Genomic DNA, 144,179 nt, shown 5'->3' with positions numbered 1-144,179 from the left:
TTGGTGGCTTTCCGCTCATAGGCCTCCTCGCACCCGTCTTCCCACGGGACCGTCAGTTCAATCAAGATTATCTTCCTTGCCTCCTCAGACCACAAGACCATGTCCGGCCTCAGCGGTGTTTGCACAACCTGGGGGAAGACTAGTTTCCTTCCCAGGTCCACCCTCATCTCCCAGGATTGTGCTGCTTGCAAGAGGCTCTTTTTTGTCTTCTTGGGGGCTGGTGGTTTCTCCCCTTCTCTGATGAACTGAATGGATATCGCCTGCCTTCTACTGGTCTGGCGCTTTTTCTGCCTCTCCCGCTCCAAGATGTCAGCCAGTGCACTGAGAACCTTGTCATGGCGCCACCTGTATCTTCCTTGGCTAAGAGCTGTTTTGCATCCTGCCAGTATGTGCGCCATTGTTCCCCTCCCTCCGCATAGCCTACACAAAGGGTCCTCCCTCATTCCCCATCTGTGGAGGTTTGTTGGTGATGGAAGGGTGTCGTACACTGAACGGAGCAGGAAGGAGATGCGAAAGGGCTCCAGTCTCCAGATCTCAGGCCACGTGATCTTCCGCTTTGGCAGGTCCCACTTTGTCCAGGCACCTTGTGCTCCAAGTTCGACGGCCCTAGACCTGCGCCTTTCTTCCTCCAGGTGTCGGACCTCGGCTTGAATCATGTCCCTCCTCTGCCTTGGCTCTGCTTTTCCACACTGCTGGAAGTGGGTGGATCCGAGTCCTTGCCTCCCTACGCATGGGTTCCCGATGATGTCCTTCAGCTTCAATGCGCTTTCAGCTTGCGCCACTGATGTGTCAGCCGCCCATTTGCATCCTGATCTCGTAGTGACGCCTGCTCTTCTGACTTTTTCATCAGTGGAGTCTTGGTACATCATCACAACCCGGAACTTTGCCACCTTGAACTCTTCCACCACTGATGATAGGGGTAGTTGTACCTGGCCAGACCTGGTATATAGCCCTACTGACGTGAAGCTTGGTGGGATTCCGAGCCACTTGCGAAGGTGTTTGTTCACTCGCCTCTCGACTCCTTCCACTGCTGTCATAGATACTTCATAGATTGTCAGTAGCCACATGAGTCGTGGTAGCAGACCGTGCTGGAAGAGCCAGGCCTTGAACTTTCCTGGCAGTCCTGACCCCTCGATCTTACTCAGCCATGCATCTGCCTGTTTCTCTGTCCTGGAAACATTGCATCTGTCGGTCAGGGATGCGTCGTACCATTTCCCTAGGCACTTAATTGGGTTTTCCTCAATTGATGGTATCGTCTCCCCCTGTACTCGCAACTGGAACTTGCTGGTCACTTTCCCACTTCTGATCACCATACTTCTTGATTTCCTTGATTTGAACTTCATCCGAGCCCATGTTGCCACGTCATCAAGCGCCTTCAGGATCCATCTTGCTTGCACATGGGTTGAAGTTGTTATGGTAAGGTCATCCATAAAGCCTCTTATTGGAGGTTGGCGGGTGCCAGACTCCATTGATGGCCCTCTGGATTCCTTTCCTGCAGCTGTTATGAGCAGGTTCATTCCCATGACAAACAGGATGGGGGAGATGGTGCAGCCTGTCACAATTCCCTTTTAATTGAGTAAGTAAAAGAATTGCTGCATTAAAGGCTTTATTAGCAATATGAAATTGCTGTCAGTGATCAACAAACCGAAACAAAGACAAACATACATGGCCTTTGGTTTAAAGTGTACAAAAATAAAACAAAATGACAGGAAAAAAAGGCCCAGAAAAAAAAAAAGTCCTGTTCTAATCTATACGATCTTCAGCATTTGGCTGTGTTCCCGTCTACATCACATCATATGTTTTCTCTCGCTATACACCTTGGATAGAAACGCTTGGCATGCCTTATCCACCCCTGACAGTCTTCAACTGAGATGTCTCTGCAACTAGCATCCATGGCATCCAGGAGGGACATTTGGTCATGTGGCCGATGATCATATACTTCCCACCTCCAAGCAAAAAAAAATTCCTCAATGGGGTTGAGGAAAGGAGAGTACGGAGGAAGAAAAAGGGAAATCATTCTTGGATGTGCTGCAAACCAGTTTGTGATTTCATGTGAATGGTGGAATGCTACATTGTCCCATGTAAATCACAAATGTCCTCCTGCTTCTGGCACCAGTTGTTGGTGGAGGTCATCTAAAAACAAAAGGCGCTCTGTGTTGTTGGGACCAATCTAGCTTTTCTGCAGGACCAAACCAGCACTTGAGATTGCAGCACACATTGTGATATTTGCTCCTCTCTGACCCGGCACATCAACGGTGGCCCTTTTCCCAATTACATTTCTTCCTCGTCTACGTGTTTTTGCCAGGTTAAACCCTGCCTTAAATTAATTTGTGCAGTGTCTGATTAGCCTCCAACTCCATAAATCTCTGAAAGAAAAATCAAACACAACTAGAAAAATGCATTTCCAGAGGAACTGCAAAGTGTGCTTGCTCGGGTGCAGTGCACTAACGTTAGCAGGTAGTGGATAGATGCGAGAAAAAATGTGAGAATGCGAGATGCGAGAAAAAAGATGTCAAACTGTCTTTTATTTTCGAATTTAATTCCTCAATCAGCGCTGGACCGGCATTTTCTGTCTTCCGCTGAGCCCTGGCCGTAGACAGATCATATGTTTCACGCTGTCAATGCAGTGGTCTGCGTTGCGCTGATCTTATTCACACTATTGAGTGTAGGTGCAGCATTCTAACATTGAGTCATAATGAGCTGTTTGTGAAGAAATTATCCGCTTCCAAATGATGTCATTTTAATCACGAAATTGAAACATTAAAAAACAATTTGCTCTTTATGGTGTGCGAGTGATAGAGCGCGGCAGCAACGAACCAACTGATCAGCTCGCAGCGTAAACATTGAATGCTCGGCCGAACAGCTGATCATAGCTGTACAGGGCGACTTATTATTTTTCATCTCCATAAATATATCTAGTAGTAAAGCTAATGCAAGGGCTAGAAATCAATTAATCTTTTGCTGATACTTCCTTGTCATCATGGAGAGCGCAGTTCATGGTTGCATAGCAACGACAGACGCCACGGGACAGCAAGCGCTTGTGGAAAGGAGAGAGTGGCGCGCCCGCGCTTTTCACTTGTTTTTACACATCTAAGGTGCGTTCCATTCGACAGGGTCCATACTCAGTGTTCACTGCTCCCCTACTCCCTGAGCACGGTATATCAGTTGAAGTGGACTTCACTGACAATAACCTCTCATTTGAAACGCCCTGCAAACGTCATCAAAGAAAGTCAACTACGGGGTCGCGCAGATTATGATATAACATAAATATATATAGGACTACATTCATATTTTAATTTTTATTATTATATTATATATTTACAATTATATTGCACTATTTTACAACTACCTAAAATAAAATCACTTTACTTCACTAGCTAGCTAAGCTGGCTGCATTCACTGAGGTAAATTATAATCATCAAAAATAGTATATGTAATATTCACAACAATAACCGTTAAAAATACTGTCATTTGTATAACAATGGCGAAATGTGTGAATACTTATACACACACATGTAAACTCCTCCATCGTTAGTTATGACCGTTCTGACTGGTGATGACGTGGTGCGCGACAGTTGGGTGATCATCGCTCTCCACTTCCTGTGAAGTGATGTATCGATGTTCCCTTATTCCCTATGCCGTGCTCAGTGCCCTTCGAACTGAACATGTTCGCTCCCTTCGGATTGGAATCTCACTTAAGATGGCGGAAAACCCTGTGAAGTCCACTTCGCAGTCCACAACGCACCTCTAGAGCGACGTTGTTGATTGTTTGAGCATGTGACTGCGCATTTCTCCTTGTTTTTTATTGTTATGCGCAGCATATTTCCCGTGCGCACAAACACAGCCACAGACAATGAATTGTTTGTTTGGTTAGCGAAGAAGAGCATGATGTATTTTGTATAAAGTTTTTTTTTTTTTTTATTAACTGTTTTGAGAACTGGAAATGCACAATTCATGCATACAAATCTGTATATATTAATAAATGAAGATGATTAAATTAGACTGATGCAAAAAACGAAATTCAGGCCCTGCATTTATTAAGACAAACCTAATAAAAACGAATGCAGTCTATACACTGACTTGGCAGCTCTGTGAAATGTAATACAACAGTACCACCTACTGTCTAAATGCATTAACATTAAAAGTGTGAGGTGAAACTTTTGCATAGACATAGGTAAATGGGTTTGTCAATTAGCCTGAAAAAAAAAAAAAAATGTTTTAAATCAGATCTTGTGCATCCTCACATTGGAGTCCAGAGTTCATGTAAAAAGTTTGGTTTCGATACGTAACAGAGTTCCTGAGATATGGACGACTTCCTGTTTGGCGACTACGCCGCTGATTTCGTTTGGCTGTGACGGGCAAATGCTTCCGAAAATCAAAAATCCTTCTAGTAACTTTTGTGAGGCTTGGTCCAAGGATCATGTACGTCCAGTTTCGTGAAGTTCGGACCAAATTTGTGACCTGTGAAAGTTTAGTTTCGCTTTCTGTTCAATCCACTATGGCGGACAAACGACATGGACTCGTGATGTCATCTTCGCGAGCAACTTACACCGGTACTGACCGTACGTTTTAAAGTTGGAAACAGGATGGGGGAGATGGTGCAGCCTGTCACAATTCCCTTTTAATTGTAATTAAAAGCAATTCTTTTAATTGAGTAAGTAAAAGAATTGCTGCATTAAAGGCTTTATTAGCAATATGAAATTGCTGTCAGTGATCAACAAACCGAAACAAAGACAAACATACATGGCCTTTGGTTTAAAGTGTACAAAAATAAAACAAAATGACAGGAAAAAAAGGCCCAGAAAAAAAAAAGTCCTGTTCTAATCTATACAATCTTCAGCATTTGGCTGTGTTCCCGTCTACATCACATCATATGTTTTCTCTCGCTATACACCTTGGATAGAAACGCTTGGCATGCCTTATCCACCCCTGACAGTCTTCAACTGAGATGTCTCTGCAACTAGCATCCATGGCATCCAGGAGGGACATTTGGTCATGTGGCCGATGATCATATACTTCCCACCTCCAAGCAAAAAAAAATTCCTCAATGGGGTTGAGGAAAGGAGAGTACGGAGGAAGAAAAAGGGAAATCATTCTTGGATGTGCTGCAAACCAGTTTGTGATTTCATGTGAATGGTGGAATGCTACATTGTCCCATGTAAATCACAAATGTCCTCCTTCTTCTGGCACCAGTTGTTGGTGGAGGTCATCTAAAAACAAAAGGCGCTCTGTGTTGTTGGGACCAATCTAGCTTTTCTGCAGGACCAAACCAGCACTTGAGATTGCAGCACACATTGTGATATTTGCTCCTCTCTGACCCGGCACATCAACGGTGGCCCTTTTCCCAATTACATTTCTTCCTCGTCTACGTGTTTTTGGCAGGTTAAACCCTGCCTTAAATTAATTTGTGCAGTGTCTGATTAGCCTCCAACTCCATAAATCTCTGAAAGAAAAATCAAACACAACTAGAAAAATGCATTTCCGGAGGAACTGCAAAGTGTGCTTGCTCGGGTGCAGTGCACTAACGTTGGCAGGTAGTGGATAGATGCGAGATGCGAGAAAAAATGTGAGAATGCGAGATGCGAGAAAAAAGATGTCAAACTGTCTTTTATTTTCTAATTTAATTCCTCAATCAGCGCTGGACCGGCATTTTCTGTCTTCCGCTGAGCCCTGGCCGTAGACAGATCATATGTTTCACGCTGTCAATGCAGTGGTCTGCGTTGCGCTGATCTTATTCACACTATCGAGTGTAGGTGCAGCATTCTAACATTGAGTCATAATGAGCTGTTTGTGAAGAAATTATCTGCTTCCAAATGATGTCATTTTAATCACGAAATTGAAACATTAAAAAACAATTTGCTTTATGGTGTGCGAGTGATAGAGCGCGGCAGCAACGAACCAACTGATCCGCTCGCAGCGTAAACATTGAATGCTCGGCCGAACAGCTGATCATAGCTGTACATGGCGCCTTATTATTTTTCATCTCCATAAATATATCTAGTAGTAAAGCTAATGCAAGGGCTAGAAATCAATTAATCTTTTGCTGATACTTCCTTGTCATCATGGAGAGCGCAGTTCATGGTTGCATAGCAACGACAGACGCCACGGGACAGCAAGCGCTTGTGGAAAGGAGAGAGTGGCGCGCCCGCGCTTTCCACTTGTTTTTACGCATCTAAGGTGTGTTCCATTCGACAGGGTCCATACTCAGTGTTCACTGCTCCCCTACTCCCTGAGCACGGTATATCAGTTGAAGTGGACTTCACTGACAATAACCGCTCATTTGAAACGCCCTGCAAACGTCATCAAAGAAAGTCAACTACGGGGTCGCGCAGATTATGATATAACATAAATATATATAGGACTACATTCATATTTTAATTTTTATTATTATATTATATATTTACAATTATATTGCACTATTTTACAACTACCTAAAATAAAATCACTTTACTTCACTAACTAGCTAAGCTGGCTGCATTCACTGAGGTAAATTATAATCATCAAAAATAGTATATGTAATATTCACAACAATAACCGTTAAAAATACTGTCATTTGTATAACAATGGCGAAATGTATGAATACTTATACACACACATGTAAACTCCTCCATCGTTAGTTATGACCGTTCTGACTGGTGATGACGTGGTGCGCGACAGTTGGGTGATCATCGCTCTCCACTTCCTGTGAAGTGATGTATCGATGTTCCCTTATTCCCTATGCCGTGCTCAGTGCCCTTCGAACTGAACATGTTCGCTCCCTTCGGATTGGAATCTCACTTAAGATGGTGGAAAACCCTGTGAAGTCCACTTCGCAGTCCACAACGCACCTCTATCTACCAACTCCCCAGCAGTCTTCCAGGCACTCGTCAACGACGTGCTGTGAGATATGGTCGATCAGTTCATATATGTCTACCTGGATGACATTGATTTTTTCTTCTTCTCTCCAGGAACACGTGCAGCACGTTCGACGAGTGCTTCAGAGGCTGCTAGAGAATGGGCTTTTTGTCAAGGCGGAGAAATGTGCTTTTCATGCACAGTCTGTTCCTTTCTTAGGGTACATTGTGTTGTCTGAGGGAATGCGTATGGATCCTGAGAAGGTTAAGGCTGTGGTGGATTGGCCAAGTCCAGATTCCCATAAGGCCCTACAGAGGTTTCTGGGGTTCGCCAATTTCTACCGGCGGTTCATTCGCAATTTCAGCCAACTAGCCTCGCCTCTGACCGCCTTGACCTCCCCCTACGTTCAGGTGGTCAGACGCAGCTGAGGCTGCGTTTGCCAAACTGAAAGGCCGCTTTGTTTCAGCCCCCATCTTAGTTACCCCTGATCCATCACGTCAGTTCGTGGTGGAGGTCGATGCGTCAGAGGTGGGGGTAGGTGCAGTGCTATCCCAACGTTCTCCTGCAGACGACAGAATGCATCCGTGCGCGTTTTTGTCTCACCGTTTGTCTCCTGCCGAACGTAATTATGATATTGGTAACAGAGAGTTGTTGGCAGTCAAGTTAGCATTGGAAGAATGGCGTCACTGGTTAGAAGGGTCGGGGGTACCTTTTATCGTTTGGACCGACCATAAGAATCTGGAATACATTAGAACTGCTAAAAGATTGAACTCCAGGCAGGCTCGGTGGGCACTTTTTTTCGGACGTTTTGACTTTACTCTCTCGTACCGCCCGGGTTCCAAAAACATCAAGCCCGATTCTTTATCGCGCATTTTTGACCGCTCCGATCGCCCGTCTACTCCCGAGTGCATTTTTCCGGAGACCCTCATTATCTCCACACTCACATGGGAGGTCGAATCGAAGGTCAAGACGGCCTCACAAGGGGTAACGCCTCCGGTCGGTTGTCCACCGAACCGTTTATTTGTGCCAGAGGGATTACGGTCCGACGTTATTCAGTGGGGGCATTGTTCCAATGTGGCTTGTCATCCAGGAGTCAGTCGCACTACATCTTTAGTCAAGCAACGATTTTGGTGGCCACGTATGGCTCTCGCGAGCCACAGTTTTGTTTTGGCTTGCTCAGTTTGTGCCACTGGTAAGACTTCCAATCGACCCCCAGATGGGCTCCTTCAACCGCTGCCGATCCCTTAGAGACCCTGGTCCCATATCGCACTAGATTTTGTCACCGCCCTCCCACCCTCTCAGGGTAACACGGTAGTTTTGACCGTGGTGGACCGGTTCTCGAAGGCGGTCCACTTCATTCCCTTGCCCAAATTACCCTCAGCCAAGGAGACAGCGTTAACAGTCGTTAACCACGTCTTTCGGTTACATGGCCTCCCGACGGACGTGGTTTCTGACAGAGGACCCCAATTCATGTCCAAATTTTGGCAAGAGTTTTGTAGATTACTGGGTGCGACTGTTAGTCTGTCCTCAGGGTTTCATCCCCAGAGCAATGGCCAAACTGAGAGAGCCAACCAGGATTTGGAAAGAACGTTGCGATGTCTGGTCTCCAAGAATCCTTCCTCATAGAGCCAACAACTGTCAATGGTGGAGTACGCCCACAATTCGTTACCAGTATCATCTACGGGCCTATCTCCGTTTGAGTGTAGTCTAGGTTACCAGCCACCAATTTTTTCTAGTCTGGAATCCAAAGTCGCGGTCCCCTCCGCTCACGCTCACGTCCAGAGGTGTCATCACACTTGGACTAGAGCCCCCGAGACTCTACTCCAAGCGGGAGCGCGCACCAAGGCCAAAGCCAATCGCCACCGGTCTAGGCCTCCCGTATACGTCGTTGGTCAAAAAGTGTGGCTTTCTACCAAGAACATTCCTCTCCGTTCCGTCTCTAATAAACTTGCTCCCAAATTTATCGGCCCGTTCACTGTCACCAAGATCATTAGCCCGGTGGCAGTCCGCCTCAAACTCCCTCCAGTGTACAGGAGGATTCATTCCGCCTTCCATGTTTCCAAAATAAAACCCGTGTTTCATTCTTGTATTAATCCGCCTGTCTCGGTTCCCCCCCCGCCGCGACTCGTAGAAGGGGAACCTACATATTCGGTTAATCGTATTCTGGACTCAAGGCGGAGGGGACGCGGATTCCAGTACTTGGTGGACTGGGAAGGTTACGGTCCGGAGGAGAGAAGTTGGGTTCCTGCTAGAGACATCCTGGATCACTCCCTTATTGATGATTACAATCGACAGGTAAGGGAGTCTGGGGACGCCAGGAGGTGTTCCTAGGAGAGGGGGTACTGTCACGGTTCATGAATTCACTGTTTTCTTCGTGTCTCGTGTATTTGTTGTTCTGTGTGTGTGGGTGTGTGTGAGTGGGCGTGACCGCTTGTTCCAGCTGATCAGCGCGCCAGCTGATCTCATTCCCCGCACCAGCTGCTGTCAATTCTCTCACCTATAAAGACTCATCGCATTCTCCTCTCTTTGTCAGATCGTTGTTTGGTGTCCTCAGTGTGTGTTCATCGTGTGCCGTCTACAGTCCTGTTCCTGGTTTGAGTTTCCTGTTTGGTGTCTTCGTGGGGTTCGTCTCGTCTCGTCTGGATGTTCACCTGCACTGGATTCACCGTCACCACTCTTCACCAGCACGCTGACCATCTTGTCGCTGCGCCACCAGCCCACCCGAGTTCCTGAACTATTTTGTGTCTTTTGACCCCTCAATAAAGAGTTACTTGCATTATTGCTTCCGCTTCGTGTATTATGACAGAACCATGTACAACTGTTTCATTCGAATTCTGTGTTTGGTCAGAGTCGCAATGATAGCCAGGCTGATTGCTTTCCACTTTTTGGAATACCAGGTTGTCCTCTATAATTCTGGTCTGAATTTCTCTCAGTTTTATTATTGCATTGTCAGCAATGACCCATCCTACAATGGCATGTTCTTGGTCTTCACTGAGAAGCTTTCTTCTTCCCCCAGAGCGAGGAAGTCATTGTGTCCTTTAGAGGAACAAAAATACAACATATTTGTATTTGTAACTGCTGGTGGCCAGCAGTTACTGTAATACAGTAAATAGCAACTACACTGATAGCCCTCATGAAATGCATGAAAAATCCAGATAATGGACGCAACGGTTGACCGTCTGAGATTAGGCTGGACTTTTTCACCAGCCTCTCTCAATGATAGACCATGGTGTATCACATGGTCTATGACTGTGGCTCTTATTTCATCCATGACAACAGCTCTTACTCTCCTTTAAACAGCACCACGCATTCTTACTCCTCTCCCCTGCCTCTCCTTCTCCCTTGTCCTGGTTCAAGTCCTCTCCCTGGTCCATCTAGTCCTCTCCCTGGTCCATCTAGTCCTCTCACTGGTCCATCTAGTCCTCTCACTGGACCATCTAGTCCTCTTACTGGTCCATCTAGTCCTCTCACTGGTCCATCTAGTCCTCTCACTGGTCCATTTAGTCCTCTCCCTGGTCCATCTAGTCCTCTCCCTGGGCCATCTAGTCCTCTCCCTGGTCCATCTAGTCCTCTCACTGATCCATCTAGTCCTCTCACTGGTCCATCTAGTCCTCTCACTGGTCCATCTAGTCCTCTCACTGGTCCATTTAGTCCTGTCCCTGGTCCATCTAGTCCTCTCCCTGGCCCATCTAGTCCTCTCACTGGTCCATTTAGTCCTCTCCCTGGTCCGTCTAGTCCTCTCCCTGGCCCATCTAGTCCTCTCCCTGGTCCATCTAGTCCTCTCACTGGTCCATCTAGTCCTCTCCCTGGTCCATCTAGTCCTCTCCCTGGCCCATCTAGTCCTCTCCCTGGCCCATCTAGTCCTCTAGTCCTCTCCCTGGCCCATCTAGTCCTCTCACTGGTCCATCTAGTCCTCTCACTGGTCCATCTAGTCCTCTCACTGGTCCATCTAGTCCTCTTCCTGGTCCATTTAGTCCTCTCACTGGTCCATCTAGTCCTCTCACTGGTCCATCTAGTCCTCTCACTGGTCCATCTAGTCCTCTTCCTGGTCCATTTAGTCCTCTCACTGGTCCATCTAGTCCTCTCACTGGTCAATCTAGTCCTCTCCCTGGTCCATCTAGTCCTCTCCCTGGTCCATCTAGTCCTCTCACTGGTCCATCTAGTCCTCTCCCTGGTCCATCTAGTCCTCTCCCTCGTGCAGACATTTTCTTTCTTTTTTTGCTCCTCTGTGTTGTTATGTGTTGCTTTGAACAAAACCAATCCAAAGACTGCTTTTTTATTCTGTATGTCCATGTAATGGAAAGTCTTCAACACCTGGCTATGTCTCTGATTGAGATTGGAATCAGCTATTTCTTACTCTAATTATCAGTAATTTAAAAATGCTTATCTGCTGTTTGAATATATTTTTTAAATATTTGTTTCAATACTTTTGAGCTGATATTGTTGCAGAAGTAGAGGTGTTCGGATCTTTTTAATTCTTCAGCCATCCGAATGGGCTAGTGACAGGCAGCACACATGGCACGACTCGTGTTTGTCAGGTCGCTCATTACTTGTTGGCATAGCTTTGCTCTTTGCTTCTTGCAAGTAACGCACTCGTTAATAATCTTCTTGACTATCCTTCGGCCTTCTATGACCCAAGCTTTTCTTCTCGTACGTAGCAGTGAAGCAGCAACACCTTCATGATTGGCCTCGTGAGCTTCTCTAGCCAGCAAAGTCCCCAACCATGACTGGAAAGGGATCAACGGTACCGCTCTACCGTCTTCACTCCAAGATTGTACTCTACCGCCACAAAGCAAGAGTCCTGTATTTTCAGCTTTGGTTACAACTAGGCGGTTCAAGGCTGTAGTCTTAAAGTTCAAGCCGTCCTGGGCAGCAAGGGCTAAGTCTTGAAAAGCAACTGTTCTCTCTTCTACAGACAGCTTAGAACTCTTAGCCTCCCACTTTGCTGAATTCAAGGCTCGGTACTTCACACTTAGCCAAGATTCTGCAGCTCGTCGAACCCAAGCGACAGTTCCACATAGTTTTGACAAGCTACTGAACCGTTTGGGCTCAACCAGGCGCACAAGAGCCACGCCCCAAAGTTTCTTTCTCTGCCTTTCTACTGCTTGAGTTGGACCTTGGTCTTTTGGCAGTGGTTGGAGTATATTAACTCCCACGTTAGCACCATCATCAGCACTGCAGGGTCTTGAAATCTTTTGCGATTGAGCTCTGGTGGTTACAGCTGAGAATGCTTTTCTTTGTAACCTTTTTACCTTATCAGCAACTTTGGTCACTATTTCGCTGGCCATCTTCACAGGCCATTCAGCTTCAGGTCTTTTTAGGAATTCGGGGCCTTGTTGCCATTCTGACTCTTCATCGAGCTCTTCAGGAGTTGCTCCCCTAGTGACGATATCAGAAATGTTGAGGTTGCCGTCAACCCACCTCCAGTCATCCACTGGCCCAGCCATCTGTATTTCACCAATTCGGTTGGAGAAGAATGTTTGGTAGCCATAACTATCCTTTTGGATCGCCACTAAGATAGTTAGGCTATCCACAAAGTGGACCCAGCATTCGACCTCAAGGCGGCAGTGCTTCTCAAAGTACCTTTTCAACCGGGTTGCGAAGACAGCACCACATAACTCTGCCTTGATCACGTCCCCTTTTTGGTTGAGAGGAGTAAGTTTGGCTTTCGATTCAACAAACCTCACAACAACTCCTCCTTGCGTTTCCCAGCGGAGATAAAGCACGGCGCCGTAGGAAGCCTCACTCCCATCCGAAAACGTGACACCCATAGGGCAGCCCATGGCTCCAAAAGGTGTGAGACTTCTTTCGAACTTTATCTTGCCAAGTCTCACGTACTCTTCAAAGAGTCTAATAGCAGCCTCCCGGATTTTTGGTGACAGTGGGTCATCCCAAGTATCTTTAGTTGGATTGCCTATACTTGCTTCTTGGTAAGATTCCCTTACGAGCATTACTCCTTTCTGCTTTGCTGGAGTGCCAAGACCGATAGGGTCGTAGAACCCAGCGACCTGACTTAGAAGTACTCGATGAGTTAAGGGGTTTGGAGTTCCACTTCTTACTTCATCTTCCTTCAAATCAATTCCCGTCCTCATCTTGCCTCGCTTCTTTGAGAAATTGATGGACGTCAACTCCCGAAGTTTGTCGGTCTCTGGTTCATAGCCGACACCCAGCGCTTTACTTTCTTCGTCTCGCATCTGATTAGGCAACACCAGACTCTTAGGCGCGGACAAAGTTGTCTCACTGTTACTGGAGTTAGCTGCAGTTTCTAACCTCCCACTTTGGCCTGTCAAAACCCACGGTTTTAGGGAGAAGCTTCCAGCCTCCAAGATCTTTTCAACTCCGTTGGTGATCTTTTCCAGTGTTTTGATGTCATTGTGGGATGTTAATATGTCATCGACATAGCTGTCTTCTACCAGAACACGGCGTTCTTCAACCATGGCTGCAAACTGTGGAAGATTAGCAGTCTCCCTCATAGCGACCTGGGCAATGCAGCCAGCAGGTTTATCCCCGATGTTGACTCTGACGACAGCGAAGGTTTGAATCTCATCCTCTGGGTTGTCTCTCCAGAGGAATCGATGGAGATGAACTTCTTTGTCTTTAAGCCAGACAGAATTATAAATTTTCTTCACGTCGCCTAAGGCGGCGTACAATCCAGTCCTGAATCTTAGAAGGACTCCTCTGATCTGATTTAGGACGTCTGGGCCCTTGTACAAAAGGTCATTCAAACTCACCCCGCGGAACTCTTGGCTGCTGTTCCATACAATTCTTACAGGGGTAGAGGATGAGTGTGGATTGGGTGCGACTAAATGGCTGATGTACCACTTCGGTCCCTTCCAGCTATCAAGTTCTTCTTGAGTGAGTTTGGTGGCAGCTCCCCTTGAGATCATCTCGTGGATTTGCTCCCTGTATGCAGCCTTCCACTCCGGCTCCCTCTCGAGGCGTTTCTCACTGTTGAGGAAAGTCGCCTCCACTGCACGTCGGTTGTCTGGCAGTGTCGCAGGGTCTCCTTTCCACGGATAAGCTGCGTCCCAGTGAGGAGACCTGCTGTGCTTGTCTGCTTGCACATAGGTGAGGCATTCTTTGATCTTTTCTATTTCTCTTTCCTCTCCTAGTGTCATTTCTTTTCCACCAGGGGGACATCTACCGCATTTGCAGCCACCACATTGAGGGTCACAGGCAGCGCCGACGCTGTCCCACTTGAACCAATCGAAAATTTCTTTGTTGGTGACCGCAGTACTCCTGAGGATTGTTTCTCCATCAACCACTTTAGCTTTGGCAAGTTCAGTTGGGTCAACAAGGACTTCTTTATAGGCCTTTGAAGCTGATCTCATTGAACGTGCAAAATGAGTTTCGGACCTGTGCACCGCTAAGTCTACTTTCTCGAAGAGGTCAGGATGAGCTCCACCGACCGTTATTCCCAGAGGACGAGGTCTCCTTCCAGTTTGATTGGCTGTGGGACCAGGCGACCTTCCCTATGACTTATTAGTAAGTCGATCTTCTCTGGACGGACCAAGTCGTGAGCGGCGATGTTAGGAAAGAATTTCAGTAGTTGCTGTGGCGTGACTGCTTGGTTCACTTTTGCAATGTTTTCCAGGCCGTAACATAGGAGCTTGTGCTCCGCCACTGTACCCTTCTGTGTTTTTACTCTTAGTCTCAGAGTATACCTTTTGGTAGCAACTATCTTCTCCATTCCTCCAACTCCTTGCACAATCAGCTTGATGTTTTTGCCTTTCAGCTTAAGACGCTCAGCGGCTTCATTTGAGATATAATTGGTATCTGAAGCAAGATCGATTAGCGTACCGATTAGCTGGCCCGAGTTAGTCGTCACGGAGAGTAGCATCATTACTACGGGGTACTCTATTGGCTCACTGTCTGAGCTAGTGCACACTGTTGTTGAAATCTTATTTGAGACAGCTTCTTTGACCTCTGCTTTCAGCTCTGGGGAGAGTTTGGCAAGAACCTCCTCTTGTTTGTCTGTCAATCCAAGTCTCTTCTTCTCTACTTTCACTTTGCATTGCTCTTCATTCTTTTTATCGTTCTTTTTTCATCTGTGGCAACGGGCAGAGTAAGTAGTTGTGGTCTGAGGACCCTCCTTTCTGACAGTCTTCTTTGGAGCATAGAAACCTTTCAGTGCAGCTGCCGTCCTCATTATGGATGCGCAAACATTTGGGGCATACTCCTGACTTCTTTAACTGAGCTTTCTTGCTTGACAGGTTGAGCTTCTTGAAGGCTTTGCAAGCAAACAATCTACCTGCATGCCCTTCGTCCCCACAGGTTATGCATGAACTAGGATGAGAGCCCTTTTGGATAGATGTAGCCTTGGTAAATGCCTTCTTTTCTCTACTCTTTTCCTGTGACCACTCAGTATAGTCTTTTGAGCTAGGCTGCAGTTGATCCAACTCTTCTAGAATGTCCTCCTGTTTTTTCAGGTACTCCATTAGACAATCAAAGTGATTTCTGGGTGAAAAGCCGCTTGCAGGGTCGTTCTTATGAGTCAGCCACTTTTCTTTCAGGGAGTCTGGTAACTTACTCTCAATTGACTGTGCTACTAACCGATTTTTCACAGCATCTTCTTCCCCCAGGACTTGGAGGTCACGAAGAGCTCTTTCCACAGCTTGAATTAGTTCGATCGTCTTTCTAGGGCTGTTTCCCCTTACAGGCGGTAGGCCATGTACTTCTTTCGAGATAAGTAGCACTATTTTCGGCTTGTTTCCATATTTGTTGTCCAGGAGCCTGAACACATCAGTGGCAGATCCACAGCTGGACAAGACGAGGTCTCTTTTGACTTTGTCGTCTAGACTTCCTATAAGATGGAACTTTCTTATATTTTCCAAACCATGAGGGTTCCCCAGCTGCTGAAGGTCCTCCCATTCAGCTTTCCAACGGTAGTAATCTCTCATGTTACCAGAGAATGTAGGCAGGCGTGCACGTTCCAGCATAATTTGGGGCTTGAAATGGAATGGCCCTGGGTACATGTTGGGAGCATCTTGGACTTGCAATGGCGTGCTTGTAACATTTTGAAGTCCACCATAACTGAGATAGGTGGGAGCGATGGGCGGGTTATACCGAACTTCGCTTATAGGGGTGTGACTGTCTACGGGACAGGACAGTTTACGGTTAGGAGAAGAACTAATAGACGCGGCTTGCTCACTGGTCTGGCTTTCCTCGTCTTCGTCTTTCTTCCCAGTAACTTTCAGTTTCACCAGTTCTTTCTGCTCCTCTTCGTCATCAGACCAAGCGCTGCGTCGCCATGCCCACTTATCCCACAGTCTCTCTTTTCGCTTTCTCATCATCCTGCTACGGTCTCTAGATTCCGTTAGCTCGGCATGAGGGATCATTTCTGTCCACTCAGTTACTAGACTGTTGACTTCACAGACCTCTCGTTCTAAGTTTCTATTCATCAGTTCACACTCCTTCCTAGACAGCTGCAGATGGTCGGTTGCTTCGGCCTGATCCAGGGCTGAGTTAGCCTCTTTTACAAGGGTGGAGATTTGCTCCTCAGCAAATCTGGTCCAGAAGCTGTTTTGGATGAGGTGTTTAACTGCATCAAACTTGCGGTCGCATTCCAACGTTTTCTCGTCAACCTGATCTGCCTTTTTTGTGGCCTCTTCATCTTCTAATTCTCGTAGGGCCATAGCATACTCAAATCCTGCATCTTCCACTCTGGTATGATCTCCTTTGAACTCCCTCCACTCAGCCTTTAGATCCCTTTCTTCTAGCGCATTGGCCCTGGAGGTGAGATGGTTGGCTCTTTTAGTGAACGCAGTCTGGGCCGCTGAACGCTTCTGCCGTAACCTCTCTATTTTCTCCTTTTCTGCCATCTTGTTAATTTGCTATCTTCTTAGGTTTGCAGACTAGCAAGTGAATAGGCAGTATAGATGGGCTTTTAACTTAACTAGATAAGGTAACCAGTCACTGATTTATTTTCTGGTCTTCAGGCTTTGTTTTGGCTTCAGAACAGAGCCACAATGTTGAATGGCAGGCCTAATGGTTTATGACTGTTCGGATCTTTTTAATTCTTCAGCCATCCGAATGGGCTAGTGACAGGCAGCACACATGGCACGACTCGTGTTTGTCATTAGTCTTGTATTTTTGTTTTATTTATACAACAGACCACAGGTCATAAACCTGAAATAAGAAATAAACCAGTGTTACAAATATATCCATTGAATATAATGCAAAATAAACAAACGAAGTAGTTACAATAAAATAACTAGATCTATTTCTGCTGTAAATAAGAATTCACTATTATAAAATCTCCTATACAGTTTTACACAGCTGCGTCAGAACACAGCAGAAACTACATTTCCCATCATGCATAGCAGCGCACCTGCAGAGTATAGCTATCACACGAATCAGCTGGCAAAGTGCATTAATCATTATAACACTTCAATTCAATGTTTTACTAAATGCACCTCCGTCGCCTACCACACAACCGTCTGCTACATTAGTTTACTTGGTAATTTGTTAATTATCTAGTGTTCGAACATATCGCAAACCGAGAGAACTGAACAGTACATAAGCTAACTTAACTACAAATTAAGTCTCTCAGCACGGACTAAGCGCAGCCAATGTCAACAATTACACAAGTACGAAACTTTAAACATTCCTAAATTAAAGTACAGCAGACCGTAGCTCATTTTAAACATTTCAAAAGGTTCTAAATTCGCTACATACCAACGGGCTGTGTGCTCCTGACGATGGGTTGTGAATAAACAATGGACGCGTCGCTACTCCCTTTACGTTTTTATGAAGCTTACGGCGAAACTGCGCATACTCATACCCAAATAACCATCACGCAACAAATAATCATTATGAAATGAATATAATTTGCTTAAATAAATCCCTTTTATATATATATATATATATATATATATATATATATATATATTTAAATCCTACTATTCCCAATATTTTAAGCAGACTTTTTTATAACCATGAATTTTACCAATATATTTTTTCTAGTGACCCAAAGAACCGAACAAGAGGCTTTATACTGTATCTATGGTTTGGAAGAATAGGTCTTCATTTCTGGCAAGCTGCGTTTAAGAATTTGTAAAAAAAGACTATAAAGATCTATGATTTTGGTATTGGGTATGCTTATATGTAAAGAAAATGTAGGTATTCTAGAAACGTGTTAATTGACTGCATTTTTTGTGAAAACAACATGAATTGTGTTAATGGTATGGTCACAACAGACAGATGTTGTGCTAATTGTGTTTAGAGTTTTGAAAACGTGACTACAGATTGGACAAAAGGATGTTAGCAATTGAAAAAAAAACTGTAACATGTTCAACTAATTTGACCTTATTGTAAAGTGTCACCAGTCACTTTTTACTCAGCATTAAAAATGACCAAGAACAATCAGAATCAACTTTGTATCAAAATCAAAAAATGGTCTCATCATAGTTTCAGTTCACTCTCAGCTCAACATACACAGCTGGAAACAGGTTATCAGTGTACTGTTATAGCTATAGCTTGTGTCCTGATGGAGGGGTCATGTTAGATTGTGTCCTGGTGGAGGGGTCATGTTAGATTGTGTCCTGATGGAGTGCTGATGTAGGAGACTATATTGAGAATGACGTACCGCTCTAGCCAGAGGCACAGACATAAAAGTGTCAAAACAAAGATGACAGTGGGGAGAGCAATTCATTGTCAACCAGTGGATCATCCAGTCATAAGCAGGACATTTCACTGGATAAAAAGGTTTTTCCTCTTAAAGTCCCACTGAAGTGCCTTGTATTGCGCAGCTTTCTATGATGCGTTGATTTTCCACTGAAACAGGAAGTTAAGGCGGGACTTATTGAATGGCTCTTCCCCCTTTTCAACTAGCCAATAGCATTTAGTTTGCCTCACAGACTGCAAGTCCCACTTGACAGCACCATGGAAGCGGATCCGAGCGCTGATGATACACTGGATTCAATAGTAGAGGTGAATAAATTCCAGCCATTTCATTCTTAACCAATGTACAGTTGGAATAAAACAGAATAAAACTCGAGCGTTTGAGCAACCGAACACACGTCTCCAACCCATATTGCTCTGTTACGTGTCAACAGTCGCTTTGGCCAGGTGGTGTTTATAGCATAGGGGCGGAGCTTTAGATTCTAGAGAGCATTTGATTGGACAGAAGATGTGATGAGAAGCTGAAGTCCGCGGTGATGTCATAAAAATCTGTGATCCATTTTAGTGGAAGTGAGAGACTGTACGTTTTTGAATGCTTATCTCATAAATGTGAATTTTGTGAATTCCTAAGTTCAAACTCAGATCCTCTTAAATGTGCTTTATATGATCCGTTAAACATCTCCAAGCTTGTTTATTTCTCACAATTCTGACTTTATAACACTTAATTCTGAGAAATAAAGTCAGAATTGTGAGATGTAAACTCGCAATTGTGAGATAAAAAGTCACAATTATCTTTTTAAATGTTTTATTCTGTGGCAGAAACAAGCTTCCATACATTTCCTTATATCTACTGTAGGACTTTTAACTTTGTAGTTGTAGTAACTTTTTTACTCACCGTATTCCAAAATATAGCCTATATTCTTTTTAGTAGACAGAATATATGTTGTGTATTGAGTTACGGCTTAACCTGTAGAGGGCGCTGTATTGCATATTCACTGTGGATGCTGAAAAAAGAACGAAGAAGAGAGAATAAAGTAAACAAGTGAAGTTGATGCTAGCGTGTGCTCCCGTCTGTTTTGCTGTCATTATTATAAGATTAAATACAACAAATTGGCGACGAGGATGGCGACTGCCGGTGTGCCTCTTCCTGCATTGTTCCTGCCATGCAGTGGACAACCCACTATCCCGTTCGATATGTGGATGAAAATGTTCGGGAATTACCTGCTCGCTATTCATGCGGAGGGGGATGACTGGCCGACACGAGGAAGCGTGCAATTCTCCTACACTGCCTGGGCACCGAAGGCCAACGTGTATTTTATACACTCACGAACGTAGGTACAACCTATGATTCAGCAGTAGATGAACTGCGTGCACATTTCAGTCCAGCAATAAATGTCATGGTGGAACGACACAAGTTTAGACAAAGAGTACAGAGACCGCATGAGACTGTAGCTGAGTATGTTGGCGCGCTACGTGAGTTAGCTACAACATGCGGGTTTGCTGGTAATACAGATGAAATGATACGGGACCAACTTATTGAGCACGCTAGCTCTGTAAGAATACGTGAAAGACTTTTAGTACAAACGGAGGCAGATCTCACTCTGGATAAAGCAGTAAAGTTGGCGTGTCAAGTGGAAGCAGCTATCGGACATGCTCAGACTCTAGCTTCGGAGTCGCATGCTCCAGTGCACGTGGTGAAGGCGAGACCGAAACGTACATTCAGAACCAGAGCAAAGAGCAATTACTCCGCAGAGCCTTCAGCAACACTGAAACAGGATCAAAGCTGTTTTAGATGTGGATAAGCAGCTCACATGGCAAATGCTCAGGACTGCCCTGCAAGGAAAGTGACATGTCGAAACTGCAATAAGGTCGGACACTTTGCTCGTGTATGTAAGTTCAAACAAAACACGGCCAAAGTAGGAGAAGTCGTTATTCTGGAAATGAATACGGTGCGAACGATAGAAAATGGACAACGATATGTAAAAATTACATGCACAGTAGCCATAAATGCAAAGTCAACTTCCCGTACTGTGGAGTTAGTGGTGGATACGGGATCGGCGGTGTCAATCATTCCTGAGCATCTCTACAGAGCGCATTTCAGTGGTGTGCCGCTTGCTGAGCCAGAAAAAAGGTTAGTGACTTACACCAAAGCTGATGTTCCAGTGCTGGGTTGCCTGCCAGCTACAGTGCAGTATGCCACCATTACAGTACCAGCTACACTGTACGTCGTGAAGACAGGCACAGCTCTGCTGGGAATGGACTTATTCAGGGCACTGAGACTTTCTATTAATAACAACATCGTGCTCTCACCTGCGGGCCCAGTGACCGAGATCAGAGAGATCAAAGCCGGATCAGTGACTGGGGAGAAGCTAGGTCTTGCTAAAGGTTTCCTTCACCGTGTAAAAGTCAGGGAAGACGTCCAGCCTGTCCAACAAAAGCTGCGGAGACTTCCTCTCTCTGTTAAACAAGCTGTCTCTGCTGAATTGGAGAGATTGTTAGAAATGGAGGTGATAGAGAGGATTGATGCATCTCCATGGGTTTCACCCATCGTGGTCACACGACGAAAAAATGGTGCAGTGAGAATGTGCGTGGACTTACGTGAACCAAACAAGGCGGTAGTGATGGACAGTCACCCACTTCCCCATATGGATGATCTCTTCTCTGAAATGCGTGGAGCTACTGTGTTCTCCACCATTGATTTAGCAAATGCTTATCATCAGGTGTTACTGGCAGAGGAAAGCAGAGATTTGACGGCATTTATAACGCACGAAGGGCTGTTCAGGTTTCGTCGGGTTCCATATGGACTGTGTTCAGCTCCAAGTGCGTTCTCTAAGATGATGTCTCTGGTGCTGAAAGATCTCAAGGGGGTCCAGAACTATCTGGATGATGTAATAGTCTATGGCACAGGAAAGGAGGAGCATGATCGTAACCTGCAGATGGTGCTTGCTGCGCTAAAGGAAGCTGGCCTCCAGCTCAATAATGAAAAATGCCACTTCAACCAGACCAGCTTACGGTTCCTTGGACACACCATCTCAGCCCAGGGTTTGCTGCCAGACAAAGATCACCTCAAGGCTATTACAGCTGCTCCAGCGCCTAGCGACGCCACTACACTGCGCTCATTTCTGGGGCTCACAGCATGGTATGCAAAAATTTGTGCAAAACTATGCATCTCTGGTGGAGCCCATGCGAGACTGCCTGCGTGATGACACATTTCAGTGGACAGCAGCAGCACAGTCAAGCTTTGACACGGTCAAGACTCGCATTGTAACCAGTTCAGCGCTAGCCGTCTTTGACCCCAGCTTGTCTACAATAGTGTCTACAGACGCTTCGGATTACGGGTTGGGGGCTATACTGACACAAATGCACCCTGATAACACAGAGCGTACAGTTGCTTTTGCCTCATGTTCACTTACCCCTGCCGAACGTAAATATTCCATTGTAGAAAAGGAGGCGTTAGCCTGTGTGTGGGCTGCGGAAAAGTGGAGGACGTTCTTATGGGGGACAAGATTTACACTGCGTACAGATCATCAGGCTCTGACCACACTGCTACACACAAAAGGACTTGGGCGCGCAGGAATGCGTATTGCCCGGTGGTCAGCCAGACTTCTTTGCTTCACGTGTGACGTGGTGTATCGTGCAGGAGCACAAAACTATGCTGCTGACTGTCTCTCCCGTTTACCTCTACCATCAGAAGAGAACGCAGAGCCAGTGACTGAGCCTGAACTTGTAGCCCTGCTGGACACAGAACTGAAAGCTCTCTCAGTGAAGGATTTCGTGGTGGCATGTGAGGCATGCCCAGAGCTTACTGCCATCAGGGCACAGATGAAAAAGGGGTGGCCTAAAACAGCAAAGTCTCTACCTGCAGTGCTCAAACCCTACTTTAATACCAGAGATGAACTCTCAGTTCAAGATGTGACAATATACAGGGGCCCTCACCGACGGCTAGTGCCGGTGGCCCTGAGAAAACAGCTGGTGGACCTGGCACATGAAACTCACCAGGGTATTGTGCGCACCAAGCAGAGGCTGCGCGACTTATACTGGTGGCCCGGCATGGACATGTGGGTGCAGGACAGTATTAGTGCATGTGTGACCTGTCAGATGAATGATAAAAGCGCTAAGACGCACGCTGCTCCACTTCAGCCAGTCTCACTGCCAGACGGTCCATGGCAGAAAGTAGGAATTGACATCGTCGGACCGTTTTGAGTCAGCGAACTGGGACTGCCGCTATGCAGTGACTCTGATTGATTATTATACAAAGTGGCCAGAAGTAGCTTTCACACACTCAATTACAACAACGGCTGTCACCACCTTCCTGTCGACTGTGTTTGCCCGCTTCGGTAATCCCACAGAACTCATTAGTGATAATGGGACACAGTTTACCTTGAGCGAGTTCGCAGAATTTCTGACAGTGAGGGACATTACACACAGCAAAGTGTCTTTGTATTATCCGCAAGCTAACGGAGCTATTGAACGCTGGAAACGCGTTCTCAAAGAGACACTTCTTACTGCCGAGCAGGAGAGGAAATCATGGAAACCATTCGTACAGGATTTCTTGCTCACATACCATGCAACTCCACACAGTACAACAGGAGTGTCACCATATGAACTCATGTTCAACAGGAGAATGCGCACAAAGGTGAACATCGGTCCAGCAAGCAAATCTACTCTGCTGACAGAGAAACAACTGCGCAACCGTGTCTTCGCTAAACAAAATGCATCAAAGGCTTACACAGATGTGAGGAGAGGTGCACAAGTACCAAAGATCAAAGAGGGAAGCCTAGTAAGAGTACGGAAACCCTTCCATGTCAAGAAAGGACTGTCAAAGTTCTATAGACCTGCCAGGGTGGTACGGAAAGCTGGTGCAAATGCGTATGTGCTGGAAGATGGACGCACCTGGAACGCTACTCATCTCTCACTGGTTCCTGACAGGGTAAAAGATACAATTGACAGTTCTGTTCCGGTTCCTGTGCGGGGACCCGCACAAATGCTGGATGTTTCAGTACCTGAGTCAGGACCTGCACAACCCTCCGGTGATGTGCGGAGGTCTGCCAGGGTCAGAAAAAAGCCGGCATGGCTTAGTGATTACGTACAGTAATCCTTCTCATGGCCTTTGGGGGGGAAACTAAGAGGGAATGACAATGAGAAGAAAAAAAAAGAGATTGAAAATGTGACTGAAAGAAATCTATAATTGAAATGCTGTTTTGCTGGTGAAATTTGTTTACTTAATTTCGCTTAAGGTTAACGCTTCTGTTAGAAGGGTGATCAACATAAGGTTGCATGTTATAACTGTTATAGTGTTAGTATTTCTGGAAGGAAAAGGATGCTAATGTTAAGTATGTGTAAGGAAACTTTTAAGTTTGCATTATATCAGTTAAGTTTGCATTATATTACAGCCGGGGTCTAAGTGATTTAAGAGATGGCATTTCTTTTTTATTTTACCTGGTAAGCTTCCTAAACAAGAGGGGAAATATGTTGTGTATTGAGTTACGGCTTAACCTGTAGAGGGCGCTGTATTGCATGTTCACTGTGGATGCTGAAAAAAGAACGAAGAAGAGAGTGAAGTTGATGCTAGCGTGTGGCTCCCGTCTGTTTTGCTGTCATTATTATAAGATTAAATACAACAATATATGTGTTATATTATTGGCCATCTCATATAAGTGTCTTTTTGTTTAGTTGAGTTTTAGGTTCTTTGTGTTCTTGTTTCTCCATCCTGTTTGTTCTCACCTGTGTCTTGTATTGGTGTATTGTTCCTATGGCAGTAGAGTTGGTGTGCTTGTTTCTTGTTTCATTGGATGTGTATTTTAGTATTGCTCTATTAATTAACCGTATTTGGGTAAATGGTCTCGTATTCTGAGACTCCCTCTGTTACGATACGGCTTTCAACCAGGGTCGGTGTTTCCTTCACAATACAACAGGGGAGACTGTTGGCCATTTTAGAATTAAAAATGCATGAGAGATCTTCTCACAAGGCTATACTAGACATGCATTATCAGCTCAATAAATCATTTATCAATATGATGCATTGTAGTGCTGTTCAACTATACATTAATCTATCCATTTATCCTGCTGAAGTTGAGATGTGTTGCTGTTGACTATCTCAAATAGGACATGGGGAGAATGATACCAAAAGAATGGACACTCATCTACAGATCACCATCCAGACAGCATTACACTCTTCTCCACCTGGCACATATAACAAACCTACTGGTGTGTAATCATTGTTGACTGATAAGTAGGCAACCGATGATTTCCGAGCACTACATCCGTCTGGATTGCTCAGAGCATTCGGCTGCATGTTTAAATTAACTTATGAAACCTTAATGAAATGATTGGCTTATCACAGTGGAGCTCTGGTTTTTGTATTTCTGTGTCGTAAGACATTTTAACATGTTTGCAGTTCTCAACCCTAACAAGCCGATGCATATTCCAGAGATACATTACACTCGTCGGTATCTCGGGTGGCTGAAGTTACACATGTTAGAGGAAGCAGAGAAGTTGTTAATATTGCATTAGTGTCAGGGAAGTACAACAGGTATAGGTTGCATTAACTTTCTCTGGTTACAGAGAGGTTATTACAACAAATACTTTTTGTGGCTGCAGTGCGCTCTTGTTTAACCATCCGCATCAAGCTCAAATTCTCAACAATCACTTTACTGTTCTTTGCAAAGGCACACATTGCATGTCCATTGCAGTAAGTTACCAAATGCTGCCAAAAAATATCACTTGCATGGTATAAAACAATGTTTTTGGCTAATAACATTTTCTGCCATTCCTATTAATGGTAATGCATAGCATCTTTTACTGTAAACCTTACAAATTTTGTGAATTTTTAGTTGACTAATTGATAATAATGTTATAATGTTATAGTAGTGACTCCAAAGGTGGACATATTTTGAATTCACAAAGGCCTCAATTGTGTACATGCACACACCCATATGTTTCTAAACACGCACACACACTTGGGGACTTTCCATAGACATTCAAACTGATACATTACAGAGATTTTACATTAGAGATTCTATATAGTGCACCTAAGTTACATGCCATCAGCTTTCTGTCTTCAGGAGCCGTGTGTGTTCCTCGTGTCTTTGCATTATGACACCAGATGACACAAACATGAGCTCTGCGTTATCTACCTGGAGCAGAACTCACGCTTTCAGTTCTCGGGGGAATTGAAGGCACTCACTGTTGTGAATTTGCCCCTTTTCTTTAATTTTACCTTTTTTTGGTCCATATATATATATATATATATATATATTTGTACTATATATCCCACAATTCCAAGCAAACTACACTACTAAATCTAGTGCACTACATTACCCATACACCCCCTGGTCAAGGTCTATAAGTAGACCTCACTTCCTTCCTTTGTTTCTTTTGCATTGGTGAGGTGTGGGTGTTTGAATGGACACCCAACCATGTCCTTTGAGTCCTTTCCTTAGGATGCGTTAATGACTTTTGCGACACTATGTTGCTGTCTGGGTCTGAGAAGGTAGATATGGCTGGAGTGAGATTACTGGCATGACAGTGAGATTACTGAACCTACTTCCTTGGGGGAATTGCTTGATGTAACGGATCGCGCCACGGCTAGGTTGAATTTGACTTGGGCTCGTGAGAAGCATAAAGTCGTTTGCGTACGATTGGATGAGCGCTCCCAGACTGCAACATAGTGTCGGTCCAGATCCGGCCAACATCTGGTACATGTGGATCCCACACGGCAAAGATGTGGGCCGGATCTGGGCCAACACTATGTTGCTGTCTGGCAGGCCATGATCGCCCCTCCCTCGTAAGCCTTCCTTTTCCTTCCGGACATTCACACTGATGTGGAGAGGTCCTGGAAGAAACCATACTCGGCGCACATTTTTCCCTTCCAACATTCAAATGATTGAAATGTTGAGGGTTTATGTGAGCAGAGGTATATGAGGATGCCCCCTGTGGAAGAGAGGCTGCCTAGCTAACTATCCTTATTGAGGGCTCAAGTCTTACTGTCGAAGCCGTGTCGGACCACTTCACGGCTCGTAGTTAAGGCATATGCAGCGGCAGGTCAGGCTGCTTAGGGACTTAGATCAGGGGCAGGGATTGTCACCTGAGGCAGTTGCTGAACTTCGCCGGACCACAGACTTGCAGACGACTGCTGCTATCAGTCGTTCAATGGTGGCGATGGTGATAATGGAGAGGCACCTGTGGCAAAATCTGTCGGGAATCAAAGAGAAAACTTTGGCACATCTACCGAGGCAATGTCCCATTTATCTGGTAATCCACATGTAGATGTGGGCTGGATCTGGGCCAACACTATGTTGCTGTCTCCTCCCTTTATAGATCTGTTTGGGAGGGGCATTGCTCCATGCATTTTGGTTGGTGGCATTTCTGAAGGTTGTAGCCTGCCCTTCTCACTACTCAGACAGCAACATAGTGTCGGCCCAGATCCGGTCCACATCTGGTACACGTGGATTCCACACAGTCCATATGTGGGCCGGATCTGGGCTGACTTATAAATGGGACATTGCCGACACTATGTTGCTGTCTGGGTAACAACTGAAGTCAGAGAAGTTTGTATGCTCCCTTCGGTTGTACTAGACTTGTACTGCTTGTGTGCTGATCATGTGACTGTAGTAGGTGTATATTTGCCAGAGTTACTTCCTGTATTTACAACTGAAGATGGTGTTTGGATGAACACAGAAACGTCTTGTCAACTTGTTTTTATCAAGTCCAGTGACTTCAAATAAGAATTTGTTTGGTTTTAATAAAGAGTTTGTTCAGCTACCATCACAATTTGATGTGGTGATCAGAGATTAAATAAATAACTCCACTGGTAACTAGCAACTTAAAGGGATACTTCAGGATTTAGCATTAAGCTTTGTATCAGTAGAAAACCTGTAGTATTTTTGAATTACCATGCTTTCCTCCCTCATATCCCCCTGAGAGGAGAGATTTATGTATTTTTTGTCTGGAAAAAATCCTCCGATGACGCAAAAATCATCATTTTGCGTCATCGGAGGATTTTTTGGCCAGAGGCTAAAGACTACAGCCAGTAGTAGGGGCTGTCCCGCATGTTTTCAACCCACCCATAGGGGGATCTCACTCACAGAATGTACACATAGTGTCAGCCATCTTTCTTTGGAAGCTAAGCTTACAGGGGTTACCATCCTCTTTTTCCCAGACATGTCCGGCCGTTGAGATCGTCCAAAATGTCCGGGATTCGGCTTTTGCTTTCTGCAGTCGCCATTCATTGTTTACATGCACACCTTTTGTTTCAATCTAACGTTAAGTGAATTCATTCCGATTGGTGAATCTGAATGTAGTGTTTACATGAACGCTAAACAAGTGATCGGTTGATGTGCGTTTTAACATTGCTAAGAAAATTCCCGCTCCTCCGTGAGAGATACGAGACCGGTGCGTCTGCATCAGTAATCACGCCACCGGCCTCGCGTCGTTCTCCCGCGGCCCTAGCCTCGTCCTGCTTGCCACAGTATTGAGTACAGGCGCGCTCAACTCCCAAATCATTTATGGGTGCGAGTAGTAAAAAAATGCTTGCCACAGTAAACATGATGAATGGCGACTGTAGAACGCAAAAGCCGAATCCCGGACATTTTGGGCGATCTTGAAATCCTCGTCACGGAGACTCACTAGCCTAGCCTTGTTGTTTAACTACTGCGCTCTCTTACCGGTAGGCGTGGCTTGGGAGTGGCCTCCTAGGGCAGCGAAGCAAGTGCATTCTGGGAGTTGTTGTCTTTCATCCACATGAGCCAAAAATACATGTTCTGGCTTTTCTCAGTCTAGAAGGCTCCAAATTCTAAAATAATTTCACATTTCTTCTACATAAATGACCCATTTTAAATACACATTCATCTTTCCAGAGGTGAAGTATCCCTTTAATGTTTCAAACAGAGATGGTGATATGGAGGCAAAATACTGCAGCTTTAAAGGGTAACTCTCGCCAAAATGCAACCTAGGGTCTTTTTGTTAATCTACCCGAGGCAAACTTTCGTTTAAAAGCACAATTAGAATGGAAACGCCACTTTTATGTTTGACCGTATATTCGTTTTCGGTCAAATTGCCTTTTGAATGGGAGTGCTTGGGGCACTTCTGTGATGGTCAATAATAGTCGATCTCCGAATGCAGCGTAACAGGGAGGAGAGTAAATATGGAAAGCTCCTAAAGCTTAGTTCCATATAAATTCATGGATTTGTTGTTTTGTCGTTAGTGAAAATCAATATTGACCTTGTATTTGAAAAAGGATCCTCATATAAGAAGCAACACTAAAATTCAGAGTCAGTTCATTCACATTCGGAGATCAACTATTTTTGACTGTCAAAATGCCAGCAGACACAGCTTCAGTGAGTTGTTCAAAACCTTTCTTTTTAGTAAACTCTGTGTCCACAAACACTGTCCTCAATGCTGGAGTTCATGTGTAGAGCTCCTGGTGATACTTCCAGCAGTTTCATGTTGTGTCGAGCTTTCTTAGTGTTTTAAAAATAGCGATTTTTGATGCTATCATGGTCGTGCCCCAAGCACTCCCATTCAAAAGGCAATTTGACCGAAAACAAAAATAAGGTCAAATTTAAAAGTGGCGTTTCCATTCTAATTATGCTTTTAAACGAAAGTTCGCCTCGGGTAGATTCATAAAAAGACCCTAGGTTGCCTTTTGGCGAGAGTTGCCCTTTAATATAGACATATCATATTCTGCAAATTAATATTCTGTCTGTGTCTGAGATCAGCGTGTTCTCAGTGTGTCCAAAGGTGAAAAAAGAGAGATTATCATATTTCTGAGGAGATATTAGACTTTAATGAAATGAAGCCAAACCTGGTATACAGAATGCCCCAAAAACATATTTACAAGCCAGAGACAGCCAATTAAAGGGAGTTAGAAAGATCATTCGGTACAAACCAGTTAGTGAAAGTCCTGCTGGTACGCTACAGCTGTTCGTTTGAAAGAGTAGAAAACAACTAGGCTCCGGGAAGAGATGATTAAATACAGGGACAGTCGAGGAAGGCGGAAACACATCTGCAGCCGTCACCACAATATACATCGCAAGAATAAACTGCAAAGTGACTCTACTGCTCAAGCTGCAGAAGGAGAAATGTATTCACATCAGGAGGATATAGAGACACATGTACATATCAACAGACATATATATTACACTGCAGTCAGAAAGAGGAACTGCTGAGCTTCATAGACATGGAATATTATTGGTCAATAGGCCTCGTTCATCAACCACAAGCAGAGTGAGTTTCTGTGCAAATCATTCGTGAAAGCAGTCAGTATGTGACGATTTAGTTTCATTTGCAAACATTTGTTGAATGATGTGAGTATTTACTACAGGATGGTTTTATTTGCGTAAATTCTCGCAAGGTGCAATATTTTCTTTCTACAATTTACACAACTATTTCACTTTCATAAACTGTTGTGACTGTTTACTTATGATTGGTTTTACTTGCGTAAATTTGCATGTTTTTTTTTTTAGGTTTTAAGTTGTAAAACTGTCACATGGTACAATAATTTACACAATAACAGTTTAAAGTCGCCATGAAATGAAAAATCACCCAATCTGTTTTCTAAATACATGTTAAATATTTTACTGTGAGCAATTCATTCTGGACTGTACAGGGTTAAATTAAAACTTGTTTTTTATTTTATTTATTTATTAAAATGTCACAGCTGGATCTTTGGATCTCTGGTGATGTATGCAGTACTTCTCCAAACATTTAGTCCACTTAAACCCTGTTTCTTTTTTACAGTCGATTGCAAGCTCATTCATGCGAGTGCAACACACACATCCAAAAATCCTAAATCCAAGTCCTTGCCCTACATTTTTTCTTTTCTATAATTCACAGTATGGAAGACAAAATCGGTCACTACTTCCATTTCATCACAACTGATGAAACCATTTCATAAACTGTTGCATGTTACTATTTAATTCATAAATGGCTACTTGTGTAAACTTGCATGGTGCAGCAATTTACATTGAAAATTGTTTTGTTCAGTAAACCTTTACACATGAATGTTTTTAAGAATGATTTACATAAAAAATAAATGTTGCTTGTGATGGAGGAATGAGGCCCGATACAATACAAAAGATATCTATTAAAAACCAGGCTGCCCAGTATTGGTTCTTCCACTGAACAGCAGGTTGGTTGCAGTAGTCTACTCAACTTTCTAGGGGTAAACAAAAACTGCTAGTTAATCGTGGATGGTTTGTAGTGGACGATCTGGCTTTCTCTCTCAATCTGTCTCTTTCTCCGGCAGTGAGGAAGACACCTCTCCAAAGGGATCCTGACCACAGAGATGCGACAGTCGCCTCACTAACAGGCCCTGAGTCAGCACACATTACTCCTGCAAAGGCGTCCATTTCGCTTTTCATTTCCCAAAGTGTGTGTGGGAGGAGAGACAGATAGACAGAGTGAGAAAGAAAGGGGTTTGTGGGTTGTGGTTGGTAGCAGTCGCAGTAGATCATGGCGGGTGTCCCTGCATGGCAGAGATAATCCATGATCCTCTAGTTGGGTTGATGATGGTGTTTTCGTCACGCTTGTATTGGTCTGTAAGTGTGATGTCAAGCATTCTGTCCTGGTTCTCCACAGAGGTGTAATCTAATCCAGTGCAGATAATCCCAATAAAATCCATCATCATTAACTCTGAATTTCCCACTTCTACACGAGCAAAAACAAAACAGCCAGTAATACACCTTGAGTCGTAACAACCGGACGACTGCAGTTGCATGCGACAGCTCCAGGTTGCTTCAAATCCTGTGTGCGCAAGGACAAAAACTCGGATCAGTTCAACATACACCCACGGTGGAGCCATTCAAATCCTACAGGATAATGAACAATATTATTCGGTGAAAAAATAAATGCAACGTTTATATCAATTCTGTATAAAATGTTTTATATATATATATATATATATATATATATATAAATCAAGTAGTGTGATACAAGATGTCAAAAGAATGCATTGTTTGCTTTGGGTTCATGTACACAAAAGTAGCAGCAACTCATCTATTGCTACAATTATTACTCATATGTTATGTTTAATTGTGCTTTTTCAAATGAATCCAAATAGGATCCAACAGGATAATGGGAATATCATTTAACCCTCTGGTGCTGTTCGGTTATTTCTTTTTTACTTCATCGGAATGGTCCGAAATTTGATAAATGTTTTGGCACTTGCTGTGTGAACACACACACACACAAAATCATGAACATGATTTGAACGAGTTAAATGGACCTGAAAAAAGTACTCATGCTCGTATTGTTCGCGGTCAAAAGTGACTGCATTGGAAATGAATGGGAGACGAATTCTATCTAGTGGAAGCCTTCGGTACTGCGCCCAAACAACATCTGACTGAAAGCTCATTTTTTGAGATATCAACCTCAAATTTGGAACACAACTTGTAAAACGAGTTTCGGAAAATATATATTTCATATCAAAATTACAAGTTGTATTTTTGTGCATTTTTCATAATAAGGTTTTTTCAAGTTCACTTTTTAAAACTTTTTTCACTTAAGCAGTAATCTGCCAAGTGTAGTCTTTAAAAAGAGAACTAACTTCAGTCTGAGCTCCAAAGCATTAAAGATTTATGACCGTTTAAGTTGGAAATTTCATTTTCAGGTCCATGCTCAAAAAGTGAATACATGGATTATAACTACTGCATAAATATAATTCAGTACGATAAAATCATCTTAAAATACAAAATATTAAATAAAAAACATTATAGGACTAAAATATAGTACAATCATTCCATTGGGGAACAAAAAGAGGTCATTTTTGACCGACACACGAACAGGACCACAGAGTTAAAGGAAGTATGGATACTGAAATACCAATGTGCAAGTAATTATGGTTTTTACTGCTGGAAAGATGGCAAATAAGTAAACTGAAGTAGTTCCCTTTCAATACTCACTAAATAAATGTCATGATTCATGTAATGTTCTTAATGTACTCAGCAGTATCATCTAGTACAAACCCCTAATACAATAGTTTAGTCTCAGTCAAGGTCTAAAACTTGGCTTTCTGAATGAATTATATTTTCCTCAAAAAACCTGAACACAAGGAAGACAAAAAGATTCTACACTCACCTCTGCAGGAGATGTCACAGACATCAAGGCCAAAGAATAAAGGCAAGAGAGAAGAATAAAAAGAGAAATAGAAACTGAAAGACAAAGAAAGAAAGAAAGAAAGAAAGAAAGAAAGAAAGAAAGAAAGAAAGAAAGAAAGAAAGAAAGAAAGAAAGAAAGAAAGAAAGAAAGAAAGAAAGAAAGAAAGAAAGAAAGAAAGAAAGAAAGAAGTATTAATTAAGGTTACAGCCAGGATAGGAAAATGAGCAACATTAACATTAGAACAAACAACAGGAGACATGATCATTCTGACAGATCATCTTCTATAAATCATGAGTCCGACAGCTCTCCTGTCTTACCTTCTCCTCTAGATCTTTAATCTGTCTCCTCTGAATGTCAGTCTTGTCTTCCAGATCTCTGATCCTCTGCATTGAGAGAAACACTCATTTCAGTGTGATTATCTTCAGTATGTCATCGCTCAGTAATCTAAAGCACAATTATCACAGAGCTCAATAATGGAGAATACAGCGGGTCCAAAAGTCTACCAGAGCACTAGTTGAATGCACCACTGAAAAGAAGAAAAGTATGTGGGTTTTATTCATAGAGGTTTTATTATATGCTTTGGTTTATATTTGGTATTTCCTGATAATTTGCTGCCCTCTTCTGTATATAACAGCTATTGCATCAGGTCAGAGGTCACTATCTGACATACATCACACAAAACCAACACAAGTATGAGAGGTTTTTATACACATTTACAGTCTTTTATAGTGTTTGCATTACAGTTACCAGATTATAACTGCATTTTCACTCAGATTCATGACTGACTGTGAAATACTTGCAGTGATATTTCCATTTGTTTATTGTTTGATGGCATAATGCCTTTTAATGTTTCCAAAACCAGTTTATAAATCGACTGAATAGTCAAACTGGAGAAATTGGTTGGAAAATTAGTCATCATCACGTTTGGCATTTTTAAATCAAAATGAACCAAAAACCTCTGAGAGAGACCGTTTTCATGATGATCGCTGGCTAAGGTTTTGTTGTAGTAAAGTTGTAACCTTGTTCCTTGAAAAGTCAATGGAATCATTTTAAAGGTGACTTTTTGGGACTTTAGCTTATTCACTGTATCTCCCAGAGTTAGATAAGTCCACACATACCCTTCTCATCTCCGTGCGTGCCGTAACTCTGTCTGACCCACCCACCATGTATGGACTTATCTAACTCTGGGGGATACAGTGAATAAGCTAAAGTCCCAAAAAGTTGCTGTGTTCCTTTAAACGATACTGAAATTTCATTGTTTATATCCGTAATGAAGCAACAACACACATCTGACGAGGTGAAATGTTTCCAACTCTTATTGACTGTCATGTTCAGCATATACTGTCTCCTGTAGCAGATTTCGGTTCCTGTAGGTGTTTGTTCAGTGTTCAGTTCAGTGTTGTCTGTACTCTTCTTCTTGCATTTGGTTATTTCTTCAACAATGTCTCATTTATTAATTAGTGGGTCATGCTACAAAACAGCTGCCATTTGTGTCCCACACATACACGAGAACATCACTTTAAAAATGAATAGCTGATGATGAATACAATGATGATTGAGGGATGTGCAAATAAACATTCCTCAAAAGCCTGATGTATCATATTTGATACATACATTTAGCCATGCCAGCAACATGCCCTCAACCACATCACAGAGCAACTGGGTCTCCTAGATTTTCCTCCAGTCCTTACACATTTTAAGAAAAGAAAAAAAAACTTTATATGATTACTTAATATGACAAACTTAAAAGTATTATTTTTTCATCATGAGGATTCTGTGGCCTGTCTCTTTGAAAGTATGGCACATGCATTTAAATGTATTAAATGGTTTGAAAAGAAAGTGTGTTGTGTTGTGTACCTGATGGGCCTGATGGAGCAGCTCCATGCGCTCCTGCAGAACCTGACAGTCGTACTCTCGACTCTTGCGCAGCATCTGTCTGCGCAGTCTCTCCACGGCCGAGCGCAACTCGTCCTTCTGCAGCTCGTCCAGAGGCTCTCCGTATTTGATCACTTTATCCTGCTGCAATGCGTTGTACAGAGTAGCCTCCAACTCCTGGATTTGCTGTTGCACACACACACACACACACGTACAGTTACAGATTGTGACGGTAAGGTGGTAGTTGTGTGGACTGTCAATGGAGATATACAGTATATATATATAAAATCAAATTCTATCAAATTATTAATTTAAATGTTAGTACATTGTATTAAAGACACAATATAAAGTGGGATAATATCGTTTTTTTGTGTGTTTTTTTCGTATTCGGATTAAAATTAAAATAATGGTTGGAGATGGTTGGTTTGGTTCATGGTTTAGAGCACCAATGCAAAAATATAGTGCCAAAATACGCTCTGGAACAAAGAAAACGTTGTAGAATGAACTGGTCCATGCGAATTTTGACAAGAGAAACCTTTCGTGGCACTATAATGAAAATCTATTTGACTACCACATTAAAGGTCATATAAAAACACTAAAAATGGTACATCATAAGCAGATGAAGATTTTACCGCTATGTCTTTCTAACAGACTCGAAAACACAAAATATCAAAATGAACACAATATATACCACTTTCTAAAACAGAACATCATAGTAATTGTTTCGCTGTAATTCATAAAATGGATCATTATTTCACCATGTAAGCCTGGTCCAGCGCCTGCTTCCGGTAGTCCAGTTCCTCCTCCAGATATCCCTTTTGTTTGCAGAACATCTCCTGCAAGTCAACCGTCAGGGGTTTATAAGCATCATGTTGTAGGTGCCATTAAAACATTAGTCTGAGTGTGCCAAACTTAATTACTTAATTCAACAACTTAATTAAACTGATAGACCCGTTACATATAATGCAACCCCTGCGTATTATCCTAAAAGTTAAGCTCACCAAAAAACTACTGTTAGCGAAAGAATAACAATGATAGATTTACCTTTTACCTTTTAAACAAGTTGAGTCTTTTAACTCCCAGACCCAAGTAACACACATCTGAGTGGACTGTGCGGATCACTAATGCAAACATACATCTGCAGCAACCTATTTTGCTTAGTTCGTAAATGTAAAACCTTTTAAACATTTTTTTTTTTTTTTTTTGTATATATTTTTAAAAACAGAGGAATTCATTAAAATTACAATTTTAGAATTTTAAAATTTACTAAATTACAAAATATTCGTTCATCAGATGAATGTTATGTACTGTACACTTCTACCTGACTGAATTTACATTACTCAATATCTTAAACTTTTAATCTGAAGGCTTGTGTCTAAATGTTTTTGTATTTAGAAACTGTGTGTCCAGCAGGGCGGGGCCGAGAGCCGCGAGAACGGAGCGAAGCCAGTGGCGCGACTGTTAATGAGCTACTTTTTCTAAAACGTTATTATATATTTATTTATAAATTGATGTTTTAAAGTGGATAGTAAAGTGGCATACATGGGTAAACAAATTACATTGGTTGTCATTAAATAACAAAATGGTCCCTTTTTTTTATTCTAAAATGTGTCCAAACTTTTAACCGGTACCGTGTGTAAGACAAGTAATGTGTAAAGATAAGACATGTTGTTCGTACCATCTCGAGCTCCAGGTCCATCATCTTCTGATGCAGAGCTGCTTCTGTTCCTTCAATCTGCTGAATCCACTAAACCACAACACACAAAAATACACACATTCTGTCATCTCTTCATTGCAAATCATTACACTGGTCTACAATTTTCAGAAATAAGATTGTGCTATTTATTATGTATTTTAATGTGCTGAATTATAATAAAACAATTAAAACAACTGATTGGCTTTACATTTGTAAAACATTTACACTCTGCATTAGTTCAGCAGAGTGATGTAAGCTTCGTTATGATTGCATCATCCACGACTTCTAGGAATGACACAATGCAAGTCATACCAGCTTCAGATTGCATCATTCATTGTTTTGCCTCAAAAAAAGTACTGTCCAAACCCAGACATAGATGTATTCATAGGTCTAGTCATAGATGTATTTTAGTCATTTCTGATTTCAGTTGAGATCCCTCCCCTTTATTACTCACTTATCCTCCACCATCCTCAAGTCAAGGGTCGTATACTGACCCAATGGCATATCTTGAAAACTAGAGCCAATCAACAATTTTAAGCATCATTTTCATTTCATTAGTAAAGTTTAACATCGTCTTAGTTAAGGGAATAACATAGTTTAATATGAAAAAACGGTGGAGTGTTCCTTTAAGACAGTTATTTATAATCTTTTGCTGTAGTGTGTCAGTAGGAAATATCAGTTTACATTTCCAAACATTCTTTTTGCCATTAATTGTAATAATCCAGTGAGATTTGTGTATGCACAAGGAGTCTGACAACAGCCGGTATGATCTGATCTCACCATCATCGAGTCCGTCTGTGATTACATGAAGAAACAGAAGAAACTGAGACAGACTAAATCCAGAAGAACTGCGGGAACGTCTCCGAGACGCTTGAAGAAACCTTCCTGCAAAGCTACCTGAAAAACTATGCGCAAGTGTACCTGGACAAAAGCCGTTTTAAACGCAATGGGTCGTTACACCATATATTGATTTGAACTAGTTAATAGAAGTTAAATCATAAATAAATTCAATTTGTGATTTTATTTTTGAAAGCATTCTCACTTTACAGCATTTTAACACAAGTGCCAGTGCTTTTCACAGTACTGTAGCTTTGCAGGAAGGTTTCTTCAAGCGTCTCGGAGACGTTCCCGCAGTTCTTCTGGATTTAGTCTGTCTCAGTTTCTTCTGTTTCTTCATGTAATCACAGACGGACTCGATGATGGTGAGATCAGGGGGGGGGCACAGTACTGTATATGTACTGTATATGTAAAGAAAAGTATATGTAATGACAGTCAGCATTCAGTGACTGTTTTTGGTTCTCTCTAGTGTACTTCACCTGAAACAGGAACCCACGTACCTTCTCAGCGAGAGACAGCACAGTACTCGCTTGAATAATGGCCACCTGCTCCTCATTCCTCAAGTTCTGCGTAAAGCCAGAAACACATACTGAGCATTTACACTACAACTGGTAATATTCTAGCCTATCGCAGAAAGAAAAATGTTGCGTGGATAAGGATTGTGGTGTGTGACGTACCCCGTTATCCCCGAGTATATCCAACAGCTTGATGAGGTCTGGTATACACACGTCCTGTTGAGAGGAGATGACAGCAGAACTGGCTCATGAGTTCTTACTGTTATTAAAAGCAAAAGTGGCAGTGAATGAATTCATACTTACCTTCACTCCCTCCTTTATACAGTAGATCTGTAGTGCACTCACTCCCTCAGAGAAAGGATGGATTTGAAGGTTAAATGGAGGCGATCTCCTCTCACGCTCCTGACAGATTACATCAAACACACGTTACACACTTCCACCAACAGCATGATCATGTGCACTCCAGTCTAACGTCTCCACTATACCGTCCACATAGATGATAGATCGTTTCATTACAGAAGGCTGTTGCATTTCTGTACTTCCACCACTAGGTGGATGCATCCATTTGAGAATGTAAAACGAGATGAGAGACAAAGAGTGTTTTTGTTTGTCTAGAAGGAGCATTTTGGCACAGCAACTATCCATGGAAGTATGTGCACATTTGTGTTTTACTTACAGATAAATAAAGAGCTGTGCAAATTTCATGCTGTATGATATATTGCACTTGCTCCAGGAAGCACATCTGTACGATAACACAGCAGCCCTGTATATTTCATTGGACCCCCTTGGTCAAAATCGCAGTGCGAGGATGGAAAAGCCAGATGTGAACACCATTATGCTGCTCTAATAGCCATCTGAAGGAAACTCTAACACTGCTAAATGGCAGTGATTTTACAGAAGCCTCCAATAACCAGGAATAATGATTAGAACAAAACTACAGACTGACTGAATTGCATCATGATTTTCTTATGACCTCCTTGATAAAAATTCCTTGAGAACAAATGAAGCAAAACAATTAAATTCTGAGTTACTCACAAACTTGCAGTTACAAGTATGTATTTTATGTCGCAATTTAAAGGGGACCTATTATGCAAAATTCACTTCTATATTGTGTTTGAACATATTTATGTGTCCGCGTGGTAAAAAATCCATTCACTCAGTTTGTTACTTTCCTCATAAATCTGAAACAGTGCCTCAAAATGAGCCGTTCAGGAATGTGATTCAATATGAGTCACATTGGAACAAGCCCCGCCCACGATTGCAGAGAGACTCCGCCCTATTAGCTTAGCTCCGCCCCTCAGTGAGCGGTACAGTCCGCCATGTTTATCTCCTCGCCAAAGTATTCGACAGCAGCATTCAAGTAAGAAATATATTCCTATTAAAGCTACTAAAGTTATTCAGTCAAAAGCAGTGAGTGATAATCTGTTTTTCTTTTGTTGTTTGAGTCAAATTAACATCAAATATGTGTATATTACGCTGCTTTTACTTTAATACACAGATCTAATATACACATGTGATTTCTTCCCCTGTTGCGTACGTTCACAGACATAACTAACTGTGTTTATGTGAGCTCAGTGTTTTTGACATAACCTTGTGTGTATTTGACAGTTTGCTTCAGATGTGTGCGCTCAGAAAACCATATATCAGAAGTTTAGATTGATATGGCTTTAAAACGCATGTAGATAATAAGCTTTCATGATGATGAAGAACTGCAATGTCATGTGAGTGTGACCTTGTATCTGAGGCACAAGCTGTACAGGCTCCGCCCTCTTCTGGAAAGGGGGCGGAGCAGCAGCTCATTTGCATTTAAAGATACAAGCACGAAAACAGCATGTTTTTCCTTCCACTCAAAAATGGGACATGTTATAATAAATGATCTGTGGGGTATTTTGAGCTGAAACTTCACAGACACACTCTGGGGACACCTGAGGCTTATATTACATCTTGTTAAAGGGTGAATAATAGGTCCCCTTTAAGTAAGGCCACATGAAAGAGATAGAGCTCAAACCTCCAGCTCAAGTATGCGAAACTCCAGTAGTTCATTCTGATCTCTCGAGTCCTGTAGTTCCTGCTGCAGCTTTCCGTTTTCATTCTCCAACTTTTCAACCTGTCAAAGAAACATTACAAAATGTGACTAATGGACCCTATGAAAGACTTTCATTGATTGTGCTTTTTACAAATGGATTTTTTGAGTCCTACGAACCTCTCAGGATCTATATAATGTATATATAACTGTTGAATAGAAAGTTCAAAAGAACAGAAGAATTTGCCTGAAATAGAAATCTTTTGTATTATCTTTTTGTATAAATGTCTTTTCTGTCACCTTTGAACAATGTAATGCATTTTTGCTGATTAAAAGTAATGTTTTAAAAATGAAAAGAAAAAAAACCCGACTTAATCCAAACTTTTGAATAGCAGTGACTCACAGTTTCCACAAAAGTATTAAGCAGCAACTGTTTGCAATACTGATAATAATAAGAAATGTTTCTTGAGCACCAAATCAGCAATATTAGAATGATTTCTGATTACTGGAGTAATGATGCTGAAAATTCAGCTTTGATCACAGGAATAAATCACATTTTGTATTGTACCCTGATGCTATTACACTGTGACAAATAAATGCAGCCTTGGTGAGCATAAAAAGACTTCTTTCAAAATCATTAAAGTCCCCCTGTGGTGAAAATCCAGCTTTTTAATGTTGTTTATATGTCTATGTGGTGTTTTTAATATGCTTTAAGACAAACCATGTGTAAATTCATAAGTCGACACCATTGCTGAGTATTTTCTCCTTAAAACTGCAGTGAACCAAAGACAGTCTCAAAAACACGCTTTGAAATCTCTGGTGTTTCTGACGTCACAAACGACCTTCTAACCAATCAGATCAACGTGTGATCGTCAACCAGTGGATCTCTGAGTGAGTGAGTGAGTGGAGGCAGGGCTCATTTGCATATTTATAGAACCGCGTATACTAAATGAGGCAAGGGTGTCGAGTTACATTAAAGATATTTTAAGGCATGAAGAAACTTTTTTCAAGGAAAAAACATTTAAATATGTCATTTTGGTGATCAAAGATGAGTTTTAAGGGATAAAATTATTGAATACAGGGGGACTTTAAAAGAATCTTAAATATTCCAAACTTTTAAACATCTTAAATATTCCCAAACTTTTGCATTTGATACAAATATTATAACATGTCATTACAGTACACTTACATTTACCTGAATGTAACTACATGTATAATAACACTTGCAAATTGCCCCTGAACCTACCGTACAATTTTAAAGACACCTAATATAAAGTGAGACCCAGACTTTTGCTGGAACATGATGACATTTGGTGACTTGTTTGTAATTGGTACTGCCACACTTTCGCACCAGAGGAACCTTTTCATAGTTCCTACAACTATTGGCGGAAGCTCCCGTGCGTTCACACCGCAGGAACTGGGAACAATTTTAGTTCTAGGAACTCCTTTTGGAGGAACGAATTTAGCTCCTACATCAGCATCGGTCTAAACCAGCACTATAGGAACTATCCGTGACGTTAGTGTTCGCTGATTGGTCGAATGTACGAGAAACACCAGCATACGCCATTTTTAAAAAGGCAGTGTAAACACACAGTATAGCTTATATATTTACTCCAGAAACTAACTCTACGAACATGGAAAACAGTGATAGATGGACCTCTTAACATAATTTTGTATTTCTGCTCAGCAACACTGAACATACACCACACTGCAAAAGCTAATTTCATTACTTTCTACTTTCTATGTGTAATAGTTCTATCTAATAACGTATGAGACAGGACTGTTAAACAGATCGTAAACTAATGAACATGGAGAATGGGAGCACTGTGAGCTCAGGCTCTGGCGTTCTCAGCGCCGTCAAAATAAAAGTCACAACAACGAGCGTGTCTTACGCGAACGCAACCCGGAAAACGTTCCTAGGGGAACCATTAGTTCTGTCAGGACCACTATCGTCAAATAAGATTGACAATTAGCATACAGTTAGGATTGGCAGTATGGTTCTGTTCTGGGCAAGAACTCCCTGCGCATCCATACATGACTGTACATTATCCCTTATGTATACATTACATATATACATTCCAGTTATTGTTACCCTTTTCCTGCAGAGGCTCATGAAACCACTACATAGAATTGAGGGAATGATCTCTGATGAATTTGAGTGTGCACACCGACGCCAAAAAACGCCACGCGTAAAAGCATCATTTTTTTAAAAACGCCTCAGGTTCGTTTTTTTGGTTTGACGCGCCGCGTCAAAAACTATCCGACCAATGAGATTGGCGCTTTTGCTCACGTGTCTGGAGCTTCTGAAGTTACAGTAAAACACAACTTGGGGGCGCTCAAACACAAAACGGTCTTGCCGAGCACACATACGTAACGGCGAGGAAGATATATGCCAAGTAGCGTCTACACTGCCGGGAAGAAATAAGACGAGGAAGATGCAAGGCAAGATGAATGTAGAGCTGCTGGTCTCGTTGGTGTCGGAACATAAAGAAACTACATGACAAACGCGACAGCGACTACAAAAATCTTGATAAAAGAGAACTGTTATGGAGTGGTATTGCAGAGCAAATGGGCCTTGATGGTGAGTTTCATTTCACTTAATTGTCTTTCATGTACATAGGCTTGTAACTTAGCGCCATCTAATGTCAGGGAATGAATTTGCATGGTCACTCGGCTCATCGTCAGCGAAAATCGCTTGGGTGTGAACACAAAAAACACGTTGAAAAACGCTGGCGAATAACGCGCGCCGATATTCGTCCCGGTGTGTACGGGCCTTTAGTCTATCATTAGTTTGTTCATCCTCTGAGTGTGTCAGTGTTGAGAAGTCAGCATGTACACACACCTTCTCCAGCAGCTCTTGATTACGCCTGAGGAACCGTTGCTTCTCCTCCACCCATCTGGAGTCCTGTGAGTAAGAGAGGGAATTATATGGGAATTAGTCATACCTGTGCTTTATAACCAGATACCCAGAACAAATCAGTTTGTAAGTATGGAGAATCACTCAGCAAGATAAATACCACACTAGATATTGATTTCTTAATTGCAAGTCACTGTGTATGAATTCTGCATCGCTAATACCAATAGTAGTGAAAGACTTTTACCTGTCCTTTTACAGCAAGCTCTTTCTCCAGGTCTTCGATTTTAGCCTTATACCTGTGAGAGTCTGCCTGGAGCTGCTCGTGAGCCTACAGAGATGAAGTAACTATTAAATACAAGAGTAATTTACCAGAATATGCACTATATGCCTGTGGGTTCAATGTAGTTCAGCAATGTGTTCTTTTGAGCACATAACCTTTCAGAAGCTCATCCACTGCTGTATTTTTACTGTATGTTTATTCAAATTTCAAGCACAAAAAAAATGTTGAATAGTATTAATTGTTTTTAGGGTTTTCCCATTAGGTTTTCAAACAATCTGAACCCTATTACATTTTAAACACAATGCAAAACAGGTACTTTAAGGGGACAATTATATATTATGAGCAATAACCCACGAGTGTGATTTGGCTGTAGGTAATCACATCTGTGCTGATATACAGCCATATCGCATGGCTACGAGTTATTATTATTATCTGCATCTAGCTGATATTCTTCAATCTTATATTCATAATCACAAAAGCATTTTAAATGTCTACTGAGGAAAGCGATATCTTTGTCCTTTTAAAAGCCCCGGGGATTTCCCATGACAGCGCTAGTCAATGCATTTGTAAGTTGCGTCTAATTGTTTTCAGTCCATTTAAATATAAAGGTCTTTGCTACTGACTCACTCATAAAGACAGTCTTTGCTGCCATCTAATGGTGTAAAATATATAATTTCCTGCATGTTTCTGCATGGTGGTTGCACATGACTTTGATTTGACTGGTAAAATGTTTTTTAAACATTTATATTTTAACAAAACCGCTTCACTGCTTATTTGTTCTAAGAAATAACGACTTAAGGTTTTCTTTTCAAAAATTATTATACATTTTTTTCTGTTTTAATGTATGTTTGAATTGCATTTTCATCTGGCCAAAACAAAACAAAACAAAGAAAAACAGTGTCATGTCTTCTACTCAAGTTCTGTAAGCTGTTTAATGTTAATTACAGCACAGACAATAGTTCAGGAATACCTTAGCCTCCATTTCAGCATCCAGCACCCCTCCTTTCTGCTCCTGCAACAGGGCGTATGCTCTCTGAAGAGCCTGATATTCCCGCGTCAACTGCTTAAACCGCAGTTCTGACTCTTCAGCCGCCAGACCCTAATAAAGAGAGCATGAGAAATAATGCACAATAATGAGCATGCGAAATAACCCAGACTGCAACATAGTGTCGGCCCAGATCCGTGTGGATTCATCGTGTACCAGATGTTGGCCGGATCTGGGCCGACACTATGTTGCTGTTTGGGAATGCACAATAATAATACAAAACACACCATAGAGAAGAAGTCGAGATAAACGCAGGAACCCTTAGTGAGAAAGAGTGAGTTAAAGGTGCAGTGTGTGATTTAAGCGGCATCTAGTGGTGAGGTTGTGAACTGCACCCAACAGAAGTTACGGTGGCTGACAGGAAGTGATGTCGTCGTCGTCTGAGACAGCAGAGCGTAGCCAGTTAATCAATGAGGATTCTTTACAAAGATAATTAGGTTTACTTAACTATTCAGTAAAACGATGTTATTGCGAATATTATTGTAACTTGTTCATCATTGTGTCAGTGTTTTATTCGCTGACTTTAGCTATAGCTTCTTTGCACGAAGAACAACATAGTGACGAAACGCGTTTGTCCGCTCAAGGCCACTGTAGAAACATGTCGATGTAAGGCGACCCGCGGTGTGTGTAGAGAGAAATGCTCATTCTAAGCTAATAAAAACATAACGGTTCATTATGTAAGGTCTTTATACACCACTGAAAACATAGTTATGTATATGATATTGCATTTCTGTCAACAGATCCTCCTAAATATTACACAATGCACCTTTAATGTTCCTAAATGCTCACCTCATCTAAATCTTCATCTGGTGTAGCCGGGGTTCGATCCATGCGCAGAGAAGCCACTGAGGAAGTTTCCGAATCCATTGACTCTTCATCATACCCGTAGAATGTATCTACAACAATGTGCCTCTGCATGGGAAACGACAAGATAAACCCTGGGTAAATAAGCACTTTATCATGGAATCAAGGGTAGTCCCAATCCTACTGTCACTGGGTGCGGTAAAAGTTAATAGACAGACTGCAATGTTTTGAAAGCGGACAGGAGAAAATATTGCAACACTGAGAAAGTTCCACACTTCACCTTTATAGGTCTGCTTCGTTTATGCCTCTTCTTTCTCAAGAGTTTTTCTCTATCCTGAAACATGGAGCAAAAGAAAGATGTGATACGTGTGTGTTCAGTGCTCACTTGTGTGACTTCAGTCTCACGTTCACAGGAAGTACTCACTCGTGTCAGCTCGTCGATCATACTCTGTTGCTCTAGGACCTGCAGCTTGAGGAACTCAATCTCTTGATCATCATTGGCCTGATCCAGATCATTCAGAGACTTGAGTTTCTTCAGCGGAGGATGGGATGTAATCTTTTCCTTCTGAATATGACAAAACAACAATAATACAACAGGATAAATGCATTCTGCACTCAAAATTGACAAAATTGTCTGGTGCAACTACAGTTGAGCTATTTTCACTTGCAGAAAGCAAGTTTTATTTATAGTTTACAAGAGATTTTGTAGTGATCATCCAATGATTATCAAATTATGGAGAATTATGGAGCATTATATCAGGCAAAAGCTAATTCTTTGTGAATTTCTTAGTATAGTCTTTCATGTCCATCTGAGAGATTGAGAATTCACATTTAAAAAATATTTAGGTTAATATATTTTTACCAAATAAATGTATACAGTCAAAAGTATGAAATAATTAAGTCTCTTCTGCTCACCAAGGCTGCATTTATTTAAACGTACAGTATGGAATTTTTCGCCACTAGGGGTCGCTAACCTCTTTACAATAACAAAGGCGTAGTTTGATGACGCAACATTTGCTAAGAATTATGGATCTTGTCGTCAACGTCAAGCCGACCGATCTAATAATGTTTATGGATGACTGAATACAGATGCTTTTATCATGACTGTGATATGAAGCAGTTCGGGATTGCTAAGAGACAGCTATCAGCTCCACACGCGACGCGAGTCCCGCGGATATAAAAGTTAAAAGGAATATGGACATTTCATTCTACCGAACTAACTTACACGCAAGTGCAGAATTACAACTCACAGGTCAGTTTATTAGACAAATTAAACTTGTGAGGTAACGCAGCGCTGTTTCACTTGGTCTAACATTACACTAGCACACTAAACTGCATTTGAATGTGTTGAAATGTATGTGTTAGTTTGTCTGTATGAGACTAGCAGTAAGCTAGATCAACATTAGAATAACATACAGATCATATTCTGACATTTTATCATTGTTGAACTATATAACATTGATTAGTTTTATGTAAATGTGCTCACCTGTTTAATAAAGTACATGTAGAAGCGGTCGAAGTCTCGGACGTGGAGCTCTCGTTTATATACTGTCTATGGGAGCTCTCGGCATCTCGAAAACACCGCGCTGATATTGATTCTCGTTTTAGTTCTCTTTTTTATCCAAAGTCTGCTTGCCATGGTCCGTAATGTTTGAACGAAACAACAACAGCGTGCAGATAGACATTGCGAACTACAAAGTTGTCCGCGTCAGTCGCTTTGGTTACTATCAGACGGCTCTGGTTCATAGCTCTGGTTGCTATGGCAGCACGAGCGGAAACCAGGGACAATGCGGATATGACGCCATTGGCGCCGACAAAACGAAAATAAAGAAACGGGACATTTCTCGAATTAAATTACAAATTTCTCCTGGTTTGAAAGTTGTTGGAAACAGTCGGGATAATGTAAGTACACAACTAAAAAAAAATATATAACTTAGATATAGTGATTTTTGCTATTTTTAAAGCAAAAAAGTTACATATTGTGCCTTTAATGAATAATACAATAAAAATAGTAACACTGTCACATATTCCAAAATACATTAAAATAAGCTAATGATCTGGTGCTCAGCAATCACTTCTTATTATTATCAATGTTGATAAGTTTTTATTATTTAATAATAATAAAATAATAATAAATAGTTTTATTTATTTAATATTTAATTTGCTTAATATGTTTGTGAAACTTTGATACACTACCATTCAAAAGTTTGGGGTAAAAATTAAGAAAAAGATTAAGGATCCAAAAGGATGCAATAAAATGATCTTAAGTTACAGTAAAGACATTTATAATGATACAAAAGATTTCTATTTCTATGTTCTTTTGAACTTTCTATTTCAACAAGGTTTCCACAAAAATATGATAAGCAGTAAAAATGGTTTTCAACAATGATAATAATAAGAACCATTATAATCAATTGAGCACCAATAATAACCGATAATAATTGAGCATCAAATCATCATATTAGAATGATTTCTGAAGGATCATGTGACACTGAAGACTGGAGTAATGATGCTGAAAAATCACATCACAGGAATTAATTGCATTTTACAATATATTACAATAAAATAACTGTAATTTTAAATTGTAATAATATTTCACAATATTACTGTTTTTAATAAATTGCCTAAATGCAACCTTGAGCATTAGAAGAAGAGGAACCCACCATCTCCGTGTTCTCCTTGGTTATGGATTTAAGTTTATCCTCCATCCTCTGGAGGGACTGGCTGAGATCATCATTTTTCTTACTTAATAATTTGTTCCTCTCCAGTAACGGCTTACACTGTTTCTCTGTTTCCCGAACACGCTTCAACTGAGAGAACAAAATCAGGGTGAATTATTCATAAACAAAAGATGTTTTTATAATCCTGTACAACCCAACAATAACTCCACAGTTATTTAAAATGAATAATAATAATAATAATATAATAATAATGACCTTCACTGCGACATACAGGAAGTATTCAGGAAAACTCTATGCAAAGAACATCAATGACAGATGTAGCGAAACATACCAGCTCATTTCTTTCATCCACTAAGATTGAGTTGCGGTCCTCCAGCTTACGAATGGTGGATTTAAGTTCACTCATGCGTTTCTGGTTTCTTCTCATGTCCTAAAAACACATTTTCAAGCTTGACACACATACCCTTTATTGTGCAATAAAGGAAAATGTATGCAGCAACGTAAAATGTTTACAATATTAAGAAATATTCTGGGAACAAAGCTGGCACAGTAGTGCTCAAAAGCATTAGTGTGTGTGTGTGTGTGTGTGTGTGTGTGTGTGTGTGTGTGTGTGTGTGTGTGTGTCTGCTACTGAGAAAGAGCACTCGCTTTTAAGACAGTCATTCAACTGGCTAATAACAGAAACACTTCATTAATCTTAACTTAAAATGATACATTACAAGAATTGACATAACCATAGATTGTATGTTTAAGACTGCAATGACTTATACTACAAGAACGTATGCATCTGCATATTCGAACGTACATTTGTGTATGCACATGTGCACTTGTAAACTCGACAAATGAACAGATCTGGTTTCTTTACCGGACTCCCACAATGCTCTGCTCCGTCGCCCGCACGGCCGGGGATCTCTCTCTTTGGGCTTCCCAGGTTGCATTCTGCCTCTTTCACCAGAAACAGCTGCTCATCGAGCGCATCCTTCTGTAGCTGCAACTTCTGCACGAAACCTGTCGCCGTTTCCAGCTCTTTCTCCAGCGAGAAGATTGTTCTGTCTTTGGCTTTGATCTCATCCACCTGGACAGTTTAACACAGGTCACGCTGGGTTAAGGGTCAGGGTTTGGCCTGTCAGATTCGGTAGTTAACACCTAACGCTACAACATCACCTATAATACCGGAACCACCCGGAAGCACGTGATATGAAATCATAGGCCTTGTTTACAGCTGGTATTAAGATGTGTTTTGGTGGATCGGATCACAGTTGGACGAGGGAGACACATTCCCGTTTACACCTGTTTTTTTAATCCGTCTCTTTTGTCCACTTTCATCCACTTCTGTCCTGATTTCTTCGAGGGAAGGTTTTTTTTTCACAAATCTTTCCATCTAATAGACAAAATTAGCTCGGGCACTTTACATATGAACATAACCATCAGCTTTCGTTTCTGCTCTGACAGACACAAAACCAGCCGAACGCTGTGAGTGTGTGTTAGAAATCAGGAATGGTGAGAGAACATTGTGCTTGGTACATTTTTCATCTTCAAACCAAACTTGTGTCTCCAGCCGATAAAGTTTAAACCCCGTCTTGGCTAGATCTCTTCTCATAATGTTCCCTCATTATTCAGTAGACGGAGAGAAGACGGTCTTTTAGTGGCTGTTTGAACACATTCAATGACATGAGCGTTTACACTACGAAAGCAATCCGGTCTAATGTGTTTTCAACTCCCTCTGGAGGTGGTGAAAGTGGACGAGCTCAAAACGTTTTAGACCCGTTTACACCTGTGTTTAGAGTCGTCCACTTGTGATCCGATCGACTAAAACACATCTTAACACCAGGTGTGAACAGGGCCTCATGGGACCACAGAAGTTATTAGACATTTCTACCTTAAGAATAAGAACGACAGCTTACCAGTCGACGAATATCTCGCTCTGAGTCCCACTTGATCTTGGAGATTTGTTCCTGGTGCGCTTGATGTTCAGTGCGCAGGTCCCCTGCCTTCATCTTGTCGGCTATAATCATAGTGCTCAGCGCTTCATCCGTCTGCCGTTTGGTAGACTTTAGCTCTGCTATTTCTTGCAGGAGCTTCACACGCTCCTGGTCGAAGAACCGCCGGGCTTCTTCTCTGGCCTCTAGCGTCAGTGCGGTACGTACTTTCTCTCCACTGCCATCGCGCAGAGCACTAAGTGCAGTCCGTAAGCGCTGGATCTCGCCTTCTTTAATCTTAGCAGTGCGAGATATTTCCTGCTCATGCTGCCGAGTTAGCGACTCCCTCAGCGTGGCGAGCTCCTTCAGCTTCTCTTCGTGCCAGCGGGCCCGTTGCTCTGTCAGCGCCACAGTGTGCCGATGCTGCTCCTGCTCGCGAATGCGCTTGCCTTCCTGCACCTTTTCTCGCTCCAGTTTGGTCACCTGCAGAAATGAGTTCATGAATAGCTATGCCACTTTTGGTAATATTGCATTTAGCCGATATATGTTCTGGCAGGACAAATATGGTAAAGTTTGTAGTAACAAGTCAAGTCAAGTCATCTTCATTTATATAGCGCTTTTAACAATGTAGATTGTTTCAAAGCAGCTTTACAGAGATAAACGTATAATTTAAGGTAACAGAGATTGTCTTGCAACACTTTACAATAAGGTTCATTAGTTAACATTAGTTGACTACCTTAGTTAACATGAACTAAGAATGAACAATACTTCTTCAGCATTTATTAATCTTTGTTAATATTAATTTCAACATTTACTAATACATTATTAAAATCAAAGGCTGCATTTGTTAACATTAGTTACTAGTCACTATAAACTAACATGAACAAACAATGAACAGCTGTATTTTTATTAACTGACATTAACAAAGATGAATAAATTCTGTAACAAATGTATTCCTCATTGTTAGTTCATTATAGTTAATACATTAACTAATGAACCTTATTGTAAAGTATTACCAAGTTTGTTACTCCAGAAATGCCTAATTTATTAAAAGTTCTGGATGGCGTCACAGCTGATCCACACAAAGTGCTTCCATCAGTTGTTATGGCATATAGTTTGTGAATTGACTTGTACTTATCATTTACTGTTAATCAGTGGTGTAAAGTATTTGAGTAAATGTAATTAGTTACTGTACTTGCATATCTTTTTGGCTACTTTGTAGTTTTACTGAGTATCAAAGATATTAGCAACTTTTACTCACTACTTGACTACATTTTTGAACAAGTGTATGTACCCTTTACTCCAGTACATTTGTGAAGAGTAATGCAATTACTCATTACATTTTGCATGACACCTAACTTTTTCTGCAGCAGTTTACTGCTGCTATAAAGAAGCGATATCGCCATCTACAGGGCACTGAAGGTACTATATCATGTGTGTGTGTCGCCCTTACTCACCCAAACCTTTCAACAAGGCTGCTTTACACGAATGCGAGTGCATTAGTTTCGTATATGAGATGAGGCCGAAACCAGCACATCCAGTGCAAGTAAGCTTTGACTATTTCATTTTACTTAACATTTTATGATTTATCCGTTATACTGAAGAGACTTTTTTGAAGGATATTGGTTCACTTTTTGTACCCTTTTTGATGTCGCTTTCACACTGGCAGTTTAGTTCGGAACGGGGCACGATTCGCATGAAAAAACGTTATTGTGAACGCTGTCATGACTACTGGATGCAACCCGCGACTACTGGAGGAGGTGGTCTGAGTTCGGTTGCACTCGAACCGTGCCGCGGTTCGCGTGAATGTGAAAGCACATGGACTCGGGTGCATGCTTGTACAGGAAGAAAAGTAACCTGCGCATGCGTTTTAGCTGATTAGTATGTATTTAGTTAAATAAAACGCATGTAAGGGACAAGGGGGTAATCTTTCAGAAAAAACTGACTTCCCGGCTTCCCGGGGGCCGCCATTGATTAGCAGACCATCACCTGCTGTTAGCATTTCATTGACTCCCATTCATTTTGGCGTCACTTTGACAGTGAATAACTTCACATCTGAGGCATTTAAAGACTCCATTTGCCCATTATTTATTTCTAAAGAAACATGAAAATGTATAAAAGGCTCCATTTCCTTGTATCTTACGTTATGGCCCCGTAGAAGCAGTTTTTGTAAAAATAGGCTAACGATTGCATCATAACCACGCGACTCTCTGTCGCACAGGAATTACCGTATGGACAGAAGGAGAAGCTCACGGGCAATCGGGGGGACGTGGAGGCAAAATGACAAAATAATTCATCAGAATACCTACTAAAAGTTTCTCCTGCTCCAGCTCATGGACACCTCCTACTCACACTCTCCGTCTCTGCAAGTTTCGGAAGGGAATGATTCAGATTTCTCTTGACTCAGCTACTAGAAGACAGACGGGTTGCTCACGTCACATCTACGTTGTCAAGCTCAGTTTGAGTCTGCGCAGTACGCTCGACCATCAGGAAGAGAGAGCTTCTAATTGACTTCACTTCTCTCCGCTGAATCCAATGGGGTCGCTGTATCCATTTCTTTTACTGTCTATGGTAAGGGATGATAGTGTTGATGATTTACCTTGGATGCGAGTGAGAGTGAGCCTGCAGTGTATTCGCGCATAGCGTGTGGAAACAGGGCAACAAATTAATGGAAATCCACTGTCTCCTCAAAAGAGTTTGTTTGCAAGCAGCAGAAAACCACCTTATGAGTCACACACACACAGTAAACCTGTGTTGTTCACTCAGCTGAGCATAACTGCACCAAATTAATAAAAAAACACAATATATTGACGTTCTGTTTTTCTATCATGCGGCGTGCACGTTTGCGATGACGTAAGATGCACGCAAACGCACCAATGTTCGATAGAATCAAGTAGAATCAAACGAGCCCAGTGTGAAAGCAGCCTAAAAGGCTGTTGTGTCAACCTTGATTTATTGCAATATTGACGTGTTCAGTTGTATTTTGATTTTAGAAAATAAACGTGATTGCTCTCCTCACAAATCAACTGTTTCTTGTTTTTCACTGGCATGTCTCTTGGTGTTGAGGACTAGCTCCTCTTTGAGCCTACGTCCAGTATGAGTAAAATACTTAAGTACTGTTAAAATCAGATATTCTAAGACTTTTACTCAAGTCATATTGAAATTGGTCAATTTCGCTGTAAGGTATCTGTACTTTACTCAAGTATGGTTTTCAAGTACTCTTTACACCTCTGCTGTTACTGAAAGGGATCCAAGACATGCACTGGTTAAAAATGCCATTTTTACATTTTGTCAAATGTATGTAGAGTATGAAGGGTTCATTGTGAATGCTACACTTTCAGATTCACTAGTGCTCTATGTAAATTTGCCTACCTTGCATTTTTCTTGATGCAGTTCAATTTGAATATCGGTTAATTTCGACCTGAGATCCTCGTTGGCCGCCTGCAAGGCTGAGATGAGTGCTTCAGGCTTCTCGCCCTTGGCGCGGCCTTTCTTTGCCATTGGGTCAGATGTAGGGGTTCCTCAAACACTCTTATTATTATCATCCATCACGTCAAGTTACACTGTCATTTCCAGTTCCGTCTTTTCCTCATTATCCTTGGAGTCAGAAAACCTGTGGGTGTAAATGGGACCACAAATTTCTATTAGGATTTACAGTAATGGTAATAACAGAGGCCAAACTAAAGCATGCACACTGTAGACTAGAGATGCATGATTAAACTACAGATTTCAGATCTGTGTTTGCGCTGCCGCTGACCCAGAGAGAACAGTCATCATCTTCACAGTCTTTTAAACCACACATTATTTCTTTCGTACAGTCATTCATATTATCACAGAAGTTCTGCGATAAAAGTTTATAGTTCGGATATAAACACTGATGTCTACGGCAGCGATCAAAATAGAGCAAATCAGCTTTTGAAAGTAACTTGCCGCTTCAAATAACGATTGTATCGATTACATCGTTACACCAGTAGGTGGCGACAAGTGACTGTTAAAAAAATTGATTTGTCATTGAATCATTGATTTTGGGTGAGAGCTGATTCATCCTGTAATGAAACAAGTGAAGTTTGAGTCATTGAACCATTCATTCAAACCAATTTTTTTTTTATATAATTAATTCTGATTAATTAAACATTTTTAAATAGATTGCAGCAATTAATACTTTGTCAGCACCTCTAAATTGCATTATTTTTTTTAGTTGTCTGTTCAGAATCTGGGAGAATCAATTTATCCAGAATAGTGCAGCTCTATTGTAGACTATTTAAATTGAAATTAAATTATCTGTAATAATAATAATAATAATAATAATAATAATAATAAATGTGTCCCTTGGGCTTCTGGCACTTCTATGTTCCTGTGGTTCAACCTGTTTTTTGTTAAAACTGATTTCAACTTCAAATTTCTATTTTTTTGGTTATAAGAGGAAAACTCTGAATTCTTGGAAACTTGGACCATGTCTTATTTATTTTTTCATATAAAATTTTTGCTACTTCTTTTTAAATACTTTAAGTATGGATTTCATTTGACCAGACCAGGGGTGTCCAGTCCTGCTCCTGGAGGGCCACCATCCAGCAAAATTGAGCTCTATCCCTAATTAAACACACCCAAACCAGCGAATCAAGATGTTCAGGATCACTACACACTTCCAGGCAGGTGTGATGCAGGAAAATGAGCCTATAGGAGGGGATTCACACTTTCAATCTTAAACAAAACGAAAATCCATTAAAAAAGATATTATTACATATTACGATCTAAACAAAGAGTGAAATAAACATAAACCATCTTGATTTTTATTGAACTTTACATTTAAATATGGTTACACTTTATTTTCAGGTGTCATTGTTTCAGTGTAATTATATGTTTAAGTACTGAGTAATAATTAACAACTACATGTACTTACTGTAGTGTTAGGGTAGGATTAGGATTTGGTTGAGGGTTAGTAGGGTTAGGACACTGTAAAATAAAGTGTTACCTTAAAAAACTTTGTAATAAAATAGCCAACTCCATGGTTTTGCTAATTCATTTTGAGATGTGGTAGAAAGATACAAAAATAAACAGAATTTCCTGGTGATAAATTTAAGTAAACACTTCAAAAGCCAGCACACTCTAACAATGAAGAAGAAACATCAATAGCAAGATAAAAGCACTGCTTTAATGGAAAAGTGGAAAAGCTTCAAACAGCTCTATATCCCACAATTCAGCTTGATTATGACCTCATAGCAGATTGTGCTTAACTGTAGTGTATGATATATTAATTATTTTGAGAATTAATTGCATAATAGTGTATAATATATGAATTATGTTTAGATTTAATCGCATAATACTCGTAACTACCTTATGTTCACAGTCAAAGTGTATACTATTGATTTTTTTTTTTTTTTTCAGCTCATATCCCTATAGGATTTTTTATATTTTCTCCAACAATTTAAATGCATATGGAATGGAGCATAAAACAAATTCATAAGTAAAAAAGGGGCTTCAATAATAAATCAGCTCAGTTGTGGATTTCAAAGTGATCAAGGGCTTAGTGCGTCTCATTTAAACCTTATGCACTCGTGCAACATAAGCAGTGTTAATAAGCATAAGTAAGCAATAATAATAATAAGCATTTTTAAGCATACAAATTTGGAGTGGAACGCAGCCCTAGATAATAATGTGTAGTGCAGGAGCCATCTTAATATAAAAAAGTCCTATTTGTCCTATTTAATTTTTGAGGAGACAACTGTAAACCGCAGAAGATACTGACAGCATAGCCAAGAGTTGCCTTGACAACACGTGCAGTGAACCAGTCTCCCACACACACACATGCTGTGTCACACAAGCTGACTAAATCTAGGCAAACAGCAGGGGATGTTGCTAGTGTCACACACTTCACAGCCAAGACAGTCTCTACTTCTACAGCGAGACTAACTCAAGAAGACCTTCGTTACATAAACAGACTACGTAGAGGAGTTATGATGATTAAGAGATTGTGAATGATTATGATGATGATGAGGCATGACGTGATTAAGAGATTGTGAATGAAGATTGTGACACTGTTTCTGGAGCTAATCTAACAACACACCAGCCACCTGAAACAAATAAAGATAAGATGTGCTGGTGGTGCAAGACAGCATGAAGCATTTGACAAAGCATTGAAAACAAGAGGATCTAAACACCTAAACGGTAAAAAAAAAAATTATAATAATGAAAGGGTGGTTTAAAATGACTTTGATCTGTATGGTGGTGTTAGGTGTCTGCTTTCTGGCCTAAGTAAAAAAAAAACACCATCACATCTTTATGATATTCTGGTCTCTGAATCTGAATATGACAGTAACCAACGTTTACATGCACCCAAATAATCCTTTATTATGACTAATCATAATGGCTCAATCAGACTGAAAAGCCTTCATGTAAACACCTCAATCAATCAGATTGAGCTTGATCCAAATTCAATTTTGATTGGATTGAAAGTGGTGTTGTACACCTGAAGAGACTAAATATGACATTTGCTAAAAAAAAAAACAACTTTTGTGATAAATGTCAGCTTCAATTCAATAAACCAAGGCAAAAACATTAATTATAATCGTGGTGGATCTGGTTCTGTTCAAAATACATGTAATCCAAATTGGATTTCAATGTTTAGGGTTCATATAAACAGAACTTTCCGATTCTGAACAAAAAAATTGACAAAAAATAGTGCATGTAAAAATGCTGACGGTAAAACAAATCACAAAAGAAGATTATTTAAATGTATACTACGGGGCTGTTGAATGCTTGAATCTGATTGGTTGACAAACGTTCTGAGGTGTGCAATTATTTTCAGGGAAACGCACGGCTAAAGTAGTCCCAGGCAGGTCTTGACCGCATTACAGTTCCATATATCACTTCGCCACATGATTTGAGTTATTTCAAAGGTCCTTGCAGACTACAACAGCAAAATAACCAAAACCCACAACAACACTGATCAAGAAAATAAATATAGTTAACAATAGGATAAAAACAACAAATTATTTCCATGGTTTTTGCGACAATATTATTTTTTATTATGTACGGAAAGCACATACTCTCTCGCTCTCTCTCTCTCTCTCTCTCTCTCTCTCTCTCCCACTCAAACACACACACACTCGCACAGAAAAGTGTTGTCAGCGCTGCTCTGATGATGTTATCAGTTATCAGCTACATGACACTTCTCACTAGCGAGGTAATAACGACGCTGTTCTTGAAGCTGATCAACTTACGCTGATGCCGAACACTGTTGAGAGACACAAAGATTCAGGTAATTCACATACGTTTAATCTCTGTCTCTGTCTCTCTCTAAAAACTGCATTAATAAATGCATTTAACTTCGCATCAAGGCTGCATTACAACCTCAGGTGTGCATTTTTTTGTAATAATTCAAAGTCCTGTCATCAATTATTCCTTACATAATAATTTAAAACTTTAATTTATATTAAATTTATAAAAGATTTTAAAAAAGATTTGAAGTGCACATTAAGCAATTAGGGTAGTGGTAGAGTTCCCATGTGTTGATTTGTTTTTATACTTTAAATTGTTTAGTAGCCACTACTTAGATGGTGTTCTCCATCAGAGGTCAGTTACAATATAAATAAGTATTTTTGCAACCATGAATTACTATACACTATATGTCTGGTGGACTAATGATCGCTGAGATAGCAAGTTCTGGCATGAAACTCTGGATGGCGCAGGCTGATTGGTCCATAACTCAATTTGGTAGTGATCACAGCATTATCTCCATATTGGTTGCTATTGCATTAGCGGCCATTGAGCTGCGGCTCAACATTCAAATACCGGCAGTGTTTCTGTTCGCAGGTTTCAGAAACCCTCCCCCTTCCCCAGCTCCACCTGTATAGATCTGCTGTATAGAGTTTAAAGGACAATTCCGGTGAAAAATGAACCTAGGGGTAATTAACACATGGTTACCGAGTCGATTGTTCCCTGGGATGCGTTTTCATGAAAATCGAATGTAAAGAGTTTTATCTCTAAAAACAGATTAGCTTATAACGCTAGTATATGGGGCACAGAGTAAGTAAAAGTAAATCGCTAGTTAATACCACTAACAAGGCTCAAAATAGCCTCACACTAACACGGTAGCATAATGAGGGTCCATACATGCAAACCGAAGCATTGAGAACTTTGTAAGTGTACAGACAGTTTAATAAGAAGATACTTTATAAAGACAGTACATTACGCGTTTACATCCAGGATCCATCTTGGAAAACAGTCTCGACTAATCGAGTCACGAACGCCGCGCTACGTTAGATTTCACAAACGTAATTCCTATCGACCAGCTCACTTAGCACGGCGTTCGTGACTCGATTAGTCGAGACTGTTTTCCAAGATGATGCCTGCCTGTAAACGCGTAATGTACTGTCTTTATAAAGTATCTTCTTATTAAACTGTCTGTACACTTACAAAGTTCTCAATGCTTCGGTTGGCATGTAGGGACCCTCATTATGTTACCGTGTTAGTGTGAGGCTATTTTGAGCCTTGTTAGTGGTATTAACTAGCGATTTACTTTTACTTACTCTGTGCCCCATATACTAGTGTTATGAGCTAATCTGTTTTTAGAGATAAAACTCTTTACATTCGATTTTCATGAAAACGCATCCCAGGGAACGATCGACTCGGTAACCATGTGTTAATTACCCCTAGGTTCATTTTTCACCGGAATTGTCCTTTAATTCATGTATGTTCAGGGCTCCAGACTAACAGATTTTACTAGGAGGACTATAGCCCCTAACTGAAAATTTTTAGGAGCACAGGCTGAGAATGTAGGGGCACACCTTAAATTAACCTGCAACGCATTTATTCACATCCCCCCTAACCACCCTGCGCGTTGTGCACACGCTACATTATGGCCAAGCATGCGCCCTTAAAATAGCATCTGAATAACGCACTGACTTTAGACTAGGTTTCTCCTGGTCTGTGGCGGAAATGTTTTCTGAAACTGCAAAATAGCACCAGGGAACGTTTGCGCCGGAACACGCCTCCTCTTTTCGCTGAACCGCCCCCGGGAGCGCAAGTTCATTCCCTAATTTACCGACGTGCGTCTGTGGAGGGAAAAGTCTGCTGTGCGTCGGGTGCAAAATAGGAATGATACATGCGTCGGTGAACAAAGTCAATTGCGCTGGGTGCAAGATAGGGCCCTATGAATGATAATAATTAAAGTTAGTATTACTTATTAACAGACCAGAAATATCACAATCTGACTTTGACAGAAGTTAGTTAAATATAAAAAGACTCAAATATACTACATAGCAGGTAATTCACATATACGGTATTTGTAAATAAAATAATTTTATTTTTCTAGAGTCCAAAATGAATTGGCTGCAGTGCACCCAAAAATAGAAATGTTGCCACAATGGCTTTAGAAGACAATGCCATCGTACAGCTCTATTGATCCTAACGCATCTATAATGGATCTGTAGCCATTTTCCATCGCACCGAAGTACTTACTGAAACCATCAAGCACAGAGAGATGGGCACAGATTGTGTTAGAGATGTTCACTGTCTTGTGATCATGTGAAAATATATATTTCACAGGTCATCCATGCAGGGTGTTTATATTCCACGACTGAGCTCAAAGCAAGGGAATAATGTGAATATTTTAAATGAAGGGTGAGTCTGACAGCATCTGTCATGTTTTAGCACACTCATCACTTTAATACACAATGTATCAGCACTTTTCAACTGAAGGGACAACTGACAACTAAACACAACTGGACTAATATCTAGAGATGTAATGTAAAACTGCCACACAAAGAGATCTGTAATATATCAAGCAATACCAAAAAGTAAATCTTGACTTATATTTTCCATAAAAAGTGCCTATTAAAGTTGTGTCCTCACTTTGTGTCAACTCAGGATTTTTTTATAATTCTGAATAAATCAGGCAATATCGTGGTCAACTTGAACTCTGAGGACCCCTTTCCTGTTTCCTGCTTATTGTGCATCTCACACATAGTCCCACATCGGGAACATTTATACATTGGGCACATAATAATGATAACCATTACGCTCAACCTAACATATGATTCTTGTATTCTGTGAGCTACTGGAGACCCAGAATAAGACGTACTGTACCGCTAAAACCAGTGGAAGGATTGTGGTATTAAATTAAATATTAGCTTAAAAAATAGTTGTCTATCAGTTGTTGTAACCTCAGTTGGACCTTTGTCAACTCCGTCATTTTTTTGTCAACTCCAGTTTTTAACATGTTTAAAATCATTCATGTTTCCATTTATTGTGTATTATTAAAACATCAACTGAACTACATGATATTATGTCTGATTTACCTAAGAACATTGGTTATGTATGTTTAATATTATAAAGGAGGGCAGAGAATTAAGGAGTTTAGGAACTGGATTGTTCAGAATAATCCTAACCCAGGAAAAAACATTTAGAGAATGTATTTTTCCACTTAGCTCCTTTATTGAACACTATTATTACATATTTGAAGACTTTACACTGTTGTTGGATGGATCAAATTAAATTAGCATGCTTTTTAATGCATCTGAGTTGACAAATTATGAAGTGAATAAATGTACATTTTTAGAAAAATTACATTGTTCATCAACTGAGACCTTTTGTCTACAAATATATCAGGTTATTTATTATTAATGTATTATTAAATAATAAAAACTAACTTCTAAAACATGTTTTGTCCCTTATTTAAAAAATCAGTGATATCACTGGGGAAACATTTACTGTATATTTTCTAACTACAAACTTGTTGGCAGAGGATGCTGATCTTCTGGATCTTCTTGGTTATGTAATTTGTACCAGCTGATAGTTTGGTTAATCTTTCTGCCCACCAGAATCTAAGATTTAACAGCTTTAGATGTTTTGATTATACTGTGCATGTCTGACAGCAAAATCCATTAGATTCGTGATGCTCTGTCCGTCCAGACAAGCTCAGTTCATCCAAACATACTGTCATATCCCAATACTGTAAAACTACGAATACATTTCTTTCATATCCTGTTTCATAACATGTAGTTAACATGGAGTAATAATATCAGTCTCAGGATTGCCTCTCTGGACATCAGGTTCAAATAAGTTAGGTTTATTCGTACACCAAATTCTACTTTTAGCAGATTATGCTAACTTTAATCGTGCATAGTGTTTATTATTATAACTAATCACGGTACGCATGCATGAAAGACAATCATTTACTATTTAGAAAAACAGAATGCATCTTGACGCCACACTGACTGTACCAAACCATAAACCACTATCACTAATACCATATTAACCCAGAAACGACTGGATCACAAAAGCGCACACTGTAGCCACTGGATGCTAAATTTAAAAATATATATTTGTGTGGGGCAATAATCTGATTTCTCCTCTCCCGTCTGTCTGCAGACCTTCCAGATTAGCTGTGCATCCGGTCGGATTTAGCCGTCTGTCTATCACAGGGTTCTGCATCCATAAAGCCCTCTGAATGTGTCTGGTTTTAGTGTTTATGCATGCTAAGTATAAGTGGGAAACATCTTTTTTTAAAGGAGCTTTGCATTCTATAAGTGCAACATTTACTGTAAATCTGCTAACACATCTAACACATCACATGCACAAATTACCACGGATGCATGAGATTACATGAACGGCTGTATATATTTTGTGAATAATCACATTAGCACACTCTTATATTCATGTTACTTATACAGAAAAGGCAAAAGTACAGTTATATTATGGCCTATTATTTAAAGCAGTATTGTTTCAAAGCAGCTTTACAGTGATAACAGGAAAATGATTCAGTGATGCAAACAGAGTTCATTTCGGCTGTACAGCAGCTCTGCAAGATAACAGTGTCATTGTTCAGCTGTTGAGTTTTGAAAAGATCATCAAATATTAAATTAATTTCATCTATAAAGCAGCTCTGCAGAAAACAGTTGTCATTGTCCAGCTCAGTTCAGTTCTCATATAATTGTGTAAGTGCAATCAGATCAATAATATTGTTGAATACTGTGTCCCCAAGACCCCAACTAAGCAACCAGAGGCGACCAATGAACCCCAAACTCCATTAAGTGACAGAATGGAGAAAAAGTCAGTCAAGTCACCTTCATTTATAGCGCTTTTACAATACAGATTGTTTCAAAGCAACTTTACAGTGATAACTGGAAAATAATGCAACAAAGTTTGTTTCAGCTGTACAGCAGATCTAGATGAAAGTCATGATCTACAAAGTCCCTTAAATCTCTTGGTGATCTCTTAAAGTCCCCCTGTGGTGAAAACACAGCTTTTAATGTTGTTTATATGTCTATGTGGTGTTTTTAACGTGCTTTAAGACAAACCATGTGTAAATTCATAAGTCGACACCATTGCTGAGTATTTTCTCCTTAAAACTGCAGTGAACCAAAGACAGTCTCAAAAACACGCTTTGAAATCGCTGGTGTTTCTGACGTCACAAACTACCTTGTAACCAATCAGATCAACGTGTGATCGTCAACCAGTGGATCTCTGAGCTGAGTGAGTGAGTGGAGGCGGGGCTCATTTGCATATTCATAGAACCACGTATACTAAATGAGGCAAGGGTGTCGAGTTACATTCAAGCTGTTTTAAGGCATGAAGAATTTTTTTTCAAGGAAAAAACATTTAAATATGTCATTTTGGTGATCAAAGATGAGTTTGAAGGGATAAAATTATTGACTACTTCAAGTAAGTTTTTAATTGATTCATTTCTTTTGTAAAAATCATTAGTTATTAATTTAGGGGCTGCTTACACGACAAACTTTATTGTGTTCTGGCTGTACATTTATATGACAACAGCGTTCTGGAGGCATGAGAACGCAAACTTTGAAGTAGGTTTCAAAGTGCACGTTTTTTAAAACGAGTTTTGAAAACGATACCCTTATCATCTCCGTGTAAACCACAAAAACGTGAAACTGTGAAAATGGTGACGGCATGCACATCCGTATCACAGGCCGTTTTCACACCTGAAAGTCCGCACCAAGGTCCAAACCAAAGGTCATGTTTTGATACATTTTATACATTCGGTTAGTTTTGGTTTGGTTTCACATTGCAATTATGCGAGCGCACTAAAGAACTTTACATGACGTACTTGCGTCCTGTCGGCATCATCTGTGTGGGCTGCATCTTGACATTGATTGGTTTGTAAACGGACGTGCGTCTGACGTCAGCGTGTTGTCAAGTCGGCGGGAAACTTTGACAAGAATGAATGAACAGACGCATATCATTGCCACTATACTGTTATTATTACGGCATTACTCCCTGCAGCAGCAACTATACTCGACGCTAGTTCACATTCGCCAAATGAACGTCCTCGTTGTTCGAACGTTTTATCGTTGCCGGCAGGAAAGGAGGAGAAGAGCGAGCGATCCTGCGAGCCCTGGCACCTCCATTTGGGGACAGACCAAGGTGAGTGGCAATCTGTGTCCATACTGGCCGTCTGTTTCAAAAGATGAGTTGTCACAGGTGATTTATAATTGTGTCCTTATTTCCTCTGTCTTCTTCTCTCAGATGTTTAGGCAACGCGGGAACCACCGGAAACTACCTGTAAATGGTCTGAAAGTCCGAACCATACAGAAAATGCTTTCACACTAGAAACGAACCAAACCTTTGTTCAGTTTAATCCGGACTGAGACTACCTCTTTTCGTCAGACCAAATTTCGTTTGTTTGTTCCGGGGGAGGGTTCACACCTGTAGTATTGATTCGGATCAAACTGAAAAGTCCGAAAATCCAGACCAAACAAGGTAGGTGTGAAAGGGCCCTTAGTCTATAGGCATGCGCGTTTGAACACGTATGTGCAGAGGAACTTCTCGGGAGAAACCAGGATTAGTCAGAGGGTCAGTTCTCCTCTGGCCAACGAACAAACGTGGTGTGATTATGATTCACAAGTCAGAAATCAGATTGTGGATTGCAGCACTCAAATATTCATCCAGTTCTTTTTGCTTGAAGATCGGATTCATCATGCCGGTATGGAGCCGAAGATGGTCTGTGTAAAGGACCTTGTGGTCTTTTCCGAGGATCAGTCGTGTCGTGTTGACGAGGCCTTCACAGGGGATTGTCTAGTGGACACGGTCTCTGTTGAGATTGAGGGCTCTGTTGTGGTCGTGTGTACGCGCAGATTAGGGATGGGACGATGTACTGACGGTTAGTATAATCGTTTAAAATGTAATTATCTTTAAAACCGTGTTTGATTATCGCGATTTTATTAACTCTATGTAAATCCTGTCCAGCCAGCAACAGTGTGACGCAGGCGCAGCGCGCAATGTTGGGTTTTTTTTATTCGAGAAGGAAGGGCGGAAGGCAGTGACCGTGCTCGGGAGATTTTTCAGCCTTTTCAGAGGACCAAATCTGAGGTGTGGTCATATTTTGGCTTTTATTTTTCATTTTGTACAGTGTACAGAACAATCATCCAGACAAGATGATCACAACAATATTATCAAACTCTGTAAACAATAAATCAACTCTGATTTCATTTTCAATAGAATCAAAAACGGAGACGCAAGACGGCAAGTTGTATTTGAATGAAACGAGAGCGCGTCCGTTGTCACACATGGATGTGCGCCGTTATAATGCGTTGCTATTGACGACGGTCATTATAAGGAAGGAAATGCCACAGAATAGAATCTTGCTTAAAAAAGTGCATAGAGCTGCTTGTTTTATTTGTTGTTTGTTGATTTTCAAATATAAAACTGTTTTTAGTGTGAGCATCAGTTCTTTTTGAACACTTTCATCTCGCTTTAACAAAACCGTGATAATATTGATAATCACGATAATTTTGGTAACTAATCGTGATAAGAAATGTTCATACGTCCCATCCCTAGTGCAGATCTTAGAAAATATTTGTAAATAGTGGTGCTTGCCAGTGCAAAATTTGCTGCCACCATGTTAGAGTGACAGGGTGTTTGCCAATGTCCAAGTTTAACACTTAGAGAAGGACCTAGCAGGAGAATGTGGGGGACACGACCCCTCCACAGTTTTTGCTGACACTGCACCCTGATTCCAAACCAAATCATACCAAAAACATTTCTTCGGGTTCGAAATTCCCCCATGTTTGAAATGTGACCAGGTGGTTGCTCAACTTCTATATGCAAGCTTGTCATGTAGCGTCGTCTATACGACAACCATGTCACTCATTCATTCTAAAACCTCTCAGTAACCAGTATAAAGACACAAGCACTGTGAGTCATATAGTATCTACATGGTATTCTGCCATTGATTAACAATTTGCGTGGGGATGCAATGATATGAACATTTTGATAACGCTAACTTAAAAAATTAACATATATCAGCCGATACCGATATGGTGGCCGATATATATCATGCATCCCTCAATTTGCGATTTCTTTTTTCACTTTATGTATTTTATTCTATATTACATAAGCAGCCTCAAATGTGCACATTAAACTCTTATTTCATAAACACATTGTTGCTGACAATTATGCTACAATATTTGTTTTTAATTCTGTTAAGCACTATATTTTCTTAAAATCTACAGCTTCCTTATTGTTTTTGGGAAGGTATGTCTTCTCTTTTATATTTTGTTGGCAAATGTGTAGGTCACTTAAATGAAATGGGCCCAATTTTTCAAAGCAACAAAAGATCTTGCCAGATTTACCTAAATAAGCTTTAAAAACAATTCGAATACATAAAAAGTAAATAAAAACTGTTGTGTAAAGAGGTTTGGTGTGTTTTACTTCCACTTTTCAAATCATTCTTACGCCCTGTACTACTAAAGTTTGTAAAATCTACAAGTGTGCATTAACAGTGATGCTTGCCATTGCAAACACCACTAATAAATCTACATGTGACGAATCAGTAGACTGAAATTTAGCATTTTAAGGTCAAATTGATGAATAAAGACATTTTCACTGAGCAAAAGCCGAACATTATTGGAGGTACTGGGATGTTAATGGGATGTTAGAGTCTTCCAGCTGCACTGGCCCATTTCCTGTCAGCATGGGGCAAAAGTACAACCACACTGGCATCATGACCCAGTTTTGCATCCACTGACACCAAACGCCAGACACCACAAACACAAATACAGAGGGTACAGAACACTTCACTATGCTTGGGTCAGGTTCACCCACGCAATCGAAAAAAAATCCTAAAATCCCTGTTTTTTGGTAAGCCGGAAATGGAGGCCTGTGCAATAACACACAATACAATTCTGTTTCAAAGGGTTTCTCTGAAAACAGTCGCTAACAATAATTCAGTTTAATGTAAGTTAAACCAGTGCAAAATGATCAGCTATCTACAATATCTATTCAAAATTGTTTTCAATTGATTTTGTTTTTTAAGAAAATATCACAGATTCAAAAATCACCCAAAATCATACTGACAACACTTTGATTGGTTGGTCTTACAGAGTTTTAATTAAACAGATATATTCAGATTCATATGTACAATTAATATCTATTATTAATGTTTTAAATGGTTAAATATGTTGAACAGGTACCATATACTAATAAGATGCTAAAAAACAATAACTGTAAAATGTAAAGCACTGAGCATTAAGCTTATCGACATTTGTTTTCTTTGTAATATATTGAAGACTAACAAACAGTTAATCTATAGAGTAAAAAAATGCAATATAATGTTGTTTTTAATAACAATAAGCATTTTAATATAAAAACTAATCACATAATCAGCCACTGTACTGATTTTTCACTTTTGACTGAATTCAATGGAAGCTTGTATTTGGGTCCCTATTAAATATGCTAAGGATTCCTATTATTATTTCTATCATAATTTGGAACCAATTCTAAAAATCCTTCCATCCTTAATGGAAATTACTTTTTTGGATTTCAACTAAACCAACTAAAACTAAGTTTTAATAGGACTTTCATGATTCCCAAAAGGATAAAATTCCACTGTAAGACATCAAAATTTATTTAAAGAAAATCTTGTGGGATTTTAAAACTCATACATATTCCCAAGAGATTTTCTTTAACTTAAAGCAAGACATTTTATAACAACACAAGTAGAGTTATGATGGAGATTACACAATATTCAACAGGATTCTAAGATTCTAAGTTTCAGTTTATCCATTTTAAGTAATTCTTATTTGATTCTTATTTAAAATTAGCCATGGTTTTATTATGGTAAAAGTGAAGTGGGCTAACCATTATTTATTTTTTTATTTTAGTGTGGATTGATTACCATTTGTATAACCACAGTTTTAGTACAAATACCATGGTTAAAGTATGGTTAGTGCAGCAAACCCATGGTTAATTTGTGGTTACCATGGTTTAACTAAAACAGCCATGTTTTGTTTTTTTGTTTTTTTTTTGGTCTTATTTAAACCATGGTAAATTTTTCACAAGGACTGTACACAATCCTAAAGCATTTTTAAGCAGGGATGAACAGCAACAGCGTATTTTAGGCCATATTAGTATAGCCATATTATTATGTATTAAAGCTCATTTCGCAAGATAATTTTAAATATTTGAAATATCAACATGCTTTTTTCCCCAGTCTTTTCAGTAGTATAGGTTTCGTTTTGACACAGCAGTAGATGTCATGTGACAGACTGCCTTAGGCCTGTCAAATGATCCTTCTTTGATGAGAGCTGGATGCTATTGAATATGAGTAGCATCAGTGAAGACATGTATGTGACTGCATAATAACCGGTAATGTACCGCATCAGTGTCTCCTCATCACGGCCTGCAGGGCTGAATCACACGCGTCCTGATGCAGGCCAGGCTCGCCCATTCACACTCACATTTCCATACAAAAATAACACATCACACGACAGCCAAATCACACCAAGCTTGCTTTCTTGCATGCCTTCATTTCAGCCGTTTTCCACCCATCAGCATTTGCATTCTATAAGCCTTGCGGTGATACATTCATTCTGTCCGGTGGCTCTCTGAAGCACATCTCAGCGACGGCGAACACATACGGTTAAAACAGCAGAGACTCAAATGCGCCCAGAATAAAGCTATGCTTACCTAGAAAACAATCCGCCACGATGTGCCACAGTCCACAAACCTCAAATCCACAATCATGGTCCTACATATTTCTCATCGCGACCTCTCAGCATCAGCAGCCGTACAATAAAACGACAAGCTCCGATGATGCAGCGTAACACCGCCCTCCTTCTCCTTCTGCTGTCGGGATGATGCTGCGAAACCCCGCCTCCTTCGAATGTCAGATTGATGCTGCGTAGCCCCGCCCCCTTCGAATGTCAGATTGATGCTGCGTAACCCCGCCCACTTCGAATGTTAGAATGATGCTGCGTAACCCCGCCCACTTCGAATGTCAGAATGATGCTGCGTAACCCCGCCCACTTGTACTGTCAAAATGACCTCATTACATTCACAGTTTACTCACTGCAGTCCTCAGACAGACAGACAGACAGACAGATAGACAGATAGATAGATAGATAGATAGATAGATAGATAGATAGATAGATAGATAGATAGATAGATAGATAGATAGATAGATAGATAGATAGATTATTTGTTCAAAAATGTTTTCACCTTGTTTGCAGTTTTAAAAAAAAAATATCTAATTGAATTGAAATAGAGGTGGGGGGGGGGGGCTGATGCTTTAAATTGTATATTGTATAAAATTGTATGCACTGTAAAAAATTAAATCGTAAAAAAACGGTCAATGACTGTCAGCTGCGGCTGCCAAACAAAAACCGTAAAAATAAAGTAAAAAATTCTAATTTAAACGAAGTGCAAAAAACTTTTACAGAAATTTTCCTTAAATGTTTTACAGAAAAACACTGTTATTTTACAGCTATTTCCTGAATTATTACGATCAAACGCCTTCACTGTAAAAAAAAAACATAAAAAAACAGTCAAATGACTGTCAGCAATGGCTGCCATGCAAAAACCATAAAATTAATGTAAAATATCCTAATTTAAATAAGTGCAAAATACTTTTACAGAAATCTTCATTAATCTTTTTTAATAGAAACACAGTTATTCCACATTTATTTTCTGAATTTTTTACTGAAAAACATGCAGTTAACTACATGCATGATTTGCTGTGACTATACGTCACTGCATCAGCAACTACACAGTTACTGTCTGTTAAATAAAGCAACATGCAGCATATCATCAGTGTTTCTCTGCTCATCCTGGACTGAAGCTCAGGCTCTACTCTTCAACACAATGGTGACACACGAAACACACCATACAGAAACACTTTAAACCCCAACAGAACATTAAACACTACCAGATCTCTCAGGATCTCAGCATCTTCACTTATTACAATCCGGACTTTATTTCTTTCATACTAACATTCTTATTGAGAATTAACAGAGGTTTAGAAGTTGAAGTTTTATTGAAAAGAATAAAGTTTGATGTCACCATGATGGAGATCAGTGTTTGCTTTAGTTGGGCTCTTGACCTTTTAGATTTTAACACGAGTATTCCTCTGGCTGCTTTAACTGTGTGTCTCTGATGCATGTTTGTTATAGTAGGAATCCAAGAGAAACTCAGATCAGATGATGTTGGTCACTTTTTAGTGATAATAGTCATCATGTAGTGTCTTGCTTCATTGAAACCATCTGAAGTGTAATATCTGATTAAGTCATTAAATATTAGTTGTTAATTTTGCATGACAAAACTGTTATAGAAAATCCTGCAGTGCTGTGATATACAGAAAATGTTTTGACAGGATCATATAGACTCACTCAGACATCAAGAATCAGCGTATGAATCGCAACAATGGTGACAATGAAAAAAAATCTGAACTACTATAAAGTCACAAAAAGGCTTTGTTGGTTGTCACCATTGTTGAGATTCATATGTTGATTCTTGATGTCTCTATAGCCTACTACTACAAATAAAATTTAAAAAAATTAACCATCTCAAAACTTTTTTTGTATAATATATATATTTTTTATTTTATTTCAGATTGTTATAATACTGATGCCACAATATTTCAAAGGACATGTGAAAAATTATGACATTAACTATAGACTTTGTATAAAGCTAAATTCCATCATATTATTTAATTTAAGCGAACTAATTCAGAGATTTTACTATCATATCAGTGAATCAGATCATCATATGATGACTATAACATCACCAATAAATGACCAAGATCATCTGATATTTTCTCCAGCATTTATTGCTATAACAGATGTGTATCAAATACACAGTTAAAGCAGCCAGAGAAAAACAAAAGTTATAAACTCAAGGGTCATGAGCCCAACTAAAGCAGACACTGATCTCAATCATGGTGACATCAAATTTATTTTAAAGTTTTTTACACTTTATTTAAATTAGCATATTTTACTTTAATTTTAGGGTTTTTGTTTGGCAGCCGCAGCTGCCAGTCATTTGACCCTTTTTTTATGATTTTTTTTACAATGAAGGTGTTTCATCATAATAATGCAGGAAATACCTGTGAAATAACAGTGTTTTTTCGGTTTATTTAAATTAGAATATTTGACTTTATTTGTATGGTTTTTGTTTGGCAGCCGCAGCTGACAGTCATTTGACCCTTTTTTTAAGATTTTTTTTACAATGAAGGTTTATGATCGTGATTATTCAGGAAATACCTGTAAAATAACAGTGCTTTTCAGTTAATTTAATTTAGGATGTTTTACAGTTTTTTGGGGAGCTGACAGTCATTTGACCATTTTATCATTTAACTGTTTTGTTACTGTTTATTTACAGATTATATTTGTAATTTTACATACATTCTTATGTAATTTAAGAAAACAGAAAAAATGCTGTATTAAAAATACGATCAATTTTCTGTATAAAAAATGTGAATTACTAGAATTTGTCATTAATGTCACAATACCTAAAATAACAGCTGAATTTTTATTTTACAGATATTATTTGTAATTTTACAGTGTTTTGAGTACAATTTAAAATTAAAGAAAATGATCGTCAAAAAATCACAGTTATTTTCTGTAAAATTAGGTTTTTTTTTTACAGTGTGGTATAAAAATAATTTTGAACAAGTAAGGTTCAATAACAAACTAAATTCTTGCAAAAACCTTGATGTCCATGTTTTCTTTGTCTTCATGCCTATCTCGCAATGTTACAATCAACCACATCATTTAATTTGAAGCAGATAAATCATATCACAAAAAACAAACACTCCAGTTACAGACGTTAAAGCAAAAAGTGTTCCTCTAAGTAAATTGTTTGAATCCATTTTTGCCTTGACATCACGTGTCTTGTCTCCTTACTGGATCTCATTACTTGGATCATGAATGTTTCTGTGCAGTCTGCTTTGGGTCTTTTAATCAGATTTGATTGTAGAGCACTTTCTTCTGAACTCTTGCCCATAGGTACGAATCCACTTGTTGGCAACTAGAATGAAGAATTCAAAGGAAGAAGTTTTACATTGTGTAAGTCTAGTGCACATATATTGTGTCTTTGAATTTGGGATGAAATGTGACCTGGTTGTGTTTTCTTGTTTTTCAAAAAGAAATTATTTTTCACTAGTACAATACAAACCTCAGAGAACACTTACCCCATTTATTGCCTACAAACACAGGACATGCTGCATGTAAAGTTCTGGCATCTTCATTTCCATTTCTTAGCAGGTTAAACCACAGCACTGCTGTACCCTTATGGAATAGAATCATGAACATGTGAGCACAGCTTAAAGGAAGTCATTTCATCTATTTCAAGTCACTGTGTGGTAAATAAAGGTGCTTCAACTAACTCTCTTTGGCTGAAGTGCTGCACCAATGATAGGGAACACTGTTGCCCCACCAATGTCCACATCACTCATCTAAAATAAAGTAGTTAACTGTTAATAATATGGAAAGTGGGAATTATTTGAAATATGATTGGTTAGATTACACCCTCACATAAATTAGGACAGTAGAAATCCGGCCTCCTCTGAGTTGAAAGTCTGAGTCATTTGCCAACTGTGGAGAGATTTTGTAACAAAGTTATGAAATAAAACACAGTGCATGCTCTATTCCAGGTACATATCTTCACACAGGACCAGAGGAATAACAAACACTTTCATACTACCTTTGAGTCATAATGTGGCTCATACTGGCCTCCAATTCCATAATTTGCAATCTGTAAAAAAAGAAGAAAAAAAGAAGTGAATTTGTAGTTACAGATCGACTCAATTCTCACATGAACAGTCAATTCTGGCCTCTGTTAGAATGTTTCAGGAACCAAACAGGGTGCATTGTACATTCTCTTCCATAGGTTCACTCATCAAGAGTGAACCTATACTATATATGCTATCCTATCCTATACTATATATGGCACTTCTGACTGCAAATTTTGTGAGAATTTTAAACTCTCCAGCCGAGGCATGCTTGCTTTGATAAGGATTCATCCGCCCTCCCCTGTCGCTCTGTGGCAAATTTCATGGCTCAGGCCCTTCATGAATGGGCCTGGGGATCGGATGTTGAGCTACGAGCAGGCCAGTTTCTCCCTCTCTCTCTCTCTCTCACACCCAAGCACTCGCACCCTGCTGATTCGCCTGTAAAATTTATCCACGATTATTTATACCCCAGTCCAGAGGCACACAATGCCATTTCCTTTGGAATGGAGGCTGTTTTTTTCACCACGACATCTGATTCTGAGGGCCCACTGCTTAGTGACCAGTAAGCCTGGCCTTCTGCGGTCTACACTGAGCTCGTGGACGAGCCTCGCGACTTTTCAGCTTTTTCATCATGAAATCTCAAGACCCTGGAAGCAGCTTTTTTCCACTCGTCTAACGAATGCAGCGGCCTCTGGCTTCCCCAACTTGGATGGTTCTGTGGAGCAGGGCTATACTAGCATTCAGGCCACTTATCTTTTGTCTTCTTTTGCTCCATCTTGGAAGTCCTGCCCTTTTCTTCCTTCTAAGCCCTGTAGTACCACTTCCATCCTCGTTGGAAAATCCTACTCAGCAACTGGGCAGGCAGGTATGGTGCTTCATACCATTGGCCATTCTTCAGGCCTACCAAGCAGACGTCCTTAAGGAAATGGACAAGGGCGGGGGCCTGACACCAGAGGCGGTCAAAGAGCTCAACAAAGCTACTGACCTGGTGCTGAGTGTGACTAAGCACGGGCGGTTGGATGCACCATGGCGGGCTTGGTAGTTGTCAACAGCCATCTTTGGTTAAATCTTTCTGAGATTCGTGAAAAGCAGAACATTTTTGTACTGGAAAACTGCTAAGACGCAATCTGCTGCCCTTATGCAGTTCATGCCTAGGAGGACCTGCTAACCTCCCACTCCTGCCTTCGCACCCAGGGATCACCTTGCACATAGGAAAGAGACCTCTAGGAGGAGTGATGAACTGTGACATCCCCCACCTCGCATGGTTTGGGGAGCTCGTGCCCGTCCCATGCCTTGCCAGCGCCATCGTAACCTCGTTGACCTGAAACAGACAGATACACCTGCTGCTTCAGCGTTGTGGGGTCACTCCTGATCTTCAGGTCAGTAAACGGAGAGCTTCCCCCATCTCAGGAGTGAGGAACAGACCGCTAAGGTGTATATGTTCCCCCTTGAGATGATCTCTAGGCCAAATCTGTTATACCCACCACCATTCACATTTCACAGTCCAATCGACTTCTTAGGCGTGCCAAAAGAACACCACAGACACAGTGTAATCACCATGGGAAAATCTCAGAGTAAAACTGGGAGTTGTGAAAAATATGATACGCTGGTGTTTTGCCAGATGAGAAGTTTATCTATGTATTTTACTTTTCCTTGCTTTTCTTTTGTGATTATTTTAATTATTTTCTGTAAAGCACTTTGAATTACACTTGTCTTGCCTATTGGGCCAGTCTTCATTGCCAGAGGATGCCTCAGTGCCTCCTCCAGTAACTTTAGCTTCGTGCCAACCACTTCTCGCTGACAGCCAGATAAGAAGTCTGGCAGCCGAGCTCCCACCAGGGCCCATTCTAATGTAACCCCTGTCTTACCACCTGGCAGCGTGGAGGCTTCTGCCAGCTGTGCCGCATTGGGTTCTCCACAAAATCCAATTCGGAGACACTCTCCAGATTCGTCACAACCCTCCTTGCTTCGACGGGATTCATCCCACTAACAAACAACGCCCTAGAGGCCTCTGTTCTACAGCAGGAAGTGACATCTCTCCTCCTAAAGGGGGCAATAGAGGAGGTTCCTCCAACGGACATGAACCCTTGATTTTTCAGGCACTACTTCATCGTTCCAAAGAAGGGCTGGGGTATGCGTAACATATTGAGAATCTTTCCCTCTACGAGGGGAAATTCAAGATGCTGACGTTAACAACTATCCTGGGGTAGATCTGAGCAGGGGACTGGTTTGTTACCATGGACCTGAAGGATACCTATTTCCACATCCAGGTCATTCCACGGCACAGGAGGTTCCTCAGGTTCACCTTTGGGGGAAGGGCATACCAATATCGGGTTCTTCCATTTGGTCTGGCTTTGGCTCCGTGGATGTTCTCCAAGTGCATGGACGCAGCTCTGGCCCCTTTGAGGTTCCAGGGCATCCGTGTACTAAATTACATAGACGATTGGTTCATTCTGGATCAATCCAGGGAGTTGGTGTGTCATCACAGGGATGTCCTTCTCCACCACCTCCGGTCTCTTGGTCTCAGGCTGAATGCTCAAAAGAGTATCTTAACACCTTCTCAGCTGACCAATTTCTTGGGTGTCCTGCTCGATTCACTATTGATACTATTGATTCACTGGTTGGGGTGCGGTCTTCAAGGGCAGACTGGCTTCGGTGTTTGGACGGGCAAGCTTCTTTCGTGGCACATAAACTGCCTAGAGTTGCGCGGCGTCTTTCTGGCTCTGGATCACTTCCATCCGGCCCTGACGGGATTCTGACCCTTACGGTGGTGTTTTTGCTAGTGTTGACTTCTCTCAAGCATGTGGGGGATCTGCAGGCTCTCTCTGTGAGTGGGCATTGCATGGAGTTTGCCCAGGGTCTTGTGAAGGTGTTTCTGTGACCCAAGCCTGGTTATGTCCCCAATGTTCTGTCCACGTCATTCCACTCTCAAGTGGCCGTGCTTAATTTTTTCTGTCCTCCTCCCTTTGCCTCCACGGTGGAGGAGAGGCTTCATTTGCTTTGCCCTGTTCGGGCTGTATGTGGACTTTTCTGGCCAGTGGCCCAAGTCATCTCAATTATTTGTGTGCTTTGGGGCCGGCCGTAGAGGGCCTCTAAGCACAGGATCTCTCATTGATCTCTCATTAGGTGAGAGACGTAATTTCTTTGGCTTATGAGGTGCGAAAGCTCCCTGCACCCCTGGGCATTATAACTGTGTATAACTGTTATAATCGTGTCTTCCCAGGCTCTTTTTAGAGGAGTCCCTTTGGAGGACATTTGTGTTGTGACAGGTTGACACTTTTATCAAGTTTTACAACCTGGATTTGGATGCGGGACCTGGTTCCCGGGTTTCTTCTGCATGAACCAGTCGTTTTGGTCCTGGTTGAGTTTGGTCTGGATCCAAAAAAAAAAGTTATTTGCGCCAGATCTGGCAGCCCTTAGCTTGGCGTATGTGGTATATAATTCCCATTGCTTCATTGCAACGCAGTGTTGACTGAACCTATGAAAAAGAACTTCTTAGAGAACCCATGTTCTCTAAATAGGGAACGAGACACTGCATTTGCTGCCAAGCTCTTAAAGTTGCCGAGGGGGCTTCTAGAAAATCTGTGGAGAAGATCTGAGGAGAAGATGGCGCGTTCAATATATGAGTGACGTAGTGCTGCTGAGACAGAGCCCATGCCATCAGCCAATAAATTGGCGTGATTCTACACGGGTTCAGACAATCAGCACCGTCCGAGGGCATTTCCCATTATGTCACCACTATGCAGCGTCTCGTTCCCTATTCAGAGAAGATGGGTTACGCAAGTTACCCCGAGATATTTTCTTGTCAGAAACTTTCCCATAAAATGTTTGATTGTGGTCTCTACATACACAGACCTACAAAAAAATCTGATAATACCATGTGCATTAAATAATACTTCCGTTTGTGTTATATAAGTTTTGGTAATGCACATAGCTAATAAATCCCAAAGTTGCATCTTAAGGGCCTTGATCCAGTTCTGTAATATTCATGGACTGAAAGTCAGCCATTTAAAATTAGCATGCTATACAGATCAATCCATCATACTAGTTTATGCTTGAAATTCAACCTAGCATTTTGATTGGGTTAAAACTGTGAATACCTGGAGCTCCTCTGCTGTCTCCAATTCTAGACCAGTGACACCAGCAATTCTTTGGTTGACCTGTGTGATCACAGGATCTTCATCTTCAGAGAGCCACGCACTGAGAGACATAAAGAGGACGATCACATTAATAACTAAATGTCCTATGTCCTTCTTCTCAACTGCTAACTGCCCTGGACTATAAGTATTCCCTTACGGAGTAGTTTTCTGTTTTTCATGTTTTGCTTTGTTTTTTATTATAAGCCCATACTAGTTCCCACTGCGCATGAGTCCTCAACCTTGACATTAATAACATAACTCACTGTACACAGCCACGCTCTGCATATTATACAAATGTACAATTATTTGTCATGCCAATGACTATTATTTACTGTATATCAAATAGATGTGGGGGAAGGGTGTCACACCACGAGCAGATCCGTTTGATCTCTGGAGATGCGTTCAGTCTTTCCACTTGCAAATTCTGCCATGTAAATAGCGAATCCGCCATGGCCCGAGTGCAACTGGCTTTTAAAGGGAATGGGAGATGAGACTCTAATTGCTCACCCATTACTATTAAGAGAATAGGGACAACCCTTCTAGACTATGCGCTGGGAGCGCCTATCATTCGAGCGTCGTTAAACTAGCAAAAGTGGATTCAGACATGCCCTAAGTGCACTAGTTCCAGCGCTTTAGACCATGCGCTTAGATCCTTAAAATAGGGCCCTCTAAGTTGAGGCTTTTCGCATAGTGGTGTGAACAGCACCATTTAAATCCAGTCTACTGCATGGTTGGATTTCATTAGGGAGACTTTGGGCGTGATTACACACGTACTTCAGACAAAGTCAAGCAGAAGGCATTCCCTATACCATCAGCTCAGGATGCAGCATCTCGTTCCCTACTCAGGGAACCAGGGTTACATGTGTAACTGAGACCTTTCCATCTACCTATTTTATGCAAACTTTGGGATACTGTTATTGTCTTGGTTGTGATACTACAACAAATTATGCAATGATGATTTAATTGCTGTCATACATACTTTTTTAAAGTTCAAAAGGATGTAAACACAAGGAAAAGTGTCAAGAAGAAGAAAAAAAATGGTTTTGCTATATTTGTGAATCTATCTAGGAATCACATGGATTTTAAAGGGATACTCGACCTAAAAATAATTAAAAAAAATAATAGTAATAATAAATTGGCATTTACTTACCCTCATGTGGTTCCAAACCTGTAAACATTTTTTTGCAGAACACAAAAGAAGATATTTTGAAGAAAATTGGGAACCAAACAACAATGACAATGTTCATCAAACAATGTTTGTTTGCTTGCTTTGTTCATACAATGGAATTAACTATTCCATTGTATGAACAAAGCAAGCAAACAAACAAAAAACATTGAGACATTTCTCAAAATATCTTTTTTTATGTTCCACAGAAGAAAGAGAAGAATACAGTTTTGGAAAGACAGGAGCGTGAGTATGAGTTTTTACACTACCTCTTTGACACACGGGATGCAGCCGAAACCTTTTTTCCAGAGACTGGATCAATGACTTTAGCTCTGGAAAGCTTAATATAAACAGAGTTTTGTGTTGCATTAGATGAATATTGTTAATTACTAATAATCCATATTCTATATTTAAATTATCAATAATACCAGTTATCAATTACAAATTTATTTAATTCCATATACAGTACATTCCCCTATAATTCCCCTACACACTGATACACACTGGCCAGTGTGATATTTTGAGAATGAATATCTGAATATTTTGTTGTATGAACATCTGAACATGCAGTATATCAAACGAAAGAACAGAGCCTCTACTCTGTTCTGTCAACGGCAGGAGAAGAGTAAACATGTCTACACTGAAATAATACTTTAAAAGAGCAGTTTTAAATATGTAAATGTAACCTGTTGTAATTATTTTATATAAAGAGTTGATGAACATGTTGTAGTGCTACTTAATCATAAACATAAACGGCATTTAATGTACCTTTTATATAAAATTTGCATGTACCTTTGGCCTGACCAGTGTTTTGATGGTGTCCATTTCTCCTTCAGAAAGAAAGTCATGGTATCGTAGTATCGTTGGCTGATCCCACTCCTCTTCCTCTTTAAACAGCACCAGCGGGTTTCCTCTTCCTGCTCTGTACCTGCAAACCAGCTTTCTCTCTCTCTGGGGCGTCTATAAGCCATAATGCAATTTTACTCCACATTGACACATTCAATCTAATCTTCAGCACTTTAGATTACAGTATTATACCAATTTTCCAATATTCTTGTTTTGTGTAAAGTGTAAAACATTTACTTTTGATGTGTAATGTTTGTTTTATGAAACCTTTTGCTGCATAGATAGCCATGTTATCTAGTATATTAGCCCAGTAGATAACCTAGCAAACTTCAGCAATTCCAGTGAATATTTAGTTCTCTAATGCACTTGCTGTATCACCCTGGTAACTTACTTAAATGACTTTGTTTGCAGGCAGACTTAAAAAATAGGGTTAAAGTCAGCCAATCGGATTAGAACTTAGAAGTTGTGGAATGGCAAACCAATATTTATTAAATCCTCTATCTCTGTAAACATGTTTAAAACATAATATTTGATTGGTGAAGCCTTCATTATTTAAAATAATCATTAGGTTTGAGCAGATGCATTTGTGGTGTTTTTTTTGTTTTGTTTTTTTAACCCTTTCTCTAATATATTTAGTTTATCTTTTTTTCCTATTGTTATATTTTACTATATTCTTTTTTATTTTTTAATATTGTACAGCAGCTTTCATGATCTAGACCTCTGGAACCTCCACAGTGACAGACACTAGCACTCAAGCCAGAGCCCCCTCTGAGGCGAAGACCCACAGAGATGCGTCGTTGGGTCAGGGCTTTCTTTCCTGCAGAAAATGCTGGAAAGGCGCTTATCCCCTTCCACACTAAAGGTGTACATGGCTGCTATAGTGGCACATGATGAGACAGCAGACTGTATGTCCTTAGGCCTGATCATTAGGTTCCTCAGAGGCGTGAGGATGCTAAATCCTCTGAGACTGCACCTTTGGTCCTTCTGGCCCTACAGAGAGCTCCATTTGAGCCCTTGAAGTCAATTGAGCTATTTAAAGATGCCCCTCCTGGCTGCACTCACTTCCATCAAGAGGGCTGGGGACCTGCAAGCACTCTCTGTTACCGATATGTGGCTTGTTGGGGACTTGCCTTGAGTTTGGTCCAGCATTCTCACATGTTGTCCTGAGATTCCAGCTTGGCTATGTGTCCAATGCTCCCACTACCCCTATCAGGGATCATGTGGTGAACTTGCAAGCATTCCCTCGTATTAAGGCAGACCCAGCCTTATCCCTGCTGTGTCCAACAGGTGCCCTGCGCATTTATTTGGACCGCACAGAGAGCTTCAGATGCTTTGAGCAGCTTTTTGTCTGTTTTGGGGCACAACAGAAGGGGAAGGCTGTCTCCAAACAGAGGATCGCCCACTGGAATGTGGATGCCATTTCTTTGGCATACTTTGGATGCCCTCCTATTCTCCATTCAGGATGTGGTCTCTGCCTTGTCCTTTTTTTCTGCATATGAAAAATAATACTTTCCCTAGCGCAAACTCCTGGGACCTGATGTGTAAACGTTATAATTTTCCATGCACAAATCAGGATTTATAAAAAAATAAACTAGGCGTAAATATGTGCAGACATGGACACGGACATATACGGAATGTGCTGGAGTGAGCGAAGTAATGAAGTAAACAGAATTATTTAAACTCTGTTTTACATCTGATATACACATTTAGATTAAATATGCCACTCTCATTAATGAAGAATAAAAAGTTAAACACTGAAATTTCATGAAATCAATATCCAGAAGCTACAACATTGTTTTATATTAATTAAAATAGAAGTATTTGTAGCGGATGTGCTGCTTTTGAACACCTCTCCTGTGTAATTCTGTGTTTTAATGATTCAACTACAGCGAGGATTGCTTGACTGTAGTAAATTAGCTCAAAAGGGAAATATATATACAAGTAATCACAACACATTATGATCAATTATAGCCTAAATATTTAAATCACCCAACAAAGGAAATACATATATATATATATATATATATATATATATATATATATATATATATATATATATATATATATATATATATAAAATTACAAGGATTATAAATAATTATGAATAGACAGGCATATACTCACCATCATAACCCTCTTGCCTGTGCATAGAGCCTCATATGCTTTGTCCATGTAGTGAACAGGTGAGTCAAAATGAGGGATGTATTTTGCAGTCCAGTTCTTAATGCTCTCTTTTATGTTTTTGTAAAGTGCAGGCTGAAGCGGATCTCCTTCTGTGCGGTCTAAGAACAATTGCAAATTAGATGCATTATAAATGAGTGTGAATTAGTGCATTTGTTTCAGGTGATCTTCATTTAACCTTTGTTAATTATTGTTAATGCACACTGTTAACATGTAGCATTGTTTTGGTTTGCATTATTACACATCATGCATTAGAAGTCAACATACTGTACAGTGGGGAGCAAATGTGTAAAACCATTTTAAAAATCTTTGATTTTTTATTTATCCATTTAAACTTGGAAATTCTTGGGGTTGTATAATGCCCCTTTTTACAAGATGTAAAACAAGCCTCTGATGTCCCCAGAGTGTGTATGTGACATTTTAGCCAAAAAAATATATTTTTATATAGCATGTTAAAATTGTCCCTTTTTGAGAGTGAGCAAAAATGTGTAGTTTTGTGTCTGTCCCTTTAAATGCAAATGAGCTGCTGCTCCCAGCACAGAGGGCGGAGCTTCAAGAGCTCCTTCTTAGTAGAGCCATATAGAGCCCTTTGTTGCGAGGCGGGGTTTATATAAATCTTTGGGTTTGTGATGTTACTAACCCAGGAGGAATGTCGTGTAGTCCCTATAAACCGTTTGTTGTAGTCCTTAAAAAGCCATTTCTGTAAAAGAAAATATCTCCTTTTGCTTTGAACTTTGAGCGTTGTAACTTTGCAGATGTTGTTTATGCTCAAACAGCAACATTACACACTAACTAAAGTTAGAAACGTGAAATCATAATCAACCACCCCTTTAAAATAAAGAAGGGGATTAAATAAGCTAGTTTGTCACTGATCATGTGAACTCAAACTTAAGACATTTGGATGGGGAATTTTTTCGGAGACCTTTGGGCCCCACATTATTTAAATACGCAATGTTCTAAATTATTATGCAAGTGACATATCTGTAGGATTTCAGTAAAATAAACATTCAGATTTTAGATTTTCAAAGAAAGTGTTTGTTTTATTTCTCATATCTTTCTTAGGTAAATGGAAAACCTACTTGAAGAGGTTGTTCCACATTACTAAGCAAGTCAGTTCTCGTGTAATATAGGGAGATCTTTCTGAAGATGAAAAGTATGAAATTGTGCAATGTCTTGCAAAAGGCATGAAAACAATTAGCCTAATATTTAGTGAAAACTGTAGAGATCATTGAACTGTCATAAGATTTGTAAGTAATTTAGAGCACAGAAGAACTTGGTCAGATAAAGGCTTATTAGGGAAAGTTTCTGTCACAAAGAGAAACCTTTACAGATCTGTTTATATTAGGTGTCTTTAACGCAGAACATGATTTTACCAAGTACAACATGTTGTTGTATATCAACATCTTTGTTGATCCCTGAACAACATTACAATCAACCAATCAGATTTGAGGGACACGTTTACAGTTCATGTCAAGTTTAGGCTTAGACCCAGGGTTAGGTGCTTCTACTCCAGTGTTAGGGATAACTTATGGGTAAGGTTAGGTTTAGGGGTAGGGATATGTTTAGGATTTTTGGAGAGGAAGGTTGTTCCAGGATTAACAAAATATGTTGACCCAGGAATACATCTAACTCTACAAAATCAGGACGTTAGTCTTTACTATGTACTTACTGTAAAAAAAATGTGTTCATGTTGTATTTGCAAAATGCTTTTGCTACTATTAAGATGGGTATACGGGTAAAGGAAGAGTCAACAGTGTAATCATAGAAGTGTAACATCTGGACAACTCAGACACACACAAATTATTCATTATATTTATTGAATAATCCAGCAAACTCACTCTCCCAACAAAGGTCTGTGAATATATTAATCCCTATATATTAAAGCTTTTTTGCAAAACAAATAACACGCTCCAGGTGGAGTTAGAAGCTCGGGTTTTTTTCTAAAACCACCTTATTTATGTTGTTCTGTCGGATTATAGTGTCAATTTCACTGAATATGATCAAAAAAATGTTGCCGACGGCAGCTTTAATTCTATATATAGCCACTTGATATAACTTCTTATTGGCTCACACACCTCCAGACGGTGCGACATCTTTACACTTTAAAAATCACTGATCACAAGATCACGCCTGTTAGTTATTTTCTGAGAAATCCTGATGTGAAGATGATGCTGAACTAGAAGTTTTCTAAGGACCCCCAAGTTTGTGCCAGGCTGCGGCCTTGTCTTTCCATTCACCAAACATCCTCTGACTACCACTGGTTCTCTCTCATCAAGACAACATCAGCAAAGATCAACTGGAGCCTCAACAAATTGCATCAGGACAGTTTAATTCAAATGGGCGAGACATGCAAGTATCAAACTTAGTTTCATTATTTGATACATTAAGTATCCTTTATCTTTTAAAGAAGGGTGTGTTAGAACTAAACTGATGGTTTGCTCAAGGCTGTTGATCTGCTGAATTTCAAACAATGTGTCACAAACTGCTCTGAGACACGAAGGTTGAGAATCCAAATGCAGAATTTATTGAACAGGGTAATCCAAAGACGTAATCCAGATAACAGGCAAGGGTCATACACAAACAATCCAAACAATAACAGATCAGGCCTGAGGCAAAGAGAGAAATCTGAGGGAACAGTCAGAGAATCAAGAGAACCAGAAAACAGGAGAAACGGGATACAAACACACTCAGAAACGCAGTGGAGACACTAAACAAGACTTTGCAGGTAATGAATGAGAAAACCAGGTTTATATGGGGTGAGCTTAACAAGATAATGAGACACAGGTGAATGTGATAATGGATGAAGAGTCCGGGCAGTGAGTTATGGGAAATGTAGTTTGTGAGGGAATGACAATAGTTGTGGAGTGCCCTCTGGTGGCTTTCAAGGTGACCATTACACAATGCTATAACTTCTTGCTTTCCTTTATTCTGCGTCAGCTCTCTTTTCCATTGCTAAACTGTATGCATGTATGTATGTGTATGTTCGAGTAGTTTAAGTGTTTAGTCTACTTAATAAAGTTTTGTTCATGTCACACGTAAGGTTGTCCGTGTTTCATGCTCATATACTGGAGTCCCTAATCATGCAGATTTTGACTACATGCTCTTAGTAGTACTGTACAGTAAGAAAGACATTTCCAATGCCCCGGAAATTAACATTTCTTAGAATTAATAACCCATTAACACTGAGGGCCCTATTTTAATGATGTGAAACGCAAATCTCAAGCGCGAAACGCAAGTAACTTTGTGGGCGGATCTCGGGCGCTGTTGCTATTATACCGGCGGGATAAATGACTCTTGCACCCGACGTAAATCTAAAATGGGTTGGTCTGAAGTAGCTTCATTACTCATAGGTGTGGTTTGGGCGTAACGTGAAATAAACCAATCAGAACGTCATCTCACATTCCCTTTAAGAGCAGGCGCGCTTGTTCCATGGCGATTTGCTATTATAACGGCGGATTTGCCAGGAGCGGTTCACAGCCGAGGAGACCGACGTTCTCGTCAGGGCCGTAAAACAGAGAAGTGACATTGGGGATGGAGAAACACACCCAAATTAGCTTCGGTTAAACAGGCGTATAATAATTTTGGTAAATGTGTAAGCTAGATTTATGCCTATTTTTTCACATCTTCATGGACACCACAATGATTTCCCTCGTGTGGTACTACTGCGTCTGCGTCTGTGTGTAGATGAGAGAAGCAAAGTGTATGCACGTTGTGCACACGCTACATTATGGCCAAGCATGCGCCCTTAAAATAGCATCTGAATAACATGCGCAACGCACCACTGACTTTAGACTAGGTTTTTCCTGGTCAGTGGCGGAATTGTTTTCTGAAACTGCAAAATAGCACCAGGGAACGTTTGCGCCGAAACACGCCTCCTATTTTCGCTGAACCGCCCCCGGGAGCGCAAGTTCATTCCCTAATTTACCGACGTGCGTCTGTGGAGGGAAAAGTCCGCTGTGCGTCGGGTGCAAAATAGGAATGATACATGTGTCGGTGTACAAAGTCAATTGCGCTGGGTGCAAGATACGGCCCTGAGTGTTTATGGGACAAACAGGTTAATTGATTGTAATATTAATTTTATTAGATTAAGTTAATTCTATGAACTGATCCAAATATTCATAATTAATTATAACAAGTTATGATTAATTATTAATATTTCTTTAGAGCTAATTTGCTACAAATGTAATTACAGAAATTAATTACAGCTCTAATGACATGCAGGTATTAAATATAGTTGGACAATTTATATTTTTATACTTTCATATTATTATGATTTTTTTTATTTTCTGAGCTGAAGAGGTATGAATATAGGGGATAAATCTCTGAATTAATTACCGTTCTTGTTAACTCCTCACCTCGCCCAGATGACAGCTGAATCTGATGGGAAAATGAAGCAAGCTGATAAAGAACCTCCTCTTCAGTGACAACGGCTTCCTCGCCCCGATTGAGTTTCCTGAAGGTTTCTTCCATCCAAAGGAGGGCATACTGAAAGCGCTGATTGACATAAGAGATCATGCCGATGTGGAACGTTTCATCTGGATCCAGTCTTAAGTTGTGGTTCATTTCTGAAAAGCCACACATCAAGTTGACGTCACTAAAACCCTCAGAGCCTCAATTACAAACTAAACAAGATTTTTCGTGTTGGCAATATGTGTGGTTGCCAAAGCATTGCTAGGTGGTTTGTTACTCTTCCCAGATAAAAGTGCCCAACCCAGGTCTCTTTTCTGGTCTCTATCGTATGGGATTTTTCACAATACACATTTTTTAAAAGCAGCTTTACTAAAAATCACAGTGTTAAAGGTGCAGTAGGTAAGATTGACAGCTAGCTATTTGAAATGACTATACTGCAGTTCAAATTACAATGTATTGGAGAGGGTTGTTTTCCCGCCCTTCCTCCTCAGACTCGACGCTCACGCGGGTTTCCAGATTGAGGACAAAAAAAAATGAGCAAGCGCAATTGACAATGGAAGGCGAGGAGATACACACACTTGTAAGTTGATGAGTTGATTTATCTGTGTTTTAATATGCTCCCGTTCATAGATATTTTTAAGATGGATGCCGAGGCTTTTTATGTCGGGTAGAATCTGCGATCTCTGACCTAGTTTGTTTGCTGGTTTCCATGGCTTCAATTCTCTGTGCTAAAGGATTAGTTCACTTTGAAAAAAACTTTTGCTGATAATTTACTCACCCCGATGTCATCCAAGATATCCATGTCTTTCTTTCTTCAGTCAAAAAGAAATTAAGGTTTTTGTTTTGAGGAAAACATTCCAGGATTTTTCTACACAGAATGGACTTCAATGGCAACCAACTATACCAATGTTCAGAGAAGGTTCAAATGTCCGTCTCAATGCAGCTCCAAAGTTTCGACACGATCCCAGTCGAGAAATAAGGGTCTTATCTAGCGAAACGATCGGTCATTTTCTAAAAAAAAAAATATATACAACTGCTGAAAACTTACAGTAATTAAAAAGCAATCCAGCCCCCTGTCAGTGGAAATTAATAACAGCTGGTTCAGTCCCAAATGATGGCCTACAAAAAGGTCTCATTGCCAAGGTGTCACACAAGACACATCTCATGATGGGTAAAAGCAAAGAGCTGTCTCAAGACCTTCGCAACCTAATTGTTGCAAAACATAATGATGGCATTGGTTATAGGCGCCATTCTAAGCTTCTGAATGGTCCAGTGAGCACTTTTGGGGCCATAATACGGAAGTGGAAAGACAATAATTTCACCATAAATTTGCCTCGACCAGCGCTCCTCGCAAGATTTCTGATAGAGGAGTGAAAAGAATAATCAGAAGAGTTGTCCAAGAGCCAACACCAAGTTGTATGGTGTTTATAGGGTAATGTGCACTGCCATTTCTCCTCCAAATATGGTGTGTATTATGGCATCCAAACAGTTCAATTATGGCCCCAAAAGTGCTCACTGGACCATTCAGAAGCTTAGAATGGCGCCTATAACCAATGCCATCATTATGTTTTGCAACAAATAGGTTGCGAAGGTCTTGAGACAGCTCTTTGCTTTTACCCATCATGAGATGTGTCTTGTGTGACACCTTGGCAATGAGACCTTTTTGTAGGCCATCATTTGGGACTGAACCAGCTGTTATTAATTTCCACTGACAGGGGGCTGGATTGCTTTTTAATTACTGTAAGTTTTCAGCAGTTGTCTTGGCTTTCCATGCATTTTTGCGCACTCCCTTTCTTCGTGTGTTCAATACTTTTTCCCTGTGTCATTTCACATTATTACACATAACTTAATTTCTGAACTTATTTTTGTTTGTTTCTTTGTATGTATGGCTTACTTGGGTTGTTACCAACATCTGGTGAAAATTTCATGTCAATAGCACCTTTGGAAATATACAGTGAGGAAAATAAGTATTTGAACACCCTGCTATTTTGCAAGTTCTCCCACTTAGAAATCATGGAGGGGTCTGAAATTGTCATCGTAGGTGCATGTCCACTGTGAGAGACATAATCTAAAAAAAAAAATCCAGAAATCACAATGTATGATTTTTTAACTATTTATTTGTATGATACAGCTGCAAATAAGTATTTGAACACCTGAGAAAATCAATGTTAATATTTGGTACAGTAGCCTTTGTTTGCAATTACAAAGGTCAAACGTTTCCTGTAGTTTTTCACCAGGTTTGCACACACTGCAGGAGGGATTTTGGCCCACTCCTCCACACAGATCTTCTCTAGATCAGTCAGGTTTCTGGGCTGTCGCTGAGAAACACGGAGTTTGAGCTCCCTCCAAAGATTCTCTATTGGGTTTAGGTCTGGAGACTGGCTAGGCCACGCCAGAACCTTGATATGCTTCTTACAGAGCCACTCCTTGGTTATCCTGGCTGTGTGCTTCGGATCATTGTCATGTTGGAAGACCCAGCCTCGACCCATCTTCAATGCTCTAACTGAGGGAAGGAGGTTGTTCCCCAAAATCTCGCAATACATGGCCCCGGTCATCCTCTCCTTAATACAGTGCAGTCGCCCTGTCCCATGTGCAGAAAAACACCCCCAAAGCATGATGCTACCACCCCCATGCTTCACAGTAGGGATGGTGTTCTTGGGATGGTACTCATCATTCTTCTTCCTCCAAACACGTTTAGTGGAATTATGACCAAAAAGTTCTATTTTGGTCTCATCTGACCACATGACTTTCTCCCATGACTCCTCTGGATCATCCAAATGGTCATTGGCAAACTTAAGACGGGCCTTGACATGTGCTGGTTTAAGAAGGGGAACCTTCCGTGCCATGCATAATTTCAAACCATGACATTGTGTATTACCAACAGTAACCTTGGAAACAGTGGTCCCAGCTCTTTTCAGGTCATTGACCAGCTCCTCCCGTGTAGTTCTGGGCTGATTTCTCACCTTTCTTAGGATCATTGAGACCCCACGAGGTGAGATCTTGCATGGAGCCCCAGTCCGAGGGAGATTGACAGTCATGTTTAGCTTCTTCCATTTTCTAATGATGTCTCCAACAGTGTGTTACGATGTTGGAAGGGTGATGAAGGGAATGAACCCAATCGCAGACAGTAGTCACAGCACACGGTTTATTATATACAAATAATAGGGAAAACAAAGCCCACGAGGGGGCAAAACAAGACAGGACAATGGTGACTAACTAGACTATGACTTTGACAGATAACTAGAAGAAAACAAACAGCTGATACAAGAAATAGCTCAACAAGACAACAACTCTTGACAGGATACTCACAAACATACTTGACAAAGTTTGACAATGAACCGACACTGGACAGCAAACACGAGGGGATTAAATAGAGAAACTAATGAAGGAAACAGGTGATAATGGGGAAGCAATAATGACTAAACGTGGCTAACAAAGAGGGCGGGGCCATGTGTTTGCACATAAAACATGGGTCTGTCATGATCCTGCCTCAAGACTAATAAAAACACAAGGACTATGGCAGGATCATGACAGAACCCCCTCCTTAAGGAGCGGCTTCCAGACGCTCCCCAAGGGGACATTAAACACGGGACAAGACCGACTGTGACAAGGACATGAACCAACCAAAGCTGAACCCAGCAGACAGTATGTCCCTGCCCATCAAGTGTCAATCGGACCCTCTTGAAGATTGGTGGCTCAAGGCTATTTTCGATTCGAAGAGGTGCAAACTTCCGATTCCCCCCCAGGGAGAGCTGTCATTGATCGAGTATGCCCGGGTCGTGGATGAGAGGAGGTTTCTCTTACCTGACAGCCTCTTAAATCGCTACCTTATTGCGGGCCGTAATGATCTTCCCCCTCTGGCTGAACGGGAGAAGCTGGTCCGTCGTCCATTCCGGGATATGGTGGTCTGTTTGTCGCGGAAAGATCCACCGGGTGCCACCATGTCGCCATCACTTGGCATGCTGCCCGTGATCCCGGAGGGTCGTGTTCTCGCCGTGGCTACGCTGGGGGACCAGACTCTTCCCACCTCGACTCCCGAGGCGTCATCCGCAGTTACAACTCTTCATGGAAAGCGGGGAAGACGGCTATCATGGGAGTCGGCATCGGAGTCCTCTTCGACGGAGTCCTTCTGTCACGATCCACACTTAATGAAACAAGGGAAGATCCAATAGCAGTATAATCATTTATTAAGGGTAATCCAAATCGTAGTCCTCCAGGCAGAAATCCAAAATCCAAATAAGCAATCCAACATGAGACACAAAAACAAGAACAGGCAGGAACAGAACACAGAAGTGGCGTGATATACAACAAGGACTCCGTAACACATACTAAAACAGACAGGGTATAAATACACAGGTAAATGACAATGCTAATGGGGAATTGGCTGACTGTAATAATGAGTGACAAGGGACAGCTGAGTGCAATGAAGAGACAAGGATCATGGGGAATGTAGTTCAAATGTGACAGACACCGTGGGGAAGGAGGACATCTAGTGGTGACCCAGGGAACACAACCCAGACACTGTGACACAGTGGACCTTTTTTCACCAAGCTGCTTGGCAATTTCCCCGTAGCACTTTCCAGCCTTGTGGAGGTGTACAATTTTGTCTCTAGTGTCTTTGGACAGCTCTTTGGTCTTGGCCATGTTAGTAGTTGGATTCTTACTGATTGTATGGGGTGGACAGGTGTCTTTATGCAGCTAACGACCTCAAACAGGTGCATCTAATTTAGGATAATAAATGGAGTGGAGGTGGACATTTTAAAGGCAGACTAACAGGTATTTGAGGGTCAGAATTCTAGCTGATAGACAGGTGTTCAAATACTTATTTGCAGCTGTATCATACAAATAAATAGTTAAAAAATCATATATTGTGATTTCTGGATTTTTTTTTTTAGATTATGTCTCTCACAGTGGACATGCACCTACGATGACAATTTCAGACCCCTCCATGATTTCCAAGTGGGAGAACTTGCAAAATAGCAGGGTGTTCAAATACTTATTTTCCTCACTGTATTTACTGAGAAAAATGATGACGTGTTCAATACTTATTTTCCCCGCTGTATATACTTTTTAACCACAAATGCCCATCTTGTACCATCTCTGAGATGCGCCACGTATTACGTCATCACGTTGGAAAGGTCCAAAAGTATATATATGTGGTTAAAAGTATATATATATATATTTTTTTTAGAAAATGGCCGATCGTTTCGCTAGATAAGACCCTTATTTCTCGACTGGGATCGTGTCGAGACTTTGAAGCTGCATTGAGACGGACATTTGAACCTTCTTTGAACATTGGTATAGTTGGTTGCCATTGAAGTCCATTCTGTGTAGAAAAATCCTGGAATGTTTTCCTCAAAAACCTTCATTTCTTTTCGACTGAAGAAAGAAAGACATGGATATCTTGGATGACATCGGGGTGAGTAAATTATCAGCAAAAGTTTTTTTCAAAGTAAACTAATCCTTTAAGGTCCTTGCTCACTGAGCCCGAAATTTTCGTGTGCGTTTTTTCGTATTCGTCATTCGGTGGCTCTGAATCGTCAAAACACCTTTCAGAATGCTTGCTACGGATGTGAAAAACGCAGAAAATCGAACCCGATTCGAAATTTTTTATGACGGACGAAGGCAGTGTGAGGTCATATAAATTTTTTAATATGCGAAAATTTCGGACGAGAATTTCGGACTGTGCAAGGACCTTTACCATTGGGTAAATTGGCAGTGGGCGGAGTCACACAGATCAAAACAAGTAGAATAACTGGCTGTAGAAATGTTTTTCAGAGAAATAAGTATGTGAACATGTTTCCTAAATCTCTGCAAACATATTATGGTGCTTTTATGCTTTAGTAGTCAAAAGGTTACACACAGCACCTTTAATGTTTATATTGTTAAAATGTTAATGTCATGCCTTATGGTCGCATTTAGCAGATTAGAGCTGGGTGAAAATATACATTTTGCGACAATACAAGGAATCAAGGAGTTGAGATAGAGCTCTATGCAAGAATATGTATGCCAATAAAGTAAGATATACTTATATATCCAGCTTTATATAAAGAACTGGGTGATAATAAAGTTACATGTTGTGACGAAATTTGAAAAAATCAGGCAGTTGAGATTTGCTTTATACTTTACACTGCTTTACACTGTTTTACTTATGGTTAGGGGTTTGTTCAAATCACTAAGCAAACCTTAGCAAACAAGACTAACCCGGAGAGTGATAAAGAACAAATAAAAGCACCATGAAACGCACCAGAAAATACCGTGATGCTCCTCGGATCTAATCTGTACATTTCCTGCAGTCTAACCAAAGCCATCACTACTCCTTCCACATCATCTGCACCGGGGAGAGTCTGAGCGCAAGACTTCAGGTCCTCCAAAACATCTGTGAGAAATCAGAGATGTTACTGACTGTGACCTCGATCTTTAAAGCCCGTTTAGTTCAGTGTGTCCTCCTGCAAATGATTCCATCATATTTACAGTTAGTCTACAACACAAAACCTGATGAAACCCGTCAGATGCCTCAATAACAGCACACGTCTTCACAATTCACATGACATTTCATTCCTAAATAATATAATAATGGTAACACTTTACAATGAGGTTCTTTAGTTAACATTAGTTCACTGCATTAGTTAACATAATGAACGACTTATACCACATTTCTTCATCTTAGTTAATGTTAATTTCAACATTTACTAATACTTTATCAAAATCTTGTTAACATTAGTTAATGCACTGTGAACTAACATGAACTAACAATGAACAGCTTTATTTTTAATAATGAACGTTTTCAGTAACAAATGTATTGCTCATGGTTAGTTCATGTTAGTTAATGCATTGACTATGTTAACTACTGAACCTTATTGTAAAGTGTTAATAATTCGGTAACACTTTAGTTTAGGGTCCAAATCTCACTATTAACTACTTGCTTATTAGCATGCATAATGATAGGATATTGGCTGTTTATCAGTACTTATTAAGCACATATTAATGCCTTATTCTGCATGACCATATTCTACATCCCTTAATCCACCCAATACCTAAACTTAACAACTTAACTATTAATAAGCATTAATAAGGAGTTTATTGAGGCAAAAGTCGTAGTTAATAGTTAGTTAATAGTGAGAATTGGACCCTAATCTAAAGTGTGACCAATAATTCATATCATAATCAAAAGTTATGAGAAACTGCAGTATCTGAATGATATATTGTGAATTTCTACAGTTGTGCTTTGACCTTTTGCACGTCTTCCTTCTATAATGTCCAGTGTATTCGGCCAGACTTGACTCAGCTTCCTCACAAGCTGGAACGCAGCAAGAGGGTTGCTGATGAACCTCTCTGCATCTTTAGGAGAGTCATCAAAGTCATTCTCAAACGCATTCAGAATCCTGATAAATAAATGATATCAATAATTAAAATATATTAAGATTTGTTACAGACTGTGATAAAAAAAACACACAAAACACACCATTTGTACTCTGTGTCCTGTTTGTTAACTTACTGATAATATACAGACACTAAACTAAGTTAAATGCACCATATTTAATTAACGCAATATAACCTTAATTAAAATGTACTATTTGTGTAGTACTTGCTCATAAAATGCTTTATGCATTTTGTTAATATTGAACTCAACTTTCATAATACTCTCCTCTCATCATACCAGTCTCAACTGGATTTAAGCTTTTAATCTTTCTTCTTTAAGCTTTTTCTTTGTAAAACCAAAATAAAGTTTGCGGGTCTTTTATGTTCTGTTCTGCTCTATATCTTTATACACTATCACACGCATAACAAAGAGACACTTACCTTGTCAGAAGGTCTGCTTGGCGCTCCAGCGCTTCTATATATCCATGAAGGGATGTGGCAAACCTTTTTTTGATATCAATAAGTTGAATCATATGATCTACAGAAAGCATATCACAACAATTATCACTTGTTCAAAAACAAAGTGTGTTTTCGACAGAGATGTCATAAACATGCTGTTTTGTCATCTTGGTTTCACTTTATTTTGATGGTCCCTTTAACACATTCTGTTGACTATAATTCTGTTGTCTACTAACTCTCATTAGAGTATTAGAGGTTAGAATAAATTGACATGTAGTTGCAAAGATACTAAAGATAAAGTTGCAAAGATGTCAAGCGTTTCCATCATCTTATTGCTATAGACTAACCTGTTGAAGAGTAGAATTCATTCACAGCAACACAGGAGATCCAGCATGTTGATAATAACAACACAATCCACTTTGCTTCCATTTCGAGCCGTTAGTTGAGCTGAATGTTCAGTCTCATTCTGTCCAAGGCAAAAGGTCTCTATATTGTAATGATGCAATGTGGAGAGTTAAGTCACACCTTTCCAAAAAACAGATTACAGCTAATTGTGTTATTGTCTGACTCAATAATCTCCTATGATTAGACCCACGCTTACAATGACAGGTTAGGCATCTCGGTAATTACACCAGGTAACATACTTAGACATTGAGGTCTTCATGTTGAAAGAGAGCTGTGGTCACAACCAGCAGGAGTGTTTACAGTAAAAACATTACAAAATCTAATCTAATAGAGAAACAGGTCATTGCAGTGGCTGCTTATGCTTGAGGAGAGTCGTTTCAAAATGTCATAATCTTTTCATTATTCCTGGTTTATATTCACTTGAATTCTAAAGACTATAATTATGTACTGAACACAATGTCACAATAAAAAATAAATATATGAACAGTGCCCGAGTCGTATAAATTTGTTTGTGTGTGTGTGTGTTTTTAAATAAAAATGCAGATAGTTTTCTGTGAGGGTTGTGTTTAGGGGTAGAATTAAGGGATAAAATATACAGTTTGTACAGTATTAAAATCATGTCTCTGGAAAATTTCCATAAAAAAAAGGAAAAGTGTTGCAGACAAAGAAGCATAACTTCAAATTTAGATATTTTTATTGCAAAATAATACAAAATAAACACTGAAGAACAATAATTTATGCATTGCATGAACACATTGAGAGTTCACTGACATGATACTCCAAGTTTAATCTGCCAAGAAAGTTTAAGCAATGGGAAAAGGAGATAAAAGAGAAATCCCTAACAGACAGATTGCCTGATGAAGCCCTGCTCATGTCTCATAGCAGTGAGTCCTGACTGGATCTGATGCATGTTCTGGAGTGTGTGATTGTGTCCGTGTTTGTCGAGTCAAGGCACAGACGGTAGAGCCGAGCTCGAACGCTGACTGCGTCGCTGGATCAGTCCACTTCTGTCAGGCCACATGGTCGTCTGAACTCTTGACCTCTCTCGTGGATCCATTTGTTTGAAACTGCCAAATGAGAGGAACTTGTAAATGCTAATTGATATTTGATGGCTTTAAAACAACATGCCTTGTTAGATTAAAATTTGTTGAACTACAATAAAAATGAACATCAAAAAAAAAAAAGAACGTGATTTTTGCAATTAAAAAGCAATTGAACAGCAACCTATTAATGAGCATTGCCGGCATTTGGTCGCCGAGTCTGTATTTAGTGCACTTACCCCATTTACTGCCGACTAGAACAGGACAGGCTGCGTGTCTCGTTCTGTAGTCTCCTTCTCCACTTTTAAAGAGGTTGTACCAGAACACCGCTGTTCCCTACAGAAAGAGGAGGATAGGAGTCAAACCAAGCGGTAACCTTCCAGTCTTTCTCTTGAAACCAACACTGAAGTGACTTAAACTACAGTTCATCGACTGGCCACTAGAGACCGGCTGCAGAAGAGAGCCAATCCCATAAACCCCCATGTTGAAATGCCCAACTTTACAGCAGAAAAAAACATGTTTACAGCCTGGTGCAAAAAGTGGTTTTGGTCTATATAGCTAATTTTGCCCTTCATGACGACTGTGATGGGGGTGGATTTTTTTATAACTCATCCGTTTAAATTATATTAAGCCTTAAAGTTCTGCATAATTAAGGGTGTGGCCACTTGAGTGACAGGTGGATTGCCGCTGATGTCACTACTAGCTGTTTGTCTGTTAGCGTCACGTCACCTCAGCTAATCCCGCCTTTTTGCCCATTTTCGGTTATCCGGGAGTGTCAAGATGGCGACGGCCGGCTCCGCCCACTTTTGGCTTCAATAACGCTCGTCAGAAACACTACGGGTGATGTCATGGACACTACGTCCATATTTCGTTACAGTCTATGGTTTAAATGCTGCATCTGTAAAATGTAAAACACTACAAGCTGATGTCAGATCCAATTGGCCGATATGTTTCCAATAGGGCTGTCACTTTACTTGCACAATCGATCGGACCAACCAACACAAGTTTCGAAAACGAAAATAGCGAATGGTCTTTTCTCGGAGCGCGTCCAGCTCATCACGATACGCCCGCAGCGAACGCGCGTCACACAGCAACTGCAGGCTCTGACAAACACACACAACAGCAAATTATCCTTCTGCATAATGTGTCTCTTTTTACAACAAAACTGTGAATTCTGCCGGTATTCAGACAGTCTCATGCATACAGAGACAGATTCGGGGTACGGGCTACAATCGCCTACGTAGGCGAAATTTGTTTGACATTTCTAATCGTAAACACAGGCATGTTGAAGCCTGCAGTGATGTTTATCATTTATGTTATGGCTGTCCACTCTGCTTATTGTTTTTCGAGAATGTGGCACTCCTGTTTGTCATTGTGCACGAAACTTCACGCCAATAAATCATCAGGAATATTGCTGACTTGTGCGCGTCTCAAGCACCCTCTTTACGTTCGTCCTAATGCCTGTTAGTTGTCCGTGGATTTGCCTATATTTGGCATTTAAAATGGAAACGTCTTTAGACAATAGAAATCGATTTTACAATCGATTCAATGAACACTTATGTCTCAAAAATCGAACAGGATTTTTTCACAAAAGTGACAGCCCTAGTTTCCAATATATGAAATTAAACAGTAACACTTTATTTTAGTTTCCTTGTTACTAGTTACTGTAGTAATAGTTATAACTTTAAATTATGCAAAATTACATGCAACTAACCCTAAACCAACCCCTAATCCTAACCCTATAGTAAGTACATGTAGTTAATTATTATTATTACTCAGTACTTAAATGTATCATTACACTGTATAACGAGGACACCTTAAAATAAAGTGTAACCACTTAAAATTCTTTAAAAAAAAATTATCACAAAATATTTATTAGACATTGATTGGCAAGACTTTTGGTAGATTTTGAAACTGACACAAGGGAAAGGTGACCTAGCTTAGCACAAAGACTGGAGGTAAATGGCTCCAGCTAGCATTCTGCTCCCAATAAGTGACAAAACAACGGCAACATTTTCCTATTTACAGAGAGTTCGCTCAGAGTTGGAGTAAATCACTCCGCAGAAGTAGCAGTGCTTCGCCTTCTGAGAATATAGTTCCCAGTATGTATGTGGTTAGAAGATGGCTGTGTCTCATGTGACCTTGTTATTTGTACACGCTGTGACTATACAAATCCCAACATGTAAATAGGAAAATGTTGGCGTTATTTTGTCACTTATTGGGAGCAGTATGCTAGCTGGAGCCATTTACCTCCAGTCTTTGTGCTAAGCTAGGCTAGCGGTGGGTGCGTCAGACCGAGTTACAGCACGCACGGAGATGAGAAGGGTATGTATGGACTTATCTAACTCTGGGGGATACAGTGAATAAGCTAAAGTCCCAAAAAAGTCGGCGTGTTCCTTTAAATATCCCCCACAAAAAATTGGTTAGTTCCTGTTATCTTAATCAGTTTCTTTATTCAGTTAGAATGTGAATAAGGCAGTACCATCATCATTGACGCAATGATTTCATACATGTTTAGTGTCCGTACCTTTCTAGGCCAGATAGCAGCACCAAAATCAGGGAAAACCGTCGCTCCACCTGCCTGAACATCACTCATCTGTAACGTAGAAAGATTATTAACATCAACATTTCATTTCAAATAAATACAACATGGCATGTCATCAGTATTTCAGTGTCTACCAACAGTCTACTAATACTCTAATGAGAGTTAGTAGACAGGTTACTTATGTTTTAGAAGAATGTCTAAAGTGGGACATCGCAATAAAGTGTAACCAAGAAATATCAAACATGTGTATATGTTGGAATTATTTGAATGCTTGTTTTGTGTCCCTGGCTGAGATCCACTGGTGTTGTGTGTGTGTTCATGTGGCTCCACAGTAGCCGATGACACAAGACCTGATGCCAAGTCAAGAGTAATCATATAACACATGAGTTCTGGGACCAGGCACCACGAGATACACATACTTACATAATTTAAAAAAGTAGCCACACGATTTCCAGTGCCTAATGATTTGAAAGCATCAGGTTCATCTTTCTATGAAGATAAAATTTTAGAGTAAAGACAGGCAGAGAGGCAAGAAACGCTCGTCTCCGAGCGCACACACATGTACTTACGTAGTTCAGATAGGTGGCAAGTCTATTTCCATCAACCTTGAGGTTGCTGTCAAAAGGACGCTGCAACAGACGTGTGTAACTTTTAAACCAGACTGAGGTGCAGCAGGGGAATACCTCTGCCTCGGAGGCAACTTACTGTACTCTTCATATGCTTATGCTCACAACAACAAAAACACTGGTGTTGGGTGTCAAATCAATTCTCAAACATGTACTCAATCTAAAACAATAGGAAAATACTTTAGCTCTAGTGATTTGTCAAAATCAAAAACACTAATGCATTCAAGTTCAATCAATCAATAAAAATCCCAATAAAAGTATCAGGAAACTTATTACCACCAGCAATAAACTATATACAAGCTTCTATTCCAACATTTAAATCACAGGCACTTTTTTTAGCCATCAAGTGACACACAATACCCCCACATAAACACATAATTACATGTAAATAATAATTCCAAAATTCAATTAAATGTACCATGTCCTAGGCCAAAAATGATCTTTTTCTTTCTAAGTCCACAGTGTGACAGTATAAAGCAGTGAGTTATTATCCGGCGGAGACGCGGGTCACTGTTTACTGTTGAGCTACTAAGTTGAGCTACTGACTTTATTTCTTTCTGCCATTTTGTTGTTAAGCTGTGTTGTTGAAGTCACTTTATTTGTCATGCTGCTGTTGACAGTAAATGTTTGAATTTTTTTAGTTGGAGAACCTTGGTTGTTGGAAAGCGGATCTTCTGGGTTTTTTTTATATCGTAAATAAAATAGTAGCACTTGGAAGTCGTAGGGTATTGGGTGGCAATTACTGTATATCAAATTTTAAATGCATTTACTACACTTCTGTTATTTATTGTAATTTAAACAACCGTTCTGGTTCTCGAATCTGATTGGATAAGAGCCTTTTCCAGCCGTGCGATATTCCCCCAGTATCAGCACTGCAACCGCTTTATCGTTTGTATCGTTGTAAAAAAATACTACTGTTGTTGTGTCACGAAATGTAGTTTTAAGAGTTTTTTAGGCAAGAATGTAGTTACAGTATTTAGACCACAAATATGTGACTCATACTGTATATAAACATAGCGCCTATTTTACAGTCTGTTGAGACGCGTTTGCAGATGCGAGCTCCAGGCGTTCAGCGCTCAGAGAACAGCTTCATCGCGGCCAGTCCTCCGGGAATTAGCCACTGGCTCTTATATATGTAGATAGAGATATAATTCATTTCGGGAATATCAAACAAGCAATCTTTGGTCTTATTAATCTATTATATGTTCCAGAGCAAATCAATTTGAGTTAAGGGGAAAATTAAGTTTCATAACTTAAATCCTGTACTAGATTGCTGCTTTTGTATGTTTTACTGAATTTTTTGCTTGTGTTTCTTTGCTATTGTCTTTTATAATGGCGATTGTTGTTCATTTAAATACTGTTGTTCAATAAATATTATTTTTTATAAATAATATGCCGTGTTTCCGTTAGTGATCGTGAGATGGACTTCAGTGAAAGTTACAGAAAAGAGTGACTGGTTGTTTACAAGGAAGTTGTTTAAGTGCTGCCAAAGACAAAGATATCGCTTTTCTCAGCGGACCTTCAAACTGATATTTTATAATGAATATAATATTATGGACATCGACCTGAAGAATGAATGCTGTATCAGATGCAGGTAATACACTCGTTTAGTCGATCTCTCTCATAATACCATAATACTGTTCTCTACATAATCCAACAAGCTTCAATGAAGCGACTCAATGTTCCTCTGTTACTAGTGCTAAAGTGACGTTTTAGAATTAATAACGGAGGCTTGGGCTCAAATGTTAATGAACTGTTTCTTCATTCTTTATTTATTTCTAATGAAATGTTACTTCTCCCAACCAAGATTGGAAAGGGCCTAAACCTATGTTCTATATGGATCAATTATGGATAAAGATGAGACATGGATGTTGTGTGTCAATTGACAGTAAAAAATTGAATTAAAATAGAAATATAGAATTCCTTTATTGTCAGAGAAAAATTGTTACTAATATTTCTTCATGCACAAGCCCATGATTGTTTTGGTGTGAAATATCATGCCACATAATTGAAAGAAATGCAGTTCTTACCCTTGAGAAATCATAATGTGGTTCATATTGACCTCCAACGCCATAGTTAGCAACCTAAGATGCAACACAATTCATAAGAAGATTCTGTTATCGAATCAGAACAGAGACGATTAATTATCACATAGGCAAACAACATATCATGTGCCTTGCACTAGTGTACCATTTACCACAATGCAATGCATCATTCCCAAAACATCCGTTTCAATTTCTGTGAACTAATGAACTAATTAAAACTGTTCATTGAGAAATATTGTGTACATAATTGTACAATTTTATTGTTTAAATTTTGCAGTGTCCCTGTTACACATCTTACATGTACATACGTACGTATTAACAGTAAATTATGAATAATTACAAGCAACTAACCCTAAACCAAACCCCAACCCGAATTATATAGCAAGTACATGTTAGCTAATATTACTCCGCACGTATTTGTATAATTACACTGTAACAAGGGCACCTATTCTACATTACACTGGTGTGAGCCTGAAGTCAATGGAGAAGAGACATGAATCACCTGTAGCAGTTCTGCAGTGTCCACAGTTAATCCAGTGATGTCCTCTATTCTCTGATTGACCCGCGCAATCACTGGATCATCTTCTCCTTCTAGCCACGCGCTGTAGACACACCAGAACAGAATCCAATAATGACAAAACCGCTAATAGACAAAATTCTGTTAAACGTCTGTATCTCAATCAGAGTTTCCGCTAGAAAAAAATGGTGCCGGTCAAAACGACCGGCAGAGGTTTCGTTTTCCGGACGATAGCAGACGATAGGCCTAATCATGCAGGCGTCCGGCCGCGCGATCACTTGCATTGCTCGTGAACGGGAGCGCATCTCATCCTAATTTAACGAAACTCAGCGTAGGCCTCACATACATGAAATATATCTTAAGAAAGCTTGAAATGTCTTTTTAACAATTTAAAACGAAAAGAAATAGGCTAGGCTACTCTGATTATGTAATCCATGATGTGCATTTCTCTATAGGCGCGTTCACGGAGGCCTATAATTTTATTAAACAATAAATTAAATGAAATTGTAATTGTATTAAAAAAGCAACAAAAAAAATCCTGTTTAAGTTTTTTTTTTTTTTTTTACGCATTAAATTCAGGTAGGCTACTGAGTCGCTGTCCTCAGTGCCCAGAAAAGCGCTGAAACGGAGATGAAGGGGAACCCGTTTTTATTTATTTTTTGGCTTATTTTAACTGGCCCATCCAGTTTTCTGGAGGCCCACCTACAATCAAAATCCTGGCGCCGCTAGTGCTTCGCAGCGTCTGATATCAAGAAATAACAGACCGCATTCCACATTGGAATTCAACCAAGCCATGTAATAATGTTTAATAACTTTCAAACGGTAGAGCCTTTTCCTTTATAACATAGCCAAAGGTCGGTGTATTTTTGCTTTATACATTTTAGGCTTATTCTCAAATTCAGATTGTGTTAGGGGGGCGGGATTATTAGGCAATTTTAATCGGACAATTTGACCGGAGAGATTTAATTTCGTCGGACATTTCATTTTTTTTTCGCCCAATGTCCGGCAATTACCGGACAACGGAAACCCTGATCTCAATACAAACAAGCACACTCATTAATGTAACACCTAGGGGTGAGCACTATGACCAAATAATATAAGATTTTTTGTTATATCACAGTCAGGGTTTCACATACACTGATTTATTAGCCACAATATCAACAGTGAACGCCACAAATAGATTTCAGTGCTTCCCATCAGAGCATGTGAGCGGAGTGGAGCGGGCGGATGTTGGACAGAGCGCAGAGCGGCATTTTTAAAAAGAACGGAGCGTCGCCCTGTTTCCCGCTCCAATTTCGCTCCGCTCACACCACGAGTCTGAAGCATGCTCAGTCAAGCCTGACCCAGAATCCATCTGTCGTGCACAGTCATCAACAGTAGACTATTTTCAGTCAAAACTCGGCTCAATAATGGAGTTCAAAAAGTACTTCAAAAAGGAAAATGAGAAGTCATACAGGTGTACTATTAACATAAAACTAACTAACAATGATAATGTGGTAGCCTACAAGAAAACGAATGTGGAGACATCGTTTCAGTCAGTAAAGATTCATTTTGGAATCTAAAAAGACACATCTCTCAAAAACATGAACGTGTGCTACGTGAACCTGTGGGAAGAAAACAAAAGGTTAGCAAATTGAATACGGTAACTTGTAACAAAGTGTAAATTAAATATAGCGTAATATTCAAACAAATTCGTTTTGTCATTCAAGTAGGCCTAATGGTTCATTTTATTTAATTTGTGTCGTCCATAATAATATTTATATTATTAGGCCCATTTATTCGTTTAATTTTACAGCAGTTTGTGTGTACAATTGATATAAGCCAATTTAAATTTTAATCGTGTGCGTTGTGCAAAAATTCACTTATCAAAATTCTGGCCTAATAGTTAATTTACTTTTAAAACTTTTATGTATATTTTTGTTTATATCATTTTTATTTATATTATTAGGCCCATTTATTCGTTTAATTCTACAGGACTTTTTGCGTAGGCTATATTCCTTCTTACATAGGCCTAATTTGTAATTTGAAATAAAACATTTCTATTTGAAAAATGTTGTTGTTGCTCACTCATTAGTTCTTTAGGAGGTAAGGCTGTGGTCTAAGCTAAAAGTGATATACATGTAGATTTTTTTCCTTTTTTGGAGCGATCGGGGGTGATTTGAGTGGAGCGTGAAGCAAACTGCGTTGAGCGCTGAGCGATAATGAGCGGAGCGGCCTGATGTAGCTTTGAGCGGGGGAGCGGAGGGGTGAACAGTTACGTGAGCGATGAGCTGAGATTCTCACCACTCCACTCCGCTCATATGCTCTGCTTCCCATTCATTATCCAGACTCTGCCGTCCCGAAAATATATTTAAACTTCTCATAATAACATAAAAGGTCTTTAATGTCGTGTTTTTCGCCATTGCTGTCAAACTATCTAAAACTGAAGGCACGATAAGGCTTTGAGTCCTTATGAAAAGACTGTCTGTTTGCACTTCGCTCACACGATCAGCACGTGATCAGCTCCGTGTCTCAGTTCACAGTGAATGAATGCAGTGAACTCATCTGTGCATGTGCTGAGTTTAGCGTGCATTTGGGAACGCAGCTACGATTATTTTTTTTTACATTTGCATAGTTGATGATTACAGTATTTCACTAGATTTGTAATGTTTGTAAACTTGTTTCCGTCAAAATAAAAGCTCAAGCGTTTATTTCTTGCATGTATAGAAATTAGGACAAAACTAATTATGAAAGTTTCATTTATTTTTCAGTGGATTTGTTTTACAATATATGGCTATTACTGTGATTGGAATAATATTATAACAACATTATTATTATAATGTAGTGAAATATTTGAGGTTTGAGCCCCCTTTAAAGTTCAGGTACAAGTCAATGCACTGACTTTTTCTTTGTTCAAGTTGCACACTGAACATGGGTTGGAGCTCTTAATTTTGAACCCTCAAAAATTGCACCAGACTGACTTACAGGTGGGGGTGTAAGTCACAACCCCCCTAGAAGGACCGAGGTCCACCCACCACAGTAGGGGTGGGAGATATAGCCTCAAAATTATATCACGATATTTCAAGAATATTTGCGATAAATGTAGACAATTTTTTTTATTACATTTATCTCACCTAAATGTTTGCTCACTCATTGTGTTTTTACAATTGGGAAATTTTGTATTTAAGAGTTTACACAACACAAGGAAGCTTGATTTCAATCTTTGAATTAAATTTTTTAAAAAGTAGCAAAAAATATATACAAAATAATAAAGATACAAATAAAGAGAAAGGTTTTTGGGTAGGTCTAACACTATTCAGAAATACTACAGAAACTGAATAAGGTAATCAAATGTAAAATAACACTAGTCCTGAGTCCTGACTAAATTAAATACATAGGCTATTAATTCTGATTCCTTACAATGAAAGCTATCTTTTGTTGTTTTGACGACAACATTAATGACAGACACATATGGCTGCCGTCACTTTTAGAGCTAGTGCCCGGATCCATTACTGTTATACTGTCTGTCACACTGTCACGCACGTTTTATGGTTATTTCAGACATAACCGACTGTTTACGAATATACTAACCATGACCGGAATTTTGACACAATTTTGCGTGTTTTTTCCCCTGTTAAAGCGATATAATCCGCGAAACAGAACTTTTGTTACTCGCGAGCAGTTTGTGAGACGGCTTTACTGTATGTATGCACGCAGAGTAAACATCTCTCAGAGAGCGCGCGAGAGTACTGAATAGTTTAAAATTGCAAATGTTTAAACTGATAAGACTTAAAAAGAAGTGAAAATGATAAACTTTAGTTACGATGCAAGTGACAAAAGACAATTCCGTCATGTCCTGACTGCTAAACACAAGAGTGTGGTATTGACGCTTGACTTGTGCAACCCATTTTGAGAGCGAGAGAGAGAAGACGCGGCACCGCTGAACACTCACGCGGTTGGTAAAATCAGTGTTTGCGGGGGAATTTCCCGCATTATAAGTGGTAGACCTGCGGGAATTATTAAAATACTATTGAAGTAGCTCCTTTTTAGGTACTAAATCGTCATTGGAGGCTGACTTGCTGCTCTCGCGCTCAGACAGGTGTTGTTATTGTGCGTGCTAGGGAACGTAATGCGCCATACGTCATTGCGTCGCTATATCAGTGATATCGCTCTATGACACTTTTTTATCATGTAAAAATTTATACCGATATTATCGTGGACGGTATGATATGGCACACCCCTACACCACAGTTTCACTAAATCCTGTGGGAAACACTGACAGTACAGGTACAGTATATATCATAATCTAGTTATTCTGCTGGAAATTGAATGAAGAAACCAGCAATATCACCATTCTATGTTCTAAATATCAGTAGATAATCGCAGGTGTGGAGATGTCTTCTTATTTTCACATTACTTCATGCTTCTTTTCCATTCTCTGCTAATTAAACAAGCCTAAAACGGTTTTCTGGTTATAGTTTGGCCAGGCCAGGCCAGGCCAGCCCAGAATACACTTAAGAGCAGAATTTTATCTATTCTATCTATTGCAGGGGTGTCCAAACTCAGTCCTGGAGGGCCACTGTCCTGCAGAGTTTAGCTCTAGCCTGCCTCAACACACCTACCTGGAAGTTTCTAGAATGCCTAGTAAGACCTTGATTATCTGGTTCAAGTGTGTTTAATTGGGGTTGGAGCTAAACTCTGCAGGACAGTGGCCCTCCAGGAGCAGGATTGGACATCCCTGATCTATTGTAATATAAATGGTATGGCAAAATCAGTTAACAGTTCTAGCATCCTATCGCCCAGCCCTAGTTACCTCACCTTAAGTTCTAATAAAGCCAGACATGAACACAATTAAATGGTCTGATGTATATGAGATGTGCTCACCTTTTGGAAACTCTATAATGGGCAACCGTCAGAACGCCGGTTTTAGGATCTCTCACTGTGGCCCTCGCAAGCTACAGAGAATAACTCATTATTAGCCAAACATGCACAATATTTCAGTTTATTCACATCTCACAGAGACTGAGCTCTGGGAACTAGATTACAAAACTCAAAAGGATAGTTCATCCAAAAATAAAAATGCTGTCATTGCTTTCTCACCCTTGTGTCATTCCAAACCAGTTTTGTGATATTTATTTTATTCTCTGTGTAATGAACAGACCAAACCTTCAGTAGTTGTTCACTGATAATCTTAATTTCAATCAAACCTAGCATCCATAGTTTTCAGACATAGACTTGTCACATGTAGTAGTTGTAAGCGAATTATTTGTGAAGAGAAAATATTTTTTTTGGAGTTAGACCATGAACTGCTATTGTATTTAAAAGAGCTGCTTAAATTCTTTAACAATAATATTTTTGTCTTGCACAGAAAAAATAACAGCATACAGATTTGAAATGACACAAGTAAGTAGTAAAAGTGAGCCTTTTAAAGACTAAGATTTACATGTTTTCTCAGATGTCATAACCTGGCAAACAGAAATGGCCTTGTTTAACTGCGAACCTGTAAAAAGCCTTGAAAAAGTATCATGTTGTCAATGCAGCAAGTCTATGAGACTTTATTTTTAGTACAGTGACTGTAACACATCTTTTCTCAGCTTGTCTCCACAATGAAAATAACATATGTCAAGGTCAAGGTAAATAACATAAGTGGGTAAAGTTCAGGATTAAATCAGCTAATGCTTTTTGTACAACGTTCTTAGCTTAGTGGGTTTATTACAGGAGAACAATGGTGCAGTTACATCTATGTTCTATTGATCAAAATAAAGTGATATTTATGGATCATAACAACAGATAGAACATTAAATCTGTTTGGCTCAAAAGGCTTGTAAATAGTTTTCATTTCACATGGTTATCAACTGTTTTCATAGAGTTTACCGCATCTTGTTCAACTCCCTAAAACATAAATGATTGCTATTTATTTACATTTCTCTACATTGTCGGATCACAATTTGATGTACAACAAATAATTTTTCTATTGCTTTGTCTTTTTCAAAATAAACACACAAATGGGCTCATATGGTGTGTGTGTGATTTTTGGATGAACTATTCCTTTGAACTGGTCTACTGGTTTACTACCGACCTTGGGTTTGGCTAACTCCTTGATCTTTTCGATCTCTTCGTCAGACAGGGCTTCCAGAAAGCGGACGATGTGAGGACTGTCCCACTCATCCTCCTCCTTCATCGGCTTCAGCAACAGACGCGGGTTCCTGTTGCCGTCCTGATAACGGCAGAACAGTCTGCTACGTCTCTTCTGAGTCTGTTGGGAAATTAAGATTGAATAAAATAGCTTTCCGACATTTTAGGATTTTGAGATATTTTATAAGAACCTACAGCTTATTTAGGATGATTTTAAATCATCAAAATTTGTTCACACAAAATCAAAAAGATTTAAATTAGATTTAGATCAATGGAATTCTATGGCAAGACACTGAACTGAAAAAAGTGTTAAAATACATATATGTGATTAAAAGCCTAAGTTCAATTTGTTCATCATATAAAGCGATCGAGTCTCTTCAGAAAATTTGGAGTAAACCACTCAAATCAATCTCAAATGGATTAGTTTTATGATTTACGTATTGAACTTTTTGAAGTGTCAAAGTGAAAGTTGCGTAGCTGTCAATGGAGAGACCGAAAGCTCTCAGACGTCATCAAAAAGATCCTCATTTGTGTTGAGTTTACAGTTTTGGGTGAACTATCCCTTTAAGCACTAAATCATCATATCAGAATGATTTCTGAAGGATCACGTGACACTGAAGACTGGAGTGATGATGCTGAAAATTCAGCTTTGATCAAATGAATAAATTACATTTTAAATCATATTAAAATAGAAAACGGTCATATTAATTTGTAATAATAAGAGCATGAGAGAACTTTTTCAGAAACATTAAAAAAATCGTACTGATCCAAAACATTTGAACGGTAGTGAACATATTAATATAATCACAATACTACACAATAAACACAGTTTGAAACATGAGACTCTGTAAATAACATCTGCTTACGAAAGCAAAAATGTGATTTTTTTAAGTGCAAACAATTCAGCAATCAGATTTCCCGAGTCCTCCTGCATGAGTGCTCACCAGCTTGACGCCCTCGCCCCTGCACAGCGCCTCATAGACCTCTCTCTCGGGCAGGTAGTCTTTGGGCCGCTCGTAAGTGTCGAGCTGAATGGGCCTCTCGTCCGCGAGCTGCTGTTGGCTGCGACCCATGTCCCTCAGCTCCTTCGACAGCAGACGCTCGAAGTAGCGCAGATTTCCTCCTGCCCTCTGGTGGCTGGGATCTGCACGTACACACACACACAAACACACACACAGCATAGATGGGACACGCATGAATCGCGATGGTTAGTTTACTTTTTAATTATGCATTGCAGGCAAGAAATGCAGCCAAAAATGTATCTGGTATTAAGGATATTTTCCTTATAATCTATATAATATTTAATTATGTGTAAGCAAAGCAATAAGGTAGAGCTGGGCGGTATACCGGTTCATACCGAATACCGGTGTTTATTTTTGTTATGATATGAATATACCGCAATACCGGTGTATGTCGCTTTAACAGCGCTGGGAACGCGACACTGAGGGTCTTTTCACTGTTGCACCGGTGATGCACAGATGTGTGTGTTACTGTAACGGTGAAGATGGAGAGGTTAAACTATAATTGATCTGTTAAATTATATTACAGTGTTTCCCATACACTGGTTCACAATATCAACACTGCCTTTTGGAAAATCTATTTGTGGTTGGCATTGACTTCGTTGAATAAACACGAGCACTTCACGTTTCAAAGTCAAAACGCGGCACGGGTGTTTTTATATGAATGTATCTGAAGTGAACCTGCGGTCTTTAGAAAAGTTTCTGTTATTTTCATTTAATCTTTCTTTATCTTTTCTGATAAAACAGCGTTTATGAGCGCTGTGCTGCTTTGTGTACATCCGTTACGGGGAAACCACTTCGTGTACATCCGTTACCAGGGAAACCGCTTTGTGTACATCCGTTACCGGGGAAACCACTTTGTGTACATCCGTTACCGGGGAAACCGCTGTTTCTGCCGCTCCTACAGCGCCTCCTGCTGGACCTCTTTATAAACAGCATCATTTTGTAGTAGTCCAGTCATTTTAAGCCAAAATGGGGGTCAACCACTGATCTATATAATGTCATTCTATATAGATCAGTGGGGTCAACCTTAAACAAATTGCAACAGAAGCAAACTCAACTGATTTTGTATCCTCAATATGTCCTGAGTAAGGAAAAAAAAGTCCCGAAGACAAATACTCCATTCAGAGTATTTTACTGTTATGTGTTAACAAGATTCAACAAGACATTTTCACCTGGCTAGACCCAATGTTTAGACCTGTTGTGGTATTTATGCAAATTAGCACATACCTAATAATGAACAAGAAAAAAGAAAAATAATGAACAGGCGTATGAATAGGCTATATTTGGGTCTTTTTCAAAACTTTCCCCGGCCTAATGGGATTCTTCTGGACTTTTTTTCCTTACTCAGGACATATTGAGGATACAAAAGCAGAGTTTGCTTCTGTTGCAATTTGTTCAACCTTTTTTCATAAAATGACTGGACTATATGTGTGGATTCTTTCTACAATTTTCACTCATGGCATTCTAAGTCAATCTACTGCAGTATCTCCTCTCTCAATCAGTAGAAAATGTGGTTAACTCCTAGTCATGCTTGAAAAAAAATAATACCGTCATTTACCGTGAAACCGATATAATTTAGAAAAATACCGTGATATGGATTTTTGGTCACACCGCCCAGCACTATAATAAGGTACGAGAGGCTGTGCTGTATTGTGAATAAGTCACGGCTGAAGGGCGTTGTTAGGCAAGACTCAAAGCGGAGTCAGCCATGACTTATTCACAATACATCACTAGTCTCAAGTACCTCATAGCTTTTATAAAACAGTTGCCACACAATACAGATATTAAAGCCAAAAAATATGTATCAATGCAACTTTCATGAAGTAATATCACTAAAAGCCTTCCTTCTGCTGAAAAAAATAGTCCCTGACTGTGAATGGCAACAGAAGTTACATTACTGCGCCATTAGATGTCGGCAAAGACTATGAGTGAGTCAGTCAGTAGAGAAGACTTTTATATTGAAAGGACTGAAACTTGTGAACACAGAGAAGCAAGACGCAACTGAAAAATGACTAGCATTTTGGGCCACGGGAAAACCACTTAACTGTTAAAAGGACAAGATATCGCAGCGGACATTCAAACGGAATTTTCTATTACGCATATAGGACTGACCTGAAGGAAAATGCTATATTTCCTGTCAATGCAGGTACACAAACTCACTCGATCTCTCACAATACTCTATAAGCTTCAATGAACAATATTGATGAGAACAAACATGTTTACGTTGCTAAGAGTGGTTGTGTAGTGATACACAGAACCGTTGGGTGAAGCACTCATAGCCGTGTTTTATTGTGAATAAAACACAGCTATTGACCAATCAGAATCAAGGACTGGAACTAACCGTTTTATAATATGATATGAATTACATTATAAAATTCTCTTAATGTGCTTTTTATTTGGAGATTACACTTTCAAGAGAGAGAGACAATGGCCTACCAATGGCCACCAAGCGTCGGGTGAGTTCGATGGCTCGTGGCAGATCCCCCATCTGATAGACAGAGTAACTAAGATAATCTAAAACATCAGCCTTGAGCGTCTTGGCGTCCTCTCCCGAGTCCATCTGTCTCAGCGCCTGCTGCATCCACAGCACTGAATGATAGTAGTCACTCTCACTGTAGGCCAGTTTCCCCATGTCAAAGCAGTCATCCACCGTCAACAGAGCATTGTAGCGCACCCCTGTGGACAGAACATCACATCATTTATCACAGGACTTAGTGAGGATTTGATATTGGACCTTTATATTGGAAATCTGGCTCATTTTCTTATCATCTTCTCAGGAAAATTCCCATAAAGCACATATTTAGTGGTTATTCACTGACATACTGTCTTGTTCACAGACGGCACAGAATGACGCACAGTTGAACGTGTCTTATTCAAAAGAAAGGACCAAAACAAAGAATATCCTTAGTATTGATAGATAAATATAATGCCATATTACCAAAACAAGGTAAAATTCCAAATTACACTAGAGGGATTGAGATAGAGACTCCAAATTTGCTATGCTGACAGTTTAGACTGTCCTCTATCAGTGTGCCAAATTTCATAACTTTCCCGCAAGCGGTTCTTTGGGGTGCCATACACTTCCAGAGCGGAAGAAGAAGAAGAAACGGAATAATAATAATAAGAAGAAGAAGGCCAACGGATACAATAGGTGCTTGGTGCCCTAATAAAAACTAGGAAATAAGCACATACATTCACTAAAAAAAAATCTATATCTTCAACTTCTCATGAAGACGCTATTGAAGTCTCAGAAACCCATTGCACTGATGGTGAGGGTGGATTTAAATTTGTTCCCCATTTAAAGTGTTGCAATGATGGGTTGCGTTTTGTCACCGCAAGCCCTGTATAAAATGAACACAAAGAGATCTCAAAACAAGAGTGCGAGTTACCCGCGTGCTGCCTCTGACCTGGCAGTTTGCCTTTGGAGAAACTCTCAGAGTCCAGTTTATACGTGTCCTGCAGACGCAAGAGCGCTTTGGCTGCTCCCTTCTCATCCTCCTCATCAGGGAAATACTGTCTGTGCACTGACATGTTTGATATGAAGCCTTCAGAGGGAAAGAGAGAGAGAGAGAAAAAGGTTTTTTAAATTAGACATGGCTTGAAGGTATCTGGTGTTTGCTGAATAAGAAAAAAAAAACAGATTTAAGAATGAAAAACTGATTACTTTTAATGACACAGTGCTTTGCCCAATGAGAATCAAGTACAGTACACCACTGGCAGTATTATGAGGTCAAATATTTTTAAATAATGAGTTTAACTGTATAACTGACTGATTTCCAGCTCTTTCCAGCTGTGGTAGTTGCATGTCTCTCGAGATTTTAACTCAAGAGTATGTATGTATTTCATAATAATCTGCTTCATATTGGGGTCCTGATCTCCCTGTCAGGGTTACTTCCTGTGACTGGGTTAGGGTTACATTATCTTTGGCTTTCATTTTAAGTTCTCACATTCTCAAGAACTCCACGTGTCAACATGTTGCAACACATGCTCACACAAGTTCACATTAGGGTGAGAGTGAAAATACATGAGCAGCTGCAGTGACGGACTCTATTCACAAACAACCAGGCAGTTGAGATTTGCTATACAGTGTATATGAGTGTACTATATGCTTGCAGATTTGCAGTTTGAGTTGTATTTATGTTGCATTTTTGTTAATCTTGGTTTCTCACAATTTGAGTGTTTTTCTGAGCTAAACGGAGTGAACTGAGACGCTAACGGTTTCACATATGTGCACGTCGTGCAGCTGTGCAGAGAAGCCCAACGGCCAAAGTCAAGAATTTCGTTAAAGCTGCAGTCCGTAGTTTTTCCTCTCTGTTCGAAATCTGCAATTGCAGTTATTCACGGAATTATCAACTTTACGTGGGTTGTGCCTCGGCGTGGCACAGCGCAGATGAATCCAATGTTTTGAGGAGAATGTGCGGCTGTCAGTCGCCGCCAGTGTGGATACTGGCGTTCGCAATCACAAATTAAATACTCTTATATACTGTAGGCCTATAATCACGGAATATGATGGGTCCGTCACCGTCCGTGGATCATTCGTTCAATCGTTTTTTTCAAATTAAAACCAAAAATAAAAAGATGAAAAACGACTTGTTTTTCCATTATTTATTTCCTGAACTAAAATGAAAAAAAAAACCCGAATTTCTGATTTTCTGATTGTGCTCAGATCAAAAATAGAAAAAAATAATTACTGGATTAGACAAATTTTAATTTTGATTTTGAATTTAACACCTTAGGCATGATATATCAAGGAAATCATTTTAAACAGATCAAGTACTATTGTGGTAACAGATTACAGCTTACAATCCAACTTTTGAACTTTATTCCTTTTTTTATTATTATTATTTATTCGGGACACACACATACACACCTAAGGTTTAAGAAGGTCTGCGCGGGACTGTTTTTTTCCGTCCCGCTCCCACAAGGTTCTATTCAGCAACCGCTTAAAATACACTGTGTTCACCCACTTTATTTCCCGACCTGAGGGGTTCGCAAAATTTAGATCTCGTTTCCATAATCTCACATTCAAATGTCTCTAACGGAAAGAAGGAGATTATGTAGCCTATAATAATTATAAATGCTATACAAAAATTGGGTTCGTGTCAATATAAATATTAGGCTATTTTAACATTGTAGCCTACTGTCAGCAGAGAAAAAAAATGCCACAGGAAAAATTTATGAAATATAAATAACATAAATTGAATAGGACAAAGCCTATCACTCATATTTCAAAGCGACATAAACGAAAATCATATTGCCCTACTGACAAATAAAGTAGGCTATTTTCTGCCGAACTATTTCAAACATCCTTGCAAAAAAATAATGTTGTTGACTGACAATGGTTTCAGTACCAAACAGCTCCTCAGAGCTAGGTGTACAGGTGGTCAGAATTAAGTGCGGATACGCTGTCAAAAGATGTCGGGAGTGGGCTATTGTCAGTCAGACCGCCCGCTCCGTCCAAAGTACACCAGAGTTCTGACCGCAACCGTCTTTTGACGCGCGAATGCACACGTGGTCAAACGTATAACTAGACGCGGCAGGCGCGAATTTGACGCGCTATTCGCGTCCGGTGTGAACGCACAGTTATACTTTAAAATGTAATCCCGCGCCGCATGATTCCCTATGTGCGTTTCACACAGTATGCGGCGGTGAAATCGCCGCGCGACTACGGCTTTTCTCAAGTATTGGAAGAGTTTTGTGCAGCATTTAGGACTTCCAAAATAATCCGGCGGGCCAGAAAATATTGCCAGTTTTGGCCGCCAGTTGTCGTTCCCTGGCATACGGCATTAGAACAACACCAGGATGAGTAAATGATGACCTAGTTTCATTTTAGGGTGAACTATTCCTTTAATGATTACAAACGTTTGACCAGTAGTGTGTACTGTATATCAGTGGGCGACTGATATATTGGCAAGGCTGATATTTGGCATTTTATAAATATCGGCATCGGCCAATAAGTTTCTCTGTTTGGCCGATGTGTCAGAAGCGGGACTTTTATTTTGAAGCTGATGAGTCTTAATTATTTTACGTTACTGTTTAACAGTCCTATCTAATATGTTATTAAATAGAATTGTTAAACAAAGAAAGTAAACGGTATATGAAAAATGATTATAGTGTTTGCTTTTATATTATTAGTAATAAAAAGGCAAACACTATAATACTTTCTCATTTACATAAATAAACATTTATAACATTTAAACAAATCTTTGAATATCTAATAAACGCTCAAACAAAAATGCTCAAACCTTGCAGAGTTAGTCGAATTCAGCTGTGAGATCAATATCGGTCAACCTCTAGTCTAGTATATATATATAACTGTTTATATTATTATAAGCATTTTAAATGATATTAAATTAAATTTGACCTGGTCTGGGATCTCTACCTTCCACCAGTTCAAACATGTTCCGTCACATCCATCACACATCACCTTCCATGGAATAGGCTCTATCACTCTCTCTCCTCTGGTGTGTGTGTGGTGAGCGCCACATCATCCCTGAGTGGATGAGGAGATTCCCTGATATGATTGTAAAGCACTTTGGGTGTACAGCAGTACATATGAAAGCGCTATATAAATGCCATATTCATTCATGTTAAACATTTTCTTCAGCATGTCGCATCTCAAAAAGAAGCTTAAAGATAGAGCCAAAAGATAAAACTGTACATCAAAATCATGGTATGTCAAAATACATAAAACTATCATAAAGTTGCAGACCCTTCCAGACCATTTTCTTTGATTATATGATTCTTCAAAACAACTTTCTCAAGTTAAATCTACCACGACTTCTTTGTGATAAACGTATCCACCTTTTTCCTGACGAGCCTAAACTGCGTTTTAGATTATGAGAGCCACTTCCGGTTTGGGGAAGACAAATCCCCAAACAAATCTTTTCAAATCATAAGGCTGTGCTACAAATAATCCTTATCCATCAGTTTGACTGAATGAGCTGTAAAATTTCCTTATGTTCTCACGTTCAGACTTCAAGAGAATAGCATAACGTTTGGTATTTTAATGTGACGTGGGATGACAAGAATATTTGGGAAAAGCAGTGTTTTTCTGTGTTATAATATCTGTGTTTTTCCTTTGCATTCTGCAGTAACATTATAAAAAAGGACAACATATACTGAGCATTTGTGGTCTGCTCTCCCGATTTACTTCACAATATATTCCATAATTCACTGGAATCCACTAAGAATCTTTTGTTTTTCTCTCCAAATCCTGTCTCTTTCCAGGTTTGTTTTCACACGGATGCTTTAAAATGTAATCGCCTCCCCTTTTCACTTTCAATCCACATTAGCAGTGTTTACTGGAATCTTTCTAAAGCATGTACTACATTTAATGTCTGTCAAAATTACGAAAATGTTATCAATCAATGTTCCAGTTAATGAACATTTTTGTTACATGATGCGGACACATGTTACCACAGTAATATTTAACTGTCTGTAATATTGCTGTGGAAATAATGAAGCTTTTGGGGTATGTTATAGTAATTTGTTAAAGGATTAGTTTACTTTCAACTTTCCAACGTGATGAAGTAATACGTGGCGCATCTCAGAGATGGTTCAAGACGGGCATTTGTGGTTAAAAGTATATATATATATTTTTTTTTAGAAAACGACCGATCGTTTCGCTAGATAAGAGCCTTATTTCTCGACTGGGATCGTGTCGAGACTTTGAAGCTGCATTGAGACGGACATTTGAACCTTCTTTGAACATTGGTGTAGTTGGTTGCCGTTGAAGTCCATTCTGTGTAGAAAAATCCTGCAATGTTTTCCTCAAAAACCTTAATTTCTTTTTGACTGAAGAAAGAAAGACATGGATATCTTGGATGACATCGGGGTGAGTAAATTATCAGCAATTTTTTTTTAAAGTGAACTAATCCTTTAATGCTTTTACACTTTTAAATTTCCTTTAAATTTTCAGTGGTTGAAGGGTAAGTAGAATAATGTCATCTCATTATACCCAGGATTTGAAAATGCTTATTATTGTGTTCATAGAGCAAACCTTTCACTGACTGTTCACAGTTTAACAGAAGTTACTCCCATAATTTGCACATGCATCATGGGGCTTAGGAAAACGGTGGATAGACTGTACCATCTGATGGGTCTTGTAGCACCAGGCTCTCTAACTCCGACCACTCTGTGTTGAGTCTCTTCATCAGCTTGTAGGCGTTCACCGGGTGAGCCAGGAAGCCTTCGGGGTCCGACGTAGATGCATGTGTCAGCAGATCTAGTTTATTAGCCCAGCTGATGAGCACCAAAACAAATAAACACACAAATGAGTCATGGGTTCACGTGAAGTCATACAAAAATAAATATTTTAGCTAAAGATTCACCTCTTCACAGCTTCAAGTTTCAACTCTTCCGCCTCAATGTATTCTTTCAGGGATTTGACAAGCTCTCTCTCTGTAAATATCAGGTCTGTCATTTGGCCTATGAAAGGAGGTGGACAAATTGTACCATAAGAAAAAAAGAGCACAAGACCAAAAAAGCATATGATTTGGCACATTTATTTACCATCAAGCTTCAGCAAAGCCAGCCATGACCGGGATATATATTACCACATGAAATATGTGGAACACTTTGTAAAAGATTTACTTTTTTAATATTTCAGCTGTCGAGACATAATATAAAGTGTTGATTCTTGCATTATATTTAGATCTACTCCCATTGCATTGTCCAGTGTAAACAGCATTATTGAATGGGAATTTTGGTGAAAGTGTAGAACAGATAAAGTCTTGATTAGAAGCATTTCGTTAATTGCTTTCTGTATATAATCATAATTTAAAATATAGCTGCAAGCAGCCATCACGGGGCCAAGCCCTTCCAATGGTCCCATGGGTTACAAAAGTAGCTAAAAAATAGGCTACTTTGGTTTCAAAACTTTAAAAGTAACTTTAAAAAACAAAGTATTTATACTTTGTATTCTTACAAAGTATTTATACTTCTTAATGTAAGATGTTGAGTGTGATCAGCGTGATGAGATCAATGGGTTCAAGAAGTAGCTAAAAGTTTCTGTTTCTATGTTGATGTTCATATCGGTAAGTTCTTAAAAAAATGTTTTGAAAGAACATTGGTAAAATAGTTCCAGTCAAAATGGTTTAAACAATTTAGACATGCTTTTGTTTGGAAATTCTGTAACTAAGCTTAATGTGTCTCAGAGATGACAGCCTTTTGCTTTGATATGGAAGAGAGATTCAAGGTGAGAATGAACATTTTTAAATGACAGAAGAAAAAAACAATATTTCAATAGAGAGTCAAATAAAAGTATTGTATGAACTTGGCATATAAGTACTAATTTGGACTTTCCGCCATATGGGAAAGGAGCACAGATTTTCTGACAAACTATTAAAAAGTTATTAGCAAAAATAGCCATTTTTCAGATCTTATGACCTATAGTCATAAATTTGGTATGGCCTCCTAGATCATGGTTCCAAAGAAGCATACCCAATTTTCATTCTGATTGATCAAAGTTTGCCTGAGATACAGCCTCTGAACCAATTTTGGGTCGACCTATACTTAAGTTCACAACATCATAACTTTTTTTTGACCCGTGGTTATTGAAATTCCATTCAGTCATTTCATTTCTGTGCGGCTTGTTTTAAAGATAATTTCTGCCAATTTTCATAAGAATTGGGACAAATTTTGAAGGATGAGTATGGAAAAAAAAGGAATACTGTACTTTTCAAAATGTCCACTACTGTAATAGGCGGAGTCTTAATGTATGATGTTGAATGTGGTCAGCATGATGAGAGGAATCAGGTGTAATAAGCTTAAATTTTCTAGATCAAAGGGTTTCAAAAGTTATAACTGTTTCAAATGTGAATTTTTTAACTAGTGGTGGCGCTATGGAGTTGATCCTAGAGACCCCTAACATTGGTCAGATTACTATTCATTACCATCACTACAAGTGTGCCAATTTTCATAATTTTCCTACAGTACTACGGTTCATAGGGCTGCCATAGACTTTCATTGGGGAGGAATAATAATGGAATAACAGAAACAATAGGGGCTACAGCCCTAAATAACAGTTGATTTACATGCTACTAAGAGGAGCAGTGTTAAGTTGACCATTTAGTCACTGGCTTGGCAAGAAGAAAATGAGTTGTTTTGGCAACTTGGTTTCAATAGAAGCCATTTCTAGACTAATAAGGAAGTTTCCAGTATGTTTTATAGCATATTGAAAATATTTCTTGAAATGTTTATCATTGAAGAATCGGTGTGTAATTTCTGCAAGATTAGTATCACCAAATGGAATTGCAAAAGTAATGTTTGCCAAACATTCCCCTCATAAGCCACTTTGCAGACAAGCAGCTGTGCTGGGGTGGACACGAAGCTCAAACAAACAGCCACATTGTGATAGCATTACAAAGCCACAGTTTTGCCACGGTTTGGGGAAATCAACCTTCCAATGGTTTACTCACAGAACAGTTGTCTCTGCAAGTTCAATTGCAAATAGAATGACTTTATTTAGAAATGTACCGATTGACGTGAAGACTTCTGCTTGAGTGGGTGAAGAGAAGAGCAGAGTCAAGAGCGTTAGCCCCAGAAATGTTGCCATCTTCAAGCAAAACCTACAAGAAAACCAAACAGACATTTTAGAATTGTGCAGATGTACTGTATATCCCCATTAGACTTAAAGTCTTTAACTGAACATTGCTGAGGTTGTCAAAATAAAAAAATTTATACACACACAATACCGGTCAAAAGTTTGGAAACATTAAAAAATGTTTATGTTAAACATTAAACATTAAAAAATGTTTAAATGTTAAGGAGTCACCAAGGCTGCATATATATATATATATATACTTGCAAGTCTACACATATGCATGTTAAGTATTTTTTTTACTATTGAGGGCAGACATTAAATACTAAACCATGTCAGAGAATAGACTGCAGAAAGCTCTGGTGTTTAACCACAAATGGGTCAAGAAACAGCTACAGAGTTTTTCTTGAAGAACAGTATAAAAAAAAAGTATGACCAGAAACGAAAACTTGCCATGTAACTAAGCAACTGTACAACAATATATTTTTATACAGCAACCAATTCAACTTGCATAGAGGTAGGAAATTAAATAAAATCTGAGACCAATATATTCAGCTTGATGTCTGACTCAAAAAGTTTCTGAACATGTTCTATGCATTACATTTATAAGGACTGATGGCACAAGTGAGCTGAATTGAAGAAGGAACCTGCTGATTCATATCTAGGGATTATATAGGGACCAAACGTGAGGCCAGTAAAGCAACCTCAAAGCAATGGGTAAAAACTACAGATCAAACACTTTTCTAAATACCAAGAAATGGAGCCAGTATTCATTCACCAGAATACAGTTTACATGTCAAGTAGCTTATTTATTATAAATTATTAATATATAAATATAATGCAATATAGATAACAGTCACTGAATGGATTTTATATATATATATATATATATATATATATATATATATATATATATATATATATATAACTTTTTATGTTTTTGAGAAGTGGAATTAGATATTGTCACAAACAACAAACTTTTTGGTACAAATGTGACCAACTCCTTTAGCTAATGACCAGTCATTACAGTCAAAGCATAAAACCTGCCAGCGCGAAACAGTTTAACTGGGCGTGGGTGAACTTGGTTAAAGACAGTCGAAATGGAAACCACAGAGAGAATCCACAAGTCTCTTAAAAAAAACTTCATCATAGAAACCTCACGATTCCATTCGTTTTTAGATTCAGGAAGTCACAATCCAATTCCAACACAATCTGTGTGAAGATTATGTATAAAACTCCTATCCTCCTATTACTTTTAGGATGGATGGATGCGCTTTTTTGAGCATCAATATCTAAGGTACCATTCACTCCCATTTTAAAGCTTGGAAGAGCCAGGATATATTTTTTTTATACAAGTGTGATTGTGTTTGGCTGAAAGAAGAAAGTCATATACACCTAGGATGCACGAGGGTGAGTAAATTATGGGATGATTTTCATTTTTGGGTGAACTAACTCTTAACTTGACTCAAGCACTTTGGCAAATAGTTAATTAAACAGTAATACACAGTCAGATTTAATCGACTTCTTAAACATCTGGAGTTCAGATTGACTCTGCCTTCGCACCTACTTTAAAAGTAAACTCCCTGTCATGCAAACTCAGCTGTGTTTGACTCTTTAGCCGTTCTTGTTTGTGCTAATGGTCCTTCTTAAGGGTTCTGAATGCTGACAGGTCATTGGACGAAGCTGAAGATTCTTCCATGTGGGAAAATAGGACACAATTCCCACTTTACCGACGATCTGCATGCTCCATCTGAACAGAGTTAGGAATTCAGATGAATAAACCAATGTTCACCAAATAATTTGCCTCAAGGCAAGTAATATTAGCGTACTGTTAGAAAAAGAATAATTATACTTTAAGAGCAAACCAACACTTCTTCTAAACTCTCACATGTTTCTGAAGTCAGTGCACAAGAGCGATGACGACATCTTCTAGAAAATTTCCTGTCCACCCCATGAGGATTTGCCTTGAGTTTCAGCAAAAATCTACCATCACTTAATAAAACAATCAATTATTTCACACCTTCAGCTGAATTCAGACACTGATGTTAGCTCTTATAAATTAATATTTATTCATATTAATTAGACTTAGCCTTGAATTCAATAAGTGAAAAGTAAAAGTGAAATAAATACAGTATATTATACTATACATTTATATTGTATTACACATATATAACCTAAAACATTGTATTTCAGGTGTTCAAGGAATGAAAAGAAATATAATGCAGTACTAAGTAGGCTAACGTATCCACACTTATTTTACTACAGGGTTTACATTCATTAAAACACCGCTTTATATCTTACATTTCACCATCTGCTGATAACTGCACTTTCAAACGTGCATGCAACTGATTGCTATAGCCTACTCTGAATAAAAAACGGATAGCGTTAGAATAAGAAACATTGTAATAAGGGTTATATAAACGGTGAAATGTTAGAGGTTTAAGTCACTATAATCATGCTGTTGCATGACATGCAGATTTGTTACAAATCAAACAATCGAGTTAAATGAAAACCATTAAACATGTATGAGCTCTTACCTCGTTTTGAGTTGAAATTAAAGTGTGATGGGGCAGACCCAGTAAAAGAGTTTTATAAACACCCCTCCACTGTTTCAGACTGAGGGTTAGCAGTGTTTTTGGTCGCTGCCACGTACAGAAGACCCAACACTTTCCACTCGCGCTCACAATCCTTCTAATAAACGCGCACTCGCATTCCAGAACTACATGATGATCCACTATATCAGGAAAAACATTTAGCAAACAGCATTTAATGGCGTGAAATACTGTACTTGTACTTGACTACAACCAATCTTCATATTAAAAGTCAGCGAATCTCTAATGGCATCAAAAGACAACGTGTAAACTCAGATGAAGGATAATCATTTTCCTTGACTCGTCTCTGCGTCGCCTCAAAGCCTTGATAGTTTGAACGAGAAAAACGTTTAGACAGAATTTACTGTTTTGATCCTGTTATGTCCAAATGAAACGCAGGTTGCTGGGTTTTAATCGAGGCACTGAATTAGAATAGAGGTTTACTACCCCTAAAGTCGACCATCTGAGATCGCACGACACAAAAGATCAGGGTGTATTATTCGGTGGTTTACGGTAAAACAAGATTCATGCAGGACTGCACGTTCTCTTTTTGACTTGGGGCTCTGGTGAATCATTCAGCAGTGATTGATGTTATGTGACATTACCTATGGGGGTAGAATCATTCCTTTATTTCAAATAAATAGATTATGATCCTCAAATATTCTTTAGGAGTTTACAAAAAATTTATTAAATTCAATAAAAAAATAATTTGTCAATAAAAACATTCACAAATAGTTTTTTTATGTCACAAACACAACTCTGACTGGCATTAATTTGTGAATGACTTCCTGTGTATTTGTGGATTTCAATGTGCAATCAAATTAACATATAGTTGGACTCCACCCACTGTCTACTCAAGCCAATCAGGGGCCGTTTACACAAGAGAGTTTTCAACTAAAAACTGAACGTTTTATGCCTTTTGGCCGTTCATTTACACAATGGCGTTCGTTCAACTTTGAAAATGGGATTCAAAGTGCAAGTTTTTGAAAACGATACAGTTATCGTGTCTGTGTAAACTACTGTAGCAAGTGGCTCAATATTAGCGACTACGCCACCCCAGGTTAACGGGGAAAACAACCCAAATAAAGCACACAAATACGTTCCACCTAGAAAAGGCAAGAGGCATGGGCTTCCGTGCAAAAATGTTTATTTAAAGCTAAAAGTTGATCAATAATTTAAAATCAGTAGTTCACATGGGTCATGATTGAATTGGACAAAGCGACAAAATTAAACCTTCAAGGTTCACAATAAACCCTCACAAGATTCACAATAAACCCTCACAAGATTCACAATAAACCATCACAAGATTCACAATAAACCATCACAAGATTCACAATAAACTTTCACAGGGGCTGAGGCTTCCGGTCAGGAGCAGGCTAGTGTGCTGGCAGCAGGTCTACCATAAGAAGCACGCCAACCCAACGTACACCCACCAAATTCACTGCAAATAACCAATGGTAGTGACACGGCAATGAAACTGCAATAACACTCTTAGTGAAGCAAAACCTGCGGTGAAACCGACAACCAGCCCGCTCCTGGAAGTCCTCAGCTCCTAAAGAAAAAAAGAAAAATAGATAATCAAACTAAATTTAAATAAACAAAGAAAACAGAAACATTCAAAGTCAATTTGTTGACTCTAACATGACGGAAACCAACAAGAAAATAAACAATTTACAATGCATCCCAAAATATAAATACTCTAAACACTCACATTCACATTAAAGAAAAAAAACACATTCACATTCAAGGGAAACAAACAGATCTACTGTGACCGCGGCAGAAACTTACACCAAATACAACGTTAACAGTAATAACATTACACCTAAAAATAATTCCAAGCAAACACAATCACTCAGAATCAAGTAACAAAAAAAATAATCTTTCAAGCCCGCATAAACATGTTTGACTTAAATGTAATGGTGTGTAGAAAGCAGCAGCGTGGCTTTAAAGAGCGAGTGGCGGAGAGAGAGAGCGCGCGCGCTGTTTAATGCGACTGCTCACTTAACCCACTTTAGCATCCGTGAAGATCTTCAAAACAATAAACAAGGGTTACGACTAACAAAGTTATCGACCAGTTACCCACCTGATAATACAATAAAGTACTATCCCAGTTTACCTACCAGAGAATACGATCGTAACACTTCAACATATACCGTAAGAGAATCATGTAACAGCCTTGTTGATTGCAACAGGTGGTGTTCCGATCAGTTAAGCTGCAATGCCACACCGATGGAAGCCCTGAAGGCACACCGTACTGAAACAAATTGTCACAACCCAAGTCAGGACAAAAATAAAACTTCCCACTACGCCCCAAGATGGTACCAAGCCTACCTGGGAGTAAGCAGCCACCCACGCGCACAAACCCTCAGCCACCCAACGGCACACTCAATCCATAGTTGCGACAGGAAGGGGCGGGCTTTCAACCATGACACACACCAGGAGGCATGAATGAACGGTTTATATGCCCCAATGGGCGAATGCTCATTGGCCACCTACCAAATTGTACTGACATCACACAACTTCACTACGAATGTAGTGAAGTTGTGTGATGTCAGTACAATTTGGTAGGTGGCCAATGAGCATTCGCCCATTGGGGCATATAAACCGTTCATTCATGCCTCCTGGTGTGTGTCATGGTTGAAAGCCCGCCCCTTCCTGTCGCAACTATGGATTGAGTGTGCCGTTGGGTGGCTGAGGGTTTGTGCGCGTGGGTGGCTGCTTACTCCCAGGTAGGCTTGGTACCATCTTGGGGCGTAGTGGGAAGTTTTATTTTTGTCCTGACTTGGGTTGTGACAATTTGTTTCAGTACGGTGTGCCTTCAGGGCTTCCATCGGTGTGGCATTGCAGCTTAACTGATCGGAACACCACCTGTTGCAATCAACAAGGCTGTTACATGATTCTCTTACGGTATATGTTGAAGTGTAACGATCGTATTCTCTGGTAGGTAAACTGGGATAGTACTTTATTGTATTATCAGGTGGGTAACTGGTCGATAACTTTGTTAGTCGTAACCCTTGTTTATTGTTTTGAAGATCTTCACGGATGCTAAAGTGGGTTAAGTGAGCAGTCGCATTAAACAGCGCGTGCGCTCTCTCTCTCCGCCACTCGCTCTTTAAAGCCACGCTGCTGCTTTCTACACACCATTACATTTAAGTCAAACATGTTTATGCGGGCTTGAAAGATTATTTTTTTTTGTTATTTGATTCTGAGTGATTGTGTTTGCTTGGAATTATTTTTAGGTGTAATGTTATTACTGTTAACGTTGTATTTGGTGTAAGTTTCTGCCGCGGTCACAGTAGATCTGTTTGTTTCTCTTGAATGTGAATGTGTTTTTTTTCTTTAATGTGAATGTGAGTGTTTAGAGTATTTATATTTTGGGATGCATTGTAAATTGTTTATTTTCTTGTTGGTTTCCGTCATGTTAGAGTCAACAAATTGACTTTGAATGTTTCTGTTTTCTTTGTTTATTTAAATTTAGTTTGATTATCTATTTTTCTTTTTTTCTTTAGGAGCTGAGGACTTCCAGGAGCGGGCTGGTTGTCGGTTTCACCGCAGGTTTTGCTTCACTAAGAGTGTTATTGCAGTTTCATTGCCGTGTCACTACCATTGGTTATTTGCAGTGAATTTGGTGGGTGTACGTTGGGTTGGCGTGCTTCTTATGGTAGACCTGCTGCCAGCACACTAGCCTGCTCCTGACCGGAAGCCTCAGCCCCTGTGAAAGTTTATTGTGAATCTTGTGATGGTTTATTGTGAATCTTGTGATGGTTTATTGTGAATCTTGTGAGGGTTTATTGTGAATCTTGTGAGGGTTTATTGTGAACCTTGAAGGTTTAATTTTGTCGCTTTGTCCAATTCAATCATGACCCATGTGAACTACTGATTTTAAATTATTGATCAACTTTTAGCTTTAAATAAACATTTTTGCACGGAAGCCCATGCCTCTTGCCTTTTCTAGGTGGAACGTATTTGTGTGCTTTATTTGGGTTGTTTTCCCCGTTAACCTGGGGTGGCGTAGTCGCTAATATTGAGCCACTTGCTACATGTGGCGCAGTCGGCAGGATCCACAGGATTTTTTGGCAGAGGCGTGGGACCGTATAGTAGTTTGTTTTGTAATTGTGTTTTTTTCTTTTTTTTTTTCTCTTTTGTAGGAATAAAGCAGCAGCGTGTGCTCTGGAGACGGTAGTTTCTGGTTTGACTCCCTTCGGTGACGTCCCTTGGGGTTGGGTATAAAATATATATATTTTATAATAATGGAGGGAGAATTACAGGAACTTAAAGAGCTGGTGGCTCAACTTCGAGCTGATAACGAGAGATTGCGACGGGAGGGGGCGTCTGAGTTGCAGGGGGCTAGTGTTGCTGGACCTAGCACCTCTGCCACAGGCCTTTCCTCCATACCTCCACCATTGACTGGTACTAGGAGGTGCCCAAGTTAGTGCATATAGCCGTCAAGGCAGAGAACTTGTGTATCACTCGTTTCTCGTTGTATAGCCGTTATGGCAAGAGCACTTGTAACCAGTGTTTCTCGTTGTATAGCCGTTATGGCAAGAGCACTTGTAATCAGTGTTTCTTATTATGTAGCCGTCAAGGCAGAGAACTTGTGTATCACTCGTTTCTCGTTGTATAGCCGTTATGGCAAGAGCACTTGTAACCAGTGTTTCTCGTTGTATAGCCGTTATGGCAAGAGCACTTGTAATCAGTGTTTCTCATTATGTAGCCGTCAAGGCAGAGAACTTGTGTATCACTCGTTTCTCGTTGTAGCCGTTATGGCAAGAGCACTCGTAATCAGTGTTTCTTATTATGTAGCCGTCAAGGCAGAGAACTTGTGTATCACTCGTTTCTCGTTGTATAGCCGTTATGGCAAGAGCACTCGTAATCAGTGTTTCTCATTATGTAGCCGTCAAGGCAGAGAACTTGTGTATCTCGTTGTAGAGCCGTCATGGCAATAGCACTTGTAACCAGTGTTTCTTATTGTGTAGCCGTCAAGGCAGAGAACTTGTGTATCACTCGTTTCTCGGTGTGCAGCCGTCATGGCAGAGAACTTGTGTGCCACTTGTTTCTTGGTATGAGTGTCAGTTAGTCTGAATGATTTGAGTATGATGACGCCGATCCATTGTTCTCTGTATTCTCAGATTTTAGGTGCGGTGAAGCATATCCATTGCCTTTTTGTAAATGATTTTAAGTGTTGTCGCTATGGTGGTTTGTTTAATTTTGTCTCTACTTACTTTAGGCCCTGGAGTTGAGTGGCAAGGGTTTGCTTATCGTCGGGGCGACGACACAAAAGTAAGGGGTAGAATGTAGTGAAGTTGTGTGATGTCAGTACAATTTGGTAGGTGGCCAATGAGCATTCGCCCATTGGGGCATATAAACCGTTCATTCATGCCTCCTGGTGTGTGTCATGGTTGAAAGCCCGCCCCTTCCTGTCGCAACTATGGATTGAGTGTGCCGTTGGGTGGCTGAGGGTTTGTGCGCGTGGGTGGCTGCTTACTCCCAGGTAGGCTTGGTACCATCTTGGGGCGTAGTGGGAAGTTTTATTTTTGTCCTGACTTGGGTTGTGACAATTTGTTTCAGTACGGTGTGCCTTCAGGGCTTCCATCGGTGTGGCATTGCAGCTTAACTGATCGGAACACCACCTGTTGCAATCAACAAGGCTGTTACATGATTCTCTTACGGTATATGTTGAAGTGTTACGATCGTATTCTCTGGTAGGTAAACTGGGATAGTACTTTATTGTATTATCAGGTGGGTAACTGGTCGATAACTTTGTTAGTCGTAACCCTTGTTTATTGTTTTGAAGATCTTCACGGATGCTAAAGTGGGTTAAGTGAGCAGTCGCATTAAACAGCGCGCGCGCTCTCTCTCTCCGCCACTCGCTCTTTAAAGCCACGCTGCTGCTTTCTACACACCATTACATTTAAGTCAAACATGTTTATGCGGGCTTGAAAGATTATTTTTTTTGTTACTTGATTCTGAGTGATTGTGTTTGCTTGGAATTATTTTTAGGTGTAATGTTATTACTGTTAACGTTGTATTTGGTGTAAGTTTCTGCCGCGGTCACAGTAGATCTGTTTGTTTCCCTTGAATGTGAATGTGTTTTTTTTCTTTAATGTGAATGTGAGTGTTTAGAGTATTTATATTTTGGGATGCATTGTAAATTGTTTATTTTCTTGTTGGTTTCCGTCATGTTAGAGTCAACAAATTGACTTTGAATGTTTCTGTTTTCTTTGTTTATTTAAATTTAGTTTGATTATCTATTTTTCTTTTTTTTCTTTAGGAGCTGAGGACTTCCAGGAGCGGGCTGGTTGTCGGTTTCACCGCAGGTTTTGCTTCACTAAGAGTGTTATTGCAGTTTCATTGCCGTGTCACTACCATTGGTTATTTGCAGTGAATTTGGTGGGTGTACGTTGGGTTGGCGTGCTTCTTATGGTAGACCTGCTGCCAGCACACTAGCCTGCTCCTGACCGGAAGCCTCAGCCCCTGTGAAAGTTTATTGTGAATCTTGTGATGGTTTATTGTGAATCTTGTGATGGTTTATTGTGAATCTTGTGATGGTTTATTGTGAATCTTGTGAGGGTTTATTGTGAATCTTGTGAGGGTTTATTGTGAACCTTGAAGGTTTAATTTTGTCGCTTTGTCCAATTCAATCATGACCCATGTGAACTACTGATTTTAAATTATTGATCAACTTTTAGCTTTAAATAAACATTTTTGCACGGAAGCCCATGCCTCTTGCCTTTTCTAGGTGGAACGTATTTGTGTGCTTTATTTGGGTTGTTTTCCCCGTTAACCTGGGGTGGCGTAGTCGCTAAAATTGAGCCACTTGCTACATGTGGCGCAGTCGGCAGGATCCACAGGATTTTTTGGCAGAGGCGTGGGACCGTATAGTAGTTTGTTTTGTAATTGTGTTTTTTTTCTTTTTTTTTTTCTCTTTTGTAGGAATAAAGCAGCAGCGTGTGCTCTGGAGACGGTAGTTTCTGGTTTGACTCCCTTCGGTGACGTCCCTTGGGGTTGGGTATAAAATATATATATTTTATAATAATGGAGGGAGAATTACAGGAACTTAAAGAGCTGGTGGCTCAACTTCGAGCTGATAACGAGAGATTGCGACGGGAGGGGGCGTCTGAGTTGCAGGGGGCTAGTGTTGCTGGACCTAGCACCTCTGCCACAGGCCTTTCCTCCATACCTCCACCATTGACTGGTACTAGGAGGTGCCCAAGTTAGTGCATATAGCCGTCAAGGCAGAGAACTTGTGTATCACTCGTTTCTCGTTGTATAGCCGTTATGGCAAGAGCACTTGTAACCAGTGTTTCTCGTTGTATAGCCGTTATGGCAAGAGCACTTGTAATCAGTGTTTCTTATTATGTAGCCGTCAAGGCAGAGAACTTGTGTATCACTCGTTTCTCGTTGTATAGCCGTTATGGCAAGAGCACTTGTAACCAGTGTTTCTCGTTGTATAGCCGTTATGGCAAGAGCACTTGTAATCAGTGTTTCTCATTATGTAGCCGTCAAGGCAGAGAACTTGTGTATCACTCGTTTCTCGTTGTATAGCCGTTATGGCAAGAGCACTCGTAATCAGTGTTTCTTATTATGTAGCCGTCAAGGCAGAGAACTTGTGTATCACTCGTTTCTCGTTGTATAGCCGTTATGGCAAGAGCACTCGTAATCAGTGTTTCTCATTATGTAGCCGTCAAGGCAGAGAACTTGTGTATCTCGTTGTAGAGCCGTCATGGCAATAGCACTTGTAACCAGTGTTTCTTATTGTGTAGCCGTCAAGGCAGAGAACTTGTGTATCACTCGTTTCTCGGTGTGCAGCCGTCATGGCAGAGAACTTGTGTGCCACTTGTTTCTTGGTATGAGTGTCAGTTAGTCTGAATGATTTGAGTATGATGACGCCGATCCATTGTTCTCTGTATTCTCAGATTTTAGGTGCGGTGAAGCATATCCATTGCCTTTTTGTAAATGATTTTAAGTGTTGTCGCTATGGTGGTTTGTTTAATTTTGTCTCTACCTACTTTAGGCCCTGGAGTTGAGTGGCAAGGGTTTGCTTATCGTCGGGGCGACGACACAAAAGTAAGGGGTAGAATGTAGTGAAGTTGTGTGATGTCAGTACAATTTGGTAGGTGGCCAATGAGCATTCGCCCATTGGGGCATATAAACCGTTCATTCATGCCTCCTGGTGTGTGTCATGGTTGAAAGCCCGCCCCTTCCTGTCGCAACTATGGATTGAGTGTGCCGTTGGGTGGCTGAGGGTTTGTGCGCGTGGGTGGCTGCTTACTCCCAGGTAGGCTTGGTACCATCTTGGGGCGTAGTGGGAAGTTTTATTTTTGTCCTGACTTGGGTTGTGACAATTTGTTTCAGTACGGTGTGCCTTCAGGGCTTCCATCGGTGTGGCATTGCAGCTTAACTGATCGGAACACCACCTGTTGCAATCAACAAGGCTGTTACATGATTCTCTTACGGTATATGTTGAAGTGTAACGATCGTATTCTCTGGTAGGTAAACTGGGATAGTACTTTATTGTATTATCAGGTGGGTAACTGGTCGATAACTTTGTTAGTCGTAACCCTTGTTTATTGTTTTGAAGATCTTCACGGATGCTAAAGTGGGTTAAGTGAGCAGTCGCATTAAACAGCGCGTGCGCTCTCTCTCTCCGCCACTCGCTCTTTAAAGCCACGCTGCTGCTTTCTACACACCATTACATTTAAGTCAAACATGTTTATGCGGGCTTGAAAGATTATTTTTTTTTGTTATTTGATTCTGAGTGATTGTGTTTGCTTGGAATTATTTTTAGGTGTAATGTTATTACTGTTAACGTTGTATTTGGTGTAAGTTTCTGCCGCGGTCACAGTAGATCTGTTTGTTTCTCTTGAATGTGAATGTGTTTTTTTTCTTTAATGTGAATGTGAGTGTTTAGAGTATTTATATTTTGGGATGCATTGTAAATTGTTTATTTTCTTGTTGGTTTCCGTCATGTTAGAGTCAACAAATTGACTTTGAATGTTTCTGTTTTCTTTGTTTATTTAAATTTAGTTTGATTATCTATTTTTCTTTTTTTCTTTAGGAGCTGAGGACTTCCAGGAGCGGGCTGGTTGTCGGTTTCACCGCAGGTTTTGCTTCACTAAGAGTGTTATTGCAGTTTCATTGCCGTGTCACTACCATTGGTTATTTGCAGTGAATTTGGTGGGTGTACGTTGGGTTGGCGTGCTTCTTATGGTAGACCTGCTGCCAGCACACTAGCCTGCTCCTGACCGGAAGCCTCAGCCCCTGTGAAAGTTTATTGTGAATCTTGTGATGGTTTATTGTGAATCTTGTGATGGTTTATTGTGAATCTTGTGAGGGTTTATTGTGAATCTTGTGAGGGTTTATTGTGAACCTTGAAGGTTTAATTTTGTCGCTTTGTCCAATTCAATCATGACCCATGTGAACTACTGATTTTAAATTATTGATCAACTTTTAGCTTTAAATAAACATTTTTGCACGGAAGCCCATGCCTCTTGCCTTTTCTAGGTGGAACGTATTTGTGTGCTTTATTTGGGTTGTTTTCCCCGTTAACCTGGGGTGGCGTAGTCGCTAAAATTGAGCCACTTGCTACACTACAAAAACACAAATCTGTGAAAACGGTGATGGCATGCGCATGTGTATTAAGTGTTCAGTCTACAGATATGACTTCAAAACCCGGAAGACTAAATCGCCGCTCCCTCCATAGATATCGCCCTGTCCCAAATGGCACACTTCATGTGGACTTTCGGTCTTGTGGACTTACAATGGCTGCCGCGTGCGTGTGTCCGTTAAGTCCGTGAGACCGCAGTGTGTCCCATTTCTCATTTTTAGATCTCAGAAGGGTGCTCGCGAGCGCCCCCATATGGTCGATTTGCGCCCTTGATGCACACTTTTGCCGAGCCCGCGCTGATGCGGACTCCGAGCAGACTTCTTCCCGACAGTCTAGGGGTGCTTCTCATTTCTTATTTGTGCATCCTCGTTTCCTTTCCTCGCTTCCTTTCCTCGCGTCTCAGCTCCGCCCCCTGTAGGATGCGAGGGAAGGCTGCAAGGAAAAGACGCGAGGATGGAGGATTCGAATGTAACTTTTTTTTATACATTGGAATACTTGATCACTCGAGCGTCACTTAATCGCGTCATCAGCAGCGCTCAAAGGATCTGCCCTTATGTTGTTGAAGTTTGTTTATTTAAGAAATTCATAATAAATAATAATAAAGCAAGATACCCTGTTGAAATATGTGAGATGTGTGGTTTATATAAACTGCAAAGGTAAAGTATAAATTAAAATGATTGTGACCGATGTGAAGGGGGAGGAGAATTTAGACGTGCGTCACGTTTAAGTCGATAAAACTCTTCCGCATAGGATACACCTGTGTATCCTCGCTCATGACTCCTCAGGAAGCCTCCTAACTCCTCGATCCTTGACTCCTCGCGGTGCAATTAGAGAATTGAGATGTCCTTCAAGATGGCTGAGCTCGATCGGTTTCCGGGTCATAGGATGGAGGACGGAGGAGCGAGGAGACAAGGAGGGATATTGAGAAGCACCCAAAGCCACATTACGTCACGAAAGTGCGGACCACGAGTGCTTAGGGTTCCATTTGGGACAGGGCCATCATAATAAAGGCTAGATGTCTCGTCCGCGCTGCTGGCCAATGGAGGTCGACGTCCGCACACGGCAGCCATCTTGCCACAGGGTGCTCGCTCACTTGTAACATGGTGCATGTACTTTTAAATAACCATAACTTGCTCAATTTTCTACCGATTTTCAAACGGTTTGGTTTGTTATAAACGTCAGAGATGTAGTTATGACACTGCATACATATGAATAATTATAACAATGGACTTCCATATGAAAGAATTATAGCCACGTTAATAATGTTTGTAAGAAACCAAACCGTTTGTAAATCCGTCAAGATTTCAGCGAGATAAGTGTATTTGTGTGCGTGCTGATCACTCACCTTAATTCACAGCTTCCCTGTGGCAAGATGGCCGCCGGTGATGCCGGAAGTGACTCCGCTAGCCTTATATGGATATCTATGGCTCCCTCTATATTTTCTTATGGGATTTCATTTTATAATGTTTTTTTATTTTTATTTCTGAGTAAAATAAAGCCTGTGGTAAACATAACATGACTGTACTTTAATTTTAAGAGTGTGTGTATAATTTCCCCCAAAAAACTTTTTTTTTTTTTTGCATTTGAAATTGATCGGCTAAAAAGTGTTTGTGTCGTTAGTCAAGAGTGCACATAAAACGGATTTAAAAATCAGTCGACAGGGGGAGATGTCTTTGTGTGTGTGTGTGTGTGTGTGTGTGTGTTGTGTGTGTAATAAGATAGGCCTGCACGTATCATTTTATTAATTTGAAATTTACTCTTCTCATATACAGCAGTGGCCAAAGGTGATGCCCAGTGGGGATATTTGTTTTTAAAGACAATTAAATGATGTTTAAACCATCAAAATATGAGGAAGATACTTAATATTTTTAAATATGAGGGAATAACAAAACATTAAACTTGGTTAGGTTTTTATCTTGGGAAAATAAATTGGCAAAAAATATCTAAACCTACAGGTTTTATTTAACTATGCCAAAAAACAAACAAAAAAATGCATACAAAAAAACAATAAGCTATGAATTAAGGGCTGTCCACACGGAGACGCGTTTCGTTGATAAATCTGAAAACGCCGCCCTTGCGTTTTCGTGTGTACGGCCAATCCGTACATTTTGTGAAACGATGATGTCATCACCCCACGTGTCGACTAGTCAGACACCGCACGTAACAGCAACAACTGCGGACGACATGCTTGTATAAAAATATACTATAATGCTGCAGAAGAAGCTATAGCCTACTGAGCCTATTTTATTATTTTATTTATTTACATATAGCTATTCTTATTTTACTTATTTATTTCTATTTTCTTCATTATATGGTGCTGGTCTGTTGTCTGATTAAGACATTTCATATTTTGTAGGGATGCATTTCAAGCGAAAATAATATTCGACGATTGCTGGGAATTATTCAAAAAACGCACTAACCAGCAAAACATTCCACTCCGACATTAAATTTATCTGTAGGCCTACTTGTAGCCATTAAAGAAAATGTATTTAGTTTCATATTTATGCTTAAATAATGTTATTTTTTAATTTCATCAATGTTGAAAAGTGAATGAGTAATCATAAGATATATCGGGAGACATAGGCCTAATTTTGACCCCATTAAGTTTCGTTTTGTATAAAGCCTTTCTTTAAAGTGAATTTCGTTTTGTATAAATTGTATCTTAATTTTAATCCATGTTTCATCAACGAATTGCCTGGATTTAATCAATAAGAAGCAAATAGCAGACAATCAAGACATGGACGTGCCGGCGCCATATGTCTTGCATTGCTCGTGAACTGGACTCGCTGTATAAATGAACCGAAACTCAGAAATATAAATATATATATAGGCCTATTTAGAAAGCTTGAAATAACTTTTAAACAACATAGAACAAAAATTCAAAATGAAAAGAAAGTTAAGAAACATATAGCTATGTAGGCTTATCCGTATCAAGTGTGCATTTCTCTAAATGTCACGGTCATAATACTGCGAAGGTGGCGAGTCAGCATCGTCAACTTCATCTTTGCAGCCACACAGAAAACACTAGTTTATTAATAAACAATTAAAATATCTCCTTGCTATTTTTGACACATTCATATTTGATTACTTTTGCCGGTTCTTTGTGCAAGCTTTATGCGTCCGCTATATGTCATATTGCGTCCGTTCATATTGTTCAATATTTTCAATATAAGTTATAGGTAAAAAAAGACCTATAAAAGAAAAGAAGCAGCTACTGTGCCTAATATTATTGTATACAGTGCGCACGGTTTATCCATAGGGTTTATGCCATTGAAAGTAGGCTATAAGAAAGATTTATGCTTTATGCGCGTGCTTCTTCTCCGCGTTTTTTGCCATCTCTGTGGCAGAATTAAAGCGCCACATACTGGACTGGCATGTATAGTACATCGTTTTGAGTCGGTTTCAGTGGTTTCGTGTGTACGCAGATATTTCTTGAGACGACGCCGTGTTTACGGGTTTTTTTTTTTTGAACGAGGAAAAAAAAACATCGGATAGGGAAAGCTCTGGCTTCGTGTGGATGTGGCCTAAGTGTGAGTTGGGACGGGCCTACACTTTTGGGCCCTGTCCCAAATGGCACACTTCATGCACTTTCGGTTTTTTGGACTTACAATGGCTGCTGTGTGCGTGTGTCCGTTAAGTCTACAAATAGGATCCCATTTGTAATATGGAAGTAATGTTTATTTATAATGAAGGTATAATCGTGAGTTGGCTGACATAACGCTATAATTTAGCTCTAACCCTATAATTTAACATACCTGAATCAGCTCAAAGTCTCCAGGATTACTAGAAAATTCCAGGCAGGTGTTTTGGAGCTGCTGGATCTACACTCTGCAGGACAGCTACTAAACTAACCAATGTGAAGTCTTGATTTATAATAAATTCATAAACGTTTCTTTTGGCTTCATCTATAGCCAGAACATGACATGCTTTTTTCCACCACATAAGCATTCTATTATTCCACAGTAATGATCACTATTACAACATCAGGAGAAATTATCAACAATAATGAGATCTATCTGACTATACATTGTCAGTTCCTCTTTTGTCTCTCTTTCTGTCAATCTGTCCCTCTTATAGGGTATGCTTACTTGAGGAGGCTCCTGAAGCGTTTTTTTTTCCGTTTTTTTTTCATTGTTTGTATTTGTTTTTTGTTATTTACACTTTTTGGTACTCCTTATAAATCTGTATGTTAATGTAAGGTTTCAAATAAATTCTCATACCACTCATATTTTCTTTGTGTCATTTTTACTTCGGGAAAAGGAGCACATATAGATGTTATGGGGTGATTCATGGGATATACTGTAGGTGTGGATGCCATGAAAAAACAACAACAACAACAACAAAAAAAAAAAAAAACGGGGTGTAGTGGTCAAACCGCTAATCTTTGAAAAAGTTGACATTTTTAGTTGATCAGAACGTTGAAGATTGAAGATAATAAATTCAGTAGTATTTAAATTAATTTCAAACAAAATTTTCCCTTGGACTCCATGGGTTGCAAGGAAGCATTAGGTCAGGAGAAATGTCAGGAGAAAAAGTTGTTTTGCTCTAATATTTGTGAAAGATGCTATACAAATAAATTTGAATTATTAATAATTATTTTAAATTAGCAGTGGTATATTCCAGATATTATTTTAATTATTTGTAGATTACAACATAAATTACAAGTATTACGTTTTTAAATATGTTATATTTAACATTTTAAACAAATTTTATAACATAACTCTCACTATTTCTCTATATAAATAAATCCTAAATAATATATATTTGGTGTATTTTTTGCATTTTTCGGGCGCACTCCCGCGTGTCGTGTGACGTAAGCGCTGACGTTCATCCAACGGATTCAACGGAAACTACCGATCGAAATGTGAAGACTCGACGACCTTCAAGCGTACAATGTAAGTAAAGTTAATAAAAATGAATTAATTTTAGCATAACAGTAATATTCAAATACGTTTATGTTGTTTTACTTGATTCGGAAAGGTTTTAAGTGGTCATGGTTTGAATTCCGTAACGAATCAGAAAACTGAACTGACTGTCGACTTTTATACGTTAGACAGCGATCGCTTTTTCTCTTCTCAGTGTAACGTTACTCTTATGGTGTGTCAGAGATTAAAGCTCAGATCTTGTTGCAGATGTACAAACCTAAGAAGCTGGAGGACGAGGAGTCTGTTTATTCTCCAAAGCAGCGAAATGTTCGTGTGTGGGACGCGTTTATCTCCTTTACATGCCTGGCAGCAGTAACAGTGACTCTGTATGAGGTAAGATGTGTTCATAAGGCCTTAGTATGTTAGTTTGAGTCAATTCTTGGAGGTTGTAGTGAAAAGGTAATGTGTTTCATGTAACATTAGTTTACTCAGGGGTGTCAATTGGGTATGGCAGGGTATTGACCTTATTCACAGCAGCGCCATCCTTGATTTTTAATGGGAATGAAAGCGAGGCTGAGGGACAGACATGCATCTTTTCAATGGGATGTACTGTTATTTAATGTGTTTTTGGATTGTTCTGCTCATGAAACACTGGAAAAATATCTTTCCAAGAAATTTCAGTTGACAAAAAACTCCCGACAATATAACTTAAGCTGTGGAAAATTGTAAGTAATCTAGGAGCTTTATACAGCTTTTTATACGGCAAATCTAGAGATCAATGCAAGTAAGTTACCGGTAATATATTTTTTATTGCAGGATTAACAGAGTTATATTACTACGTGTAACATATCATTTGTATTGTTAAATAAAACAGAAAAGTTAAGTAAATTAAAGCGAATATGGTTGTTACACTCATATGGTTGTGAGTTCAACGGTGCTGTCTATTTACAACGTGATTTTGCCGCCAATCACAGGGATTTTTGTTGAAAATAATAACCAAATCAGAGGCGTTTAGTGACCGGTTGTGAGAATCTGCTCAGTATCTCCAAAGAACTTATATGTGACCCTGGTCCACAAAACCAGTCACATGGGTCATTTTTTTTTAAATTGAGATGTATGCATCATCTGAAAGCTGAATAAATAAGCTTTCCAGTGATATAGCCTATGGTTTGTTAGGATAGGACACTATTTGGCTGAGATACAACTATTTGAAAATCTGGAATCTGAGGGTGCAAAAAAATCTAAACATTGATAAAATCTCCTTTAAAGTTGTCCATTTATGTTCGCGATTGTGCTGCATTCACTAACAAAAATAAATGTTTTATATATTTATGGTAGGAAATTTACAAAATATCTTCATGGAACATGATCTTTACTTAATATCCTAATGATTTTTGGCATAAAAGAAAAATTTATAATTTTGACCCATACAATGTATTGTTGGCTATTGCCACAAATATACCCGTGCGACATGTGACTGGTTTTGTGATCCAGGGTCACACATTGACAAGAAGTGAACGTTCCATTGCAACAGCAGCGCCCAGCAGCAGCGCTACGCTTCCGCCATTTTGGGGTGAAAGCGACTCGGCAGTCCACTAGCTTCTCAAGACCATTTTTTCTGCCGGTGCTACCAAATATTTATTTAGGTCGCGCTGGTGTGACCACAACGTTGCCGAGGAGCGAATGCATACTCATTTATGCTTCACGGACCGTTTATTAGTTCGGACCAACAACAGACTTGCCAGTTGCGGGCCGATCTCGATCTCTCGACTCTGAGACTCTGGAGATCCAGTGAAGAAATCCATTGAATTCGCCTCAGAATTAATAACATCATCGCTGCGAGATCCAGTGAGAAACATTCCGATTCGGCGCAGAGTTCTCTGTTATAAACCATAGATATCAGATCAAACAGCGCTGACGTGGAAACCAGGAGAAACACTTATAGAAGACTTTCAGTCCACAAATCAGCGACATTCACCATGGATTTAGGCTAATGTAGTAACTCTAACCATAACTATGGTATTGTGACAGAAATAGTCAAATGCTTACAAGTACTACACATCTTTTTTCAGCACTTCAAATCTATAATATTATATATAAATGTTATTTTTTATACCAACACATTTTTTGTTCATCCTTCAAAGATTGTCTAAAAATTTTAAGACGTAGGAAATCTCTTTTTTCTAAAACACTTATTTAAAAATAAAAAAATAAATAAAAATTACCATTGTAAACAGTAGGATGCTTATTGGCTATTTTGACTCCCTAATATAATTTTTTTCCCTCGTTTGCTTTTTAATTAATATTAAGACATTATGAATGATAATAATTAAAGTTAATTTCATCTACACCCTAAATTCAGCTTAGTGCTTTATTGTCAGCCCCAGTGCTACCAGATATTTTTTGTAGAACTCAGTGGCTCCGGTGCCGCTGCCCTCAGATGTTAGTCTAGATCCCTGTGAACTTAAAATAAAACTGCACATTGTAATATCTGTACGTTAAGCCTATTTATTATTAAATAATTTGTCAGTATTACAGTTTTTTCGTGGGAAATTTAAATAATTGCACTGCAAGCTGATTTAAGGTGTGCCCCTAAATTTTCTGCTTGCGCTCCTGAAATTTTCATTCAGGGGCTACAGCGCTCCTAGTAAAAAAAGTTAGTCTGGAGCCCTGCTTTATTAATTTAAATATCAACACTAGAAGATGTGTGACAGTATATACAATAAAACATGTTTAATGAAAAATGATTATATGTTAAAATAACGAATTAAAAATACTGAAATAAAAATGTAACACTTACCAATGGCAAGGTGCAGTCTGTGCCCGAAGCACTGTAGTCGGGGCCAACCATTTATTTCCGCAGCTTTGATCATGTTGGTTGCATTGTCCGTGGTAAAACACACTAGACGGGCCTCATTCAAATTCCAACCAGACAAAGCCTCTCGCAGTCCCAGCGCTATGTTTTCCCCACTGAGCTCACTGGGGAAATATGCTGCACATATATCTGTAAGCACAGACTTCTTATTTTAAAGTCTTTGTCAATAAAATGAACCGTTAAACTAATGTACGGCTCTGTTGTCCTTCTGGACCAGAGGTCCGTTGTACACACAAAATGTTCGACATCTTTCAGTTCCAACATGACACGGCCGCGAGTATGCTCGTACATTTGGGGGATAGCAGTGTGTGAAAAATAGGACAGAGAGGGGATGTTGTACTGTTTGTCTATGGTATTCATCAGGTGCACAAAACCTGGTTTCCCGACTGTGGCGATCGGAACCATATACTTTGCCAGATAGCATGTAATGGCCTCTGTTATCTCTCTATGACGCCGGGAGCTTGCAGGATATGGTGTTAGGCTTTCAAATAGGGATGCAACAATACCATTTTTTCAGAACCGATCCGATCCGATACCAAAAATTCTGAGTATCGGCCGATACCGATCCGTACCGATACCAGCGCAGTTTTTTTAATCAAGTAGAATTTCTATAACTCTGTGTTGAACTGATAATAAGAACTGAAAAAAAGAAAAACAACAACAAAAAATATATGATCATAATCTGACATAAATGCTATTATAAACTAGATTAGTGGATAATTCAGCAGTAAAATTTAGTCTAGAAAAATCACGAGTGCACAATAATTGTATAAAATTTTAACATTTTGTGAAAAAAAATGTTTAGTGGGGAACAAGTGTAACACTAAATCTGGTAAAACTTTACACATTGCTCTTTGTATTGTTGTAAAATACATTCATGAAAAACAACAACAAAAATCAAAAATATAAATTATTTTATAGCCTACAATAAAATTTAGACATTTTTTAAATGTATAGCACAGCTGTTTAATGAGGTAGCAACATAATAGATAGGACAGAACAAGAACGGCTATTGATAATGTTTCATTGCGTCACTGTATGATATGAAAGGCATCCCGAGCGCAGAATGATGCGCTTGAAGCAACATGAGTCACAGCGCGCAGCGCGTCGAGTCCGCATTGAAAAGTTTAAAGCACAAAGAAAATACATATTGATGCGTAGTGTATTATACAGTACAGAGTTTCCGCTAGAAAAAAATGGTGCCGGTCAAAGTGACCGGCAGAGGTTTCGTTTTCCGGACATTTTGATGATATGCCGGTCAAGTATCGCCTCTTAATTAGTCAAGTTGAGGAAAACTGGAGGCAGTTTTCTTAGTTTTCTTTTTACATAGCGTAACTTAAAAAATGACATAATCAGGCCGAATGCAACATGTTTATTTGCCTAACTTTCAAATAGACGGAAAAAACATTTTCTATATGGTTCGTTTCTTCATTCGGATCTATTTGCGATCCATTCCATTCTAAACAAACAACGCAGTTTATATGCTTCGTCCTTGTTTCATTATTCATTAAGATAATAATTAATAAATGCACGCATAATTATCAGTGAACTTGATAAATGTTGCAGATATGTTTTACATGCATGCACAAACAAATGCCTTTCAACTTGTGTGTGCAAAATTCAGAACTATTCAAACGCAAATTCTGAGAACTATTTCAGAGCTGTGAAACGCCCACATCAGCTGTAAACAAAGCGCGTCGCGACTCCTCGCGAGTGAGACATTATAGCCTACCTTATGGAGAAAAGATTCCTCAGAACTAGTGTTGTCACGGTACCAAAATTTCAGTATTCGGTACCGATACCAGTGAAAATCCACGATTCTCGGTACCAATTTCGGTACCAAAGCTTAATTTAGATTAAATTTACATAATTATATTAAAGTGTATATCACAGTTACAAAGATGGAAACTGTAGTATTAAAAACACTTTACAATAAGATTCCATTTGTTAGATAACATTAGATAAAATGACCTAACAAAAAAACAATAGTTATATACTGTCGCAATTATTCTCCTTTAGGGGTTAATTTAAAAATACATTTTTTAAATCAAAAGTTAACATTATTTCTGTTAACATTATTTAATGCACAATGAATGAAGTGAACAAACATGACCAATCAAGTGTTTGTATTAAATAACATTCACAAACATTAATTAATGTTGTAAAAATATATTGTTCACTCAATGTGTTATGTTAGATAACGCATTAAGTGATGTTAATGAATGGTATCTTATTGTAGCATTACCAAACTATACAGGAGATAAAATATGTTTTATTTGACTTGACTATACTTTTATTTAATCCAAAACTGTATTCATATTTAACTTTAAAAGGGCTTTTTAAACCTGCTAAGAGTTATCCAGCCAAGAATAAGACTAGAACTGCTTTTCTGACGGACTGATGACGGCTTTTTATTTCTCATCTCCATAAATATATCTAGTAGTAAAGCTAATGCAAGGGCTAGAAATCAATTAATAGGCCTATGTCACACTTCCTCGTCGTCATGGAGAGCGCAGTTCGCACAAGCGTTTGTACTCCCGTGGCGTCTGTCGTTGCTATGCATCCATGAACGCGCATGGAAAAGCGAGCGCGCCGCTTCTATTATGAGCGCGCTTGCCGTGCGCCATTTGAAATAACGTATCTGCACGCGCAAAAACATCAGCACCACATCAGCAGCAGCACCGCCGATCGCCATCAGCGCTTTTATGAAGAGGACGCAACTGCACGCGCTTCGGGCATGCACGCGCATCAAGTACCGGGTTTGAGAAAACCTGGTACCGTGACGTTTAAAAAAAAAGTACCGACTTGGTACCGAAGTACCGGGTCTTTTGACAACACTACTCAGAACAGTGCTGATGAGGAGCAATATCTCCTGAAATGAGGAGCAGATTCTGCTGAGGAGTGAGGTAGGCTGTTTTCTTTTCTCACGTATGGAATAACGTTAGTGTAGGCCCATGTAAACCGCAAAAAGATGAATCGCATTTCTATAATATGACTCGCCTTTCTGTGAGATGAATGAAGGGGACATATTTGTAAAGACTGTTTAGCCTAAATATGAATCGCGCGTCTGTGTGTGAAAGAATAAACTGCTTTGCTATAGCCTACTGAGATGAGTAAAAATCGACTGGAATATGTTGAAATAAAATGTATTTGTATAAGCAACGTATTAAACTGCGTTTTCTCAATATGTGTTTTGTGGTCTTAATTCAGCAACTTTCATTTAAATTTTTTCCAATAACCACGCATAAACATTATTCTCTTAAAAATACAAACATCTACATACACGTTGCTCGCATATTATGGTAGCCCTGTTTGTGCTATATAGAGTGAATTTACACCTTTGCCATTAACATGTTTATAAATAACTGAAAAAAGCACAAATGTCAAGGCATGTCAGAACATCTCAAGGACCCCAAAAACAGCTTGGTCCCCAGAGGGTTAAATATCTGATCCTTCTGCTATTACGAAACACAATTTTTGTCTGTTTATCTCTTTTAATGTGATAAAAACACTAAATAATAATTTTGACTATGTATTGGGATGTAATTTACGGTGGTGTATGGTGCTGGAAAAAGCTTTAAAGGAACACGCCGACTTTTTGGGACTTTTTTTGGGGCTTATTCACCGTATCCCCCAGAATTAGATAAGTTCATGCATACCATTTTCATCTCCGTGCGTGCTGTAACTCTGTCTGACGCACCCACCGCTAGCCTAGCTTAGCACAAAAACATCCAGCCCTAACCGAGACCTGGCCCGTGATGTTCAAGCCCTAATCCGGCCCCAGCCCGAAAACGTCTGCAATTTTTCAGCCCGAACCCGACCCGAGACCAACATCAATATCACTTTGAGCTCTCTCTGAGGCGCGCTTTCTGATGTGCGCGGTCTCTGATGCGCGCTGCATGTCTCTGCTAGACCCACATGCATACACACACGCTACTAGGTAAAATTTTATTATAGGCCTTAGGGCTGCACGATATTGGGAAAAAATAACATTGCGATATTTTATTTTTCTGCGATATATATTGCGATATGAAATCTAATCTAATTTTTTCTTACAAACAAAAATGGGGTGAGCACACTTACATTCTCATTTTAAATGATTTAAACATCAGAGTATTATTTAAATTAGAGTAAATTATTTGTTTGTAACTTTAGGATATGGTTTGAATTGTTAACATATTAACTAACATGAACTTACCATGAGCAATACTTTTGTTACTATATTTATTAATCTTTGTTTATCTTAGTTTATAAAAATACAGCTGTTCATTGTTTGGTAATGTTACTTCACAGTGCATTAACTATGTTAACAAATACTGTACAACTTTTGATTTCAACAATGAAGGCTATAGCCTAAATGTTGAAATTAACAATGTTGTAGAAGTGCAGTTTAGTAATAGTAAATGTTAACTAATGTAGTTAAATAGTTTAATAAATAGAACATTATTGTAAAGTGTTACAGATTTTTTTATACACCAATTCAGACGTCTCGTGAGTTCATTGTTGGACAGGTCAGTTGTTTAAACCATTCATTAAATTGAATCGGTTCAAAGGAATCATTAGTTCGCGAATCGGACGTGTACGGCACGCGTTGTGTAATTATCTCGGCAGTTTAGGATATCGCACAAGATTTGACAACACAGAAAACATTTTATCACTGGATAGTTTTTTTGTTCGACACCATCGTGATATGCGCGAGGGAGAGAGGGCAAGACAGCGCTCGTGTTGGTTGAAGACGGTGAAGGTGAGCGCGCGTGTGGCCGGGGCGCTCTCTCTCTCTCTCTCTCTCTCTCTCTCTCTCTCTCTTAAAAACACATGCAAATGATAAACTTTCACACTATGATGGTTAAGCTGTGCAATTAATCCGCGAATCACATTCGTCAAGGGCCGGGGAGCAGCTGGCCCCGTACGTTTAATGAATAACGGATCAACTACGACAGCATACATCGCACATCCTGCGATGTGACTATCGTGGATTCGTACATCGCGATATATCGATGCTTAAACGACACATCGTGCAGCCCTAATAGGCCTCAAACATAACTACCACCACCGACAATTATGCCCGCAAATATTAATACAGACTGTCCATTACAGAGAAGCATAAGCATGCAGAGAATATTATATAGCCAAATGTGATCCAGCAGTAAATAAAGATTTATGGCCTACCTTTCTTTGATGTCAAGTAACTTTACTGAAGAACAACGTTTCAAAGAACTCTTCGCCAACTGGCTAACGTTAAATAATATTAAAAATATAATAAGGGAAAAATATCCGTTGAACTGAGTAGGCTCATTCACTGTTTACTCGCGATCGTTGTGAAGAAAAAGAATAGCATCCACTGTTGAAGGCTTCAGGCTCGGTAATCAAATCAAAACTCTTTAAAAATGCAGCTTTTCCTGAAGTATTGGGAACTTTTAGTAACTCCTTACGCTCCAACTTCTCCCTGATGCTCTGCATGGTCAACTGCCACCTAATGCGTTACTCGCGTGATCGCATATTGCGTTGCATATTAATAATATTATCAATATAACAATATTTCATACAGTAGCCTGTGCTCTGCACATATATTATGGGCACGATGAAAGGAGAAAAGCTCAATGAGCCCGAGTCTGACCAAAGCCCAATCTGTAAAAAAAAAAAAAAAAAATTTTTAAATTTACCCGACTGCTCCCAATAAGTGACAAAATAATGCCAACATTTTCCGATTTACATGTTGTGATTTGTATAGTCACAGCATGTGACCTTGTTATTCGTACACACTGTGACTATACTAATCACAACATGTAAATAGGAAAATGTTTGCGTTATTTTGTCAGTTATTGGGAGCAGTATGCTAGCTGGAGCCATTTACCTCTAGTCTTTGTGCTAAGCTAGGCTAGCGGTGGGTGCGTCAGACAGAGTTACAGCACGCACTAGGGGTGTAAGAAAAAATCGATACACTTGAGTATCGCGATATTTTATTTTGCAATACTGTATCGATTTTCAAAAACACAATATCGATTTTTTTTTTTTTTTTTTTTTTTTTTTTAGTTTATGTGCAAAAATATTCATGGTAAGACAGTGGTTCACGTAGGGGTGGGAGATATTGACAAAAATTAATATAAATATAAATTAATATCTCGATTTTTTTTCCAATATCTCGATATCGATATTCATACGATATTTTTGCCATCCTTCAAAGAAATGTGTGCAAACTGGCAAAGAAGGTCCAGTTGGTCTTAAGATTTGCTGCATTTGACCTATTATTGTAGGCCAGGGGAGCCCAACCTTTTTTGAACAAAGATCTACTTTTAGATTTATGGTACCCCTTTTCCACCAAGGCAGTGCTGGTGCCGGTTCGGAGCCGGTGCTTACTCGCGAACCAGTTCTTTGTGTTTCGACAGCCAAAGAACCGGTTCTCGGCCAGGAAAATTGGTTCCAGAGCGGCACCAACTCTTTGCTGGACTAGAACCGTTCTTTAACCACGTCATGCTGGGGGCGGGGTTATTGTCGAACTTCTTCTCGAACGTAACCTCCGTCCGAGCAGCACAAATGTGTTCTAAACGTCTTCTTCTGACCCCAATATAGGATCGCAAAGCAAGGAGAAACATTTGCAGAAAGACGGTGTAGTCCGCCATTGTAATTGTTATGTTTGAATTTGGCGCAAGCGTTTCTAGGGAAGCTAAAGGGGGTCGCACACCGGACGCGCAGCTCAGCTCAGCGCCGCGTCTTTTAAATTCAAACACATTATTCTCTAGAAGTGTACACACACCGGCGGCGCCGTTCGGCGTCTGTCCGCGGCGCCCAGCAACGGCTCAGGACCGTGTTCAAAATCCTGCCGCGCAACATAACCGACGTTACATAGTTTTATATTAAATTTGCATGTATGTGTCTCATATCGTAGTTAATGTATACTGACTTTACCCTGTGCTGCAATATACATTTAGTTTAATATTCATTTACAGAAATCAGAAAATTGCTGATGTTATCGGATTTTCAGGTGAGAGATGTAACGTTACTAGACGCGGCGCTGCGCGTCCGGTTTACGACCCCCTTTGTAGCCTATGGCAACGTACACAGTGATGACGTCGTTCGCTGGGCTCTCTAGTCAGTGGAAAAACAAACAGGTTCTGAGAAGGTTCGCAAGTTGAACCAACTTTGAACCAGCACCAGTTCCGAACCAGTTCTTTTTTGGTGGAAAAGGGGTATCAGTGTGCCGAGATCTACCAGTCCAAACAGAAAGCCAGTCGCTACTCACAGCGCATCTGCAGATTTAATATGCACAAAACAAACAGAAAAGTAGCTGTAATCCATATATAATGGAGAAGAGGCGACTCTATTTTTAAAAATATAGCCTATATAGAAATTAAATAATTATGTAATAATTAAATATTGAATAATTTTATTTAAAATAATAGTGTGTGTTCATGCTAGTTATAATGCTAAAGTGCTGGTTATAACATGGCAATAAAGAAGAGAGAAATAGAGGGACCAGTTTAATCCTTTCAGTTAGGCCTAGGCCTATTTATTTTTCTGATTTTTAAAAAAAAAATTTAATATGGGTTCTATTATATTATTGTTTTGAATGTTGTTTCTATACATTAAAAATATGTAATTTAAATGGAAAGGTTTAGTTTTTTTTAGAACAAATCAAGGCATTTAAAAAAAAAAAATTGTTAGACATTGTGAGCCTGATTTCGTTTAATAATTTAATTAGAATTGTTATTTTACACCTATCATAGTCAAAGTCATAGTTAAAACATTTATTTTCTAAAGAGCCGTTTGTGACCC

General features: G+C 39.7%; 3 protein-coding genes and 3 long non-coding RNA genes across 10 annotated transcripts; 2 read left to right on the top strand and 4 right to left on the bottom strand.

Annotated features, from left to right (window-relative positions):
• Nucleotides 1-29,219: 29,219 nt before the first annotated feature.
• Nucleotides 29,220-67,187, bottom strand: jakmip2 (janus kinase and microtubule interacting protein 2). The gene is made up of 22 exons (XM_084136674.1): nt 67,011-67,187; nt 52,458-52,698; nt 49,071-49,568; nt 48,032-48,241; nt 47,498-47,596; nt 47,149-47,295; nt 44,910-45,050; nt 44,766-44,819; nt 44,471-44,593; nt 43,607-43,735; nt 42,601-42,684; nt 42,342-42,404; nt 39,485-39,583; nt 37,780-37,878; nt 37,639-37,692; nt 37,462-37,527; nt 36,107-36,175; nt 35,187-35,264; nt 34,411-34,614; nt 32,871-32,936; nt 32,533-32,606; nt 29,220-31,200 (listed from the first exon to the last, which is right to left on the bottom strand). The coding sequence occupies exons 2-21, from the start codon at nt 52,584-52,586 to the stop codon at nt 32,556-32,558; spliced, it is 2,463 nt and encodes an 820-aa protein (XP_083992800.1). The 5' UTR covers nt 52,587-52,698; nt 67,011-67,187; the 3' UTR covers nt 29,220-31,200; nt 32,533-32,555.
• A 2,649-nt stretch (nt 67,188-69,836) lies between these two features.
• On the bottom strand, nt 69,837-92,142 carry LOC311097228 (prolyl 4-hydroxylase subunit alpha-2). The gene is made up of 14 exons (XM_084136783.1): nt 91,959-92,142; nt 91,594-91,690; nt 91,024-91,175; nt 90,038-90,169; nt 83,736-83,945; nt 79,324-79,481; nt 77,146-77,313; nt 76,623-76,693; nt 75,150-75,249; nt 71,022-71,072; nt 70,853-70,912; nt 70,705-70,773; nt 70,510-70,606; nt 69,837-70,346 (listed from the first exon to the last, which is right to left on the bottom strand). The coding sequence occupies exons 1-14, from the start codon at nt 92,038-92,040 to the stop codon at nt 70,276-70,278; spliced, it is 1,518 nt and encodes a 505-aa protein (XP_083992909.1). The 5' UTR covers nt 92,041-92,142; the 3' UTR covers nt 69,837-70,275.
• A 550-nt stretch (nt 92,143-92,692) lies between these two features.
• p4ha2 (procollagen-proline, 2-oxoglutarate 4-dioxygenase (proline 4-hydroxylase), alpha polypeptide 2) lies at nt 92,693-119,579 on the bottom strand. 4 transcript variants are annotated; one of them, XR_014609166.1, is made up of 15 exons: nt 119,006-119,579; nt 116,405-116,496; nt 114,259-114,355; nt 114,018-114,169; nt 109,315-109,470; nt 108,362-108,601; nt 105,848-106,047; nt 104,848-105,024; nt 103,653-103,723; nt 98,775-98,874; nt 98,258-98,311; nt 96,025-96,230; nt 95,584-95,652; nt 93,296-93,392; nt 92,693-93,083 (listed from the first exon to the last, which is right to left on the bottom strand). XR_014609166.1 is itself a non-coding variant. In XM_084136342.1 (15 exons), the coding sequence occupies exons 2-15, from the start codon at nt 116,481-116,483 to the stop codon at nt 93,013-93,015; spliced, it is 1,629 nt and encodes a 542-aa protein (XP_083992468.1). In that variant the 5' UTR covers nt 116,484-116,496; nt 119,006-119,579; the 3' UTR covers nt 92,693-93,012. The 4 variants fall into 4 exon arrangements, 2 of the variants coding, with proteins under 2 accessions (XP_083992468.1, XP_083992469.1); XR_014609167.1 differs by having other exon boundaries at nt 109,333-109,470; nt 119,006-119,146; XM_084136342.1 differs by having other exon boundaries at nt 96,025-96,090.
• Nucleotides 119,580-120,189: 610 nt separating this feature from the next.
• LOC311096917 lies at nt 120,190-121,523 on the bottom strand. The gene is made up of 3 exons (XR_014609165.1): nt 121,391-121,523; nt 121,180-121,313; nt 120,190-121,087 (listed from the first exon to the last, which is right to left on the bottom strand). It is a non-coding gene; the product is annotated as an uncharacterized lncRNA (long non-coding RNA).
• A 74-nt stretch (nt 121,524-121,597) lies between these two features.
• On the top strand, nt 121,598-122,990 carry LOC311096916. Its single transcript, XR_014609164.1, has 2 exons — nt 121,598-121,788; nt 121,866-122,990. It is a non-coding gene; the product is annotated as an uncharacterized lncRNA (long non-coding RNA).
• An 845-nt stretch (nt 122,991-123,835) lies between these two features.
• LOC311096753 lies at nt 123,836-128,539 on the top strand. Of its 2 annotated transcripts, XR_014609089.1 has the most exons (3): nt 123,836-124,550; nt 124,628-127,337; nt 127,415-128,539. It is a non-coding gene; the product is annotated as an uncharacterized lncRNA (long non-coding RNA). The 2 variants fall into 2 exon arrangements; XR_014609090.1 differs by having other exon boundaries at nt 124,628-128,539.
• The last annotated feature ends 15,640 nt before the right edge of the window (nt 128,540-144,179 follow it).

Source organism: Abramis brama (assembly GCF_963993115.1).
Source record: "Abramis brama genome assembly, chromosome: 15".
NCBI lineage: Eukaryota > Metazoa > Chordata > Actinopteri > Cypriniformes > Leuciscidae > Abramis > Abramis brama.
This window is presented reverse-complemented; position numbering and strand designations above follow the sequence as displayed.

What these genes read in the sequence shown, in the direction of transcription:
- jakmip2 (XM_084136674.1), bottom strand. Translation starts at nt 52,586, where the DNA reads ATGGCAAAGAAAGGCCGCGCCAAGGGCGAGAAGCCTGAAGCACTCATC. An exon ending in GTATAAAGGAGGGAGTGAAG is followed by an intron (nt 37,693 to 37,779) that starts GTAAGTATGAAT and finishes TCCTCTCAACAG; the next exon opens with GACGTGTGTATACCAGACCT. An exon ending in CGCTGGACCAGGCTTACATG is followed by an intron (nt 34,615 to 35,186) that starts GTGAAATAATGA and finishes TGTGTGCAACAG; the next exon opens with CAAATCCAGGAGTTGGAGGC.
- LOC311097228 (XM_084136783.1), bottom strand. Translation starts at nt 92,040, where the DNA reads ATGGAAGCAAAGTGGATTGTGTTGTTATTATCAACATGCTGGATCTCC. An exon ending in CAAGCAGACCTTCTGACAAG is followed by an intron (nt 91,176 to 91,593) that starts GTAAGTGTCTCT and finishes TTTATTTATCAG; the next exon opens with GATTCTGAATGCGTTTGAGA. An exon ending in AGACAGCAGAGGAGCTCCAG is followed by an intron (nt 71,073 to 75,149) that starts GTATTCACAGTT and finishes CTTTTTTTACAG; the next exon opens with ATTGCAAATTATGGAATTGG.
- p4ha2 (XM_084136342.1), bottom strand. Translation starts at nt 116,483, where the DNA reads ATGGCAACATTTCTGGGGCTAACGCTCTTGACTCTGCTCTTCTCTTCA. An exon ending in AAACTTGAAGCTGTGAAGAG is followed by an intron (nt 114,170 to 114,258) that starts GTGAATCTTTAG and finishes GGTGCTCATCAG; the next exon opens with CTGGGCTAATAAACTAGATC. An exon ending in CCGACGCTTGGTGGCCATTG is followed by an intron (nt 106,048 to 108,361) that starts GTAGGCCATTGT and finishes GTGTACGTGCAG; the next exon opens with ATCCCAGCCACCAGAGGGCA.